The sequence below is a fragment of the Nycticebus coucang genome, chromosome 5 (genome assembly GCF_027406575.1).
Source record: "Nycticebus coucang isolate mNycCou1 chromosome 5, mNycCou1.pri, whole genome shotgun sequence".
Classification (NCBI taxonomy): Eukaryota; Metazoa; Chordata; class Mammalia; order Primates; family Lorisidae; genus Nycticebus; species Nycticebus coucang.
Window position 1 is genome coordinate 109,192,407 of NC_069784.1, and position 138,754 is coordinate 109,331,160.

The 138,754-nt window shown below is 37.1% G+C and overlaps 1 protein-coding gene across 1 annotated transcript; it reads right to left on the reverse strand.

Moving 5' to 3' along the window:
• Positions 1-1,271: 1,271 nt before the first annotated feature.
• On the reverse strand, positions 1,272-105,576 carry MOXD1 (monooxygenase DBH like 1). The gene is made up of 12 exons (XM_053592533.1): positions 105,225-105,576; positions 74,349-74,495; positions 72,571-72,738; positions 72,359-72,442; positions 36,112-36,291; positions 35,750-35,852; positions 33,541-33,707; positions 32,065-32,256; positions 29,667-29,726; positions 24,494-24,636; positions 5,128-5,296; positions 1,272-4,670 (listed from the first exon to the last, which is right to left on the reverse strand). Exons 1-12 carry the CDS (start codon positions 105,489-105,491, stop codon positions 4,506-4,508), a joined length of 1,845 nt encoding a protein of 614 aa, XP_053448508.1. The 5' UTR covers positions 105,492-105,576; the 3' UTR covers positions 1,272-4,505.
• Between the last annotated feature and the right edge of the window lie 33,178 nt (positions 105,577-138,754).

The following is a 138,754-nucleotide window of genomic DNA, read 5'->3' on the forward strand; positions in this document are numbered from 1 at the left end:
TGAAGGCTATGTTAACCAGGTTGATGTAAGCATTCCAAATTGTATGTAAAATCAGTACATTGTACCCCATAAATGCAGTAATGTACACAGTTAATTAAAAAAAACATAAATAGGGCAGTGCCTGTGGCTCAGTGAGTAGGGCGCCGGCCTCATATGCCGAGGGTGGCGGGTTCAAACCCAGCCCCGGCCAAACTGCAACAAAAAAATAGCCAGGTGTTGTGGCGGGCGCCTGTAGTCCCAGCTGCTCGGGAGGCTGAGGCAGGAGAATCACGTAAGCCCAAGAGTTAGAGGTTGCTGTGAGCTGTGTGACGCCACGGCACTCTACCCGAGGGCGGTACAGTGAGACTCTGTCTCTACAAAAAAAAAATAAATAAATAAATAAAATGAAATGAGGAAAGGAGGCTCAGCACCCATAGTTCAGTGGTTAGGGCACTGGCCACAGACACCAGGACTGGGAGGTTTGAACTAAGCCTGGGCCTGGTAAAACAACGACAACAACAACAAGAATAGCTGGGTGTTGTGGCTGGCACTTGTACTCCCAGCTACTCGGGAGGCTGAGGCAGGAGAATCACTTAAGCCCAAGAATTTGAGGTTGCTGTGAGCAGTGATGCCATAGGACTCTACCGAGGGCAACATAAGGGGACTTTGTCTCAAAAAAAAAAAAAAAAAAGAAAGAAAGATTTTAGTTTATTCACTGATAATCTTCATTATGAAGATTCTAATATCCATAATGGAAAGGACAATATCTGGTTTTGCTCATGATTATACCCCAATGTTAATTCTAGTACATAGCCTGGCTTTAAGTAGGCTTTCAATAGTCAATAATTAACTAAATAAATAGAAACTATTCTGTTTAATAGCCTATTTTGCCAAAGACATAGTTGACAATCCTATGTCGGTTTGGTAATTGTTTTTTAAACTCAAAAACCTTGTAATCATGGGAGTGAGTCGATGATAGTCAATTTTGCAGCTGGGATAGCTTCCCGTCTACAGGGGTCTTCTTCTGTAGTTGCCCAAAGATTACATTCCCAGCCCCTCTTGAATTTTGGTAAGACCATGTGACTAATTTTAGTGAGCAGGATAAAAGCGGAAATGACTCATGACACTTCTAGGTCCCATTCTTCTCCATTAGCATGCTGAATGCAGAGGACCTGTAGGCTCTAAGAATGTTGGAGCCGCAGGATTCTGGGTCCCTAAATCACAAGAAGGGAGGCCAAGCACCAGATGAACCACGCATATTGAACAATTACTTGAATACAAAATAAACTTTATTGTGTTAAACCACTGATATTTTGGAATTCATTTCCAAGCTAGTAGCATCATCTAACATTCCTATCCCCATCCGTACATGATACATACAAATATATACCATCATAGACACATGCCAAAAGCACCAGAACATTGAAAGTGTGGTATTCTCTGAGTGACTGACAGAATTTTATTTTAATTATTATATTTTCTGACTTTTCTTCAGCAAGTAGGCATTATTATAGGTTAGGTTTATAATTAGAGGGAAAACAATATAAATTCTATGCATTTTTTCATGATCCCCAGTCTGCAAGTTCTCTTTTTTCCTTTTTTATTTTTGCAAGGTTTTTTTGGGTCTGTTTTGTTTTTGTTTTTAGTATCCTTCCTCACTCCAAGCCCTTTGCTTGTTTTGGACCTCCAAACTGGGAACACACCCCGTCCTCAGTCAGAGCTGGCAAACTGCCAATCATTCCTCCCCTCTTCCAGCTGGGGAGTAATCACAACCCAGCTTCTCTCCTTGCTACCTGAAAATGGGCGAGTACCAAAAACAGAAGAAATTGATGTGGATCACTTTACTCTAGCTGGAGCCTTATTGTGTGGTTTACGTTAGTAGCTTTTTATTCTGAAAGAATTTTAAACTTTCAAAGTTGCAAAAATGGTACAAAGAAATTTTATCTCCTCTATTAAGTCTTGCCAATTATTATTTACTATATTTGAATTACCACCCTGTCTATAGGTAGACTATGACAGCTAGGAGAGAGAGAGATAATTGATGGATGATGGATAGACAGATAATTGATAGATGATAGATAGTAGATTTTTTTCTGAACCATTTAAGAATAATGAAGACATCCGGCAATATTCATCAAAATTCTTGAAAATATGCACTGATTATTTCTGTATTTTCACATTGTAACTTGATTATAAGAAAATACTTAGAGATTTGAGAAAGTTTTAACTAGAAAACTGTAATCAATAACATTTATCATATTAAAAACTGGAAATGACCTTTATGCCCAATAATAAGAGTTTGATTGAGTAAAATATATGTGATGCAATTATATACTGATTCCAAGTGTCCTCTTGTTTGCCACCCATCACTGGCCTCACTGGCCTCTGTAGCCATTAAGACAAAGTTCACAGATCTTAGTATGTCTGCTTCTGCTGGCTGTATCACTTTTATCACTGCTGAGACTCCTTTGATCCTGCCTCAGCACCCTTCAGAAAAGAAATAATCACCCAGGAAACCTTAGAGATTTGAGAAAGTGTTGACTAAAAAAACTGTTAATCAAAAATATTTATTGTATTAAAAACTGGAAATGGCCTTTATGCGCAATAATAAGCATCCTCAGATGACCTTGATGAATACTGGCTTTACCTAGAATGTCCAGCAGCCCCCACTCCTGCCCCAGCACACCTAAGGATCAAACAAGGGACCATCGTACATGGAAACTTCCTACTTGCTCAGTCTCAGGCCCTGATAGCTTAAGATTCAGGTAATGTGATTTGATCCAGGGCAGTAAGAAAAAGCTTCTATGAAAAGGAATTAATAAAAATCTTGGGCTGTTCAGAAAGTTCTGCTCAACATAAGAGTACATAACGCAGAATACAATCTGAATTCTACAGAATTGCAGCAGATGGCCATTTTAATTTAAAATAATGGGTCAATTCCTCAAAACCACATATATTTATGAGAATTTCTGGAGAAGAACATCAACTTTCTTCCTAATAACACTAATGGAAAAACAGATTTCCTTGACTGGCCCCACAAATGCAGGTTTCATTTGTATGTTCACCTTCCTCACTGAAGAACAATAAAAGTGAAGTTGACATTACAGAATTTACAAAGGAAATCATTGGATTCTGAGACACCTCAGATTCAGAAATTCTGTAGTAAAAATAAACATGAAATTACAAATAGAGAGCACTTGGGATTACCATATTTCTCATACAAATATTTGAATGGAAAATCATAGAATCTGATATAGCACTTATAAACTACAAAGAAGTTAACTTTAAAATATGCCTCATAAATATTGCAAACATCTCATCAAATGGAAAAATTCTAAGAATCAAGAAAGAAACACTCCAAAACATTGATTTAAATGGCAATATAATTTGTGTTGAAGACACTGCAGGGCAGAAAGAGCTTAAAAATGGAATGGAAAATTGCAACATTCTTAAACTGATTTTACTGACACCACCAGTACTGAATCACTCACTTAACTTAAGAAGTGTACAAGATACAGCACAAAAATTTCATTTCGTTTAGTTTATTAATATGATCCAAACCCATTTACCTTAAGAAACAAGAACAGGACAGAAACAAGGTTTGGCTGACCTATAGAAAGAGAACCTAAAGCATCAAGAGATTTTTCTATTGATAATAATTTTATATAGAAAATTAGCATTGTAACTAATATAAAAATAAACCTACAACCACAACGGTGACTCACATGGAGCCAGTATGCCCCCAGGCGTCACCCAGCACCTCAGTGAGGGACTGCACAGATCTCCTACCCTCCAGCGCTGACTGTCTTGAACTTGGGGCCTCATGATGTTCCCCTCACAGCACTGGGTTTTCATTTTCTCCTCAGCTACGTACCGTTTCTGTGTTTCCTATAGCTTCTTTCTTTTCAAATAGTGGCAGAGCTCAAGAGAAAAACCCAACTGGCCAGCACTGAAAAAGGAAGGTGAGAGAAAAGTAATTTGAGATGGGCGTGTGTTAGTCCAGGGGTACCCACAGACCGGGGGTACCAGAGCCGACTAGTGTGAAGAGAGAAGAGCTGTTGCTCCACATGGGAGGTCACACTCAAAGAACAAGAAAGAAAAAGAGAACGGAGAGTAGTTCCTTTTATATTTTCAAAAGAAAGGCATGTTTCAAAACATGAAAGTCACATCCAAAAAGAGAAATAGCAACAGTGAGTATTGTAATAAAATGGAATGTGGAAGGAAATAAAGAATTCATATATTTCCATGTGACTGTCCGATGTTTTCAAATGGTTATGTTGTGTAAGTCAGGCCAGTTTTATTTTATCAGCCATCTGCATGTACATTTCTAAAGGAAAAAAGCGACCTGGACGGGATGAGCTTCTCTCGGGCAGACCGGGAAGGAGAGAGGAGGGGAAATAGGGAGAAAAGTCTGCACGCTCTTTGTGGGCATCTCTTCGTGCTCCAAGTGGCAAGGTTTTCATCCTGTACCTTCAACGACAGGTTCAGATCACAGAAATCAGGTCACCAGGGCGACAGGACTTTAATCACGAGCACTCAGTGCTCAGCGCGCCGCTGAGGAGGGTCAGGCCCAGCAGCAGCCGGAGGGCGGTGGCGCAGTGCGGGGCGGAGGACGAGGACGCGTCGCAGGCCGCAGGCTCCGCTCGGTAGGGCCGCTCTGCGTCCGGAGGGAGCGCTGTCATCCCCTGAATCTGAAAGCCAAGCACAGACGCGGCAGCTGAGTGCGCGAGCTAAGACGCAGGCGCGCTCAGCCACCTGCTCCTTTGCAGGGGCTGCGGCCAGGTGGCGGTTACTGGGGTTCACACATCAGGGATGGTGGAAGCTTCGGGCTCAAGAGGGAGTAGACGGAGAGCCAGGCACTCCTTTGGAAAATAAAAACCACAAAGCAGGCTCCATCGCTTTTTAAGCTCTTATCCATCCTATTCTGTCTTCATCCCAATTTTAGTTTTAGAATAAATCTCTCTCTTCAAAAGGAGTGGAATCAGGAGTTTTCAGTCAATCCAAGTAACTATTGAGCAAATAAATCATCAGAGTATCCAAAGACAACCGGAACATGAGATTTATGGGTACATGTCTGTTCATCCTGTGATGAATTCAGACATATTGCTCCATCTAGGTTTTCAGAGGTTAAAACAAAGTCGAGCTTACCGACCACTCTCCGTTGTCTGTCTTGGAACATCTCACATTCACCGGCAGGCTAAGAACCAGCTTGTTAAAGGAAAGGCCTTCCTTTTTATTCCATTTAAACTTATTCATTGCATCCATGAAAGAAAGGTTTTTATACTGCTTGGGGCTTTTGATAATGAAAGGCCAAGTCCTGAATTAAAAATAAAAAACAATTAGTCGCCTTCAGAACAAATACATTACATATGTTCTTGGTTTTTCTTTTTCTTTTTGTTCTTGGTTTTTCAACATTCTAAAATCAGCCTCATACTTGTTCATTTTTGTACATACAGATAACCTAATATGAAGCTCATAAGCAGTTACTAGAAGAAATAACATACCAAATAAGGTATCTTTTTAAAACATGTTTTTAGCAGCAGATGGTTATTAATTTTAGACAAATGGTTCAGAAAACTTTTGGGGAGCTGCACAACTCCTCACTTGTTGTGACTCTAGTTAACAATATAACTGATAAGTATTAATATTGATTTCTGTAGGGTCTAATGCTATGGGTGCAATAAACCTGCAGGTTTCTAAAAGATACTGTAACAGAGTAAAATTCAAATCCATACACTAGAAAAGCCTGACCCCTGCTGGCTTTGTTTGGCTTGATTAAGTGAGAGTATAAATAGAAAACACTTGAACTTGACTAGTGTTTTTAAAATTTTATTGAGGAAAAAAATACTTCATAGACAATATCTGCTTCCACATGGCACTCTAAAAAACACGTTAAATGTCCAAGGAGGAAAACATATCACAAAAGAATGACATGACCTGCTTGAAAAAATACTGTTCAGTTAATGTCTTTCATGTAAGTTTTAGATTATTGATTTCTGAAAAAAGAAAAAGTATAAGTACTGGCATATTATAAAAATCTGCATTAACTAATCCAAAGAGTAACCAATTAACTACAGATTAATCTCTTACAGGATATTTTCATGGGTGACTAGTTAAGTATTTGGCTTCCATAACAACTTAAGAAGATGTTCCAATGATTTTCAGTAATTAGCAAATAATTGACCTCAGCTGAGGAATCTACATTTTCATATATTTTATCTTCACAATTTCTTCATCTATTTATGTCATTACTCCCTCTTTTACGCACATAACCTACTAGGGCACACGGAATATTACCTTTTTAAGCAAATTACATATCCATTAGTAATTTTTTGGAGTTGTGAAGGTGAATTTTTAATGTTTAAATTTAAATTATTTCCTCCATATCTGATCAGATACAGTGAGAAAAAAAGAGTAATACATGAAGATCTTTATATCTTTCAGTCTTAACTTCCTTTTTCCTTTTATTAAAATCAATATATCTTTGTTGAGTTTTAAATGCCTTATTTTATACTAAGACCTTAAAGTATCATAAAGTAAGAGCCGTCAGCATCACATTACATGAAACATATCTAGCAATGATTTAAAATTTATACCAATTTAAAATTAAGTAAGTTGTATAGAGATACAATCCAGAATTAATATAGAACAAAAACTTGAAAAGGTGCCTACAATATTTGCATATAATAATAATAGTTTTTCAAAATCACTAAAAGCTATAGAAAAGGTGTGATTAAATATAAAATAATTTCAAAATAAAATGTTAAAAATAAAATTTACTTTTCAAAAAGATAAGGTGCCTCAAGAAAATCAGATTTATAACCAGAGATATACTGGGGAGAAATCATCGGTCTATAATCACCTAAAACAGCACAAGGTGGCGCTTGAATCCTACTGGGGTGCTCAGGTGTAATAAATCCTCTGAATTTCTGCAGCTTTGTGGGCAAGAGTTATACATAGACCAAATCTTAAAAAGTCTTGCTGCTATAATAATTTAGTAAACTATTTATTGAGATTGTACAACATAAAGTGACAGAAGATGTGCAACTACATTTGTTAATTTTTAGTACAGATGTATAAAAAAGGGCAAACCAAATGGCTCATATATTGAAGACAGAATGACAGGCTGGATGACCTGGGGCTGTCACCAACCTTTATGAGGCGGCACCTTTGTCTCATATTCATGGTCCTTTTTCCACACCTACTGACTTTGTTCTATAGTCCTTTATTCCATAATAGCTTTATATTAGTAAACATCCCATTTGTCACTGCTAAGTTCTCCAGTCCCTCCTACACCACACTTCCACATTGCCCTTTGGAAAAAAGAGGATTATAGTGTATTACTTGTAAAGAGACAGGAAAAACTGAGTCTAGGAAAAAAACTAATTATAGTGGAGAGAATTCTAACAATTATTTCATGTCATAAGTTTATTTAATAACAAATTAAATAAGAACTCAAATACAGGATGACAAAACAACAGATTGCACACAAAAGGAAATAAACTTAAGACAAAATAAATTGAGCGCTAAATAAATCAGAAAAAGCAAGAAGCAGAAACACTCCTGAAAAACTTATAAAAGAAAATGCCTGAGAGAAATTCCAAATAGATTGGAGAAAAAATTTGCATATATACTACATGAAAATTTCTCTGAAATAAAATAAAGTAAATATACGTCTTCAAAGAACATTTTGTGCTCAGAATAATTTGAAGAATTATTACACTACATGAAAATTTCTCTGAAATAAAATAAAGTAAATATACGTCTTCAAAGAACAATTTGTGCCTATCACTAAAGCATGTTCAATTTAATTTATGAATCCTGCAGATAAAGAAGAGTTTTTCCATTTATCCAGAAGGATCTCCCAAGGGAAAAGAAGCATGACCCAAAAATATTATATCTAGCCCTAATGCTGTCCAAATCAAAGTGTAGAAATTCTCATATTCAAAAGAACTTGCAGCGGAAAGCACCCACCCAGAAGCCCTTACTGATAAAATCCTGATGACTCAAATTTAAAAGCTTAGAAATACAAAAATTGGATAAAGACTTAGGGTTATCTATCTACATATAATCTGTACATAAATGTCACATTAAATACTGTGGGACTTGTGGTTTCAGAATTAAATGTAAAAATTAAAAATCTTGAAAATACAAAAATGCCTATATAAATAATAAATATTTAGTGGCATGGAAAAGGGAGATTGAAAAAATGTGAAAGTATTAATGTCCTCATCTTTTGTGACCTAAAATTGGCACATATGATTAATAAAATAGTGAATCTAACATCTTAATATCTTTTATGACCTATTTTCTCAACATTTGAGATTCCCTCTGGAAAATATTTCTTGTGGTTGAAAAAACAGCAACAACATTTATTTGAAATTAAACAAATATTCAGCTTTAATTTACTTTCTCTGTCTTATGATAAATTAAAAATTAAAATGCAATGCTTTTGTTTAAAATACTGCACAAGTTATAGCCATTGTAAAAATATTTAATCTATTTATCTTATATAAACACATAAAGATGTGTATAATAACATTCAGCTAAAATTAGCAATGCTTACTTTTAACAGAATTCGAAGTGATTGCTTTTGCCTTTTTTCAAAAATTGTGTTCTATATTACTTGAATTTTTTTATAATAAGTATGTGTGATTTTTTTAAATAGTAAAAATATAAAGTGATTTTTCCCACAAGGAAAAAGATAAACACCTCTTGATTCTTTTTTAGAAATAGAAGCAATTACACAGAAACTTTGCAACACTTAAATCTCACCAGAACTGTATATTCTGCATGGATGAGTGGTACAACAGAAATATCCAAATTTGTCTAAACACATTATCTATTTTATTATCTGAACTTCATGAGTTTTTTGTTTGTCTATAAGCCTTTCCAGATGTGTAGGACACAGAGAATGACAGAACTTCCTAGAGCAGATGACAAAATTGAGACAAGATGCTTTTATCTCTATTTTTCCATCAGCCTATCCTCTAAATCATAGGATTACTACAGTATGTTTAAAATAAAATGTGGTCTCGAATTAATCATAAGACTGAAGGCACAGAATATAAGATGGGGGGTCATATGTTATACAATATTCCTTATTTCTTTCTTTCTTTCTGAGACAAGAGTCTCACTTCTTCACCCTTGGTAGAGTGCCATGTGTCATAGCTTGCAGCAACTTCAAACTCTTGTGCTCAAGCAATCCTCTTGCCTCAGCCTGTGTGCACCACAATGCTCAACTATTTTTAGACATGGGGTCTGGTCTTGCTCTTGCTCAAGCTGATCTCCAACTCCCAAGCTCAGGAAATCCACCTGTTTTGGCCTCCCAGAGTGCTAAGATTACAGGCGTTGAGCCACCATGCCCGGGCTACAATATTCCTTTTTTTAGTACTGCATCCTAAAAACTAATTAGTAATATTCATTTAAGTAAAACAGAAAAAGAACTTAAACCATTTCTCTCTTTCTGATCTTTTAGCCGGCACCTTGTTGCTTGGCCTTCACTATGATTTATGTCACTGTAACAACTACATCTGATTTAAAGTCAAAGAGAAGGTCAGGTATCCCTGTTTGCTGATAATACATGTATGACCTTACATCTAGAAAACACAAGAATCCACCAAAAGGCTCCTAGAATCGATAAATAAATGCAGTAAAGTCTCAGATTATAAAATCAATGTACACAAATCAGGAGCAGTTTACTACACAGTAGTAACAGTCAAGCTGACAGTCAAATCAAGAACACTATACTGTTTATAATAGTTGCAAAGAAAATAAAATATCTAGGAATGTACTTAACCAAGGAAGTGAAAGATCTCTACAAGGAGAAGGGTAAAACACTGAGGAAAGCAATAGAAGATGACACCCATGCTTGTGGATTGGAAGAATCAACATTGCTAAAGTATCCATGCTGCTCAAAGTGCTTTACAGAATTAGTGCAATTCTTAACAAAATACCAATGTCATTTTTCATGAATCTAGAAAAAGTAATCCTAAACTTCACCTGGAACCAAAACAGAGCCGAAATAACCAAAGCCATCTTAAGGAAAAAGAACAAATCTGGAGGTAATGCATGACCTGACTCCAAATTATATTGCAAGGCTATAGTAATAAACACAGCGTGGTACTGGTATAAAGGTAGACACAGAGGCTGGTGGAACAAAATAGAGAAATTAGAAATAAAAGCAAATATCTATGACCAACTGATTTTCAACGAAGCAGATAAAAATATACACTGGGGAAAGGATGCTCTATTCAATAAATGGTGCCAGGAAAATTGGATAGCCACCTGTAGAATGAAACTGGATTCCTATTTCTTACCATATAAAAATATTAATTCAAAACACATTAAAGACATTAAATTCATGACCTGAAATCATAAAAATTCTAGTAGGAAATAGAGGAAAAACTATTCTAGGCATTGGCCTAAGTAAGAATTTATGAGTAAGACACCAAAACCAAATAAAACTACAATAAAAATAAATAAATGGGACTTAACAAAACTAAAATGTTTCTGAACAGCAAAGAAGGTAATAAAGAGAATAGAATACAATCTACAGAATAGAACAAAATATTCACAAAGTATGCATCTGCCAAAGGACTAATACCTAGAATCTACAAAGAACTCAAACAAACCAACAAGGAAAAACCCCAAATAATCCCATCAAAAAGTGAGCAAAAGATATAAACAGATTGTTTTTTTTTTTTCAAAAGAAGATAGACAAATGGCCAAGAAACATGTAAAAAAAAAAAAAATGCTCACGTCATGGATCGTCAGGGAAATGCAAATTAAAGCCAAGAGATACTACCTTACTTCTATTAGAATCATTGTTATTTAAAATTCCAAAACCAATAGATACTGGCATAGATATGGTGAAAATAGAACACTTATACACTGTTGAATGATAACTAGTATAACAGCTATGGAAATCTTTCAAAGAACTGGAAGTAGGTCTACCATTTGACCCACCAGTCCCACTACTGGATATCTACCCAAAGGAAAACAAATCATTTATAAAAAAGGCAACTTTATCTTAATGTTTATTGCAGCACAGTTTATGGTTTTAAAGATATGGCATCAACCTATGTGTTCATCAAGTGATGAAATGTGGTATAGTATATACACCATAGAGTAGTACTCAGGCATAAAATAAAACGATTTTTTTTTTTTTGCAGCAACTTGGGTGAAACTGGAGACCATTATCCAAAGTATCTCATAAATGGAAAAATAAATACCACATATTCTTACTCATAAGGAGGAGCTAAATAATAAGTGTGTATGGTCACAATGTGGTATAATGGACATTGGAAACTAAGAAGAAGGAACAGGAGGGAGATAGAAAAATCTACCCATTGAGTACAATGAACACCATTCTGGTGATGGGTACACTGAAAGCCCTGGCTTCAGCATGATACAATGCATCCATGTAACTTACTAAATTTGTTTAAATAAAGAAATAAACAGTCTAAACATATATTTTAAAATAAAAACTGTTTTTCCTCATATTTCTGAAAAAAATGCATTTAACCATGAAGTTAATTTGTGTGTGTAGGCAACAGCATCTCAAAACTGGTCTTGTTTTGTACACAATTCTCCCTGTCTTTCAAGTGATAAAACCTCAACCTTAGTACTTCCTGGAAGAGAACAAAGTTATCAACATTGGCAGAGCTTGTTGGGAAATGGGAGTTGAGCACTTTTAGAGGCTTCACACAATTGGAGCACAAAAGAAATTAGAATGCATGTCACTCATTGTGCAAGCTTATAGCTTTTAATATCTATTTATTTTTAAATATCCTGAGGACACTTGAGCAATGTGTCTATTTGGTTTTAACAGCCTTTTAAATTAATCCTTGATTAGTAAAAGTACCTATTCAATATGTAAAAAAAAAAAGTTTAAATGAAAAAAGACTACTTAAGTCTAAGTAAGGAATGAGATGATATCAGTAATTTAAAACAAAAATTATATCTTAGTGTTTTTAAAATGACACTTTGTGGGATGTTTTGATTTTTGTTAATATTTTATCCATTTGAATATATAATCATTTTATATATTTATTTATACTAACATATCTGACTATGTGTGTGTGTGTTACATGAAGTCAGACAATTAAGTTTGTGAACTCATCCTAGAAAAAATGCTCGTACCTCTTTGCTGAACATCACGATGGTCACCTTCAAGGTACTCCCCGTGGGAAGCTGTGCACTGACACCAGTACCTAGTCCACCCTTCAGAACAATCTTGGAACTCTCTTTTTTGGAATGACCATCAAAGCTGTGGTTGAGCAACTGACATCTGACAATTAAGTTTGCTAAATCATCCTAGGAAAATTGCACTGCCTGCCTCACTGCTGAACATCATTACCAGATGACCAAGGGGAGTACATCAAAGGTAAACGTAGTGGTATCCAACAATGAAGAATGTAGCACATTCTCTAGGGTGCATTCACAAATTTGATTGTCCAACCTCATATATAAATATAGAGACATACCAGAGACCAGAGTACAAGTGCTCACTCTCTCTTTTATTATGTACAATGTCATGCTGAATAGTTTCTTAATTTCTTTATTTTCTCCACCATAAAACTGCCTTTTTACTCTCTAGGTATTAGAATTGTGCAAAAATAAATTAAATAAAATCACAGACATGAAATACTGAGTAAACTCAAACCAATTTACATAAGCATTTTGATATTTGAATTTTTCTAGATTTACAGACTTTTTTTATGGTGCTCACTGGGTTGTTTGGATAGGAACTGAGTAAAACATATCTACAAATGATAAAGCTAATTGAAACAGATGTGTGTTCTTACTTCATAATTTATAATTCCTGTAATATTTAGAAATAAGAATTAGATCATATTTGTGTTCTCTTTCAGAATCTGCATTTTACCACTGAGTGTTTTTTTACTCTGTCTTTAAATACACACACACCCCAAAACCTATGTATATAGTTTGTCTAATTACATCAGTCCCTTTTGTTTTGAAAAGTCCTAATCAATAGAAAATTCTTCTATATGTTAAAAGCATTTCTACCATCCCTAAATTTCCACCAGCCTAGATTCTCCTCCTGATGTCAGTGAGAACAGATAAGAATAGATACTTCGGCACTTACATATCCCAAACAGAATTCTCAACATCTTCCTCAGACACATTCCCCTAACACCTTCACACATCATCACTAAGCTGATACTCTTCTCTTACCCTCCCAACCACCCTGAGATGCAATCAACAAGTCTTGTAGGTGCTACTTTCAAAAGGTAACCTGAATGTAACTATATCTTATCAACTCTGGTGTCAACACCTTGGTCCAATTTACCCTCAGCCCTTAGCTGGACAATCACAACAGATTTTACATTGATATTATTCTTTGCAATCTTGCCCTTCCAGAGTTCTTTCTCAATATAGTAGCCAAATTGACTTTGCTTACATCCTGTAATGGCTTCTCTTTGCACTTAAAGCCCAAAGGTCTTATGTTGCCCATTAAGTCCTGAATGATCTCGTCCCACCTGCGGTCAGATTTCATCACTTTTCTATCAAACTTCACTCAAGGTCCAGCAGAACACACGCTTTAGTCGTTCCTCAAACATAGTAGGTTTATACTCACCAGAGGGTCATTATGCTGGCTATTATTATTGTGCAGAATACATTTATATATCTTTCTATAGATCATTCTTCATTAGGTTCATTTCTGCTAAAACGTCACCACCCCAAAGAGACTTTCTCCACCCCATAGGCAACAGCTCCACACTTTCTTTGCTGATTTGTCTTCATGACACCTGCTACTATATAAAATTTTATATTTGTTTATTACCTCTCTCCAAATATAGAATATAATCTCAAGAGTGCAGAAACAATATTTATCATTATTTTTTCATATATCATTTCTTTGATATGCAATTGTGCAGAATAAGTTAACATACTGGCTGGCTTAATAATGCCAGCTACAGAAAGCCAGCTTGCAAGGATGACTTGTAGCAGGCATCATGGAATTTAAATAATTTCCTGTACCCAGAAGGATCATTCAGCTGACCTCTCCTAGAACAACCGGGGAAAAAGAGAGAACCCATCCATACCTGGCACAGGGACCTTACCCAGAGTTGTAGCTCAGGGAGCACAGCAAGGAGGTGGTGAGCTAGATATAGCATATGATCTGAGTGGTGGAAATCTGATGAATTAGGCACATGATTGCAACCAGCTGGGATCAGCTGCCCCACTCCCACCCCTTTCCGGAGTTTTCAGTTGTTGGGGGAAGCTGGGCCTTGAGTGGAAAGCTTGGAAGAGTGGCAGACTCAGTATACAACAACCAGATTTGAATGCCAGTTGGAATGGGTTTGCCATAGGTTTGGTGGCTCGGGAGACAGCCATACTGAGAAGGTCTTTGTGGCCAGGTGGCTGCCATTGTGGGAAGGTTGTGAGAAGATCTTCACAGGGGCCTAAACCATGGCTGTCTTAATTCCACCTGCTGGGATCAGTACTCCACTCTGGGGATTCCTGCACCCCATGGGAACTACAGTCAGGGGAGCACTGTGAGAACTTCCCCTAAAGGATTCTTGTGAGTTTTAAGTCCCAACCCAACAAGGTCTGAATGCTGAGGAAATAATCAGGCAATCACCTAACACAACTAAGTTTAGAATAAGAACCATGGAGGTTGCTGGCTATGCTGTCTCCTAAAAAAGCACAGTGCCACCTGGTGTCCCAGTGACATATTGCAACATATTGTCATCAAGAGCAAGGACTTCTGTTTTTTTAGCCAGAGGGAGAGCCTGCCTTGCTCAGGCTGAGGCACTTCAAGACCTAAGCTCTGAGATAAGGTAATTTGAAGCAAAGGAAGCAGTGAGAAGGAAAAAGGAAGACAAGCAGTTGACAGGAAGAAAAAATAGATGAGGAAGAACCAATAGAGAAATTTGGGCAACATGAAAAACCACAGCACAGCAACTCCCACCAAGGGACCATGAGGCAGCTATTGCAGAAGACTCCACCTATAAAGAATTAATAAATTTGACAGAAAGGGAATTTAAAATATGGATGATAAAAACAATAAAAGGACAAAATAACTTTCAACCCCGGATCCTATATCCAGCTAAACTGAGTTTCATTTATGATGGAGAAATTAAATACTTTAATGACATTCATATGTTGAAGAAATTTGCCATAACCAAAGCAGCTCTTCAGGATATTCTCAGACCTATCCTCCATAATGACCAGCCCAATCCTCTACTTCAAAAGTAAACTCACTCAGAAACTTTTGATCAAACTCCAACTTCCACAGTGGCGAAAAGATTAAAAATGTCCACTAGACTTTCAAATAACTCGATACCCAAAATTTTACCAGACTTATCAATATTCTCCATTAATGTGAACGGCTTAAACTGTCCTCTAAAGAGGCACAGGTTGGTGGACGGGATACGAAAACTCAGGCGAGATATTTGCTGCATAAAAGAACCACATCTTACATCTTACCTTAAAAGATAAATAGACTCTGGGTGAAAGGATGGTCATCCATATATCAGGCAAATGGTAATCAAAAAAAGACAGGTGTTGTAATTATATTTGCAGATACAATAGGCTTTAAACCAAAAAAAGTAAGAAAGGATAAGAATGGTCACTTCATATTTGTTAAGGGTAATACTCAATATGATGAGATTTCAAAATTTATGCACCCAACCAGAATGTGCCTCAATTTATAAGAGAAACTCTAACAGACATGAGCAACTTGATTTCCTCCAGCTCCACAGTAGTCGGAGATTTCAACACTCCTTTGGCCGTGTTGGATAGATCCTCCAAGAAGAAGCTGAGCAAAGAAATTTTAGATTTAAACCTAACCATCCGACATTTGGATTTAGCAGACATCTACAGAACATTTCACATACTCTCATCAGCCCACGGAACATTCTCCAAAATCGATCACCTCTTAGGTCACAAGTCTAACCTCAGTAAATTTAAAGGAATAGAAATTATTCCTCACATCTTCTCAGACCACCATGGAATAAAAGTTGAACTCAGGAACAACAGGAATCTGCATACTCATACAAAAACATGGAAATTAAATAACTTTATGCTGAATGATAGCTGGGTCAGAGATGAGATTAAGAAGGAAATTGCCAAATTTTTTGGAACGAAATGACAATGAAGACACAAATTATCAGAACCTCTGGGACATAGCAAAGGCAGTCCTAAGAGGGAAATTTATAGCACTGTAAGCCTTCCTCAAGAGAACGGAAAGAGAGGAAGTTAACAACTTAATGGGACATCTCAAGCAACTGGAAAAGGAAGTACATTCCAACCCCAAACCCAGTAGAAGAAAAGAAATAACCAAAATTAGAACAGAATTAAATGAAATTGAAAAAAAGAATTATACGACAGATTAATAAATCAAAAAGTTGGTTTTTTGAAAAGGTCAATAAAATAGATAAACGATTGGCTAACCTAACCAGGAAGAAAAGAGTAAAATCTCTAATTTCACCAATCAGAAATAGCAAAGACAAAATAACAACAGACTCCTCAGAAATTCAAAAAATCCTTAATGAATATTATAAGAAATTTTATTCTCAGAAATATGAAAATCTGAAGGAAATTGACCAATATTTGGAAGCACGTCATCTTCCAAGACTTAGCCAGAATCAAGTGGAAATGTTGAACAGGCCTATATCAAGTTCTGAAATACATTCAACCATACAAAATCTCCCTAAAAAGAAAAGCCAGGGACCAGATTGCTTCACGTCAGAATTCTACCAAACCTTTAAAGAGGAACTAGTACCTATATTACTCAACCTGTTCCAAAATATAGAAAAAGAAGGAAGACTACCCAACACGTTCTATAAAGCAAACATCACCCTGATCCCCAAACCAGGAAAAGACCCAAGAAGAAGAGAAAATTATAGACCAATATCACTAATAAATATAGAAGCAAAAATATTCAACAAGATCCTAACAAACAGAATCCAGCAACACATCAAACAAATTATACATCATGACCAAGTTGGTTTTATCCCAGGGTCTCAAGGCTGGTTCAATATACATAAATCTACAAATATAATTCAGCACAGAAACAAATTATAAAACAAAGACTATATGATTCTCTCAATTGATGCAGAAAAAGCTTTTTGATAATATCCAGCATCCCTTCATGATCAGAACACTTATGAAAATTGGTATAGAAGGGACATTTCTTAAACTGATAGAGGCCATCTACAGCAAACCCACAGCCAATATTGTATTGAATGGAGTTAAATTGAAATCATTTCTACTCAGATCAGGAACCAGACAAGGCTGCCCATTGTCTCCACTGCTCTTTAACATTGTAATGGAAGTTTTAGCCATCGCAATTAGGGAAGAAAAGGCGATCAAGGGTATCCATATAGGATCAGAAGAGATCAAAGTTTTGCTCTTTGAGATGATATGATTGTATATCTGGAAAACACCAGGGATTCTGCTACAAAACTCTTAGTGATCAAGGAATACAGCAGTGTCTCAGGTTACAAAATCAACATTCATAAATCGGTAGCCTTTATATATACCAACAATACTCAAGCTAAAAAAACAGTTAAGGGCTATACTCCATTCACAGTACTGCCAAAGAAGATGAAATATTTGGGAGTTTATCTAACAAAGGATGTGAAAAATCTGTATTAAGAGAACTATGAAACTCTAAGAAAAGAAATAGCTGAAAATGTTAACAAATAGAAAAACATACTATGCTCATGGCTGGGAAGAATCAACATTGTTAAAATGTCCATACTACCCAAAGCAATATACAATTTTAATGCAACCCCAAGTAAAGCTCCCCTGTCATACTTTAAAGATTTTGAAAAAATAATACTTCGTTTTATATGGAATCAGAAAAAAACCTCAAATAGCCGAGACATTACTCAGAAATAAAAACGAAGCAGGAGGAATCACGCTACCGGACCTCAGACTATACTATAAATCGATAGTGATCAAAACAGCATGGTACTGGCACAAAAACAGAGAGGTAGATGTATGGAACGGAATAGAGAACCAAGAGATGAATCCAGCTACTTACTGTTATTTGATCTTTGACAAGCCAATTAAAAACATTCAGTGGGGAAAAGATTCCCTATTTAACAAATGGTGCTGGATGAACTGGTTGGCAACCTGTAGAAGACTGAAACTTGACCCACACCTTTCACCGTTAACTAAGATAGACTCTCACTGGATTAAAGATTTAAACTTAAGACTTGAAAGTATAAAAATACTAGAAGAGAGTGCAGGGAAAACCCTTGAAGAAATCGGTCTGGGCGAGTATTTTATGAGGAGGACCCCCTGGGCAATTGAAGCAGCTTCAAAAATAAACTACTGGCACTTGATCAAACTAAAAAGCTTCTGCACAGCCAAGAACACAGTAAGTATAGCAAGCAGACAGCCCTCAGAATGGGAGAAGATATTTGCAGGTTATGTATTCGACAAAGGTTTAATAACCAGAATCCACAGAGAACTCAAACGTATAAGCAAGAAAAGAACAAGTGATCCCATCGCAGGCTGGGCAAGGGACTTGAAGAGAAACTTCTCTGAAGAAGATAGGTGCATGGCCTACAGACATATGAAAAAAGCTCATCATCCTTAATCATCAGAGAAATGCAAATCAAAACTACTTTGAGATATCATCTAACTCTGGTAAGATTAGCCCATATCACAAAATCCCAAGACCAGAGATGTTGGCGTGAATGTGGAGAAAAGGAAACACTTCTACACTGTGGTGGGAATGCAAATTAATACATTCCTTTTGGAAAGATGTTTGGAGAACACTTAGAGATCTAAAAATAGATCTGTCATTCAATCCTATAATTCCTCTACTAGGCATATACCCAGAAGACCAAACATCACATCATAACAACGATGTTTGTACCAGAGTATTTATTGCAGCCCAATTCATAATTGCTAAGTCATGGAAAAAGCCCATGTGCCCATCGATCCACGAATGGATTAATAAATTGTGGTATATGTACACCATGGAATATTACGCAGCCTTAAAGAAAGATGGAGACGTTATCTCTTTCATGTTTACATGGATGGAGCTGGAACATATTCTTCTTATGAACATCTTCTTATGAGTATCACAAGAATGGAAGAAAAAGTATCCAATGTACTCAGCCCTACTACAAAACTGATTTATGGCTTTCATATGAAAGCTATAACCCAGTTATAACCTAAGAATATGAGGAAGGGGGCGAGGGAGGGGAGGGAGGGGGGAGGCTGGGTAGAGGGAGGGTGATTGGTGAGATTACACCTGCAGTGCATCTTACAAGGGTACATGTGAAACTTAGTAAATGTAGAATATAAATGTCTTAACACAATAACTAAGAAAATTCCAGGAAGGCTATGTTAACCAGTGTGATGAAAATGTGTCAAACTGTGTATAAAACCAGTGTATATTGCCCCATGATCGCATTAATGTACACAGCTATTATTTAATGTTAATAAAAAAAAAAAGAAAAAAAATAAAAGGAATGGATGAGAAAATGGAAAGACAGAACCAAAAGTCAGATGGGAGATATGTAGAATATAGAAAGGATATGTTGGAGCTTAAGGAAATGAAGAAGACAATCAGAAAGTATAAAGATGCAGTGGAAATTATCAAAAATAGGTTAGATGATGAAGAAGAAAGAACCTTAGAGTTAGAGGATAAAGTTTTTGAGTTAAACCACATAGTCAAAGAGGCAGAAAGGAAGAAAGAGAAAGCAGAATAGGCACTTAGAGAACTACAAGACTCCATGAAACTTTTAAGCATATGAATAATATGGATTTCTGAAGGGGAAGAAGATTATCCCAAAGGAATTTCCATTCCTACTGGAATTTCTATCTCCAAACCCTACTGGAGACTATCATAAATTAAAACTCACCAAGTTTTACTAAAGACCCTGACACACTCCTTTCAGATGAATATCGAACTCTGGGTCATCTCAACTCAAACAGAGCCTCTCCACAACACATTGTAATGAACCTGTTCAAAGTCAAGATGAAAGAAAAAAGTCTGCAAGCTGCCAGGAGTAAGCGCCAACTGACCTACAGAGGCAGAGCCATTAGAATGAGAACAGACTTTTCAACTGAAACCTTCCAAGCCAAAAGACCATAGTCATCCACCTTCAACTTTCTAAAACAAAACAATTTTCACCCCAGATTCTGTATCCTGCTAAATTAAGCTTTAAAATTGATGGAGAAATCTAATCTTTGATGGATATACAAGCACTGAGGAAATTTACCACAATGTCACCAGCTCTACAGAAAATACTAAGACCTAGTCTCAACACTGACCATCACAATTGACCACCAGCAAAGTAAACTCCCAGAAGCTAAAGGTCAAAACTTAGCTTTCACTACGGCACAAAGGATAAAACACAACAGACTTTCAAAAATAACATGAATAGAACTTCACCACACTTAACAATACTCTCAATAAATGTCAATGAATGGACTGAATTCACCAATGAAGAAGCAAAGGCTGGCTGACTGGATTAAAAAAAAGAAAAAAGCACAAGCCATCCATATGCTGTCTCCAAGAGACACACCTAACCTTGAAGGACAAAACAAGACTCAGGGTTAAGGGCTAGAAAACAGTATTTCACGCAAATGAAAATCAAAAGAAAGGAGAAGTTGCGATCTTATTTTCAGATACAAGCAGATTTAAAGCAACTAAAGTTAAGAAAAACAAAGATGGACATTTTATACTGGTCAAAGGAACAATACAACAAGGATACATTTCAATTTTAAATACTTATGCACCTAACTTAAAGGCTCCAAGATTTATAAAACAGACCTTGAGGGGTCTGAGCAATATAATATCCCATAACATCATAATTGCCGGGGACCTTAATACCCCTTGGACAGAACTGGACAGATCCTCTAAACAGAAACTAAATAAATTTACAAAAGACTTAAATGTGACCCTAGAACAAGTGGGATTAATAGACATATATAGAACACACCATCCCAAAGCTAAAGAATATACATTTTTCTTGTCTGCCCATGATATTTACTCCAAAATAGAGTACTTCTATATCTTAGGATACAAATCAAACCTCAGCAAAAATTAAAAGAATAGAAATTGCACCTTGTATTTTCTTAGACCACAAGGCAATAAAGGTGGAACCCAACTCCAGTGAAAATGTTCATCCCCTCACAAAGACTTGGAAAATAAACAACCTTATGCTGAATGACAGTTGGGTTCAGGAAGAGATAAAAGAGGAAATCATTAAATTTCTCAAACATAACAACAATGAAGACACAAGTTACAAAAACCTGGGGGAAAACCTGTACAAAAAGCAAAAGCAGTCTTAAGAGGGAAAGAAGAGCTTATCCCCATACTGCAGAAATTATTCCCCAAAAAATTGAGAAGTAAGGAATCTTCCCACAAAATGTTCTATGAAGTAAACATCACCCTGATACCAAAACCAGGAAAAGATCCAACTAAAAATAGCTTCAGACCAATTTCACTAAAGAATATAGAAGCAAAAATTCTCAATAAAATCCTAGCCAATAGATTACAGCTACACATTAAAAAAATAATTCATTAAGATCAAGTAGGCTTCATCACATGGATGCAAGGCTGTTTTAACATATGTGAGTCCATAAAAGTAATCTACCATATCAACAAAAACAAAAACAAAGACCATATGATCCCCTCAATAGATAAAGAAAAAGCATTCAATAAAATTCAGCATCCTTTTCTAATTAGAATACTTAAGAATATGGGCATATGTGGCACATTTCTTAATCTGATCAAAGCCATCTACAACAAACCCATAGCTAATGTTATACTGAATGGAATAAAACTGAAAGCTTTTCCACTCAGAACTGGAACCAGACAAGGTTGTCCTCTATTGCTACTACTATTCAACATAGTGCTGGAAGTTCTTGCTAATACAATTAGGCAAGAGAAGGAAAAAAAGGGCATCCAAATGGGGATAGAGGAGGTGAAACTCTTGCTGAGGATATGATCTTATACTTAGAGAACCCCAGAGACTCAACCACAAGACTTTTGGAATTTATCAAAAAATACAATAATGTCTCAGGATATAAAAATCGATGTCCACAAATCAATAGCCTTTGTATATGCCAATAATAGCCAATATGGAAAGCTAATCAAGGACACAATTCCCTTCACAGTAGCTTCAAAAAAAAAAAAAAAAAGAAAGAAAGAAAAGAAATACCTAGGGATATACATAACAAAAGAGATACGGGACTCTACAAAGAAAATTATGAAACCCTAAGAAAAGAAATAGCAAAAGTATTAACAAAGGGAAGAACATATCATGCTCATGGCTGGGAAGAATCAACATTGTTGAAATGTCTATACTTCCCAAAGCAATCTACAGATTCAATGCAACGCCCATTAAAGTACCATCATCATACTTTCAAGATTTGGAAAAAATAATTCTTCATTTTGTGTGGAACCAGAAGAAACCCCATATAGCCAGCACAATTCTTAGTAATAAAAACAAAGCTGGGGGGTATCACCCTACCAGACTTTTTGCTATACTACATGACCAGAATGATCCAAACAGCATGATATTGGGCACAAAAATACAGACATTGACATTTGGAACCAAATAGAAAACCAGGAGATGAAACTAACCTCTTACAGCCACCCAATCATTGATAAACCAAACAAGAACATACACCAGGGAAACGAATCCCTATCCCTATTCAATAAATGGTGCTGGGAGAACTGGATAACCACATGTAAAAGACTGAAACTGGACCTATTTCTCACCACTTACAAAAATTGATGCAAGATGAATAAAAGATTTAAATCTAAGACATGAAACAATAAAAATCCTCAAAGAAAGTGTGGGGAAAACTCTTGAAGACATCAGCCTGGGGAAATATTTTATGAAGAAGACTTCAGTGGCAATTGCAACAACACCAAAAATAAACAAATGAGACTTAAACTGAAAAGCTTCTCTACAGTTAAGAAGACAACAACCAAAGCAAATAGACAATCTTCAGAATGGGAAAAGATATTTGCATATTATGAATCAGACAAAACCTTGATAAGTAGGAGCTACAGAGAACTCAAGTTAATCAATAAAAAGAGACCCAACAATCTCATGTATCACTTGGCAAGAGACATGAATAGAACTAAAGAAGACAGATGAATGGCTGACAAAACATATGAAAAAAATGCTCATCATCCCTAATCATCAGAGAAATGCAAATCTAAACCACTCTGAGATATCACCTAACCCCAGTGAGAATAGCCCAGTCTCAAAGCTGCAGATGATGGCATGGATGTGGAGAGACGGGAACACTTTTACGCTGTTGGTGGGACTGCAAAGTAATACAAACGTTTTGGAATGACATATGGAGAATCGTGAAAGAATTCAAATTAGACCTCTCATTGATCCTGCAAGCCCATTACTAAGCATTTACCCAGAGTGGGGGGGAAATCCTTTTATCTCAAGAACATTTGCACTAGACTGTTTATCACAGCTCAATTTACAATGGCCAAAATAAGGAAACAGCCTCAATGCCCACCAATCCAGAAATGGTTAATAAACTGTGTCATAGTATATCGTAAAATACTATTCAGCCATTAAAAAAGATGGAGACTTTACATCTTTTGTATTCATCTGAATGGAGGTGGAACTCATTCTTCTTAGAAAAGCATCACAAGAATGGAGAAGCAAGAATCCAATGTACTCAATTCTAATATGAAGGCAGTAGATGAGCTTATACAAGGCAGAGGGGTAGGAGAATGAGCAAGTGGGGATGGGGAGGTGGGAGGAGATTAGAATTTCATGGTGTATGGGACACCTCTTGGGGGCAGGACACAATTATAAGAGGGACTTTGTCTAACAAATGCAATCAGTGTAACCTCATTCTTTGTATCCTCAATGAATCCCAAACAATAAAAAAAATAACAAAATAAAATACTAATAATTTCCTATGCTGATATAAAACTTTCTCTAAATGATAAGAATAACTCATTGAACCTAAACTGTTTGTGCAAACAATGCAGTTTATACTAAGCACCTGCCTTCCTTCTGGGATTCTGGATTGCTGGTAAGTGGTAGGTAGAGAGTCCCTATGTGACCAGTCCCCAAAACACTCTGGGCACTGAGTCTCTAATGACCTTTTCCAAAAGACAGCATTTTATACATGTGGTGCTAGTGGAATTAAGCACACTCTGTGTGACTCCATTGGCAGAAGCCTCTTTGAAAGACCTGGCGTTCTCTAGACTTTGGTACATGTGCCTCTTCCTTTTGTTCTTTTTGCTTTGTATCCTTTCACTCTAATAAATATTATCTGGGAGTACAACTATTTTCTGAGATCTTTAGTTCCTCTTAGAAAACCACTGAACCTGGGGTGGTCTTGGGGTCCCTGGACATAACAGTCAAGAAATCTACCTGGTCTTAACAGTTGAAAGTAATCAAGAAGAACAGCACATAAAAAGTTTCCATAATGTGGTAGTAAATTGAATATGAAAATAAAGCCCATCCTTTATCATAACCTCTGAAGTATATAACCTCTGCCATGAAATCCCTTTACTACTTACGTGACTGGTCTGTAGATCTCCTTAACACCAATGAACTGAAGTTGTTCCATAATGTCTGGAATACTTGCACATCGAGTAAGATTAATTCTTGGATAATAAAGAAGGTATGAGAGACACATTTCACTCCTGGTGCTGAGTCCTCCCTGAAAATAGGGATATTTTATCTAACAATGTACATGTTCCATCAATTCTCACACTTAAAACACATTAAGTCATTATTGTCATACAGTTCCTTCCAATACTAAAATTGAATAAATCTTAAAGCTGAAAAATAATAACTTAAATGACAATTCAGCTTTTATAAAGGTAGTGACACATTTAAAAATTAACAGAATTATTTCCACCTTTTTAAATGCTGCCTTTCTTAAATAACCTAATGATCTTATTAAAATTCTTATTAATTTCTCACCATAATGAATATTTCAGAGAATCATGACAATGTTTGGCTAACATAATACCAATTAATCAGTTTGACATAATTTTTTCCTGATTAAACTAAAATTTCTATAATCTTATCTTCATGTGTATAAAAATTAGCAGCTGCATACCACAAGAGAAAGAGGTTTCATTGTTTGGATCCACTGGTAGCCAGTTGTCTACTAACATTTAGGGGGGAAAAAAATCAAAGATCCTTAAAAGAACAGGATCCAGAATTACTATAACATATCCACCATGTCTCATTTTAAATCAAAAAGAATTAAACAAAAAAATAAACAGGAAACTGTAATCTGTACTCAAGGGGGGGAGGGAGTCAATATAAATGGATTGTGACAAGATGCAGATGTTAGATTTAGCAGACAAAGACTTGAAAGCAGATATAAATATTTTGAAGCTGTTTAAAAATGTGCAAAGAGTTAAAGAAAAATATGTTTAAGTCATTAAAGGAAAATAAGTTAAAAATTAGTTAACAAATAGGAAATGACACTAGAGAAAGGAAAACCATGTAAAAATAGAAATTTTAGAACTGAGAGGTACCAAAACTGAATAAAAAGTTCATGAGATGAGCTTAACAGCAGTTTGAGATGACTAAAGAAAAAACTTAGTGAACTTAAAGATTAATCAGTAGAAATTACCTCATTCAAATAATCAACAGAAAAAAAGACTAAAGAAAAGTAAAAACACCTTGGAGATCTGTGGGATAATATTAAATGTTCTAATGTGTATGCCTAACATACAGGCATGTCTACATGTATGTTGTAAACATGTAACTGGATTTTCAGAATGAAGAAAGAAAGGAAAAGGTAGAAAAAATATCTGAGGAAGTAATGGCTAAAATCATCCCAAATTTAATGAAAACATTAACTTACAGATCCAAGAAGCTCAACAAATACCAAAGATAAATAAAAAAAGAGCCATACCTAGACACATCATAGTCATACTGCTGAAAGCCAAAGACAAAGAGAAAATCTTGAAAGAAGCAAGAGAAAAATGGCACATCATACACAGGTGAACAATGATACGACTGACAGCTGACGTTTCATCATAAATGATGGAGGTAAGAAAAAGATATTAGAGCTGTATATTTCAGTGCTGTAGGAAAAAGAGAAACTGCCAACCAAGAATTTGTACTAGCAAATCTATCCTTCAAAAATGAAGGTGAAAAACATGAGTGGTATTGCTCATGGCTATACATCAATGTAGTGCCTAATATACAATGATTTTATGAATTTCAACAACATGATGTCTTGCACCTGGTAAGCAAGAGAGAATTTAGGCAAAGGCAAAAGCTAGTCCACAAGTAAGGTTACAACTGATAACTCAGCAATATTATATTTAATCTATTGTTGAACTAGGATGGCTATGTAGCATTGTACCAAATTATAGTTAGAAATCTGGACCTTTATAACTTTTTAACAACTGGTCATTGGGTGCTGACTGACTGACTGGAGAAGATATAAATTTAGATGAATCATTCTCTGATATCAAGGGCAATTTCCAATGAGGGACATAGCTGTGAACCCTCATCTTATCATCTGATATTCCCAATGGCTGGGGTTGGCTGTGTTAGCCCTGAGAAGAGCATCAGGGTTGTGCATAAAAACACTCACTACAATAATAACTTGTTATGTCTCTGGTGAAATATTATATACAAACAAAAATTATATATAAGTCATGACAAAAAAATAAAGTCAACACAAGTGCACTGACTACCTGCTGTGTGCCTGGCTTCAATTCCTCTGCTTCCCATTGTTTATCTTTATATTGCTTCTCATTACACTTTATATTTAGTAAATTGAAGTGTACATCCCTAAACAATACATTGTTTAATTTAGTATGTTCTTAAACTTTACATTCTTATTATTACACTACATACGTTCTACTGCAAACAAACTCCTCTATTTAGTCCAACAGTATTTGTTCTTCTGATTTCATTCTTGTAATATATGCAGTTTTAATTCATTAATTTTTACAACTACATTTTATTTCATTTTACAAATATATGATAATGTATTTGTTTGTTCTCCCTCTGACGATTATTTGAGCTCTTTCTAGTTTTTTTGTTCCTGTGTTATGACATAATACTATGAATATTTTATATATTTCTTTCTGGAAATTCATTCCACAAAAGTAACCCCACAGTTAAATCTACATAGGAATGGGACTAAGTAGACATATATAAGAATTTCTAACTTTTTCTAGATAACGCCATATTTCTCCCCAAAGTCGTTTTACAAATTTACACTCCCACTAACAATTTATGAGTATTCCAGTTTTTGCACAATGAAAATGAAATTTTTAATATTGCCAAACTGGTAAACATAAAATATGCTTTACATTTGCATGGCCCTAGTTTTAAACAAAATTGAGTACCTTATATTCACATTCATGTAAGAGTTATCTATTTGGGCTTTTATTTCTCTGAAATGTTTGTGTCCTATGTTCTTTTTCTATTGTGTCTTTGCCATTACTTATTTATGGAATTTATATTATAAAAACTACATATTACTCTTCTGCTTATGTATTGCAAATTTTTTTTTTTTACAATTTGTCTTTTCCCTTTCTTTTTTTTTTTTTTTTTGTAGAGACTGAGTCTCACTTTATGGCCCTCGGTAGAGTGCCGTAGCATCACACAGCTCACAGCAACCTCCAACTCCTGGACTTAAGGCGATTCTCTTGCCTCAGCCTCCCGAGCAGCTGGGACTACAGGCACCTGCCACAACGCCCGGCTATTTTTTGGTTGCAGTTTGGCCGGGGCCGGGTTTGAACCCGCCACCCTCGGTATATGGGGCCGGCGCCTTACCGACTGAGCCATAGGCGCCGCCCGTCTTTTCCCTTTCTTAATAGTGTCTTTTGGTAACCAAGAGCTTTAAGGTTTGCAAATTCATCAATCTGTACTTATATTTTATGCTTTTTATGTTTTGGTCAGGAAATTCTTAACTACTCCAAGTTTGGAAACAAATATTAAAATATTTTTCTTACAATGTTTTTAAAATTTTTTATTGTCATTTAAATATTTAGTATGTTTGGAATTGATTTTTATGTATTGTATGAGATGCAGACTCAATTTTATTTTTGCTGTATCAATATTCAGTTGTTCCAGCATCTTTATTTGAATGTTGTGTCCATCATAAACCAAATTTTTATATAGGACTGATAGATCTGTTTCTAAGATCCCTATTGTGTTCTAGACTCCATTTATGATGTATTAATCATCATAGCTTTAAGATAAGCCTTCATATCTAGAAGTTGTTTCCCATCTTGTTCTCTTTAGTTGGATTTTGCTTAATTTTAACTTCTTGCTCTTTCATGTATATTTGAAAACAATAAAATGTTTATAAAATTGAAAAATTAGGAGAAATATCTTTGCAGACTTGGCTAGAAGAAAGATTTCCTAGTGAGGATATCAAACCTCCAAATTATAAAATCTCTCTGAATTTTTTTCCTGCACTATCAAATGTATGGACCAATTTGTATAGAAGGATTTTCTTCATTTTACTGAGCCTGTTTATTCGTGAACATGATATATCTTAATTTCTTTAGGCATTCTTTAATGTCTTGCATTAAACATTTACAATATTATCCATAGAGCTCAAATCCATCTAATGTTAGATTTTATTTCTATATAATTTAAAATTTTAAATTGTGTTTTCTTCAGATAGTTCTTACATATGAAATGCAATTAATTTTAGATATTATCAATTGTGGGAGGATTTCGATATAAAGAATTATAGTATTTGTGAATATGTTTTGCCTCTTCATTTTTTCTTTCTGAATCTTATATCTCATTTCCTGTGCAATGTTGAATAAAAACAGTGAAAAAAATGTGGTACTCTTCCTAATTTTAGAGAAATAATGCTACTATTTCATACAGTTAATATTTGCTATACATTTTTCATAGCTAACTTTTATCTAGTTAAAACAATCCCCTCATATTTCAGGTTTTCTAAATGCCTTTCCCTCTCTAATGAACTTAAATTTCATGAAAGCTTTTTCTGGCCCTATCGAGGTGATCATCTGTCTTTCTCCTTTAATCTCTCAGTGTAATGGGTAATTACATTAACATATTATCTAATTTAAATAAAGTTTACTTTCTTAGCTAACCCCAAATTGGTCCTAACATTATATTTGTATATAATGCAGAATTTAGTTTATTAATAATTTGGCAAAGATATTCCACCAAGTGCATCTGACTGGCCTCTTTTATACGATCCTTGTGAAAGTTTAGTTTTAAAATAATATAAACTTCATAAAATGAGTTAGAGGAAGGCGTTCTTTCTTTTTCTGGAAGAGACTAATGTATAAATTGTCCACTTCTTGAATGCTTGTTAGAACTCCCCGATAAATCTGTTGAGACCAGATTTCTTTTTAAATCAGAGGCCCTAAGTCATGCAGTTCATTCTTCCTTGAGAAATTTGTATTTATCTAAGCCAGACTCAGGCAGTTAATGACTAATGCATCGACTAGTTCATGAACAGCTATCTTAGTCTTTTAGCTTTTCTTCACCAGATATTTTTAAAAGGTCATAGCAACTATTACTATGATACTATTAGTTAATTTGAAGTCTGATAAAATAGTTAAACAGCCCTAATTTTATTTTTATGATACCTAATACTAAAGACTCAGAAATTTTGTTTCCCCCTGAAAATGATTTTTACTCTTTTTCTTCTAAAATAAAGTTTATTTCTCCCTGTCCATAAATGAACTCTAATAATAATAATAAAAGTTCTCTTACCCAAGTCATCTCGGCTCTATCTTTTGTGTTGTAGCGACACTCAGTGATTAGGCTATCTCCCTAAAAGATAAAGGTAAAGGTTTTCAGACTTATACTTCATACTATTCTTTTTGTCGAATATATTTATAGGGCAAAAGTTAATATTTGTTCTATGAATGGATACATCAAGAGATTTGATTCAGGAAAAGACTTTCAATTTATTTAATTCTAGGTTTGCCAGTAAAATAAGCAAATACACAAATAAGCCTCCCAGTGTTTGGGCCAGATTCTACAATATTCTAGCTGGATGCCCTCCTCAAGCAATTGAATAAACTGGGCACAATTTGTTCATCAAAAAAATTATTAAAAGTACCACTTATGGCTTGGCGCCTGTAGCTAGGGCGCCAGCCACATACACAGGCACTGGTGGGTTCGAACCTGGCCTGGGCCTGCCAAACAACAATGACAACTACAACAAAAAAATAGCCAGGCATTGTGGCAGGCACCTGTAGTCCCAGCTAGTCAGAAGGCTGAGACAAGAGAATCGCTTAAGCCCTAGAGTTTGAGGTTGTTGTGAGCTGTGATGCCACAGCCCTCTACTGAGGGTGACATAGTGAGATTCTGTCTCAAAAAAAAAAAAAAAGTCACTTATTTTTACAATGCTGTTGAGAGGAGATTAAATAACATAATGCACGTTCAGTCCTTGGCAGAGAATAAATACTTAATAAATGTTAGCCATAGATAGTAGTTATTGTAATGACCTCCTCATTTACATTATTTTCTTTAAAACTCTTTAGTTATGTCTATACTTCCTTAGAACAGAGTTTCGAGGCAAATTAATAGTAACTTATTTCTCTTGTGTTCTCCTACCTTTTAAACATTACAGTACATGTGAAAAATGATAGTATTTTTATGGCTCCCAACTTAGGTAGGAATGAAACTGCTCATGGTCCAGAGCAGACAGTCATCCCGGGGCTGCAGCCCTTGGATTTGTCCTCCTTGATCAAATCCCCAGAGGGCCCAGAGATCAGAATCTCAACACGTTTATACCCTAAGCACAGTACAGTTAGGAAGCTCTGAGATAACACTGTTTGGAAAGCCCCAAGATGGCATAATAGAGTCTAATCCTTAAGAACTTTGACAAGATCACTGTTTCTAAATCTTCATCTTTCTAGTCTCAGAGCGAAGCAAATAATTTGTGTAAGAAATACAGAGACAAAGCTGCAGATTGAAGGGCTAGGCGTTAGAGCAGAGAGCGTCCCTCTTGTCTTCATAACTTCCTTGTGCTTTTCAACAGTCTCTTTACATCATACTGTGCTATGCCTTTTGATGGTTCGTCCTATCTAAAAATCCTGTCCTCACCGTCATGTAGAAAAGATATTGCTGTTATTGTCATTTCATAAACAGCATAAGAATCTGACTTTTAATAGTAAAATATGAGTGGGAAATCATGTGACTATTGAGCTTAATGATCATGGACTAAAAAAAAAAATGAGAAAACAAAGAATTATAAAAGTTTATTAGCTGGGCACGATAGCTCACACCTATAATCCTAGCACACTGGGGAGCCAAGGCAGGTAGATTGCCTGAGCTCAGGAGTTCGAGATCAGCCTGAGTTAAAACAGGACCCCCCAAAAAAGAAAACAAAAAAAAAGCGGGGCCCATCTCTACTAAAAACAGAAAAACTAGCCAGGTACTGTGGTGGGCACCTGTAGTCCCAGCTACTCAGGAGGCTGAATAAAGAAGAGTTCTTGAGCCCAAGAGTTTGAGGTTGCTGTAAGCTGTGGTGATTGTACCCAGGGCAACAGAGTGAGATTCTATCTAAAAAAAAAAAAAAAAAAAAAAAAAACTTTTTAAAAGGATTCATTATTGTAAGGCGTAAGATTCTCTTCTAAGCTTCACCATCACCTTAACTATTGTTTCAAGCTGGATCACGCAGCACGGTATAATTAGCTACTACATCCAAATACTTTTATTAAATGAGAGGATTATCCTTTTATTCATTTGTACTGAAATGAAACTTGTAAAAAAAAAATCCTGTCTCTTCAAGATAGCATAAAGAAAGCTCTGATTTTACCTTCACCAGAATTGTAACCCAAAAGATTGCTAGCTGGAACATCAAGAGAAAACAGAGTAATGTTCAGTGCTCAGAAGCTGAGTTTTTTGTTTTTGAGGCTTATTTATTTACTGAATCAACCACTTGAATTGCCCCTGGCGATAATAAAGAAAATGAGTTTCAAATTTGGAAGACAGTTCAAAGACATTGCGTCTGGGTTGTGCAACACTCTCATGGTTGGTTTTAAGAATACACACACGAGGAACCATTCACTTCACCAGTGGAAACCGTGCTACACTCAGCACTGACACGTCTCATGACTTCCGCAATATTAAATGAAAAAGAACGAAAACATGCGCATACTGGTAAGATTGTTTGTTCTTCCTTTAGATACTGAAACTCCTGGAAATTGAAGTCAAAACTGTCATCATAGGCAAGTAATTTCATTTCCTTCCCTTTTCGAAAATGACGCAGCCTGATGCCTCTGCCAGCCAGGTGAGCGTGGAGCAGAACAGCAAACACGTGGATTCCACTGGGCTTCTCGGCTTTCAGAGCCTGCAGGGGAAGCCGAGGAAGACCCGATTAGCCCAAACAAGTGCATGTTCAGACATTTCACCTTCAAGCACACTCGGAGGGACGACTGAGAAGGTAACTGAAGCAATGTAAGTGATTGCTTAGCTGCCAAACATTTTGAATTGGATTATTCCATTTTCTTTCTGTGAAGCAACGTTTGTTGGCAGAAAAGAAAGGGCCTGGATGCTTATCAGTCCCATCCTAAGTGCTGTCTTATTTTTTCTCCTTTTAGAAAGTAAAAAGGCAGTCAACACTCCTGGCATAAAGATTCCAGTATGTCAGTAACCTGAAAATCCAAACTCTCAAAAGAAGGAATTTCCCCCACTTTTCTAGGTAAGAAAGCCAAAGTGAGTCAATGGAGCTAAATGAGTCACCCACGTTCTTACAGCTACCTGTTTCCCCGAAAATAAGACATCCTCCTAAAATAAGACCTACTTACAGGAAAGATAAGACATCCCCTGAAAATAAGACCTAGCGCATCTTTGGGAGCACATCTTAAAATAAGACACTGTCTTATTTTCGGGGAAACAGGGTAGTAAATGATTCTATGGCAATTTGAATCATGGTCTAAATAACTCAAAAGAGCATAATCTTTCCACTTCACCAGTCTGCCATGCTGTCCATAAACACAGTATCTTCTAATATGTAAAGAATATAATCCATGTCGAAATATTTTCATTAAAAGACTAGCTGAAAATGTTCATTATTAAATACTTACACTTGCTTTTCTCTTATCCAATATGTATTAATATTTTTATATTAGTTGTTCTTGCTCTTTGGTGAAAGAAGGGAAGAAAACTATAGAGTAGAGAAAAATGAAAATGAACGAGATGGATAAAAGGTAAAGCAGAGAAAGGAAAAAGAAACTACACAAAGGTAGCAATTACAAAAGATGAAGTGAAATGTCAATAACAACAAATAAATGAGGTAGGAGTGGGTAGAAACCCCCCTGCAAGGTAATCATGTCTTCAGAATTCTACTCTTGCAGCCTTCGTGGTTTAAAAAATCAGTCAAGCAAGACATGATTGCAAGAGGGACTTTGCCTAACAAATGCAATCAGTGTAACCTGGTTTCTTGTACCCTCAATGAATCCCCAACAATAAAAAAATAAATAAATAAAAAATCAGTCAAATGTCCTGCTAAAATTGCAGCAAGGGTTTCCCAGTGCACTGACAAGAAAAGGATCAATAATAAACAAGCACAGACTGGTTCACACCATGTCGCCTAAGAGCCCTGATGCAGTTCTGTGACTCAGATGCCTCATACCTCTTCTAGGCATTCCAGAGTGCAGTGACCCTCAGACCGGAACTCAGGCATCCCTGGGGGAATGGTATGAAAGAGGCTAACCCAGAGGCCAGCCTCAATCACCCCAGCATCGTATGTCCTTATATCCGTTGTGTGAAATAACCTCAGCCCAGAATTATCTATTAAGCCTGGAACAAAAGCATATAATTAAAAATGAGTTTGGATTCTTTTTTTTTTTTTTTGTAGAGACAGAGTCTCACTTTATGGCCCTTGGTAGAGTGCCATGGCCTCACACAGCTCACAGCAACCTCCAACTCTTGGGCTTAAGAGATTCTCTTGCCTCAGCCTCCTGAGCAGCTGGGACTACAGGCGCCCGCCACAACGCCCGGCTAGAGTTTGGATTCTTAAAAAGTGTTCATATTCAGTTGAAATGGGTTTGTTAATTTTCTTTAAGCTTAACTCTGATAAGGCAAAGGAATATAAACAGACAGTAGGGCAGGCAGAGGACAAGGTCCTGCTTCACAGAAAGAATTAAAAGATAAGTAGCCACATTGCCTGCAACCCTCGTGGACTCCCACAGTATACCGCGGGAGAGGTGTTCTCCAGCTGTTGTATTTCACAAGTATTTACCATGAAGGCAGAATGAAAATTCTAAAATCATTCATTATAAAATAGAATAACTCAATAGAAGCTTTATTTTATATTGTTTTGAGGTGAAATTCAATAGCATTTACCTACAGGTAAAAACACCCTTGGTCTAGAAACCATGTGTCGATGAAGAAAACCAATGAAGATTAACTTTCTTTATAGCCTGTCACCATTCTCTTAATAAGACATACTTCTTGCTATGACATATTTATTATAAGGAGGGAGAGTATGAACCCCAAACACTGCATAAATCCATGAAATTAATTGACTTTGGTATTTGACTCCACTGTATCAAACTCTTCAATTGCTTCCCTTTGCCTTTAGGATGAAGACAAAAAAAAATCCTTAACATGGCCTACGAGGCCTTAGATGGTCTGGTTCAGTCTTCATCCCCAGGCTCATCAGTGTCTTTCTTCACTGAACACCCAATCTATTAACATCTCCAGTCACCATATGAACAGTTTTATTCCTTGATCAAAACTTTTCTAGGCTCGCCGCCCACAGCACAGTGGTTACAGTGCCATCCACATACACCGAAGTTGGTGGGTTGGAACCCAGCTAGGGCCAGCTAAAACAACAATGACAACTGCAATAAAAAATAGCCGGGCATTGTGGTGGGCGCCTGTAGTCCCAGCTACTTGGGAGGTTGAGACAAAAGAATCCCTTAAACCCAAGTGTTGGTGGTTGCTGTGAGTTGTGATGCCACGGCACTCTACCAAGGGTGACATAGTGGGACTCTGTCTCAAGAAAAAAAGAAAACTTTTCTAGACCATCCTATCACCACACACCCCTGGCTAGATTAGGTCACCAGTTAAATACTCTTATAGTGTCAGGCTCCTCTCCTTTGGATCAACTGGCACATTTATATAATTTTATATTAATGGTGTGATTATTTGATTATTTTTTACTCACACTGAATATAATTTCCATAATGGTAGGAACAGTTTTTATTTTTCACTCACATTATATTGTCAAGCTCAGGTCTGGCACTTAGTGGTGCTCGGTATTGGCTGAATCACTGCACGAATGAATGTAAAGGTAATACCTTGGAGTTGGTTCTGTTGGTAATTTCATAATAAATCTATTAATTTTGGAGCTTTGAGATATTATATAAGTAAATTCAGAAATTAAATGTATATCTTTAACACCTTTTCAGTTCAATATCGTATTACACAATGTCGCTGAATAAGTATTTCTTCAGTATATTTACGACTTGCCTATCATAAGTAAATGCTTAATATTTTTAGGGTTGTAAATGGTAGCTTTTTCATATGTGCATTTAGAAAGAAAATGTTTCATAATTACCAGGAGATTAACCTTCTGTTAGGTAGTATGCAAGTGTTTTTTTTAAGATTGGTGACGCGTGTGCTCATTTGCCTGGTTTTATGCTGGTGAATACCTATTGTTGCAGTGTCATTATGAATAGTACCCTCTTTCCCTTCAAAAAGTATCCTAATTTGGATGAAAAATTATAGGTTAATTATTTCTAACAATGGCTGCTCTTTTGTTTCAATTCAGTTAAATAGGAGGGTCATAAAACTTTTTAAAAGTCACAGGTAAAATGCATGAAGAATAAACTCACCTTCCTCGTATGTCGGATTGTCGTAATGGACCTCCAAGAGCACATAGTGTGGATCTAACGGGGTGCCAAGGGATAATCCAACATGAGGTGGATAGGAAAAACCCTAAATGTAGAAAATGCCATGAGACTGTATCATAGGAAAGTCACTGAGAGCTCTACTCCACTCAAAACCCAACCACTGTCAAGATATTTCGAACTTCTCCAACTCCATTCATCTAGAATCCTTTCCTATGGAAATAGAAATAAGCTACCTTCATATCAAAAATAGTACCTAAATCTTTACTTCTAAGTGTCAGAATCACATTGGTAGGGAAGAACATGACCAACTAATTATGTTACATCTCCGTAATTATTAGCCCCACCTCTCCACCAATGGCCCAGGCAAAAATCACAGTCTCACAGGTGAGGAACGCATCGGGCATGTTAGGGTGGTAGCACTCATGGCCAGAGTCTAGAACGCTGTCGTTGAAGTTGCTGCTGCACTGATAGAGCAGGATGTGGTGGACCAGACTCTCGTGGCCCCTCTGTATCACCGGCTCAATCTGCATGAACATAATGAGAGGGACGATGCAATAAATAAAACCGCCCTGCCACATCCCACAAGAAGCAGGAAAATAACATAAATGATTATTGGTTTTTCAAAGGAATATTCTTCTCAATGATGTAAAGGTTATGCGCTCTGAGTATAATTTGTTCTAGAGATGACAACAATGGTAATGATAATGATAACAATGTCAATAACAAAGATAAGATGACCATTTATTCCAAGAATCCCAGGACTTTGCTAATTTTCTTTTCATTTGTTTTTTAATTCACTTTGTCTCTGTTGCCCATTCCGGAGGGCAACTATTTGAAAATCTGCATGTTCTCTTCCAGGCTTTGCTTACCTTGCCTTGCTCTTCTTCCCTCTTACTTTTATTTCTCCACATAGAAAAAAGAAGTCAAGGCTACAGGAACAAAGTCTCTCAGTATTCCTTTCTTCCCCCTTAAAATCATATCTTTGCTTAGACCTACTGGAGGTGAGAGGCAACGTCTCATTCATCTTTCCAGCTACATGGTGCTGAACACGAAGCAGGGCTCAATAATGGCTACATTTTATTTTAGCAATTAAGATCAAATCCTACTAACAGGCATTACTTTTAGTCACCCTAAAGTTTCAGCCATGGGACCAAAATTTAAGTTTTCTGTGCCATGTCATACTAACAGGTGAAGTGTACAAGGTGTCTGTGTGTTTTGTGTGGCTTCAGAGTTAGATCGAAATTATCAGGCACGGATTTAGTCTTGTCATTTTGTTTACGCTTTGGGGAAGACAATTCAGTTTATTAAACGTTTCATGTAACTGCACCCAAGTTTTGCCAAGCTGGAAACTTGGATCTTTTCTGTGTAGTGAGTTTTTAATTCTAGTTTCCATAACCTGGAGATCAGACTGTTGCTTTCGCATGATGTATGTAGTGTCTCATGACTGGAGTTTGCTTTGTTTTATAGTATCTGTACTCCTTGTATTTTTCAAGAGCTATTTTGTGAACAGATGATGTATTTCTCCATTGAAAACACAATAAAAAAAAAGCAAAAAAAAATCCTACTAACAACTTTATTATTACAATTTAGAAGAGAAAATAAAAGATAATTAGTGATGTGCTCCTGTGATATCACTTAAATTAGGACAGAGAAACTCGAAAGCTATTCAAATAAAATGGGCAGTAAAGGTGGTCTTGATGTGGAAAGCATGATCCATGTGGATTCTGTAAGTTCCCTTCATAACACTGGCCCACTTCAGTCCAGGAAGTTAAGAACCAACTCAGAATGAGCTAAGAACATCCTACCATCTCAGAGATCCTAAATCCAGACAAATGGGAGCCCTGTACCCCCCTGTACTAAAGTCTAGGTGGGCTTTACGTGTTGCCATCAGGAACAAGGTTCTTTTTTGTTTTTCAAAAAAGATTAAGTTCCTTAATCTTTCTTTCAACTGATAAAGAAGACATGGTATGCTCCTTAATTTTCAAGTTTAGCTGCCTTAGAGTTCATTAACTCCTCTACTTTTAGTCCTAACTACTCAAATGTAGCCACTGCATTTTGGAACCCCTGTTTGCTTTCTACTCGAAACATGCATATTTAGTTAAAGTTTTTACAGCTATTTTCTCCTAGGGCTTTCCATTTCCCATTTTCCCCCCATACTTTTCTCTTTTCTGTGGGAAAAATCTAAGCAGCCAAATGGGAAAAGGGTATGTAGTGGGTAAACGTCTAAATGGGTGGCCAAGGAATCCCAACTTTTAAATCCAGTTCTCTTTTCTGTTACACAGTGAGTCATGCCACACCTAAACCATACAAACATTTTTGACATCATAGTCATGTAAATAACACTGCACATGGTTTTGTCTGCACTTGTCTCATCTCTAAAAGGTCGTAAGCCCTGAAGGCAGAAACTTTTCTATTTTTCTTGAAAATGGCAGTATTGTTCATGCATGGTTGTGTAATAAACAATGACTGCACAGAAGTGTAACCCAGAATTTCTATTAGAATTTAGTTTCTACATCTAGTCTCAGCTTTCTTGCATGAGTTGACTTAGCAAAAATCTCACGTTTGCCTGAGTATCAGCCATGAAAAGACAGAGACTATACATATTTTTGTATTTACTTGGATAGAGTTAAACATATTCTTCTTAGTAAAGTGTCACAAGAATGGAAAAGCAAGTATCCAATGTACTCAATACTAATATGAAACCAATAGAAAAACAACTACACACCCACACGAGAGAAAAACACAAGTATACACAAGTGGGGTGAGAGGGAAGGAGGGCGAGGGCAAAGGAGAAGAGGAGGGGGACAGGTGAGCTCTCACCTTACATGCACATACAAGGGCATACAGCACACCCCGGGATGAAGGGCTTAACCACAAGCTGAATTTTACCTTAGAAACCCAAGCAAGGCAACCTAATTATTTGTCCCCTCCTTTTAATCTGAAATAAAAAAATTATCATAAATAAATAAAATACTTCTGATAAAAATAAGGCTGTAATGAATCAGTACAGCAAGGAGTGGCAGTTAATAAGTGTCCCTTATTTTTGTTACATCACACATGTTATTGTCACAAAGTGGAAATGCCAAAAGTTGCTTCTACTCAGAAAATTATAGGAATTGTTAAAGAAGCTCGTGGCTATATGAAGTGGTCAGATATAGATATACTGGTGTTTATGAGACTAGAATGAACATTTCACACAGTATGGCTTGTAGTGTGCTTATACACATGTGAAGAAATACAAAGCAGGGCACATGGAAGGAAGTGGCAAGATGAGAACATGGAACAGATCCACGTGCAGACATATCAAACCGCGTCATTGATCCTTGTCTCCTTGGACCGAAGGTGGTGGATATTACAGACCCAGAAAAGATGTGAAGCCCATATGCCTACCTTCATATGGAAATAGAAGCCAGGCGAGAAGGGCTGGGCAGCTGTAGGTTGTTAGCGGAGGTGCATAGTAAGGAGCAGGCCAGAACCAGAGCACAGAGGAAAAAGAGAGGGGAAGTTTTCAACTTAAAGGATTTTTTTTTTTTAAGAGTAAAGCAGTCCCTTCAGTTAGACCAAGCACCTGGAGCTTTGGAGTACACTTGAGATGTCTTTGCAGTGAAAAAATAAAAGAACAACAACAAACAGCTGCTAAAGTATAATCAAAACTAAGGTGGAAATTAACATTGACCATAAAACCAGCCTTTGCAAGTACTGCTTTTCCCGCCCCTTCATCTCTTCTTAGCCTCCTTACCCAAGTCAAATGTGCCAAACATCGGCCTTGCCATACACAGAATGCTTAGTAACTACTTATTGAAATATAATAAATGGGCCAGGCACGGTGTCTCATGCCTGTAATCCCAGCACTCTGAGAGGTGGGATGTGGGTGGATTGCTTGAGCTCAGGAGTTCAAGACCAGCCAGAGCAAGAGTGAGACCTTGTCTCTACTAAAAAAAAAAAAAAAAAAAAAAAAAACCCACCACCCATTGTGGTGGGTGCCTGTAGGCCCAGCTACTAAGGAAGCTGAGGCATGATCACCTGAGTGCAAGAGTTTGAGGTTGCTGTGAGCTATGATGACACCACAGCACTCAACTCCAGGGTGACAGAGTAAGGCTCTGTCTCAAAAAAATACCCTTTCAATGGAGCCAACATCAGTGAAGCTGAATCATTAAATTCTTTTGCCTTTAGCTTCTCAGTTATCTCAGCTCCAGTGACCTCCACAGCCTGCTTCAGCAACTGCCTCCCGTCACCACACCCCATGACTGGGGTGCCCACGACTGCCCACGACTGTACTACCTCTGAAATTCTCCTTCTGGGCCTTTCTTTCCCAGTTAACTCCTTCAATAATTCCAGTCGCTCAACCCACCCTTTCCACCCAGGAGGCCGAGATTCGCTCACCAGCACCCTCACACCTGACCCAGAAGCTCAGAACTGTGGATCACTCTGTAATTTTCCATTTCTCATCCTCTACTGAGGGCTCTGAAGACATATTTTCATATCAGGCCTCAGAGTTCATAACTCACACATTTGCCTCAGCATATCAAGTGTTCTTTTATTCTCCTCGTGTTCTGCTCCTTTCCCTAACGTAGCTATTCCAAAACCTTTCTCAATCTGTGCATGCCCTCTAATCAGCTCTTGACATATGACTCGGTTATTTTGGTGAGAGAAGAAATAATTTCCATCCACTCTGTAGGTGCACAAGGGCAGAGATGAGGATGGAATTTGATGCACAGTACCCAACATGAACGCAAAATCGTAAATATCAGCAACCTGTTCTGTATCTTCACTTAAAACAATGTACAAAGTAATGAAATGATTCAAAAAAACCACACTGGGGACATCTGATTCTAGTCAACTTGATTCATATAAAGTGGGAGGAGACATGGAGACCAAAGGACTAAGTCCTGTGGTGTGACAAAAAAAAATTCTAAGTTCTGCAGTGCTTAGAACTTAGAACCAAGAATCCATTTCAGAATAGAAGACAAGAGAATCTTAGGGAAACAGTGTGTTATCCTTCTGTTCTTGAAGGAGCACAATCCTTGACAAAACTGCTTTCGGCAGCACCTACCCTGAAAACGGATTCAGTTCAGAAAGCACTTTTTTGGAAAGCCATTGAGCATTGGCAAACTTAAGAATCCAATGTTTTTGCAGACTTCAAATACCCAAGTACCTAATAGCCAATAGTGCTTGCTGAAAGAAATCTATGTTTTGCACAATTTTCTAGTACCACATTGAAGAGTGTTCCTCAAAGTTCATGTCCATCTGGAACCTCAGAATGTGACCTTGCTTGGAAATAGGGTCTTTGCAGATGCAATTCATTGAGATGTGTTCACATGGGATTAGGGTGAGCCCTAAATCGAATGGCAAGTGTCTTTATAAAAGAAAGGAGAGAGAGATTCAGGCACAGAGACACACAGAAGGCAGATGGCCATGTGAAGATGATGGCAGAGGCTGGTGTCATGCTGCACAGCCAGGCACACCAGAAGTCTCCAGAATCTGGAATAGGTGAGGAAGGATTCTCCCTGAGAAGTTTTGTAGGGAGCCTGCCCCTATCCACACCTCAATTTCAGAATTCTGGTCTCCAAAGCTGTGAGAGAACAAATGTCTGCTGATTCAAACTACCCAGTTATCACAGCAGCCCCGGGAAGCTACAACACCCTCAATTTTCTATCCTAACCTAAAAATCTGAAGAATGATACATTCATACATGCGTGTTATTGTCTCTGCATTGTTTATGACACAGACTCATCACGAACAGATGGTTCCCTCATATGACTGAGGTTAAATAGGTTTACGTGTAGCTAAATACATGTGTGCCTTGCTTATTTGTTAATTTAGAAATAAAAAGGCAGGAAGTACCTTTCTTGTCTTAATATACGAAGCTCTATGTGAGAAACACAGGGAGGTTATTAGAGCTCTTGTGGGCAATTTTCCCATACTCATCCTTCCAATTCTACACACTGAAGATGTGGCTCCTTGCTTGTTGAAACATGAGAGGATGAGTGTAGCACAGCTCTCCAGAAACAATTCACAACTCAATAAATTAAAAGTTAGAACAAAAGGGGAGAGGTGATAGTTGGAATCTCTAATGGGCTGGAAATTTCCTAAATCCCCATCACTTTTCTTCCTGCCCATTCTTGTTCCTGGCACCCTGCTGTACTTACCCACTCGAGGCCAGGCTGCTGCCCACGTAAAAGCCCATAATGTGTCTCTGAGAAGAGTTACCCAAAGGTCAGCCAGCTCCAAGGCGATGCGCTACCTGTGGGCTGCCAGAACTGGCAGCAGAGATGGGTGATTATAGGACCGTGCTGACACGCTCATGTGACAGTGGGGGGACAGAGGTGTCTGTCCCCCTCTCTCCCCTCCTGCTGCATCCTCATCTCCTCATCCCTGATGAGGAGACTCCTTTATCCCACCAATATATCCAAGTTCTGAGAGGCAACCAAAATGAGCCATGGACTGGCATGTTCTCCACTCTGAAGACGGTCAGGGCTCAAAGCAAAGCCTGAATTGCTGATGCGGTGTCAAGGGCCTGCAGCATGAATGTGTCAGCAAAAGCCCAGGAGGTGATGGCAATAAGAGGTCAGTGGGATAGAGACAAAGAAATGAGACAGAAGAGGCTCTTGGGAAATAATTCACCGCTTTCTACAATCCCGAATTCTCACAGCAACTACCATCTTCTTATAGAACCTTGCCCTGCCAGCCATAATTGGCCCTTTCAGGATGGGTGCCCAGCCCATCTTGCAATCTTCCAAACTGTGAAAAAGAATCCATCTTTCTCAAGAATTGGAGACTGTGAGGAAGAAATTTCTCAGCACATGGAAGAAGCTGGCCAACAGTGAGCAGAGGTAAAGTCAGCATACACAGAGGTACTGGAGACAAGACCAGACAGGCTTCCCGAGTGCGAGTACCTCAGTTAAGTTGTTTTTTAATCCAGTTGTATCCCTGCCATTCTGTGGTTTATTTAGTCAACCCTTTCTTCTTAATTAATAAGTCATACGTTCCTCCATTTTTCCAAAACTAGTTCAAAACTAGTTCAACTTGAGCTTGTTACTTGCGAACAAAAAGTCCTGACTGAGGGTCAAATATAAGTATGTGTCATCTTCATCACCACGTATGTGAATTCATGCATGTGCTACAGAAAAGTGTCTTTTTGTTTTAGGACATTTTGTCAGATAAAACTATTTTGCTTTTGTTTTACTCTGCCAGAATATTTATTATTCTTAGCTGGATATGGGTATGTTTAAAACAAAGTTACTTCAGTAAATGTCCTTGAAGAGTGATATTGGGGTGAGGTGGGAAGCACCCCCTCTAATATATACAAATGAGTTTCTCCCTTGTTCACTGGTTTCTGAATTTCCACATAGGAAGTTAGCATTAAGGCTTTTTTTTTTGCAGTTTTTGGCCGGGGCTGGGTTCGAACCCACCACCTCCCATATATGGGGCCAGCGCCCCACTCCTTGAGCCACGGGTGCCGTGCTCTAGCATTAAGGCTTTTTTACTTGACGAATGTGCAAGTACCCTTAAAAGAGGTAACATATTATGATTTACTGTCATTTATTCTTTAATGAATTGTTTAGCCAAACACTTCATGTATCATAAAACACACCAAACAAAACAGAAAATTACCTTTAAAAAAGTTTATAACACAGCATGCTTTGTGTATATACTTGCCTTTGGAATTTAGTAGATTATTGACAAACTTTAAGGTAAGCTTCCGGCCTTATGTTAGCACACATATTAATTTTCAATTAATTGCATTATTCAATAAGCCAGAGATCATCTATACCTCTATGAAACTATAAATTAACACATATGTGGCCAGCAAGAAGTAGTGGTCTCTTAGAGGTCTGTACCATTAACCAGCTATGCAACATGCCGTGTTTAAGTTACACCACACTAGTTGTTTTTTCCATCCGGGTCTCATCTGGATACAGATTAGATGGATATACACTAACAAAATCCTCAAAACAACCTTATGAGATTAGCTAACGGAATTATTCCACTGTTTATAGAGAAAGAAAGTAGAGCGCATATAAGTTAAAAAAGCTTCCCAGTTATTGGAGCCCAGGTTTGACTCTGGTGGTCTGGATCGGGAATGTGCTCCCAGCTGCCACACTGACAGACGTGTTAGAAGGTAGAAGATGGGGCCGTGTCAATGCTCTACCACGATCACTTTAGGTGCCTTTTCTGTGCACCCATCAGCCAGATTCTGTTCTAGGTGCCTCATTTCTAACCACTTGTACCTGTGACTTTCCTCAGAGGACTGATCTTGCAGAGAGCAAATGCTGGAAAACATACACTCCTCTGGGCCAGGTGAAAGGTAAGGGTAACTTCTAGCAACCTTGTCTCTGATGGGACACGTGCTCCATGGGTTTAGGTTGAGGTTAGGACTGAAAGTGAATCACACCCTTACTCAGATTCTAATAACCTAGCCTTACTCTTCCCTCCAGCCCCCACTTAATATTTTTTCCTTGCACTTCCTTAATAAATCAACTACACATAAATCCATGTCCCAAGGGACTACATCTGGGAACCCAATCTAAGACAAGTAACATAATGGAAAGGCATTTTGTGGACCACGTTTTCTTGCATTTGAGTCTTGTTTTATTATTAAATACTTTATACTCTTGTTTCCTAGCTATTTAACTTCTCTTTAGCTCAGTCTCTTTATCAGCAAATCAGGGATAATGAGGCTTCTTATAAGATTACTTGAAAATTAAGTGGCTGATACATATAAAGCAACAGGCACATTGTAGGTGCTTAAACAATAATACTAGTGTCATTATTATTATAAGTTAGACTCTGAGTTTTTAAATAAATTTTAACATTGTACCCGCATAATAAAATGGATAAATCTATACAAGTAATTCATGCACAAGTTGCCACATTTCGAAATCTAATTTAAGGCTTGTATGTTGCAAATAGTCAGGCAAAAAAATGTTGGCAAAATCTGTAATCACATGAAATATATATTTCTCTGTATCATCTCAGTTTGTTAAGGATTTGATTTTCTTATTTATATGTATGAGACTGTATGTTATCCAAAGATCTTTTTTTCTAATATGCAATCTCTTTTCTCCAAATGTAGGAAACTTTACATTGACAGGTGTATTTATGTAGGTTTGTTATCACTTTGAGCTAAAATATTTTCTCAAGAGATGTTTCTAACTCAATCATCCACTTAACAAACCCAACAGCCCCCCCCAAAAGTCCACCTTTATCTGTCTATTGTATGTTTTTTGATAGGTGTTAAGGGAGGAAACAAGAATGAATCAACCATGAATCTAATAATCATAAGATTCATATTCTAGAACAGTAGGAAGCAAAGGCCAGAGAATGACAATTTGGGGGTATTTTCTAGTATCAATTCTTCCAGAAGACTTTTCCTATCAGGATCCTGAATTTGAGTGAATTATTCTTGGCTAAGAATAATCTACAGCTCCCTTCAGTGGCCTAACTCTAATTACGTAATCACATCCTAGACATGAACTGAAATTGGTCCAATCAAATAGAAACCGTAGACTTTTACATGATGACATGGTGGCTAATAGCTATTCTCTTCTTTCCCCTGGATGTGAAAGAATGTGTAGAACCCCAAGAGATTGTGCTGCCATTTCTCTATCATAAGAGAAACCACCCAAAGATAAAGATGATCCAACATCAAGGGCGAACTCAAAATGCAGCTATACCTCTGTATCATGAACCTCTACACTAAGCGTTTTGCTTCAAATAAATCCAAGCAACACATGGTTGAAATAAGAATGGATTTGATGCTGATAGTAATTGTCAATGACAATTATTTTCTTCAATCACCCTTGTTTCCTCTCCCTCTTCAGAAAAAAAGCTGAGGTCCCTACTCAAATCTGGATTAAGTTGGGAGCTTTGTTAATCCAGACTCATAGAAAAAAAAAAAAGAGTTACCAAAACAATAATAACTAAGAGCTGAGCCTGATTCTATTATATATTTGAAAACCAATTTTTTTCAAAAGAACATTGAATATTTCAAACATGCTAAAACAATATGACTCATCCTATTTCCTCTTTCCCATCTTCAAAATGTTCTTCAATTTACTTTTCAGTAATATCATCTTAATCCACATCTCTTATCTATCTCATGTGAATTATCCCACTAGCCACCTACTTACATTCTTGGATGTTCCTATGGTCTGAATGTGTCCCCTAAAATTCATATGTTGAAATGTAATCACCAATATGATAGTATTAAAAGGTGAGGACTTTAAGAGGTGATTAGCCATGAAAATGGAGTCCTCATGTGTGAGATTCCGTCTCTCAAAAAGAGCTTGATAGAATGGATTCATTCTCTTTCCCTTCCACCTTCTATCATGTAAAGACATCTTGGAAGCAGACAGTAACCTTCATCAGAGGCTGGTGCCCTGATTTTGGACTTTGCAGCCTTGAGAACCATAAGAAATAGATTTCTTTCATTATACATAATGCAACATAAAAAGACTAAGACAGATGTTTAGAAACTTACCTTCTGAATAATACTCCAGATCTCAGCCAGATACTCTTCCAAAATCATTCCTTTCACCTTGTTAATCTGACCAATAATATACAATAGCTCCCACCCATCCTGTAGCTCATAAAGCTAATACTTCTTTTTCTGACATTCAGGGACCACTGTCACCAGCTGCATGTTACCCTCACAGGCCCATATGCATAAATTCCTGAAGAGACCCTCTCCCTTTGTATATCAGGTTCACTCTTATTATTCATGCTGTTTTTTCCTGTCCGGTAAGTCACTATTATTCAACTTTGCTTATTTAAAACCTATTCATTTTTGAAAGCCAAGGTTTTGTTTTCCCTGGATGCCATCTGATTATTTTGGCACACGTTTGTCTTGTTTCTCTGAAATTCTGTCAGAAGGCAGTACTGTGTGGTAGCTTGAAGCCATAGACTTGGTTTGGAATCCAAGATCTGTCACTTTTAGCTGTTGTAACCTGAAGCAAATTACTTAACCCTACTGAAATTCAGTTTCTTTATTTATAAAAGAGAAATACTGATCAACTTTTAATTCATTATAAAAAAATAAAGGAAAAATGTGTGATGTGTCTAGCACATAATTTGTAATAAACATTACTTGAACATTGTACTCAGTTTTTTACCAATTATCACATACATAATTATTTTTTGAAGGCAATTATTTCACACATGAATATATTTTTCTCCTTAGTTGGGATAGCAACTGACTGTTTTACTACTTTCTGCCAATTCATTACATGGACCCAACTTTTATAAAGCTTTTCTTATTTGTGTGTGCAGGTGTGTATAATTAAGAAAATATAACATGAAGTCTTGATCTTGCAAGTTACCTTTTAACATGCTATTACTTACATCTCTACAAGTTAAATGATAAATTTAATTTTTTGAAGGTTAAACTGCATTTTAGGTTCTGGAAATTTGTAGAGTTAAGCATGCATGCAGTTCATATAAAGCTGAGATATACGATTTTGCTTTTATATACTGTAGAAAAGTGATAGAACTTTTCCAACAATTTTTTTTTGTTCAAAACATCCTTTTCAATGCAGCAGAATGTCAAAATGGTGAGCATATCTGGATTTCTGTTAGTCCCCTGAGGACAGATGCACATGGATGAATATGTTTTATGGAGGATGAAAACTGTAGAAATGGTTAACGTCTTACAGGAACATAGTTTCACATCACAGAAATACAGGGGAGACAGAATGATGCAATAATTAAATTTGCTGAGCTAAGTGCTGCTTCCGATTTGAATTTAATTAAAATTAAAATAAGAAAAACTATATATCATATAGTTGCAAATAGAAGAATGAAAATACAAATAGAAATAGAAATGTGAGTAGGTAATTTCATATGTATAGAAAATTTCAGAAAAATACAAGAAAATATTAGTGATGATCTATGCAAAGTGGAACTTCAATGGTAGAATTTAGGACATTTTGCTTTTCACTTTATGACCTTCTGTATTTGAACTTTTTACAATAAGCAAAAATTAATTTTACGGTTTTTTTTAATTCTAGTTTTATCGCTTATGATTGAATGGCTTATGACAACTTAATTAACTGTATGAGTCTATTTTTTCCCAAGGTGATCATGAAAACTATAGGAGAAAATTCCATGCAGTACAGGGTCAGTACAAAGCATTCATCAAATGTCAGTTCTCCTAGTTCCCGTCTGTAATTTGTCTATGGTATTTCCTTGAAAATTATATTTGTATAATGTTTATGGTGTGCTATCATAATTACATAATAGAGTCTCCAAAAACCTTTGAAAATATTTATTTTCCTAATACTGTCAGTGCAACATAATTTATCCACTGTTATAATTTTTTAAGTGGAATTTGTATTTAGAGTAATAATTGACTAGGATGGATTTGGAGTTAGGTTCCTAGAACAACATATCTTTCCTCAGAAAACCCAATTGTGTCTTCTGAGTTTTCAGGGCCTTACAATAACTAAAACTGTTTGCTTTTTTTTTTTTTTTTTATTTGGCCGGGGCTGGGTTTGAACCCGCCACCTCCGGCATATGGGACCGGCGCCCTACCCGCTGAGCCACAGGCGCCGCCCCTGTTTGCTTTTTTTTAACTAAATCTGTTGTCAAGTCTTCATAGCTCATATGACAGATGCCAGTACATGTGACTTCACCCCAATCAGTCACATGTCTTGATGATGAGATCCCAGCAAAGCTGCCAAGACCTTGCCTTGGTTCTGCTTCAAACATTTTCTGTTTTTCTGTGTCGTTTTTGCTCTGAGGTCTCCTTTGAAGTTATAGTTGCTGGTCTGTTTTTTGTTGTGTTGTTGTGGGAGTGTGTGTTTTTTATGATTTCAAGGCCTATTAATACTATCCATGAAAAGACAGACTTAATAACTAACGGATGATCCTCATGATAAAATGCCATAACTCCAAATTAGAAGAAAGAAAAACAATTTAGTTTTTCATTTAGTTCAGTAAAACTCACATGTAAAAATAACCAATTTCGTTCTGCATGTATTAAAACTAGCTTCCTTCAAAAAAATGTTTTCACATCCTGAAACTTCTAGGCCTGTGTTGATACATAATTTGTCATAATAATTTTGGCAATTTTAAATGAAGTATATCATTTAGCATTTATTCATCATAATTTAAGGATTTTATTTCCTGGAGAAATTTAATAAATGAGCCATCTATTTTTTTTCTTCTAGGATCAGGGAAATAACATTAATGACATTTTTTATTTCTTCAGAAATAGTCTATAGATTAAATCTAATTGTAGGTAATACAAATTAATAACACTGCCTCATGCAGAATTCTATGTTGGCTTTCCTCCAAAGATCTAGAATGTAATGCTTTTTAAAATTTCTGCAAAGTAAGTTCTATTTTATCCTGTAATGAAAGGAGAAATTGTTCTTAAGTATTTTTCTCTAAGATATAATGCAAAATAAAGTTGCTTTAGAACTGATAATAAGTGCGGGTTTTCAAATCATAGGTTACTGGAATGTTGGCCTATGTACAAAATGTCTACAGGTAGCCCAAGGGAGCTGTTTTGTTCAGCCCTTAAATTCATTAGATACATAATCCACAGTGCCACCGTTCAAAATTCATTTGTCTCAGGGATAAAATAACTTCTTTTGAATGTTGTTTACAACTCACCATCATTGACTTGAGTTCAGATTTGAGTCATTTATCCAACATTTACTAGGCACTATCAGGAACTGTATCCAGGGCTAAAAAATCTGAAGATAAGCATGGCACAATTGTTAAGGAGCTAAAACTTTATGGTCAGATAAAAAGATAAATCCCATTAAAAAAGATGTCATTATATCAATAATAGCTATCATTTGTGATTACTTAGGTTTACCGAGAACATTTGACATATGTAATCTTTATACAACCCTAGGAGTGGTTTTACTGTCTTTATTTTAGAAAAAGGAATATTGAGGCACAGTTAAATAAACTAAAAAAAATTCCTATAGCTTCTGGGTAACAGGCTTGAATTTGAACCCAGGACTGACAGGCTCAATATTCATTCTATGTGTCATTGAGCTATCGACCTTTCTTATCTGTGTAAGCTACCATGGAGGTACACGGAGGGAGGTATGGGCAGACAAGGAACTGGAATAAAGCTCAAAATTACTTTGTACTTGAATATTACAGTGCTCTTTCAAAAATTCATTTGATTTACATTATAGAATATTGTCCTTTAGTTGGAAAAAAGATCATTAAAAATGTAAAAAAGACTACATACCTGTCACAGAATTTGTGGTTTATCATTACCATAGTTAAGAAATACTGTGTAGCTTTTATGCTTCATGAAAGTTAAATACGTGGATATAGAATGACTTCTTTACTTCTAGCTCTTTGCTTTTCCTTTATTCTCTATGTGTTTAAATATGAGGCTTCCAAAATGAAACGCTCATTTATAGGACACTTCCATGAAGAAGGGAAAACAATGGACTGAACTGCATCTCTGGCGATGGCTGAGTTAACCACTGATCTCCAGGTCTGTGGGTGAATCTCCACTCTCAGTGGATAACCCCTACTCCATGAAGACTTTGTATATCTTAGTAAACAGGTCCACACTGAATTCATGTTTTCAAAGCTGTTACACTGCCTGTTGCTTTCCAGCTATTTCAATAAATAACGTCTTCTCCTATAGAGGTAGGTTTCTTGAGAGCAAGACAAAGCCATATTACTCTTTGGGGTTATTTGTTCACTTGTATTTGATTGAATTTGAAAAAATATAGAAAGAAAATAATATAACACCATTCATATAACAATAAGCCAGCATTTTGTCATTTTTACTTTTCTGTTCATCTTTGCCCCCACTTAATTCATCACATTTCTGGGCTCTCATCCCATACTCAAATGGTAAACTGACTTGCCAAACTCGCAGACCAAGTTCTCAAGGACAAACTCAGGAATCGTTAGTCTTAACAGGTCTGATCTGCTTTTTTTCCCTAAACATGACAACAATCTTTTTAAAATTAAGCCAGAAATATTTCATGCAATTAATACTGTTTATCAGAGCTGAAATATTTTCAAGTCTTCATAGGAGAAACTGCATTAAAAATGGATCTATTTATGAAGAAAACATATAAGAAGCATGGATGATTTATTCCCTAATTCCCCAACAGGAAAAACACACACACACACATAATCTAAACTTCATAATTCACAATCTGCATAGGTTTTCAAAGATAAATTTACAGTTTTAGAAATGTAGTCAATCTTTTTTGGAGAGTCAGATAAAGGGAGAAATAAAAAAAATCTGATAACTCGAGTCATGATAATGGTTCCAACAAAAGACCTCATCATGTTCACTCCTCCCTAAAACAGCATTTCTTTTTGTATTTTTACTGAAGTCGTAACTCCTAACATTAAATGAGTTGCCAAGTCTTTCAACTTGTACCTTCAGAACAACCTTTGTGCACATTCCTTCTTTTTTCCAAGGTCACTTTTCCAGTAGAGGCTGCCTTTACTCCCCCACTGCCCTAAAATGTAACACTGCACTCCTGGCTCTAATCATCTGTATTCTAAAATCTCTATAACAATCACGTCATTCCTCCAGTGAAAACCCAATAATTCCACCCTTCCTCAAGAAAAACTTACTTCTTGGCCTACTATCCATACTATCCTACTATCCATACTCTGTGTCACTAGACAGGAAGATCTTTTGTCTGTGCCTTTGGTCAAGGAACTCCCATCTTCTATAACCTAAATCTGCCAAAATGGATCTATCCTTCTACTAAAGCTAAGCTTCAGTAGGATGGCAAGATGTTTTGAGCACTCCTCCGTTGAAAAACACCTAGATTCTCAAAAATGACAATAAATATGCCTTAAAATGTATGACTAATCTCAGCAAAAAAATTAAGGGAAACTTCACAAAGGTGAAAGAAAAAAATATTAAATTAAAATCAAAGTGATAAAAATGGAAGCAAAGGCGATGAGAACATATGCCCATACTATGACCCTACAGCATGCAAGAATTATGGCCATAGGCCTGGTGCACTGACTTATACCTATTCCTAGCATTCTGAGAGGCTAAGGTGGGTTCAAGACCAGCTTAAGCAAGAGCAAGACCCCATCTCTAAAAATATACCTGGGCATTGTGGTAGGCATCTGTACTGCATATAATTTGATTCTATTTTTATGAAAATTCTAAAAAGTTGTTTATAGTAACATGAAGCCATTCAGTAATTTTGTTTTTGTCCTGGGGATGAGAATGCAGCAGGAATGGATGACAGGGAGGGATTGCCAGGGGCATGAAGAAACTTTTGGGAATGATAAGTATCTTCATTCTTTTGATTGTTTTATGGGTATGTACATTATGTCAAAAATTACCAAATTCTATGCCTTAAATATGTACAGTATAGTATAGAGAATTTCCAGGCTGTTACACAGGCATTCTCTTGATATGATGAGATACAGCTGGGATTCCGGAGAGGCCTAGTAGGCTACAGTTCAGAAAGCAAAACATGAGAGCTGAGAGAGGTGCCCAGAGAGAGAGCTCTGGACATCTACAGAAGCTCTGCCTCAAGTACTCCACTGAATATTGACTGTCCTATACCAGAAGGAAACTACCCAAGGCCAGGTAAAAATCACATTAAAGGGCTGGAGGGAACAGTCCCAGAAATATCACAATGCAGAAAGTAGGGCCTCTTCCCAGGAGTCGAAGTGAGAAATCTCATAACTCACTGAGCATTAGGCAGAATACTGAGAAGAATTTTGCCCTCTAGTAGTTAAAATTAGTACCTAATTAAGCTTAAAAATAAGGCCCAAATGGTGTGCTTCTAGTAACTTAGCTACATCCCAGAAGAAAATCTCAAGAATACTTCCAGGACAACGAACATAACCAGCATTCAGTAAGGTAAAATGAAAAATACCTGCCATCTAACTAGAACTTACCAGTCATGCAAGGCATTAGGAAAATAAAATCCAGAATGAGAAAACTTAATTTAAAAAACTAACAAATAATACAAACGACAAAAGTAATAGGACATTAAAAGTAATTATTACAAAGGCATTGCATGTGTTTCATAAGATAGAGGAAAAATTAAACATGTTAAGCAGAGACATGGAAGATATGATCAAATACTCAGATCTAACTTATATTTTGGAGATTAAAACTAAAATGTCTAAGATGAGACGTGTAGTGGGTGGTGTAAAGAACAGATTAGACAATAAAGAAAGAAAGACTGGTGAACTTGATGGAATAAAACTACTGAAAAAAGATGAAAAAAAAAAAGAAAGAGAGTTTAATGAGTTGTGGGATGACATGAAGCAGCCTAACATACGTATACCAAGATCACCATAGGGAGTGATCAAGAAATGTAGAGCTAAGAGCCCACCTAGGGGTAAAAGACTGATCATTTTCAAAAATAAGCAACAAGGTAGGATCCTCTCTCACCATTTCTATTTAACGTGACACTGGAGACTACACAGTACAACAGGGAAAAGAAGGAAAGAGAGACAGGATGAGGAAGAGAGGGAGCCAGGCAGGCCTAAGATTGAAAAGGACGAAGTAACATTGGCTTCACACTTAAATAACATGATCAATCATGTAGAAAATCCAATGGAACCTATAATAAGGAGTTTAGCATATTTAAGGGATACAAGCTCCCTACGCAAAAATCAATTGTATTAGCAATGATCAAAGTGAAATTTAAAAGTATAAACCATTTAAAATAGCATAAAAAATATGAAATATATAGGAATAAATCTATCAAAAACATATTCTATATCTACAATAAAATCTAAAAATGTTGCTTAAATTAACTAAATAAGAAAATATATGACCTTAGATGAGACAAAAATTTCTTAGTCACAACACCAGAAGCATGATCTGCAAAAGAATAAAGAGCTACATCCATATTTTACCAAAATTAAGAACTTCTTTTCTTCAAAATTACTAAGTGAATGAAAAGACAGACCACAGGTTAAGACAAAATATTTCCAAGTAACATTTATGATCGAACAACTTGCATTCAGAATATTAAAGAACACTCAAGACTCAATAATAAGAAAACAAATTTCAATTTAGAAAATGAACAAAGATTTAAAGCGGCATTTCACTGAAAACTATGTGAATGGCAAACACATGAAAAGATGTTCAACATCTTTAGGGAAACGCAAATTATAACCACAATAGAAACAACTATTAGAACAGCTAAAACTTCAAAAGACTGACTGCTCCACATGTTGGAGGATGTGAGATACTTGAAATATACTTCAAATATACTTCAAATATCCCCAGTGATACTTTGTCACTGGGGATGTAAAATGGCAAAACTGCTTTGCAGTCCCTCCAGCAAGGGGTGGAGTCTATTTACCTTTCTCCTGTATCTCCTCTGGACCTGCTTCTATGGCAGTAGGAAGAGTATGCTAACCCCAAACCAGGCCTGAAGCAGCCGTACCTAAGAGAGATTTTCTACTCTCTCTTTTGGAACCCAGCTACCACCACTTGCAAAAGCCCAGTCTAGACTTCTGGAGAACAAAATCCTATAACAAAGGCCCAGTTGTCCCAGCTGAGGCTTCCAAGACCAGCTACAAAGAGCTGACTCTCAATCATATGAGAGAGCCCAGGCACGGTTAGAGAACTGCCTACTGAACCCGAGTTGGTTATGGCGGCGGGTAAGGCCACTTAGGAACAGGACACCTAACCTTCAAAGCACAACAAATGCTTATTTAGTTAAGACATATTTAAAGCTATTGAATTTAGGGGTGATTTGGTACACAGTAATAGTCTGACTGATAAAAATGAATAAAAAATTGTGATATATTCAGACAATGAAATCCAGAGTTGAAAATGAACACATTTTCTACAAACAACATGCTGACTTACATATCTTGTTGAGAAAAAGAAGCCAGACATAGGAAAGCTGTAGTGTTTGATTCCATCTTACAAAAAGTTGAAAACAGGCAAAATCAGTCAACAGTGGTTATCCGATCAGAACAGCATACCTTGGGGACAGATAGTATCAGGGAAGGGACTCAAAGGACACTTCTGGGGTAATTTTCTGTCTTGGTCTTGATTCTGATTTCATGAGTCTGATTTCACTTTATGAAAATTCAATGATCTGTATGTCAGTGTTAGTGTACTTTTATGTATGCAATTCAATAAACGAATACTTTAAAAAGAAACCCCTAAAGGGTAAAGAGCAAATTCACAGAAGAAGAAATATAAATAAAAAGAGCCATCAGTCTCACTAGCAGTCTGAGAAAAGCAGGTCAAAGCAATCAGAAATATTAGTTTTCATTCTCCAGGAGGCAATAAATGTAAAAGGCTGAAATATCCAGTGCAGGAGAGAGAATGAGAAAATATTCATACACTCCTAGTGTGTGAGTTTTAGAAAGTAATCTGACAAAGATATTAAAATTTGAAATATATATAACCTTGACTCTCACATTTAGCAACCTATCTTGTAGAAATGAGACTGCTCACACATAAGGATATATTTACAAGAACATTCATTGAAGTAATGTTTATGGTGCAAAAAATTTAAGTCATCTTCAAAGCGTCCACAGTGAATGGCTGCAAAAATTACAGTTTATATATAACAGAGGATTAAATTATGTAAATGCTAAAATGAATATGTTGTTGTATGTATTTTGACCTGTGATGACAAGGGCTATCATCTGAAAAAGCAAATTTCAAAGCAATATATATAGTGCTCTTACTTTTAAAAAAAAAAAGGAAGATTGACCCAATACAATCCTATATAATTTTATAAATGTTTTTTGAGTATAAAATTACAGAAGGATGCAAACAAATCTATTTATGTTGCTCAACCTCAGGAAAGTGAAATTTGGAGAGAGGGGAACATCAATCATTTTTGTATACTTTTTTTCACTTTTTGCTTGTTATACAAGTATGTATCACATGGAAAATAAAACAAGTACACACATTCAAAAATATTCCCATGTTATAAAATAAAGCATTCTCTCAAGAAACAGGGTATAAAACAAACTTTTTTCATCTTCTAAATGATGAAAGATAAAAACGTAACAGTTGTGATCTCTTTTCAATATTGTTAAATGCCAGCCCCAAAGCACATCCTATCACATATGAATTTTATAGAATTATGAATTCAAGCTGAAGAAAAAATAATTTATTCCACAAAACACCTTTTATCACTTGGAGTAAATACAGTTTGAAATAATGTGACTGAACCAACAATCTGCTGGAAAATTTTGTTTGCTATATGAGTGGAAAATATTACTCAGAGCACTGACATTTCCTGTTTATCATTATAAAAAGACCTTAGCTCTTTAACCTTGTAAATTTTATTCAATTGCGAATCTTACAAATCTTTGCAATGAGAATTGCCTTACTAAGCAAGCAAGGTACATGTGGCAATCTGGTTCTTAAAGAAACAAAGTTTTATCTCAAAATACCTTAAAAGTGAATGTAGAAATAAAAAGTAAAGATAGTGGAAGTAATGAACTCCAAGTTATAAAGGAACTAATATATCATATAAAATCCAGCTGGATATAAACAGATATATTCCAATTCTCTCCCTCTTTTCAATGTCTCAGAAAAGTGAATGAAATCAAAGCAAGTCTCCAACTGCTCTAAATTATTGGATAATTGTATCCAGGTAATTTAGAGCTCTTCCAAAGCTCTAAAAATTATTTAATTATAGATCCTCAAAAGATGTCACAGTAGAAAAGAATATAAATCTTAGGTATTTTTTTTTTACCATAAATTGTTTTATATTCACATGTTGAAAGAGAGATATAGGTAAGTTACTACAATTTACAATTTAAGTTTAAATCCCAATTTCAATTAATTAACTGGATGAGAAAGGCAATTTTTTCCACTGAACTTCATTTTCCACAACCATGAAATAAATGTTGATAAAAAGAAATGCGAATAGGAGATTTAGACTTTTAGAGGCACATTTTTATTATAACATGACAGCATTTTATGTCTATTGTACTTCAAGAGCTTTATAAACATTTTCAAAGAATTTTCATAGTAATCTTGTGAGTAGGCCATATCTCCATTTTGCCAATGAGGAAAATGATGTTCCAAGAAATTCTACAAGTTATTCAAAGCCATGTAAGTGACAAATGGTAGAACCAGGATTTGAAAACAGATCTATGTGACCAGAAAGAAATGTTTAAGTTCACACCATCAGACTAAATAAATTGTGGGGGGGGTTTATTTTATTATTTTTTATTAATATTAAATCATAGCTGTGTACATTAATGCAATCATGGGGTACCATACACTGGTTTTATAAACAGTTTGACACATTTTCATCACACTGGTTAACATAGCCTTCCTGGCATTTTCTTAGTTATTGTGTTAAGACAATTATATTCTACATTTACTAAGTTTCACATGTACCCATGTAAGATGCACCACAGGTGTAATCCCACCTATCACCCTCCCTCTGCCCATCCTCCCCCCTCCCTCCACTCCCTCTCCCCTTTCCCTGTATTCTTAGGTTATAACTGGGTTATAGCTTTCATGTGAAAGCCATAAATTAGTTTCATAGTAGGGCTGAGTACATTGGATACTTTTTCTTCCATTCTTGAGATATTTGTGGTATATGTACACCATGGAATATTATACAGTCTTAAAGAAAGATGGAGACTTTACTTCTTTTATGTTTACATGGATGGAGCTGGAACACATTCTTCATAGTAAAGTATCTCAAGAATTGTGTTTTAGGATCCATGTACTAGTCATACTTCACATGCAGAACATTTATACTAGAAAGAGTTCACCGCAGTGATTCAGAACATGGGCATTAGAATCAGATGAGGCCAGATTCCTATCCCATGTTTACCACTTCCTATCTCTGTGCCATTAGAAAAGACATCTAACTTTTCTAAGCCTTAATTTTCTCATTTGCAAAGTGGCATAAGAAGTAAGTAAAACACACCATCTGGCACATAACGAGCAATCAATAAATATTGGCTTCCTAAAATTCAGTACTTTAAAAGCAATTTTAAAATAATCTTGAAAATTTAAAGTAATCTTAAAAAGACAGGACTTGTTTTTTCCATTTTACATATAGATATATACCGACACCAAGATCATAAAAGTTAAAAGTAAAAAGGCATGCTCAATGACAGGCCAGAATATTTATTATCCTGTTGAAAACCCATGTTCAGTTTCCGTACTAAAGGGCTCATTTTATATTGAAGTTATGAGGCTAAAATCAGCTATTACGGAGAACATATTCAATTTCATTAATAAAGGTAATTTTAGAAAGCCTATGAAACATTTTCATAATTAGGAGAAACACAAATATACATGTGTTGAGGATGGCTTTAAAGCAATATTTTTCAAGTCTTAGACAAAAAATAATCTCTTGAGATTTTTTCTTTTTTTTTTTTTTTGCAGTTTTGGCTGGGACTGGGTTTGAACCTGCCACCTCTGGCATATAGGGCTGGCACCCTACTCCTTTGAGCCACAGGCACCACCCTCTCTTGAGATCTTTATTAAGCCCATGTTTCAATAAAATGACAAGTTGAATGACACAAACCTCCTCTATCAAAATCCCACACACATCACATACATTTAAACTATCAAGGAAACATGACTGATCTCGGCAAAGGCAGTGGACATTTGTCCAACAAACTCCATAGTCAAGTCACTAGCGGTCGGGGAGATCTCATTTTCACAATAAATGAAAGGCCATTGTCCTGGGAACGGCCTATAGTTTTACTTTAAAGAACTAAATGTTTGCAAAGTGTATGTGTGCAATTAAGAGGTATCCTCTATTTGTATTTAGAGAATATTATGTAATTGGCCAGAATTTTAACAATAAGTAAAATGTGCTAAAGCCACACAATGGTATCATTCAAGATAAAACCAGTGACCCCATTTAGGTATTAAATGCCACAGTGTATAGTCCCTTGAATATTACACACTAGGGCCTTTGGTATGGTTAAGGCATTCTCTGATCAAAAAATGCAGTTACCCTGACAACAAGTAACTGCAGGGATTCTGCATTCTAATTTGACGCATTAGACTATGGATTTAGCTGGCAACTGCCAGCTGGATAAAGCATGGGCAGACGTCGGTTGTAGCATCAACTATTCTTTGCCACGTGTGGGACCCAACAGAGCTTCCACACAGACTAATGTGTAATATATTCCAGAACATTGACTTTGAAATCAGAGTCCTACTTTTTTAGTCAATGAATGCTGTTTTCCACAGACCTAAAAGTCATGTTTTGAGGCTAAACCAGTAAAAGTGTTTATAACATTTTCATTTTTTAAAGACATTATCTTCCTCAGGGAAAAGAAAATGATCAGCAATGAGTGATTTACCTCTCCGGGCTTCAGTTTCCTCATCTGTAAAACGAGGGTAGTAACACTGCCTGCTTCATAGGTTCTTTATGAGGATTGATTGTCCACAAAATGAACACTGCTCTTGATAAATGCTGGTTCTTACCATCTAATTTCATGTTGGTGCTTAAGCACCTAAACCATGAGGTTGCCTAGCAGTCATCCTTCCTACACCGCCATCTCCTGTTAACCTAAAATCCATCACTTTCCCTGAATTATTCTTTCCAAATGGCACAGAACTGTGCCCAAACTATCACTGCTGTCTCTGGTCTTCCTGTCCTTTACACGGGGGGCTGATGTGTGTGCTCATTCACTAGCTTTGGAGGTTCTCTGTTATTTGTGTGCTTCTCTTCTCCCCACAAAGACTATGGGGTCTGTAAGGAGAAGGGTGGCGTTTTAGATTGCCTGACATTTGAAAAGACATAGCCCAGAGCGCTGTCTAAAGCAGGCACTCATAGACCACTCGGCAATTCTCCTCTGCCATGTAGAGGTGTAGAGTAAAGGCATGTTTCCACCTGTCTGGGATACACAGTGGGTGTATGGAGTACAAATCTGACTTCTGAAACACATCATAAACCAGTGTCTCTTCTTTATTTTCAGGATTTCCTCAGGCCATCTAAATGCTGAGAGGCTACAGGTAGCTTTAACACACTTACTAACAGTTATTTACATGGTCTTACCTTTATTTAATTTTTAAAACCCCACACAGCAATGAAGGGGGATTTCAATGATGAAAAGATCTCTCTATTGGTAATGAAAGGCATTTTAAAGTCAGTGAAGAGGCCTTCGGTATAGCTTCCAAAATGGGTCCATTACGTTATAAACGTTAATATAAAGTTAACTTCAACGTAGTATATATTTCACCAGAACATTAATCTTTTTCCCTTCATAGAAGAACTTATTAGCTCAAATTTTATAATGAAATTCAGCTGCGACTCCAGGAAACAGCTGGTGTTTTTTCCTCTTCACTTCCACAAAAAAAAAAAATATGCAATGCATCAAGGAATAAACTCTCTCAAAACCACACACTGTTTAACTCTTTTTCATGTGCAAACAACTAATTTAGTGCATTTTGATAGTGGACATTCAATGGGCATCCATTCTTTATGATATCTGTTGAATAAAATAGTTTATTACTACAAAAATATGTGTTAATGCTAGATAAGGTAAAGAGCACAAAAGACTGTTTGACTAGGTGCTATAAAATATAACTTAACAAATGCAGTATCCTCTAAGTGTTGGATAGTGATTTTTGAATACAGGGTTTGTATCAGGGTCACTCGGGAAACTTTTGCAAATAATAGCAACGACCAGCACATCACAAAGGACTGGGCTCCATCCCTAGAGATTCTGACTCAGAGGATTCTGATGTGCACCCTACACTATGGATCAAGAGACAGCCAGGCAAGCCTCAGCCATAACAGTTCTAATGTGTTAGTGTGATGTTTTTCTTTACAAAATAGAGACATACAGACTGTCCTGTCCAGAAAGTATCTAGCCACACAATATGAAAACAATGGAGGCATACATGACTGGATATTCTCTGGACAGCCTTCATACTATTAAACTCCTAAATCCATATGATCTGAGTTTTGATGGAGAAATATAGTCATGAGAAATGCCCCAAAGAGAGTCCTAATATTTTAAAGAATACCACTGTGTTCCTGTTTGACTTGCTTAAAGTCATGACTCTGATTTATGTGTTTCGTAAATTTGAATATAATATCTCATGTATGAAAACTTTTGCCAAGCTCCTACATACCATTTTTCTGCTAAATACTAAGAGTGCCATTTGTAAACACTCTAAAAAATTTCATTGTTGCCGCAATAATGAGTGACGACGTCATCCTGTTTTGTTAAGTAAACAATATTTTAACATTGCAAATAGACATAAAAATAAAATTCACATATTCTATCCTATGGTAACACACAAAAATTATCTGTGTTTATTTTACCATGTTTAAGAAATCCTTTTATTAAAGCTTATTTGATAAATACATATTTATTGAAATAAAATAAATTCATTTCATAAACTTCTAGTTTTGTTGATTCCAATGTTTAATGAAAGAAGTCATAGAATTTTAAGGGTAAAAGATCGAACCCTCTCTCAGTCATACATATTTATAGTCTTTGAACTGTGTTATTCACATGAATGCCCTGTCTTCAGAGGCACTGTGGTAGAGTGACGTTAATTTTCTGCTCGCCAACAGTTAAGGTGAGGTTAGAACCCAGATCCTTAGTCTGGTTCTTAGGCCACCTTGAGATGCCAGCACTTCTGATTTTTCTCACCAGCAACATACTTTCCTGTTTTAGAGTACTTTAGGAGACTGGGTGTTGTGTCATAAACTTAACTGCCAAATGAAAATGTTAGTATTTCCTCTCGCAAGTTGCTTTTTAAAGACTATTATGGTGAAGGGGGATAAAGTAGTCCATTACCATTATTTTCACTTAATCTTCCAAAGAAGATTTCACTCAGCTTGAACAGAAGCCTTGTGACTTGCTTCAGTGATCCTTATGCTCCAGGATGTGTCCAATAAGCTTAACGGGCTCATTACCTTCTTTCCACTGAAATTATTTCCAATTTCTTTCTTCCTAACATCATCACTGAGGTTTAATATTCTGCCCCTATTTGAAACCATCTGCGTAAGCCTAGTCTAATCATTTTAATACTAATCTTATTTAAGTGACTCCCTAATTCACAAAAGAAACTTTGTATGCATCATCCATTGATAAGGAGCAGTTTTCAACCCCCAAGGGTAAAAACATCAGGCTTCTGTGTACTCATGTGCCATAAACTAAGAAAGTCAGTTCCTAGGATCTTTGGACTAATGTCTCTGGAAGATTCTGGTGGGGTTTGCTCACGTTGCCTTGGATCTATGAACTAATTCTGTAGGACTCAAAAATGCCCTGGCACAATATGGCATTGTGCACATCAAAATTTGGTAAGAGAGTACATCTCATGCTCAGGGTTCTCACCACAGCAAAACAATAAAGGGAAATAAGAAAATTTGGGGAGGTGGGAAGCACATTTATTATCCTGATTTTAGTGATGAGATTATTAAGTGCATCTATCTAAAAAAATTCTTCAGATTAAACATATTAAGTATATACAGTTCTTTCTATATCTGTTATACCTCAACAAAGCTGTCAAAGAATAAAAAGTAGCCCAGGCTCTGAGTTTACTCAAAGGACTCGAGGCTGGATATAAGCTATCAACCATTTCCCACACAAATTATTTTTCATTGTAACATGTACATCTTAAGAAAATCATAAGGTCTAGGCTAGCAAAATTATATAGAGAAAGGTCATCTAGTGTTGACAGGAAGATCTGTGTTCAAGTTTTGGTTCTGCTTGTGAGATGTTGAGCAAGCTACTTCAGCCTACTAGGCTTCAGGGTGCTCATTTGGAAAGTAGTAACAGTTCAACTTACAGTGCAGGAGGCTGCGAGTGAAAATCTAATGAGATATTGTATTTAAAGTAGCAAAAATTAGGTGAGTATTTTACGTACATACTTCCCTGTATGTAAGTAAATGTTACCACACCTCCTTTTAATCCTATTGTGCCATCAACATCAAGAATTCAACATATGAGTAAATATTTTACTAGTCTTTCAAAAGTGCTGTTAATTAAATTATTTACTAAGTATTTTATAATGAATGCTTATCAAATAATGTGCTAGTGCTTTCCAGGTTTGTCATGTAAACTTTTTGACTACTTGAAAAAATATATATATATGAGGTGGGGGTAGAGCTGGGTGGTAGAAGAAAAACTAACACAAAAAAACTTTTTATGTCTGTTGAAAATGGCATATGTAAGGTTATAGAATGGAAGGCTAATGGGTGGCCTAAGAATGTGGACGAATATTTCCCAGAAGAGAGTCACCAGTTGGTTTTTATCCTTACTTAGACAAGAACAGGAGGAAATAAGCTTAAATTTCATTTGGTTTAGTGTAATGGAAGCGAACTATGAAATTTAATTCCCAGGGAATCTTTCCTTCAAAATAAAACAGAGGCTGACTGCCTACCATCGTTTCAGTGTAGCACTGACTCCAACTATGAGAAAATACTAGATGAAGTTTTAGTCATCTATCTCCATAATCCTTTTCAGGGGAAGAAACCAAGCAATTACAGGCCTATTATGCAACAGGTGTTTTCACTTGTGTTATTTAATCTTCACTGAAAATTATTTTTCCTGCTTTCCAAGTGAAGACACAAGTTCAGAGTTTAGTTTGCCCAAGGTTATCGAGCTAATAAGAAAGAGAATACAAGCACTGTCCATCTCCACAGCCCATCCTTGTGCATGGCACCAACCTAGCTCAGTAAAACCTCACTCACCCTGGCACTCTTCACTTTTAAGCCTTATTTTTAAATGACATTGTTTGCACCATTTAAGAGGCAGCTGAAAACCAAAGCAAGCTGGGAATATGTACCTATAGCTACTATTTATTGATCTATATAATAATGTATATACCAAACAAATAAACACTCTAAAAATATGATTGCATTTGCAGCTAACATTTGAATCAAAAACTAATCTTAGCCCGGTGTACAGATGCAAACCTAAGAGTTAAGGAAGTTAAATTGCTTGCTCCAGGTAAGTTATGAAGCCAAGATCTAAACCATGTACTCTGACCCTGTAGACCACGCAACAGCCACCGATAATCTGGGCACTATAAAGCTGTGTGGCTCCATAGTTTGATTTTGATGTGTGTGCTTTGCACTTCCATTATCTTTTTGTATGCATAAGTTGTTATAGAAACGCAATAGTCAATAAACACCACAAATACCATGGAATACTATTCAGCCATTAAAAAAAATGGAGACTTGACATCCTTCGTATTAACCTGGATGGAAGTGGAAGACATTATTCTTAGTAAAGCATCACAAGTATGGAGAAGCATGAATCCTATGTACTCAATTTTGATATGAGGACAATTAATGACAATTAAGGTTATGGGGGGGAAGCAGAAAGAGGGACGGAGGGAGGGGGGTGGGGCCTTGGTGTGTGTCACACTTTATGGGGGCAAGACATGATTGCAAGAGGGACTTTACCTAACAATTGCAATCAGTGTAACCTGGCTTATTGTACCCTCAATGAATCACCAACAATAAAAAATAAATAAATAAATAAATAAATAAACACCACGAATAACAAGCTCACTTAGGTTTGTGAGAATTTCAAAATTAAAAGTGAGTGATTTATAGGCTAGAAATAAAAAAATCTATCAGCCTCTTTTGAAAAAAATCAAATATTTCTATGAACAGATCAAGTAGCCACAGATGTCTCTAGACTTCCTGGATTCTGCTGGGGGTTCTAGAAAGAAATAGCATGTCTCAATAGCTACTCTAAAGGAGTCAGTGCCCAAGGGCTAAAGAAGGCCTTGTAGCTTCAAGGGAGGTGATGCGGTCCTAAGCATTTCACATCACTGTGCCCAGGAACTGTGAGAAGCAAATATGTCAGGAACTCAGACTACAGAGATCCAAACCCCAGCACAGACTTCACTTTTTGTTTTCATCAAGTCATAGACATTCAGAAGTAAAAAAAGCCAATTGAGATCATCTGATCCAATCCCTTTATCTCACAGACAAGGAATTTGAGGACCAGGTGAGGTTAAGTACTTTCTCTAGGGTCAGAAAGCTAATCAGTGACAGAGTTAGCAATAAATCACTTCCATGAAAAGACATACTTTCAAAGTAAATTTAATTACCTTGTACTCTCAGGTGACTATTAAGAACACCCATGAAGCTAGACAATCTCCAGTGTTTCTCTGAAGTAACACAGAGGACCTAGAAAGAACTTTACAACATTGGGCAATCTAAGTCAGCAATTGTTCAAATTCATTAATTTGAGCCAAATCATCACCATCGAGGGCAGTGTTACTACCAAGCTCTTTTCTGTCCAAGAGTTACAGTTTCAACCACAGTAAATGCTCAAGTATTTTCAACTCTTCTCCAGTAGATAAAAATATACATAAAACTTCATATGTACTTAGATACCAAGGATAAAATTATTTGGCATTTATAAGCACTGCACCACAAATTCCTAGTGATGCTGTAAAATCAAAAGAATTTGATTGTTTTTTTTTCCAGTTTTTGGCCAGGGCCAGGTTTGAACCCACCACCTTCGGTATATGGGGCTGGCGCCCTACTCCTTTGAGCCACAGGCACCTCCCAAAAGAATTTGATTTTTTGAACAGACAGCATGTGCCAGGCAGTTCTAAATACTTTACAAATTTGATCCTTTTGATTTTGCAGCAAAACTTTTTCTAGAAGATCAAGAATCATCTGTTTTGTCAATGGATGACAAAACCCACAGGTATGAAGGTAATCGATTGGTATTAAGAATTTAACAACCAAATATAGTGTGACAAAGTAAGAATAGGAAGCATTTTATATGAGGTATACTGTGAAAGTTAATTTGTTTTGACATGGTAAGTAAAGCTATCTGAAGATCCAAAGATTTGCTTTTAGAAAATAAGGATAAACTAGTGAAGGATAAAAGGAAAGCCAGAGTGAATGGAAAAAAAATTCTACAGAGATGAAACAGAGATGGATGAAAACTCGAAGAACCGTTCAGCTAACAGGCAATCGCAAATACCTACACGGGTTTCACGTGATAAAGTGAAGCGGCAGGTGAACACACGGAAAGAGAATGAAAACCAAAGGGGAAAATCTGTGGAAATACATCCTCATAACAAACCAAAAACGCTATTTCTAACAGGTGAAAAACAACCCACATCAATTAAAATATATTTTGAAATATCTTTTCAGGAAAAAAGAAAGGAAAGCGAAATCCTGTCAGAGAAGAGCTAATTCCAGTAGTTGTGAGATCCTGTAGTTTGGCACCGGAACGCTTAAATGCCCACAGTTCACTAAATTTAACCTCGAAGGCTTAAACATTATCAGAAAATAGAGACCACTTAACATTTCAGAACTGTGTTAATGATAAAGTTCTCCATTCAATGGTATCTTTTTTTTTCTTTCTTTTTTTTTTTTAAGTAGTGAACAAAATAGGAAACTGGGTAGCAGTGTCCATTCAACATGATGTAGTAGGCCAAATGTTCATGTTCTCTGTTTAGTACAGAGAATTCACTTTTTTAAGTGAGTATTTCATAGGCTCCACGGTACGCCGGTTTCAAGGACATTTCCACGGCTATTCAGTGTCAATTATTCTTAGATTTTTATGTCCTAGAAAACATTCCCCAAATTCAATCACTGAGATTTATGAATGCCACCCACAGAAGGGAACAACAGCACTTGATTTCATGGAAAGATATTCCTTTTGGTAGCTGGTAATAAAGCACAGCATTTTCCTTCCTGCATCTACTAATGAGGAGAATGATGGCTCCATTCTGTTTACCTCGACTTCACGTTTCTTCAAAGCAGAAATTCTTCAAGGTGACCTCCCTAAATGAAATAGCGGACAATCTAGGTTGTATTTGGAACCCTGTCTGTCCAGAAAGGGGTGACTTATTTGTGATCCCTTTGAAAACCAGAAACCTAACAAAGTGATCAAGAAATTAGCAATTATGTATTGCTAGTGATCAATAAAATTTTGTTACTTAATGTCTTTAACAGACAGCACGTGTCAGGCACTGTTCTAAATACTTTACAAATATTCCACCCATGTGATTCATTTAACAGTTACTGCATCTTGTTAGGTAAGAATTATTATCACCAATTTCTAGACAAGGGAACTGAGGCACAGAGAGGTAAATAATTTGCCTAAGGTCACACAATCCTCTCTTAACATTCACACAACTAACCCTCTCTTAAAAAGTTAAGAGTAATCCTCTCTTAAAATTCACCAATGGTCAATGTTTTAGGATGATCCCCTATACTTTTCTGGGCCTCCTCCCTAAATAGGAGTTTCATTTTAATGAAAAGTCATTCAAGGAGCAATACTGAAAATAAATCACCTGCGGGCGGCACCTGTGGCTCAGTGAGTAGGGCACTGGCCCCATATACTGAGGGTGGCGGGTTCAAACCCGGCCCCGACCAAACTGCAACAAAAAATTAGCCAGGCGTGGTAGCGGGCACCTGTGGTCCCAGCTACTAGTGAGGCTGAGGCAAGAAACTCGCCTAAGCCCAGGACCTGGAGGTTGCTGTGAGCTGTGATGGCACAGCACTCTACCAAGGGCAATAAAGTGAGACTCTGTCTCTACAAAAAAAAAAAAAAAAGAAATCACCTGCTAATAATACATGCAGTTGGAGTCATTAATAATTTTCTTAAGTGTCAAATATTGTGTTCAGTGTCAAAAAAAATTTTAACGAGAAAACGCTCCTATTTAATCTGTAATCTTAACAGTCCCACAAGGAAAATATTACTTCCTTTTTTTTTTTTTTTTGAGACAGAGTCTCACACTGTTGCCCTGTGTAGAATGTCATGGCATCCTAGCTCATGGCTCAAGTGATTCCCTTGCTTCAGCCTCCCAAGTAGCTGGGACTATAGGCGCTCACTGCAACACCTGGTTGGTTTTTCTATTTTTAGTAGAGATGGGGGTCTCGCTTTTTTGCTCGGGCTGGTCTTGAACTCCTGAGCTCAAGGGATCCACCTGTCTTGGCCTCCTGGAGTGCTAGGACTACAGGCATGAGCCACCGTGCCCCAGCCAGCATCATTTCTATTTAAATGAGAAGATCTAGCTGTGAGTAGCTACCAACTTTCCTGTAGTTACATGACCAATAAATGGAAAGAAGAGTTTCAAACCTAGACCATCCATCCTATTGCAGAACCCACCTACGATAGCATGAGGCTTACTGCCTGCCTATTAGGAAGCCGGTCTTTTAAGGAGAGAGGACTATGGGATCATGATTTTGGCTGGCTGTTTTCCATTTTTTCCACTCTTAACATAATAGGCCGTCAACAAGTATTTATTAAATTGAATAAAACACATCACGTTTAAACAGATGAATTACGAATGTAGTTCATTTATAAGGAGAATTCTCCAGCCAAAAAATAGCTTCTCAAAAGAAGCAGTGTATTAAACCAATTGATAATTCCAGCGTCTAGCACAATATATCCAAACATGACTACTAATATGACTATTGGAAAAAAATAGAAAGCATCACCTTCTCTAAAAAATTTTAAATAGAGAGTAAAGTCACATCTATGGTAAAGCTCTAGGAGAGTCGTGCAGAAATAAGGAGAGAAGGGCTGGATAGAGGGTCTCAGGTGTCTAACACAGCGCTGGTTTCCAATGAGAAGCATGGTTCTAATGTAAATTACCAAAAGCAATTTTCTACAATTTCTATATCCTTCCGCAACTGTGAAGACTATTCTTTTCTAAAATTTCCAGATCCTCTTGCAACGTGACAAGCTGTCATCTGACAATACACACATTTTTCAAGTCACAATTTTGAAGACTTTTTTTCCAGAATCATAATACAAATCAATAAATTGGAATCAGGGCGGCATCTCTCTCTCAAAGGAGTAGGGTGCCGGCCCCATATACTGGAGGTGGTGGGTTCAAACCCAGCCCTGGCCAATAACTGCAAAAATAAATAAATAAATTTGAATCACAAGTGAACTGGAATGGCCAATAATTTTTATCATAATCTCATCTCTCCTACAGATAAGACCATTTTTGATTGTTTTAAAATTGTAATAATTTTAGAGATTATCTAATTTTATAATATTAGAAGCAAAACATTTTACATGATTAAGACAAATTTAAAATGTAATTAATATTTTTAAATTTAGCTGTTCCCATAAAATCACTAATACATTTTATTGGCTTAGTCAGTTATTACAACCACAAAATGTATACAGTAGTCCCCCATTATCAAAGGGGGATTTATTCTAAAACCCTTTCAGGCTTCCTGAAACTTCAAACTCTACGTATATTTCTTTCTATGCATGCATACTTATTATGAAGTTTAACTTACAGTGAGAGATTAACAATAAACACAGAACACTTATAAAAATGTTTCTTTCTTATTCACTGTACTTGCCCTTTTTCTTCTTGTGTGAGATAACAGAATGACCATGTGATGAGACCAAGTGAGATGAACATCATTGCCTCTTCACCTTCCATATTTCTGAATTTGTGTTATAGTCTTTTAGTGATAGTGTCAGGGGAGTCATTGCTGAAGTCTTCCTATAGACTCCATGCTCTTGGTACAGCAGGATGCCATCAAGTGGAGCACGTTTCTGTTCATGCCCTCCACGCACACACTTAATGCCTTTCCATTTTAACTAAACTTTTCTCCTGCACTGTGGCCATAACCTTTGCAGTTTGAGGTGTGGCAGCAAAATTACCATGAATTCCTTTTTCTTTATTCATAATTTCAGAAGTAAAAAATTTGTTCTCACCGTAGGTTACACACGATATTTTTTCTTCCTTTATTAAATTGAGAACTTTCTCCTTTTCATTTAAAACAAACACTTGACAGCTTCTCTCAGACATACCCAGATTGCTAGCATCACTACCCTTGCACTTGAGACCACTATGAAGTGGTTACTGGACACAAGCACTGGGATACCACAACTGTTGATCTGATAACTATAAGGGTAGAACTGAGACAGTTTCTAGGTGAGACCGACATTGAAATTGCAAGTACAAACTATTTATTTGAATTAGAGTCCAGACAATGGAAACTGATTTCTCAGAAAACTAGCGTAATTGACATTCTTAAAACTCACGGCAAATTACAGGCCACAGAATATAATACAAAAGTAATGTTCTCTTTTGTATCAGAAAAGGACTGAGGTTTTTTGGTACAGAGATTTGTCAGACATAAAATAAAGAATAAGGAGAAGTTCTTAAGCTCTGATGGCTTTTTAAAACATAGGAGTCTTTGATTCTATGAAAACAATATGTACTTTTTCTTAAATTATGAGAAATCATCTCTGCTAGGGAAAAGAGAGTGGAAATTATATCATTTCTTAAGGTAAGTCCTAGCCCTATGAATTCTACTTCATTAGATTTTGTTGTAACCTAGTGTAAACTGCAAATAAGAATTGCCTTAAAACCATTTATATAACCTAAATATTTTAAATTTTCTTCCAGTAGAGCTTCCATTTTCTTATATATGTGTGTATTATCCCACTTGAGTTCATTTTCAAGAAAAATGTTAATGAACTTTAAAATATTTTAGGGTTGAACAGAATCAGGAATCTATCCTATAAGTGATAGTCTTACATAATCATAGAATTATACATTCTAGTCACCAAACCTCTGTCCCTTGCAACAGAGCCCTCCAGTTGACATCAGCACTTCTCTCTGACCTGGGGGATCTCCCTCAAATCCCCTCTTGCCCAAGGCTAAGGACTTTTGTTGCTTGGTAGAGTTCCAAACATTACAAAACAACGCCCCAAAGGTTTTCATGTAACTATGATCCCTCTTGATGCAAATGCCTGGTGAAGACAGTAACATGGTCCCCAAGGTACTTAATTCATTTATGCCAGAGGTTGAAATTTTTGAATCTTTTGCATGACTGACGAGCTCCCAGCACTCTAGTGTCTGCAGCAGTGACTAACTCTGTGCACCACCACGTGGTGACATGTACCCTCGGGAGGCAGATGTATGAAAAATAAGACCTCAGGGATAACCTTCAGCAGGAGGATATAAATAACTCCCACATCCTCACTATTCCAATGATGGAACGTGAGCCATAAAAGGGTTAATTCTAAGCACCCTCACCTGAATATTACTTATAATATATTTATCATAGAAAAGTTAGCTAAAAATTCTTAGCTGGATATCAAGCAAAAACCCTACATAGAGTGTTGGAACATAGGTACTGATCTCCTTGAAATATAAACAATTATTTTTATTTTATCAACTCAACTATTATTATCATTAATGACAAGAATAACAATGCATTCACATAAGTAGTTAAGAAATTTACATCCTATCCATTAATGTTTACTGGAAAATGAATAAAGGACCTATTTTGTAAAATACTTCTTTACATATGTCCCTTAACCAGATCCCAATTAAACTTGCTGCAAATGACACAGGATAATATAGGATACATTGTATATATAACATTCCCTTATGTGAGAAAGACTCAGAAAAGTCCTTGGCATGAGGAAAGGAATACATGCCATATTAAGTATGTAAGATTAGAATTTGTATTCCCCTTTCACATGCACAAAGTAGAAAATAATTTATTGCACAAAGGTAAATGACTCATCTGTAGTCACACTGTTGGTAAGTTTTTCTGTCGCAAAAATATCGTACAAATATTTGGGACCACATATTAACTCAGTATCATTCCCACAAACCACCCCTTTTGCCTCTCTGTGTAGCTGTGAATCATTCTGCAAATAAAAGGCAGTTCTGTGCAGCTAGACAAATACGTTAGAAATTTGTAAATTTAAGTCACTTCAAAGAATGTGCTCAGTGTTTCCATCTTTGCTAAAATGCTTCAAGGTTGGGAGGAAAAGTGCTATGATCACCCACCTTTTGTAGGTGAGGAAACCTGGGGCTACAGCCATACCCCAGAGTGACTTAACCTGTGCTCACACAGTTAATTAAAGGGTGGGCCTGTGATTCAAACTAACGTATTTCCCTCTGGATTCCAGAGTCTAGAAATTCGCAACTTTCTCATATCCAACTGCCTCATTACATAGTCCAGAGGCTGACAGAAAGGCTGCAATGTCTGGCCTTCTGAGTGTTTACGATATTCCAGATGCACTATCTAATTCTGTCTTGTTCTTTCTTATGTCTTCGCCATATCTCCCACAATCTCACTGTAACTTCCAGCGATTACTAGCACAGAACCAAGGACTTGCCACTTTTTGATAATAGTTGCTCATTCACTAACTAGGTGCAAAAGTTTGGGGACACCTATTCCAGAAGTGGTGGAAAGAAATTGTTCACCAAAGGCAAACTGGGTTTACTTATTACCAAATTCTATATTTTTTATTTTCAAAAAAAAATACTGTAATAATGACTTTTTAATAAGAATATCCAGCATTTTCAAAAAAAGCAGATATTTTCAAAAATTATTGGTGGGACATGTAACCCTCCTGGATATAATTTACCAATTCCTAAACATACTATTGTAAGTTGCAATTCCAACAATTCCAATTGTGAAAGTGTTGCCTAAGAAAATAACTAGTGATGTCCAAATGCATACCAAAATGTTTACCTTTGACATGTAAAATTAGGAGATAACCACCTACAATTTAAACTTTCAGACTCTTAACAACAGTATGTGATCAGTCAAGCCAGTTCTTTCTTCTCTAAATAACTACCATATAATTAAAAATCATTTCTCTATTTTTTTTACTGTTTTCATATTAAGGACATCCATTTCTTCCTTCATTCGTACAAATTAATGTTAGCCTGTGAGCAAGTGGCATACATACCTTTATTACATGATGCTTTTCTTGGAATGCAGGAATCTTAAACATTTGGCACCAATATGTTGTATCTTTGTTTGGGATGGGGACCTGTCTTAATAAAAAGGAGAGGAAGAAACAAAGTCACATATTCTTGACATGATCTTAAATACAATCATATAAGCAAAAACACTCTTATGAAGCCATAGCCTACAATCACAAACACTAAAAAAACTTACATTCTGATTTACTAGGTCAAAGGATGGTAAGGCTGCAGATAGCACGTTGGTTTTCTCAGGGTTCAGTAACCTCAGGCTCTTGGTGCCCCGATTGGAGTCGTGGTACTTGGGGCCAGCTTCTCCCACATCCTCCTGGTGGTAGGCCCAGATCACTCTTACAGTGCTATCCTGGTGACCAAACATGGGCAAGATTTTGTCTCACGAGAGCACTTTTTTTTTTTTCACCACTGAGTTAAGTTTAAAGAACTCAATTTTAAACAAGACAATAGAAGAAAAGAGAATAATGACATTCAGCATTCTCAGTGTGGTCCCCAACATTAACTGTGTAAATCTGACTACGTTATTAAAGATCCTGATAGACAAGTAACTTTTTGTTAGGAATCATCTCTCTCAGCAAGATTATGTGTTCCAAAACAGAATTAAGGGCAAGTGACTTAGTAATTATGTTGTCATGAGTACAAGTCACTGTCATGCCAAAATTTAAACTAGAGTCTAGTACTTACCAAGTAAATATTCTTATTATGCAGCAGAGATTTTAATAGAACATGTTAGGTGAAATAAATAAATAAAACAAAAACTAAAATTACCTAAGACTTTACCTTTCACAGTAGGTTTTGTCCTAGGCCCTAGCTTGGTCATGTGTATGAATTTACAAAAAGTATAAATACAGAAATAAGAAGGATTTCTGATTCTGGGTTTGTTTATTATAATAGAATTGATCTATAATCATTTTGTTAATCCTGGAAATTTTCAAGGGACTGAGATTACCCCCCAACTAGGGAAAGTACTTTCAGATGAGATTGGTTTCCATTCAGTAATCAAGAGAGATTGCCCAAAGGGTTGTGGGTGGGGAAGATTTTCTGGGATATAAAGAAATTGTTCAGTCCTCCCCCAGATAAAGGTATTTTTGCCAGATCTTTGTAATAAAAACTTTGAAAATAAATAAGAAAGCAAAAGCTCTTTATTTTAAATGTTCTCTTTGCTACAGTCTTTTCTAATAAGTCAAATGACTATAATTATTATCCCAATTAAAGTATAATTGTACTGGATATTACGTAAAAACAGATTCTTGTCTTTGCGTGTGTTTTTTCTTCCTCTTTTACTCTTTATGTTGAATGTTAATCACAACTGCTTCATATTTTTTATTGTTTCCGTTTTAGTGTTTTAATTTACCAAATAAAAACAGATAATTATATTGGTCTATGCAAAATAAAATCGATCCAAGCAATTCATGAAAATTTCTGAAGTACCACATGAATTATATATCCTCTAAATATTTAATTTGCAGATGCGTAAAGATATGATTTTTGCATGGAGTCTGAAAATAAGAGATCTCATATAATATGCCACTGGGCAATTACAATCAACCAAGTATTCATTTTGATTTTAGACATTTACAAAGCTGAATCAGTTACAAATCCTAATTATATCCTAGTATTCAGATTCATAATTATCTCTTGTGTAATACATTTCTGCAAACTTTTATCTATTGTCTATTTTCAAACTTTACAGGGAAGCTAAAAAATACATGACAGCTAGACCATACAAACTTTAAAGAGCTCTTGAAAATGTTAAATTCACCACAAAATTGCCATCATTGAAATTTATAGTCGTAGATTTTTGTCATCTAAAAAGACTTTTAAAATATTCTGAAAAAGACTATGTGACTTTGTTATCAAAGGTGATTTTTAGATATGTGTTTCTTTCCGTTTATAAGGCATTTCACGCACGTAAGGACAGAACTCTTTGAGGCGCGCTTTAACTCATAGACTCCTTACCGTGATCCTCTTGTCATTTGCGTCGCACGTATGCAGGTCTCTGGTAAATTCAATGATTGTGTGTGTACCGTTTTCCATGGCATATTCTAGATGGTAATCTTGCTGAGTATCTTTTTTCAACTCTCTATTTGCATTTGTAAAATAATCCTGTGGAAAATATGGAAAAGAAAAATCAGGATATCTTTCATACAGAGTGAAAATAATTTATAGAACCTTAAAAACATGATCCTGGGTTTGCTTACTATATCCTATATGTAGAGTTATTTGCTAAATCTCAGGAAACTCCAAGGTACAAGAGTATTCCAACTAGGGAAACTGGTGCTTCTTTGAACTTCTGGCCCTTTAGTAAAAGGCAGTATAGATTAGTAACATCACAGAGCATCAAAAGAGATGTAATGATTGAACATTAGATATCAATTGGGTACTTTTCTTTCATGGCACAATTAAAAGAGGACCTTTGGCACTATAAAATGACTTACCCCAAAGTGAAACAACTAGTGAGCAGCAAGGCCAGAATCAGCCCCATGGTCATCAGGTCAGCACTCTTTCCACGAGTCTGCCTGATGGAGCCTGCCTTCACCCTTCACCACTAGAGCAAAAAGACCCAAGGTAGGAGGGTTGTTGTTGCCTGAGTTTCAATGGCATATTCTTACTAAAATTAAATGCAATGAAAAAAAATGTGCAAAGAAATGAAACTAGTTGAATTGCAAGATATTTAAAAATTAGGGAAGTTTTGTTGTTGTAGCTCAGTCATAATTCTTGTACTAAACTCTTCAATGGTGTACAAATCATTTCTGGGAGGCAGAGGAGGTCAATGGACAGAGAGCACGGACCTTGACATCAAATCCCTGGGATATGGCCCCCAGCAGTGCTTTAAATAGCCTTGAAAAATTGATGAAATCAAACTCTGAGAGATTTGGTTTTTAACATTAGTAAAATGAGGATAACATGTACTTCTTTTATGGATTTTGAAAGATAAATAAATGAGATAGTGTATGGGAGGGTAACTTTCTACCATGGCTAGTACCCAATTAGTTCTCCTTCCCTCTTTTACATTACAGTTTGATTTTATCCCCCCAATATCTTCCGATGCCTTTTACCACTTGCCAGTTTGTTGAGAATAATTAGAATAATTGGTTTTAATTTTGTCACTTATAAAAGACATAAAATTTGCCTCAATTATACTGTTTTTTCAGCATCTATGGATATTTGGTTTTAAAAAATTGTGAAGAGTTGATAGAATATACATCCCAAAACATAATTATAATTACTTTACTAACATTAACATTGTATTTGAAAAAGTGATTGCGGTGCTTGACTAAAAAAGTACAACATAATAAGACAAAACCTTAAAATGTCTGTAATGGATGGCCTTTGACATTTTCATTCCAAGTACCTTTGTAAGGCAAATTATTGAGTGTGCATGAATTTGGCTTCCAAGGTACCAGATGTAGATATTTTTTCATATACTGAGACCCCAATTTATTGGCAATGCACAGTCTAAACTTTTTCCACAATAACTACAACTTAGGAGTACACTCCATGGACCAGGGCCTGTTTAAACACGTTGCATACATTAACTAATCTAATCTTCGTGTCAAGTCTATGAAATAAAACTATTTTTCCATTTTACAGATGAAGACCATGAAACCCAAATAAATTAAGTGGTGTACAAATCATTTCTGACAGGCAGACAAGTGCAATGGAGAGAGAATGGACCACTACCTTGTTCAGGTTAATACAGCTGGTAAATCATAAGGGAAATATTCAAATCCCTGTATTCTTACCCCAGAGTCTGTATCTATCTTCACTGTTCTAGAGAACAGAGGCTACTGCTGGGATAAAATAGGTCAGTTTGTTTTTGTTTATTTTTTTCTGTTTACAGAAACTAGCTATATTAATTTTTCACATAACAATACTTTTCTACTGCTCATGGTGAGGTTTGTCAAAAAATTTGTTCTGCATGATTGCAAGAGGGACTTTACCTAACAAATGCAATCAGTATAATCTGGCTTATTGTACCCTCAATGAATCCCCAACAATTAAAAAAAAAAATTAAAATCACTCATATGTAAAATAAAAAAAATTTATTCTGCAAAACAGGCTGTAATTTTGAAAGCAATTTAGATGAAATATGCCTACAGTACTGTGATTTTCACATTTTTCATCACTTTCATTTTCGATGTCTGTGGACAAAGAAGGATTTAGCTCAACTGTCTGTGCTTTTTCAGTGAACTCATATTTCATTACATGATTCAAGCAGTCACAGTTTTTGTTAACAAAAAGAATACAATACAAATTGTAAGCAGTTCAAAGAGCAGAATAATAATCCTAGTCGTGCAAACATGTTTCCTAAACCATGAATTTCACAAAATATCCAGTTGGCTTGCCAATTTTCCATTCATTCCACTTCCACTCAACAATACCAACTCCTTCCAACCATTGCACCTTTTTCTGGCTTTTCAGATAACTTAGCTATTAAAAAATGAAAGAAAGTTCACTGAGCTCATATTGAGGATCCTTTGTATTCATCTGCCTTGTATAATTAGCTGTGTGCTTAATATTTAGAAAAGACGTGGGCTAAATTATTTCAAACTCCTGGTTTCTCAGAAAAATGATTGTCTAAAAGAAGCTGATGAGGGAAAACATGATTGGATCTTATTTAAACTAAAATTAAAATGTGAATTAACCTAACCACTACTGTCATTCCACTATATTTTTTTTCACATTTTCCAACTTTTAGGCCCTATTTTGGAGGCAGATCTTCATATATGATTACACTATACCTTAGCTGTACAAATAATATTATTTACATGCATACTTCAGGAGGACCCTCATTAATTCTTGGAAAACCACATGTTAATTTCTTGATATTTTCTCCAGAGACCTCCCAAAATAACCATTCTAAACCTTCTCTACACAAATGACAATATTTCTCCCACACTCACGTCACATCCTATTAGGAGAATTCAGTTATAATACATGAGCGCTTCCATTTCCTTTCTTTCTATCCTAAAAAAGATCTACTTTATAATAAGAATAAAAAGAAATACTAACTTAAAGAAAACAGGGAAAAATAAAAATAAAACAAAGAGCAGATTGTATACATAGAAAATAGAAGTAAATGAAATGAAAGGGAAACATCACAACAGAACCCACAGACATTAAAGATTAATAATATTGTGCACACTTTGATGAACAAAAAAATTAGATAATTTGGATGAGAAATAAAATCCTTAAAATATATAAACCAGCATAACTCATTCAGGAAGATAAGAGACACTCTGAATAGCCCTTGTGGGAGTGAGGGGAAGAACCTCCCTACAGAGAAAATTCTAGCCCAAGATGCTTTCCTTTAGAATTTTACCAACTATTTTAAGTATTTAAGGAAGAGATAATACCAATCCTTCACAAACTTTTTTTTTTTTAAAACAGAGTCCAACCCTGTTACCCTGAGTAGAGTGCTGTGATATCGTAAGCTCACCGCAACCTCAAATTCTTGGGCTCAAGAGATACTCTTGCCTCAGCCTCCTGAGTAGTTGGTACTACAGGCACCTGCCACAAAGTCTGGCTAATTTCTCTATTTTTAGTAGAGATGGGGTCTCACTCTTTCTCAGGCTGGTCTTGAACTCCTGAGCTCAAGCAATCTGCCAGTCTCACCTCCCACAGTGCTAGGATTATAGGCATGAGCCACCTCACCAGCCTGTTACAAAATAAAATAAAATAAAAAAAGGATGAAGCAATTCCCAACTCAATTTTTTGATACCAACATCACACTGAAAACAAAATTAAAGACATTACTAAAAAAAATTACAGACCAGTATCTCTCATGGACTGAGATGCAGATTCTCTCTTTCTTTTTTTTTTTTTTTGAGATAGAGTCTCATTATGTCATCCTTGGTAGAGTGCGGTGTTGTCACAGCTCACAGCAACCTCAAACTTTTGGGCTTAAGCGATTCTCTTGCCTCAGACTCCCAAGTAGTTGGGACTACAGGCACCTACCACAATGCCTGGCTATGTTTTGTTGCAATTTTAATTGTTGTTTTAGCTGGCACTAGCTGGGTTCGAAACCCACCAAGATCAGTGTATGTGGCCAGCCCCCTAATCACTGAGCTATGGGTGCCGAACTGAGATGCAGATTTAGCAAATAGAACTCAGCCATATAAAAAAGGATATTATACCATGCAGAGTTATCTCAACGATAGAAAATCAATCAATAGAATTTATCACATTAAAAGTCTTAAAAAGAAAAATCATATGATAATCTCAATAAATTCGAAGAGCCTCTTAAAAATATTTATTCTTGAATAGGGAGTCTTTCCCCCAAGGTATGTTCTTGTTTGGTTTCTCAAAGATCAGGTGGTTGCAAGATGTTAGTTTCATTTCTTGGTTTTCAATTCGATTCCAAGTGTCTATGTCTCTGTTTTTGTGCCAGTACCATGCTGTCTTGACCACTATGGCTTTGTAGTACAGACTAAAATCTGGTATGCTTATGCCCCCAGCTTTATTTTTGTTACAAAGAACTGCCTTAGCTATACGGGGTTTTTTCCAGTTCCATACAAAACGCAGAATCATTTTTTCCAAATCTTGAAAGTACGATGTTGGTATTTTGATAGGAATGGCATTGAATAGGTAGATTGATTTGGGAAGTATAGACATTTTAACAATGTTGATTCTTCCCATCCATGAGCATGGTATGTTCTTCCATTTGTTAATATCCTCTGCTATTTCCTTTCTGAGGATTCCATAGTTTTCTTTATAGAGGTCCTTCACCTCCTTCGTTAGGTATATTCCTAGGTATTTCATTTTCTTTGAAACTGTGGTGAAGGGAGTTGTGTCCTTAATTAGCTTCTCATTTTGACTGTTATTGGTGTATACAAAGGCTACTGACTTGTGGACATTGATTTTATATCCTGAAACATTACTGTACTTTTTGATGACTTCTAGGAGTCTTGTGGTTGAGTCTTTGGGGTTCTCTAAGTATAAGATCGTGTCGTCAGCAAAGAGGGAGAGTTTGACCTCCTCTGCTCCCATTTGGATTCCCTTTATTTCCTTGTCTTGCCTAATTGTATTGGTTAGAACTTCCAGCACTACGTTGAATAGTAAAGGTGACCAACCTTGTCTGGTTCCAGTTCTAAGAGGAAAAGCTTTCAGTTTTGCTCCATTCAGTAAAATATTGGCTGTGGGTTCATCATATATAGCTTCAATCAGTTTTAGAAATGTGCCACCTATGCCTATACTCTTCAGTGTTCTAATTAGAAAAGGATGCTGGATTTTATCAAATGCTTTTTCTGCATCTATTGAGAGGATCATGTGATCTTTATTTTTGCCTCTGTTAATATGGTGGATAACGAATGGGGTTGGGAGAACTGGATGTCTACATGTAAAAGACTGAAACTGGACCCACACCTTTCCCCACTCACAAAAATTGATTCAAGATGGATAAAGGACTTAAATTTAAGGCATGAAACAATAAAAATCCTCCAAGAAAGCATAGGAAAAACACTGGAAGATATTGGCCTGGGGAAAGACTTCATGAAGAAGACTGCCATGGCAATTGCAACAACAACAAAAATAAACAAATGGGACTTCATCAAACTGAAAAGCTTCTGTACAGCTAAGGAGACAATAACCAAAGCAAAGAGACAACCTACACAATGGGAAAGGATATTTGCATATTTTCAATCAGACAAAAGCTTGATAACTAGGATCTATAGAGAACTCAAATTAATCCACATGAAAAAAAGCCAACAATCTCATATATCAATGGGCAAGAGACATGAATAGAACCTTCTCTAAAGATGACAGACGAATGGCTAACAAACACATGAAAAAATGTTCATCATCTCTATATATTAGAGAAATGCAAATCAAAACAACCCTGAGATATCATCTAACCCCAGTGAGAATGGCCCACATCACAAAATCTCAAAACTGCAGATGCTGGCGTGGATGTGGAGAGAAGGGAACACTTTTACACTGCTGGTGGGACTGCAAACTAGTACAACCTTTCTGGAAGGAAGTATGGAGAAACCTCAAAGCACTCAAGCTAGACCTCCCATTTGATCCTGCAATCCCATTACTGGGCATCTATCTACCCAGACGGAAAAAAATCCTTTTATCATAAGGACACTTGTACTAGACTGTTTATTGCAGCTCAATTTACAATCGCCAAAATGTGGAAACAGCCTAAATGCCCACCAACCCAGGAATGGATTAACAAGCTGTGGTATATGTATACCATGGAATACTATTCAGCTATTAAAAAAAATGGAGACTTTGCATCCTTCGTATTAACCTGGATGGAAGTAGAAGACATTATTCTTAGTAAAGCATCACAAGAATGGAGAAGCATGAATCCTATGTACTCAATTTTGATATGAGGACAATTACTGACAATTAAGGTTATGGGGGGAAACAGAAAGAGGGATGGAGGGAGAGGGGCGGGGCCTTGGTGTGTGTCACACTTTATGGGGGCAAGACATGATTGCAAGAGGGACTTTACCTAACAATTGCAATCAGTGTAACCTGGCTTATTGTACCCTCAATGAATCCCCAACAATAAAAAAAAAAAGAGAGAAAAAAAAAATTCATTCTTACATCTCTTAGTAAACTAGTAATAGAAGGTACTTCCTCATCCTTAAAAAGGGCACCAATAAAAAAACTTACAGTTAACATCAAACTTTATAATGAAAGACTGAATTCTTCCCTGCTAAGTTCAAGAACAAGTAAGTCCTGGAACAAGGCCAGGATATTGACACTCTCCACTTGCAGAAAGACCCACGGTTCATTGCTGACCTTGACAGTTTATCTCAACTACTTTCCAGCTCCATTTTCCCACACACTCTCTACCTAAGGACTTCAAAGTTCTGCCCTTGACTTTACACTCTTCCATCTTCACATTTCATGTTTTGGAACTATCTCCTACTCCAACAGATTTAAATCATCACCTTTATTCAGTATCACATATATGTTACAAAAGTCTATTTCACTTGAAAGTTTCATTGTCACTTTTGAATGTAACAATTCCACAATTGTATTCACCTTTTACCTGGAAGACTAGTTTTCCTGATTTTCTTTAATCACATTGCCATTCTCCTCGCCATCCATATTCAAAACTTCAGTCTTCTTTAGCTTCTTCCCTGTGACTCACATCCTCACAGATAGGGTCTGCTCCTATCAAACCTTCCTTCGAAAAAATAATTCATCTTCTAGTTCTATTTCATTTTGACTTCTACTTTAGTTAAGACTCCATCATTTACATACTTCTATTAAGGTCTTCCTTGAAAAATCACTCTCAGTGTGTCACTGCATTCTATTCAACAGTATATAGTACAAAGTTCTATAATGTAGATTCCAGCTTCCCTAAAATTGAGTCTGGCCTGGCTTTCCAGGTTACCTATTATCTAAACCTATTAATCTAATGGCAAGATCACTTATTACCTATTTATTGTTCCCTTCAAATACTTGGTCTTTTTCCAGCTCTCTACTTTCGTTCACATTCTTCTTTGCTATTTCCTCAGCTCTCTTCATTTGGCTGAAATATTCTCTCTACTAACTCCACCTACTTAATCTCTTCCTTTCCTCCAAGGCTCATGATTTTATTTCCTCTATGAAATTATCTTTGATCATCCCAATTGGAAGTGATCATTCTCCCAGGGACTCCTTATTCCTCTATTTACATTACCACACAGCATGCAGTATATTCTAGACATTGCGTTATCTTTTCAACCATGTGGTAATTGTCTAGAGGTTAACAGCCAATCTTTTAATCCAGTTATCAATTTGTGTCTTTAGAATAGTTGTTTACGTTCTAAATGGAGGGGGGAATCAATTGATTACTTTCCCACTTGCTCTTAATTATATTTACATATGGTTAAGACCTAGTGTGGAATGTGTTTAACCAGATGCTAGAATGAGTTTGGGTTTGTACGACCTGCCACGCAGACACATCTGGCATTGAAATCTGGGAATGTTGATGTGACCTCTTAGCCCCCACATGGACATGAATCTTAGAAAACTGACATTTGTATTTATAAAAAAGAGTTTAAACATGTAACAATTCTTTGAAATCCTTTCACACAAGGAGGTAATTTCCTACCAATTTTAAGTAAAAAAAAAAAAAAAATCCAAAAGAGAGAAGTCATGTTTCAGAATATTTTCTATTATTAATTTATAGCCACAGTACCTAACACAAAGATTTGCCTATTGAAGATGCTCATTAAATATGTTTACATAATTTAGAAAAGAGCACCCTGGCTTCCCTTTTGTGAAATCTAAATAATTTTCAAAATAAAAGATAAGTAAACAGGAACTGGCATCTCTATTCTCGGCTTTGTGGTATAGGGATGGCTTAACATGGTGAAACCAAAGTATCGCCCAGTAGTACCTTATTTATTCCATGGAATGTTATCAAACACAGCCTTAATGGTATCAATATCATACCAAATTATATCAATATTAAAAAGGCATATAGGCTTAAAAACACAGTGATGCAAAAGAAGAGAAAAAGAAAAAATAAAGATTCTGGGTCTCAAATTTCCTGTCATTTACTATTCTTACTGAGAAGAAGAATATTGAGAAAGGAAAGAAAAAAAAGGAAAGGAGAGAAGTAGAAAAAGAAAGCAAGCCTAACAGTTTGACAAAGTAGGGAAGCTGGAATCTACACAGAATCGTTACCGTGTTACTATCACCTTCAAGGAAAAATATTGGAAAGTAAAATTCGCACAGTAAAACATTCACCGATTAAAAGTTTGAATTACTGAAGCCCCGCTCAGTGGCTCTCGCCAGTAATCCTAATGTTCTTGGAGGCCGAGGAGGGTGGATCAACTGAGCTCAGGACTTCAAGGTGAGCCTAAGCAAGAACAAGACCCTTCTGTACTAAAAATAGAAAAAAACTAGCTGGGTGTTGTGGTGGAAAAAACTAGCTGGGTGTTGTGGTGGGCGCCTGTAGTCCCAGCTGCTTGGGAGGCTGAGGCAAGATTGCTTGAGTCCACAAGTTTGACCTTCCTGTGAGCTATGACACAGGGCACTATACTACCCAGGGCTACTGAGACTCTATCTCAATCAATCAATAAATCAATTGAAGTTTGAATATTGGTAAAGTCACCTAGAAGGTGATATTCACAAAACTATACTGCTTAGTACTTATGAGATATTTAAGGAAATTTCCCAGACCATTTTTACTACATCTAATTTTCACTTTTAGGATTAGAACTAGATCGTGCCCTCACCCCCAATCCTTTCCTATTTAGGGCATGGAAATCAAATGTAGCTTTATCACACACGTGGGGAAGGCCACTCCTTAGCCATCTTCCTGTGGTGTTGATATCCCAGGACTTTTAAGATAAAAGTAGAACTACTGACCACAGCATACTCTTATTGTCATGGCCTAAGGTCACAGGTATTCTAATTAATTGTACAATATAAATAGTAAATATATTGTATTACCATAAATATAACATAAAATACAGATAAAAGTAAGCTCCATTTAAGAATCATTAAAAATGGACTTTATGTAAGAGAGTTGGGAAGGATTCAAATAATCATGATTCTATAGAAATTTGGCAAGAGTTTAAGAATAAAAATATATCAATTTTTATATAATCTGATTGACAAAGCTGGCATCCGGAAGTTATTCTTGTTTGCAGTTATTCAGTTTTAATGTTCTGCAAAGTGAAATGTAAAGTCATTTTGTCCCACGTGAAAGGCTTGATGTAGATCTCCATCATATTCTAACTGAAATGCTTGGATTAAGATCCCCTTCAATATGAGCTGTCATTGAGTATTGTTTTTTGGTTTTATTGTGGATTATTATATTGATCACGTCTTTAGCTTGTTTGTACTTGTTTTGGATAAAAAATTTACCTGTTGCCCTTGAAAATCTGAGTTAAGAATTAGACTCCAGTAAAAAAGCTAATCTTCAGTTACGTCATAAAAACATCATGCCCGAAACATGTTCTCACAAGACATTTTTCTTTTGAACACTTCATGCTTTGAAAAGAATTAAGAAATATCTAATTGAGGTTTCAAAATGTCTGTGGCAACAGTCATGTAAGTTACTATCAGCAAGAAATTGACATTTATTGCTTAGCATGATAGCGTGAGTGCTGTCACTTTCAAACTAAGATAACATAAAATAATGTGCCAAAAAGCTGGCTTTGATAATCAACAAGTCGGCTATGACTTCTTATTCAAAACCTGATTGCACAGATGTTAAAGTGGTTCTCTCTCATTGTTAGTCTATTTTTCTCTCTTACACAGAATCTTTGCTGCTATGTGAAATAGGAGGAAGTGAAAACTCTTAACGGATGTAATAAATGATATGACTAGACCTTGGTTCAGCTTGGGGAATTGAATGTAAGCACAGCTGCAAGGAGATTCTTGAGAAAAATGTTACATCTGTCATCATTTTCTTCAACAGGTGCTTGTAGCTTTTCTTCTTTTTCTAAATCCCAAAAGCCTTGTTACTTCAAACATTTCTGTTTGTAATATCAATTTCTACAAGTGTTATGGTGGTTTAATAATATTGATAGTACAATAATCAATATTTTTGTGTGAAAGAGAATCTTCGATCCTAAAAAACATAAAGCTGTATAAACGACTATATAAACACAATCTTCAGAGTTCAACATAAGCTGATCTTAATAAGTTATTTCTTTGCTAATCTTAGAAATCGGAGTGGAATGTCAAAACAGAAAGGGTTTGCCTTTTAGAAACCACTTCAGATAAAACTGGAACTATCCATGTCTAATAAGGGCTCTGTTAAATACCTACCAGAAAGCCAAAATATGAACCCTGTAGCTTGTGTTCCAATAAGAGCTCCACCTGAGCAAGCTGTTTGTTCAAGTGCCACCTTCTAACACACACATTCTGAATTTTCTCCCACAGCTAATCATCTCATTTTAGTTTTCATGTAGAAAAATTTAATACTCTGCTATAATTATAGAATCATCAGAGATGTAGTATAAAATTAACATTTCAACTCTTTATCTGCAACAATATACTTCAGCAGAAAAATACAAATTCAGAGTTCACCATTCAAATAAGGTATTTTACCTTTCTTCTTTCCTACCACTGTAGTTTTCAGAAATATTTTAGATGACTTCTCTTAACTGTTCACGACCATTTCATAGAGAAATGAATTTTGAGGAGGAAATTAGTTCCCTCTTTCTATCTTTCCTCCTTCCTTCCCTCACTTCCTTCCTTTGTTCCTTCCTCCTTCTCCTCTGTCCTTTCTTTCCTCAACACAGTATATTTTCTTCAACATATTTTATTAAGTGCCTACTGCTCTTCGGACCCTGTTGTAGGGCTGAGGATACATGATTGGTATAGGACAGCAAACAAGGTCCTCATTACAATGGAACTTGTAGTTTGCTAGCAATATAAAATAATATTGTATTACTTAAAGAAATTTAAATGACAAAACATCCAAAAATTAGTAAGTGCTTACAGAAAAATAAAACAGCTATTATAGAAAGGGATCAGAAGCCTACTTCAGGCTGGGTGTTCAGAAAAGTTACCACAGATGCAATGATACTTAGGCTGAGAAACAAACTACAATTAGGAGCCAGCCATGCAAAGGGTGGAAATAGTAGACTCCAGGAAGAGAGAGTAGCTATTGGTTGGGTTATCTGGTGTGATAAAGCAAATAAAAGCCAGTGAGGCTGAATGATCCTGCCCAATGGGTACGTGGGTTCAGCAGGGATCAGATGAGACTGCTGACGTCATGACACCTTATAGGTCACTGTAGGGAGCTGGACGCAGCAGCACTGGTGTGTGAGAATAAAGAGAGAAGGAGTAAGAGGGACATCTGGAAGACACTTAGGAGTCTGGCAGGGGTCCATTTGGTTCCAGCTTCAGTGGTAGCAAAATGAACAGAAGGGAGCAGGTTTTAGATTCATTCTGGAGAACCTGAACATGGGTTCCATATATGAGCTGAAGAAAGGAGAAAAAGCAAGGATGACTTCTAACTTTGGCACTAACAGGAAGTACCATTTACTAAGATAAGGAAGGCTGAAGGGGAAACAGGTTGGAGGTGAATTGGGTTAAGTTTAAGGATGTCTTCCTAACATCAAGATGGGCAGGTCAGGATGCAGAGAAGATGTAGCTTTTTCTAAAACAGGTCAAAGGAAGGCACTCATGAGCGGAGGTGCTAGGGAGGAGTCAGAACCTCACCGACTTCACATGTGGCTGTGCTGTACACGTCCCCCACCTTCTTGCTTTTGAGTTTATATAAATCATAAAACATTCCTTTTCTCTTTCTCCTTATACTTTTTAGATCGCAAAACTAACAAATGTCTATTATACGTAAGTCAAATATACTGAAGTTCATTACAATAAGAACAGAAATGTGCTCATAACCATGACAATAGCACAGAGCAAATCTATCCGCAGAGACCAAGCAAACTTCTTGAAGCAGGTTAAAAAGCATCACGTTCTTATGGTTGCAAACATCTTCCCTTCTATTTATCTCTTGAAAAACCTAAAAGCATGAATGTAAAGTCATTTGTGGCATCACATCCAAGTTCAAAGACAACCTGAAGGATGCCCAATCCTGTCTCCCCCCAAGGAAGATTTTTCTCAAAATATTTTTTAAGAAATTATCATGCAATATGTAATACTTCAGTGACAAAGCTCATGATCTTACAATCTCATGAGGCAACCCATTCAATTCTAATACTGCTGATTGTCAAAAATGTATTTTTTTACACTTAGCTAAAATCTTCTATCCTTTAAATCTTTTCTCCTTCTATCCTTTACACTTAGCTAAAATCTCCTATCCTTTTCTTTTCTTTCTTCTGGAGCCAAATAGGTAACATCTAATCTGTATTTCCTGAAGAAGACTATTCACCACTTCAAAGACAGGATCATGGCTTTCTCAATGTTCTTTCTACAGCCAAAACATTGCCAGCTATTTCCCTTTCCTTAGACTCACAGATTTCCAGAGGCTTCAACCATCCTTGTAATCCTTCTTTCGCATGCTCCAGTTAATCTGTATGTCCTTTAACAATGCTATTTCTAGTCTGATGGTCCCAGGGTAGGCTGCTATGTCACTATTATTTTCCTTGAAAAGTAAAATTTATGGACAAACATTGCATTTTTGTGTTTAGCAGCAACATCATATTGAGCTTCAAATGGGCAAATACTTAGAACTTTTTCATATGAATTTCAGTTAAGTACAATTTTATACATTTTATACATAGACGGCTAATTTTTACCAAGTTGTTGAACTTTACTTATATTTCCAATTAGTTTCTGTTATAATTTTACTATATCACTATCTTTGAAGTCCTCATTCTATAACTTAATGCTCCCAGTGTGTTAATAAGGTTTGGGGTATGAGTGTGTAAATATTTATAATTATAATTGATTCAACTGTAGTCCACATTCTACAAGGATACCATGAGAAACTCTATAAAATACCTTACTATCACCCAGATGCACCATTTATTTAATCGTCTGATCTACAGGTCTAGCAAATCAAATGCAAAATACAGTCTTGCCAAATTACCTATGTTTATTGAAACCATACTGGCCTCTAGTCATTAATGCTTGAAAAGTGTTCACAAATCAATTAATTAAAGATTGTCAGAAAAGGATGCTGAACTTTTTCAAATGCTTTTTCTGCATCTATTAAGAGGATCATATGCTATTTTTTTCTTGTATTTATGTGATGAATTATGTTTACAATTTGCATATGTTCAACCAGCCTTGCATTCCTGGGATGAAGTCCACCTTGGTTGTGATGTATAATTTTTTTTTAAAGTGTAACTGTATTCTATTTGCTGGGATTTTATTGAGTATTTTTGCCTCAATATTGATTAATAACATTGCTCTGTAGTTTTCTTTTCTTGTTGGGTCCTTTCCTGGTTTTGGTATAAGGTGATATTTGCTTCATTGATGAAGTTGGGGAGGGTTCCTTCCTTCTCAACATTCTGGGATAGGTTCTGCAATATAGGTATGAGATCTTCTTTGAACATGCTGGGATAGCTTCTGCAGTACAGGTATGAGATCTTCTAGTGTAAAATCATCTGGTCCAAAACTTTTTTTGTTGGAACTTGTTTTATTGTTTTTGCAATTTTTGGTGCTTGATATTGATCTTTTCAAGAACTCTATTCCTTCCTGGTTAAGTCTAGAGAAGTAATGTGATTCCAGGTATTGGTCCATTTACTCCTTGTTTTCAAATTTCTGGGCATAGAATTTTTTGTATTATTCAGTGATGATCACATTCAACACAGTGCTGGAAGTCCTAACCAATGTAATCAGGCAAGAGAAGGTTATCAATGATATTCAAATGGGGACAAAGGATGTCAAACTTTTGCTCTTTGCTGATGATACGATCTTATACTAAGAAAACCCCAAGTATTCAACCATGAGACCCCACAAGTGATCAAGAAATACAGTAATATTGGGATAAAAAGTTAATATCCACAAATTAGTAGCCTTCATATATGCAAGCAACAATCAAACCGAGAACCAAATCAATGTCCCAATATCCTTCTCAGTAACTTCAGAGAAAATGAAATACATTGGAATATACTTAACAAATTATGTAGAACAAATGAAGTTCTACAGAGAGAACTATGAACCCCTGAGAAAAGAAATAGCAGATATGTTAACAAATGGGAAAACATACCATGCTCGTAGCTGGGAATAATCAATATCATTAAAATGTCTGTACTACCAAAAGTTATCTACAGACTAAATGAAGTTCCCATTAAATCACCAACATCAAACTTTGAAGAACTTTAAAAAATAGTTCTTCAATTTACATGGAACCAGAAAAAAAAAAAATACCTCAAATAGCCAACGCAATTCTAAGAAATGAAAACAAATCTGGAGGCATCACATTACCAGACTTCAGGTTATACTACAAGTCTATAGTGATCAAAACAGTATGGTACTGGCATAAAAATAAAGACATTTACCTGTGCAACAGAATCAAGAACCTAGAGATAAAACCAGTCACATTTCACTATCTGATCTTGGACAAACCAAACAAACATATACACTGGGGAAAAGAATCCCTATTTAAAAAATAGTGCTGAGAGAACTGGTTAGCCACATGTAAAAGACTAAAACTGGACCCGCACCTCACACCACTTACAAAAATTACCTCACACTGGATAAAAGATTTAAATCTAAGACATGAAACAATGAATATCCTAGAAGAAAATGTGGGAAAAATTCTTAACAATATTGGCCATGGGAAAAAAATTCAAAAAGACCACACTGCAACTGCAGCAATGACAAAAATATAAGTGTGATTTAATCAAGTTTAAAAGCTTCTGCATAGCTAAGAACACAATCAACAAAGCGAATAGACAACCCTCAGATTGGGAGAAGATATTCACATATGAAGAATCAGACAGAGGGCTGGTAACCAGAATATGCAAAGACCTCAAGCAAATCAACAAGAAAAGAACAAACAACTCTATCAAACATTGGGCAAACAACATGAACAGAACCTTTCACCAAGAGGACAGATGAATGGCCAACAAACACATGAAAAAGTGTTCACCATTCCTAATCATCAGAGAAATGCAAATCAAAACCACTTTGAGACAACACCTAATACCAGTGAAAATAGCCACATCTCAAGGTTTAAAAGCTGCAGATGCTAGGATGGGTGCAGAGAGAGGGGAATACTAATGCACCATTGGTGGGATTGCAAACTATTATAGCACTTTTGTAAAGAAATATGGAGAATCCCCAAGCAATTAAAAGTAGACCTCCCATTTATCCTGCAATTCCATTACTAGACATCTACCCAGAAGAGAAAAATAACAATATTACTATAAGAAAATTTGCACTTGAATGTTAATAGCAGCTCAATTCACAGTTGCAAAGATATGGAAACCACTCAAGGGCCCATCAACCCATGAGTGGATTAATAAACTGTGGTATATGTATACCATGGAATGCTATTCAGCCATAAAAAAGATAAATACTTTGCATTTTTTGTATTGACCTGAATGGATTTGGAAAAAATTCTCCTAAGTATCTCAAGAAAGGCAAAGAAAGCATCCTACATATTCAGTACTAATCTGAAAATAGTTGATCAACAACTACAAACCTGCACTAGAGAAAAACACAATAAATTCAAGAAGTGGAGTAGAAGGCAGGGGGATCAGTAATCCCCACCTATTGGATACAATATAGGGGTATAGGGCACACTTCCTGGGTTAAGGACTCAACTAAAATACAACTCAAACTTTGGATTTTACCTTACAAATGCAAATAATATAACCTATCATAGTAACACAAATATTTTTTGAAAATGCACATCTTAAAAAAAAGATTGTCCTTGAATTTTCTCAAAAATTACTATCAATCTTCCCTGTCTATACATTTAGTGCGTACCCCTTCCCCAAGTTGAAGGCTGGAACATTTGTCTTCATGTGCTCTGCTGACTATTCGCACATTACGCTGATTGATTCATTATAATAGTATGTTGTATTTATTGAATACTTTCGATGTGTCACATACTCTGTTAAGAGTTTTACATACCAATTTCATTTAATCCTCACAAAAACCTGTAGTTAAATATGATGATCTCCCTTCTTCACAGAAGGCAACCATCACTTAGAGAGGTTAAGGAGTTTGCCAGTGGGCCACATAGTAAGTAGCAAGCTATACTGAGATTGACACTGTCAGTCTAGATTTCCTGTTCTTAACTGCTAGTTATTTCTTGAGGAACTGCCAAGCACGTGGAATTGTTCCTGGTACCTCGAGAAGATTTGGCATCATTGACAGTCATCGACTTGAAATGTTCCATGCACACCCAAGTAAGACACTCTTATCCAGCACTCCTGCTATTCTTCCTCCTTCTCCTTTCTGTAACTGTGTCTTGAGGGCATTTCACTCCTTCTTATTAGTAACCTTCAAGAATGGAGAGGAAAGGGACAGGATATGAATGCACTGCATGTAACTGGAAAGACACTCAAGAATTTTTCCAAATACAAAAGGAGCACATTTTATTATTGTGGGTTTAATAAAAGATTTTAAAGCAGAATAATTCTCTTGGTTTAAACATAAACTGAGAATGCCTAGGAATTTCATTTATTAATGAAATGAAATAATGTTGCATTGATTCCCTGCAATCATGCATAACTGAAACATTTTAGGCTTAGGTGTGCCTCTGTTCCTGTCACTTAGAAATACAGAAGTCAGGGCAGCACCTGTGGCTCAAGGAGTAGGACGCCAGTCCCATATGCCAGAGGTGGCGGGTTCAAACCTAGCTCAGCCAAAAACCAAAAAAAAAAAAAAAGGGAGAAAGATTTATAAAAAAAGAAATACAGAAGTCAGTACCAGGTGGCAAAAGGAGCCCAGGAATAGCACAGGGCTATGAGGATGAGAGAAAGATCCATGGTCCAGCATATGTTGAAACACATCAATACTCTCAGCTCAACAATTGCTGCTCCTACCTCAGTATATAAATGAGAGAAAAATACTTAGAGTTATCCAAAACCTCATTAAACCTATCTCAGAAGTGTTTTTATGCCAGGAACACCCACCTTATTTTCCTATTTAAAGAAAAAAATCTGAAATTTCCAAACATTTGCTATCCTAGTATTTGCTTCAAACATCAGATGATGACTCTGAATGACTCTGTGTGGAATCCTGCTTTGTATCACTGTGACCTATGTCTGGAATCCTCCACTGATCTCGCCTCTACCTGGAAATCAACAGAGAAGCTTGAAAACATATAAATGTCTGTGCCCACTCCGCAGAGATTATGCTTTAATCAGTATGAGGGTGGGTGTTGCCTGGCACTGGAATTTTTAAAAAATCCTCAAGTGATTCTAATGAGTTGTAAACTTTGACATAGGAACAGGAAGTATCTTTCCCAGTTCTCAGCTCTGCCGGCTCATTACTGGAGTGCCATAGCGCGAATTCGCTTTGTCCTTATACAAAAGGAATGGGCTATCCAAAGGACCAGGAGACCTAGTGTCTACGTCTACCATGAATTTCTTCGTAGAAGTGGAGTTTCAGGGTATAAAATTTGCAGAAAAAAATAAAATGGCGCAATTCAGTTTTTTTTTTTAAATTGAGATTTCAAAGTTTTAGTCTAAAAATTACATGAAAGATCTGCAGGAGACCATTTTGTGTTGATCTAGCTTCTCAAAGGCTAGAATTAGCTTTCAAACGTTAATGAAGATGAGAAAGAATACAGAATATAAGAGAAAAACATTCACACCTAGTATTAAGAACGAAACTTCTATGAAATCACCAAGTCTCTTGATCAAAGCTCGCAAGATTGTAGCTGAGCTTAGTAAACATCTGTGTAACCATGCCACAGAGTAGAGAGCTGAGATGGTTCAGACACATTTGAAAAAACATCAATTATATTTTTTTCCAGGTAGGCGGCTTCTTATATTTGAAGTTTTCTGAGTTCTTTGATGCCCACACCAGATAATATTCTTCATAAAATACAGTATTTTGGATTGTAAGCACTATGGTTAACCTTGCAAGACACTCTTCAAAACCTGGAGCACTTGCTGTCCCTGATGTTTTGATTATCAGCATCCTAATCTGAAATATCCACACAGACACACTTCTTCTCACATCACTCCATTTTCATACTCTCCATAGCACTTGTTATCACTTCCTGATATTTTTCTTGCTTATTTGTCGACTATTACTCCCCCACCAAAATATGAACTTCATACTACTACTAGTGATATTGAATGCTGTGTCCCCCAGCAAATGATTTCCATGCTGTGTGACCTGGAGCCCTTGTTCGTACATCTACAAAATGGGAAAAATAAGATATTGACCTCCACTGTGAGAATTACCTGGGAACACACTTTAAGGATTCCTCACAAGGTAGGGCATTTATTAAGAATTCAATGAATAAAAATTATATTATAAAAATATGATAGCTCAAGTAGCTAAGGCGCCAGCCACACACACCAGAGCTGGCGGGTTTGGATCCAGCACAGGCCTGCCAAACAACAATGACAACTACAACCAAAAAAACAGCCAGGCATTGTGGCAGGTGCCTGTAGTCCTAGCTACTTGAGAGGCTGAGGCAGGAGAATTGCTTAAGCCCAGGAGTTGGAGGTTGCTGTGATGCCATGGCATTCTACCCAGGGTGACAGCTTAAGGTTCTGTCTCAAAAAAATAAAATAAATAAACTGTGACGTTTAGAGTAGAACAAAAGTAAGAGAAATACAATGATTTTATTTTTTCATTCTGTTTATATGTGTATTTTATTAGTCGTGTTCTTTCACTATTTAGAGAAAAAATTGGAATCTGTTTTTATGTAAGCTACAGCTTACAGGAAAAGAAAGGGCACCAAACCCAGACTCAGAAAATAAATCCAAGCCCCAACAAGCCAGGTAATAGTTACTTGGGCTTAGTTTCCTCACTCAACACACAGAAGGCAGGGCAGGGAGGTTTGAGAAAAATCAACCAAACTCTGAGCTCTTAAGGGGCAGCTAAGAAATACACAAAACACCAACATTTAACTAGTAGAAACAAGAATGGTATAAAGATTTTCTCATCATTTCCCTCAATTTAGATGACTAGAAAAAAGACATCAGTAGTAAATTCTATTTGTACGGCATTCAGACATAAAATCTCAAGTTTACAGTTAACCAAATTTATCCCTTTGAAATCATTTTTATAGAAATTTTTGCTCATATGCTGTATGATATCCTTATGAGCAGCATTTTTATGAGCTCTAAAATTGAACAAGTTAAAAAGACAAATATTTGGAAGAAGGTTGCTGGAGAAATACTTTTCCATTTAGAAGCTCTTTACTAATTATTTCTTTATATTACAATAAAAAGCATTGCGAATCATCCACATGCAAATATTTTGTTACATACTGATCAAACATTTCCAGAAACATGATGACATATGATAGATTCATCCCGTCCATCAGTAACTTTATTTTAACAAAACTCTGTTATAAATTATGAACCAATAAACCACCATTCACTTTCTTTGAAGTGGACTGTTGCCTCTGCTTCCAACACTCCAGAAATATGCTGTTGGTCACCTGAAGCCTTGAACTTTGTTTGTCACTTCAGGTGCATTGTTTCCTTGGCTGTTAAGTCTTCCCGTTTCCTCAGGCTAATTATGAAATCATCTGTTCTGCCAGGGAGAAGCACACAGCTGGAGAGCATCACCCCGTGTTCCAGCGCTGCACTGAAGCATGTGTCCTTATTACTAATGCACAAAGCATGAAACTTGGAGAGATCCCTCCCTCATCTGGAAATTGGGGGGCATAATCTGAAGACTCATAAATATCTCTTAACAAAGCGCCAGCTGAGCTGTGTCAGGGATGCACACTCTCCTCATTTTTCCCTTACAGCCTTTCAATTTGCTTTCCAAACATTTCTTTGTTGCCGTTGGCTGGGGTGCGCTTAAGAGAAGCACATCGTTAACCACAAAGAATGCTCACTGTTTTCTGTAATTTCAAATCAGTTCCAAGTACTTCCTCAGCGAGTGGCCCAGTAGCAATTACCCTGCTGCTGAAGACACTTCTCATCACAGAAAGGCTTCAGTTTGAGAGATAGCCAGCAAGCAAGGCTGTAACAAATGATGACATATGTTTCAGCCTCCATTCACTGGTGATGTATTCCCCCATAGGAAGAGTTCAATTTTTGTGCAAATTCAACAGACCTGTCTAACAATGCTGCTCTCTTCTCCAACTCACACAAACTCTGCATTCATCGCCTGGATTACATGCCTCAAACAGGCACTCACAATTGCTAAATGGTGTGAGTAGGGGTGGAGTTGCTCTGTGTCAAAAAGGGGCAAAGAACAAGGAAAGGACACAGACCCATCAGGGAAATGAGAGCTGAGCTGATTCTCTGACACAAAATAGTGAGGTTCTGAAAAGCCAGTGCAAAAGAAAAGACTGCTTCCCACTCCCACCTGTGGCACATCTGTGGAAGATGTGTAGAAACTGACTTCAGCAGCATCCCTGGGGTGACGTTTCCACAAGCATAAACTGCTCCAGAACTATTTATCCAACAGATTCAACGGAGATAGGCTTCATTTCATAGTCACAACATTTCTCTCTTTTCTTTCTCATTTTGATCATCCCTGGCTGTACACCATTTGAAGAAATATCTTCAGAAAGGATCAGAAAGGCTACAAAACGGGCAGGGGAAATTTCTATAATTCCAGGTCTCAGATATACAGTAGAACTTCTATAAGTTGATCACCTGTGCAACTATAACAAGCTGGTCAACATATGTAGGTAATCAGCATAAGGAACTAGGCCAACTGTACTGATGCATACATGTGGTACATGTCCAGTTTATGACAATTAGGTCAACTTAAGGACGTGGTCAGTGTAGGGAGGTGGTCAATTATGGAGGTTCTATTGAAGTTTTAAATGGTGGCCAAACCTTGAGGCAAGGAAAATCATTATCTGAATTTTTTTCTTTTTTTTTTATTAAATCATAACTGTGTACATTAATGTGATCATGGGGCACCATACCCTGGTTTCACAGACCGTTTGACACATTTTCATCACACTGGTTAACATAGCCTTCCTGGCATTTTCTTAGTTATTGTGCTAAGACATTTACATTCCACATTTACTAAGTTTCACATGTACCCTTGTAAGATGCACCACAGGTCCCCACCAATCTCCTTCCCTCTGCCCACCTCCTCCCTTTCCCCCTTCCCCCTTCCCCCTATTCTTAGGTTGTAACTGGGTTATAGCTTTCATGTGAAAAGCCATAATTTAGTTTCATAGTAGGGCTGGGTAAATTGGCTACTTTTTCTTCCATTCTTGAGATACTTTACTAAGAATATGTTCCAGCTCCATCCATGTAAACATGAAAGAGGTAAAGTCTCCACATTATCTGATTTTTTAACTCTGCAATTCTGCAGATGAATGTCACACTGCCCTCTGGAGGTAGTTTCATTCTATCTAATCTGAATTAGTGATTGATAACCATTGAAAAATATAGGATTGCTAAGGTTCAGAATTCTATTTCTTCTAGGCAGGGAGGAAATACAGAATATGAAGACAGTGTCAACTAACCATTTACAAACTCCTTGTGTGTGGAGTGTGTGGGCGTGTGTATATGTCAGAAAGAAGGGGGGAAGGTGAATAATTTCAGTAATGTCAAAACAGAATGGATGCATGTAGGCAGGTACTCAAAAGCGGTGGTAGGGAGGGGCTTCAAGATGACTGACTAATGCATCTGGCACTCACCTCTTCCACAGAGAGGAACCAAAATAGCAAGTAGATTATGACACTTCACATAGATTATTAAAGAGAGAACACTGAAATCAACAGAGAAGTGACAGGAAACACTGAAAGCCAGGAAAGAGAGGAAAGCAAAGCAGCCTACTCAGCCAGTGTTGACCGGGAGCCCAGGAGGCTCTCCAATGTAGGGAAAGAGGAAGTAGGAGAGCTCCAGTGGTCCACATTGCCCCTGTGGCCTCCAACGATCTCAGCCCAGGAAGATCCTCTCAGCTCTCACAGGCCCTAAGAGTAACACAGAGAGCTGCCAGGAGACACAGGGCAGTGTTGCTCCAAGGAGGTAGCTTGTGCTGGTCCCCCACACCCCCAAATCCTAAGCAACTGCAGCCATTTTAAAAGCCCAGTCCCCACCAGACTTTCTTCTGTCCAGGAGCTCAACAGCCCCTGCACCTCCACATCTCTGAAGCAACTGGCATCATCCCCACTTCCTCCCCTAGGAGAGAGGTGGCTGTGCATTTTCACATGTCACTTGCAGGCCTGGGAACTGGCCCACCCAGCCCATTGCAGCTACCACCAACAGCACTGACTAATTGGGTCCTGGAGGTTTGTCATAGTAGTGATATGGCCATTGCCATACTACATGTTTTCCTCAGGCCCAAAATCTCACCAGGCCCAGTACTGCCATCACCTGTTATCTCAGGGAATCACCTGGAGGCCCAAGAATCAGCTTGTCTTCATCCATTAACACCAAAAGCAGCATACACTGCCTAGGACCCAAGGACAGGTGCTTTGCCTACTGCTGTTACCACTGGGGGTCTAAAGACTGACCCACCTGGCATTCTAGTCCCCAGCAAAACTTCACCACAACTTCCACTAATAAATGCATCCTAAACCACCAAGGAAATCATAGACACCATTGTTTATTGACAGCCAAAGAAACCACCATAGTACTGCACATTCAGAATCAAAGCCGAAGGATCTCACCCAACCAACACCATAGACACATATTCAGGAAAAAGTCCTGCTCTACAAGAGCAAATTCAAAAAATTGTTTCACTAGGTTAATAGATAACAACATAAGGACACAAGAAATATGAAAAAGCAAGGAAATATGACACTTCCAAAGGAATACAATAATTCTCCAGCAACACATCCTAATAAAAAAGAAATTTCCACCTATAATCCCAGCTATGTGGGAAGCTGCGGCAGAAGGATCCCTTAAATCCAGGAGTTTAAGACCAGTCTGGGCAGCATAGTGAGAACTCATCTCTACATAAATGAATGAATAATTAAAAAGAAATGTATGCAATCCCGGAAAAATAATTCAAAATAATAATTTTAAAGAAGCTCAGTGGGATACAAGAGAAAACTTAAAAACATGATAAACAGAAAACAGAAAAAAAAAATGAGGCTATAAAAGACAAAATTATTAAAGAGATAGATATCATAAAAAAGAACCAAATTCTAGAACTGAAAAAGTTACTGAATGAAATACAAAATAATTAAAAAGCTCCAACAATATACTAAAGCAAGTGAAGAAAGAATCTTCAGAAGTGAAGACAGGTCTTTTGAAATAACCTAGTAAGACAAAAATAAAGAAAAAAGAATATAAAAGAATGAACAAAGCCTATGTGACACACACCATAAAGTGACCTAATAAGTCTAATTTTCTGTGTGCCAGAAGGAAAAGAGAAAACAACAGTATTAGAAAACCTATTTAACAAAATAATACATGAAAACTTCCCAAGTCTGGCAAGAGACTTAGATGCCCAGATACAGGATGCTCAGTTTCCTTATCAGACATAATCTTAAAAGGTCTCCATAACACATTATAGCCCAATTATCAAAAAGACAAAGGAAAATTCTAACAACAGCAAGAGAAAAGCATCTAGTCGCTTATAAAGAAATTAATCAGACTAACAGTGGATTTCTCAGCAGAAACCTTCCAGGACAGGAAAGAATGGAATGACCTATTCAAAGTACTGAAAGCAGTAGGCCTAACATTTGATTCAGCAATCCTACTACTAGGTATCCAAAGGGAAAAAAAGTCAATTAATCAAAAAGACACACACACACTCAAATGTTTATAGCAGCACAATTCACAATTACAAAGATGAAGAAACAACCCAAGTGCCCACCAACACATGAACAGATTAATAAAAATGTGGTATATATATACCACGGGGTACTACTCAGCCACACAAAAAGGGTGATCTAGTATCTCTGTAATAACCCAGACTGAACTAGAGATCATTCTTCTAAGTGATTCCATAAGAATGGAAAAACAAACACTACGTGCACTCAATACTAAATTGGACCTAATCAGTCAACATTTATATGCACATTTGGGGTAAAACTCAATGGAAATATAGCAGATGGGGGGACAGGGAATGGGTAAATTCACACTAATGGGCACATTGCACATTATCTGGGTGAAGGGAAACCTTATAACTTTGACTCAATCTGTACAAAGCCATCTATGTAACCAAAACTTGTGTACTGCTGCAATATCTGACATTAAAAAAAAAAAAATGTATTGGGGAGAAAAAAACTGTCAGCCAAAGATATTATACTGAGCAAAGTTATCCCTCATAAATGAAGGAGAAATACATTATTTCCCAGAGAAGCAAAAGCTGAGGGAATTCAACCCTAGACCAGCTCCACAAGAAATGCTTAAAGGGATTCAAACCCCCAAACAAAAGAATGTTATATACTATCATGAAAACAAACAAATTTTAAAAACCACGGGTAGAGTAAACATGTAAACATTACAACTACAGAAAACCCCTGAACTATAATGATAAACAATAAAATAGAAAGAAAAGAATAAAGAAAACAACTAATAAATTAATTAATAAAATGACAGAAATAAGCTCACACCTATCAATAATAATATTGAATATAAATAGAGTAAACGTTAAAAGGAGACATGACAACTGATACCACTATTATGAGCAACTATATGCTAATATACTTGAAAACTTAGAGGAAATGGATAAATTCCTGAACAAATACAACCTACCAAGATTGAATCAAGAAGAAATAGAAAACCCAAACAGATCAATAATTAGCAAAGAGGTGAAATAAGTAATAAAAAGTCTTCCAACAAAGAAAAGTCCAGGATCAGGTGGCTGCACTATCAAATTCCACCAAACTTCCAAAGAAAAAATAATACCAATTCTCCCCCAGTTTGTTTTATGAAGTCAGCGTTACTCTGATACCAAAACCAAATAAGGATACAACAAAAAAGAGAACTGCAGGCCACTATCCCTGGTGAACATGACACAAAAATTCTCAATAAAATACTAGCATATCAAATCAACAGCATATGAAAAAAATAATACTACATGAGCAAAGAGAATTTATCCTAGGGATACAAGGATGGTTCAACATACACAAATCAAGATTGAACATGACATATCACCTAAAACAGAATGAAGAGCAAAAACCACATGATCATCTCAATAGATTCAGAAAAAGTATTTGATAAAATTCAACATTCCTTCATGATAAAAACTCTCAACAAACCAGGTATAGAAAGAACCTCAACATCATATACTTGATTTTAGCCAAAAGGCTGAAAAGTGATGAACCTATAATAAAGGCCACATATAACATAATCATGAATGAGAAAAAACCGAAATCCTTTCCTCTAAGAATTGGAAGAAAACAAGGATGCCCACTGTAAACTCTCCTATTCAACATAACAAAGGAAGCCCTAGCCAGAGCAATTAGGGAAAAGAAAGAAATAAAAGGAATCCATATGGGAAAAGAAATCAAATTGTTCCTCTTTGCTGATGATATGATCTTATATCTAGAAAAACCTAAAGACTCCACCGAAAACCTCTAAATTTGATAAACGATTTCAGAAAAGTTGCAGGATATAAAATCAACAACAAAAAAAATCAGTAATATTTCTATATACCAAGTTGCAGGATATAAAATCAACAACAAAAAAGTCAGTAATATTTCTATATACCAATAATGATAGCTGAGAAAGAAATCCAGAGGGCAATCCCATTTGCTCTAACTACAAAAAAAAAAAAACCCTCAGAATAAATTTAACCAAGAAAATGAAAGATACTTACAAGAAAACTAAGAAATACTGATGAAAGAAATTAAAAATGACACAAACAAACAGAAATAAATATACATGCTCATAGATCAAAAAACTTAATATTAAAATGACCGTATTGTCCAAAGCAACCTACAAATTCAGTGCAATCTCTATTAAAATGCCAATGCTATCTTTAATGTAATTAGGAAAAAAGTCAAAAAGTACTATGAAACAAAAAGAAGAGCCTGAGTAGACAGAACAATTGTGAGCAAAAATAACAAAGTTGGTGGTATCACACTACCTCACTTCAAAATATATATTATAAAGCTATAGTAACCTGGTACTGGTACAAAAACAGACACATAGACCATGGGAACAGAATAGAGAATCCAGAAATAAATCTATATATTTACGGCCAATTGATTTCTGACAAAGGGACAAAGAACATACATTGAGGAAAGGCCATCCTCTTCAATAAACGGTGCTAGGAAAATTGGATAACTACATGCAGAAGAATGAAACTGGACGCTTATTTCTCACCACATACAAAAATTAATTTAAAAATGGATTAAAGCCTTTAACATAAGACTTGAAATTATAAAACTACTAAAAGAAAACATAGGGCATACATTTTAGGACATTGGTCTTGGCAAAGATTTTACGGCTAAGACCTCGAAAGCACAGACAATAAAAACAAAAGCAAACAAATGAGATTATATTAAACTAACAAGCTTCTGCACAGCAAAGGAAACAATCAACAAGAGTGAAGAGACAACTTATAGAATGGAAGGAAATATTTGCAAACTCTTCATCTGCCAAGGGACTAATATCTAGAATATAAAAGGAACTCAAACAACTCAACAGGAAGAACTAAATAGTCCCATCAAAAACTGGGGAAAGGACATGAATAAACATTTAAAAAAAAGACTTACAAGTGGCCAATAAGTATATGAAAAATGTTTGATATCGTTAATTATCAGAGAAATACATATCAAAATCACAATGAAGTGTTATCCCACTCAGAATGGTTATTACTAAAAAGACAAAAAAGTAGTAGATTTGGGCCTTGCCTGTGGCTCAGTGGGTAGGGCGCCGGCCCCATATACCGAGGGTGGTGGGTTCAAGCCCAGCCCCGGCCAAACTGCAACAACAACAACAAAAATAGCCGAGTGCTGTGGCAGGCGCCTGTAGTTCCAGCTCCTTGGGAGGCTGAGGCAGGAGAATGGCCTAAGCCCAGGAGTTGGAGGTTGCTGTGAGCTGTGTGATGCCACGGCACTCTACCAAGGGCCATAAAGTAAGACTCTGCCTCTACCAAAAAAAAAAAAAAAAATAGGAGTAGATTTTGGTGAGGATACAGAGAAAAGTTGACTCTTACACATTGTTGGTAGGAAAGTAAACTAGTACAGCCAGTATGGAGATTTATCGAAAAACTAAAATTAGAAGTACCAAATGATCTAGCAATTCTGTTACTGGGTATCTACCCATGGGAAAGGAAATCAGTGTCTCAGAGGAATACCTGCACTTGCACTACTGCAGCACTACTCACAGTAGGAAAGGTATGGAATCAGCCCAAAGCAGCGGTTCTCGATCTGTGGGTTGCAACCCCTTTTTAATAATGAAAGTACATTGCGGCATTAGGAAGGTTGAGAACCACTGGTCTAAAGTGTCCATCAACAGAGGAATGAATAAAGAAAATGAGGTATAGATGAACAATGGAATAACCATTCAGCCATAAAAAAGAAATGAAATCATGTAATTCACAGCAACCTGGACAGAACTGGAGGTGACGTTAAGTGCAACAAGCCAGGCACAGTAAGGCAAATACTGCACATTCTCACTCATTCTTTCCTCACATCTACAGTTGTTTATGCTTGTGACATCTATGTAGCTAACAATTCTCCACCTGATTGATTAAAATTTACTTGTATCAGGAATTAATACATTTTGAATAAAAGTTTCAGAGAATCCAAAAAATAAAAGTAAAAAAAAAATTTCAAAATTCTAAAGTTTAAATTTAAAATTAAATAGAAATGATGAAATAAGAGATATGGAAAAAAGCCAGAGGATGAGGTGACTGGGATATCAGTGGAGGTTATTATCAGCCTGACGTCATTGTCCAGCTATCAGTGCTACCACCTGTACAGTGATGCCCCAGGAGCCAATATTTTTTGTTTCATTGTTTCATGTAAAGTTTATCCTCACTGAAAACAAAATTACACAAAATTAAAAGTCCACCAGGGGTCCTCAAACTTTTTAAACAGGGGGCCCATTCACTGTCCCTCAGACCATTGGAGGGCCGGACTATAGTTTAAAAAAAAAAAAAATGAACAAATGAACAAATTCCTATGCACACTGCACAAATCTTATTTTGAAGTAAAAAAACAAAACAGGAACAAATGCAATCACACCGCCGCATGTGGCCCGTGGGCCATAGTTTGAGGACCCCTGCACTAGTATATGAAAAATTTCAAATAGTTTCTAGGGAGAAGATTCAATTTCAAACACTGGAAAGCACAATGACCCAAAATGGATGATACAGCTGGAACTGATACATTTCTTTTTATTTATAGTAATTGGTGTCTTTCATCCTTTCAAATGAATTGTAAGAAAACTGTCTTTCCACTTAACTTATTAGCATAGTTTAATTGTATTTCATATGTCAAAAAGTAAGTACACTGGTTAAGGAAATGGAAAGGCAAAAGATGTCAGCCAAATAGGAAGATGGCTATCCTTTATATATGTAAATAAGAATTCTATTTTCTTAGGAATAAAAATGGAAGGGAAAATCCTGTTTCCTGCTCATTAATTATAACGGGAAAGCATCAATTTCTAATTTATCTCATACTGATTATGTATTCACTTGTTATTTTGAGAAAAGTCCCAGTTTCAAATCTATGAAGCACTCCCAAGAGTACGTAATTAAGTCTTACACAATCCTGTGAAGAACCACTACCAGTGTGAAAACTGTTTGTACTGGGCCCGTTATGGCATGTTGAATCAGGACTCTACTCTCGGCCTTGCCTTTGACATCAAATTCTAGAACTACTATTCTTTGGGGGGAAATAATAATGAGGTAACATTTGCATGCCTTATTTGATAATATTACCATAGTAAAGATTTCTTATGCAAGGACAGTTAAAGGGCATATTATATTCTCCACACTAAACAAAGAGTTAAAAAAGAAAAACAAACCTTGACTCAAAGAGGTATTTAAATAAAATATTGCTACTTCATATCACAGGAGAATAAGTCATTCTGCTAGTGAGGCCTGTGTTTGAGATCAAACCATTGTTTCACAAAATTCAATGTCTTAGAAGCTTCAGCAGAAGAAAATTTACACAGCAGTGACTTCAGCAGAATGCAATCCTCATAAAACTTTATTTTATTGGAGTGTAGAGTTTCTTATTTAGGGAGGAAATGATTAGTTTATGAGCAAAAAATAGACTGGTGGTTTTGAACTTCGTATTGTCACTTCTCTCCTGGCACAGTTAAAACAGCTCAGTGCCAGAATCAGGAATCAAATTTGATGGTATCTCAGAACAGGGAGGAAGCACTCTGAAGTGGGGCATAAAATTACTAAAAAATGCACTAGACATCCACCCGGAACACTGATTTTAATATTATCAAAGCGTCAATGCAATGCTATAAGAACTAGGAGTTTTCTCCTGCCTCAAGAGACTTTTAGCAAAGGGCAGGATTTGGGGATGAATTTGATAAGTAACAAAGAGTGTGTATTCAACCACGATTTGGAACTTTGGTCACAAAGGAAACCTAACCCCCTAGTTGTTCTGGTCATTTCACAATTCTCCCTCCCCCCCACCCCCCATTCAGGAAGATATCCATGCACAGACAACATAGCTACTCAGGCTCCCTCAGAGCAAATCAGCAGCTGTCAAGTTAACTTTCTTAGTTAGCTATGAAAGTAGGTGAAAAATTTTTACCACTTAATAGAAGATTTTGCCTGGGGACATTAGGTTTTGAAGGTCTAAATGTGGCTTCCTAAACAGCTCTCCGAAGAGCTAAGTCCATAGCGATTTTCAAGGACCATTCATCCGGAGGACAGTATAACGGACACGGCGCTGAGCCTGGGGTCTCCAAAAGAACCAGGATTTGAGAGTTCTGAGCCTGGGGTCTCCAAAAGAACCAGGATTTGAGAGTTCTGAGATCCCCACCACCACCTCCCCAACCGCAAGGCCAAGAAGCGCTAACGCTCTGTTCCCCCCACACTCCCCACGGAGTCCTGTGAGAGCTGACCCGTTAGGTTTCCAAAGCCGACGTCCTCCCCCTTCCCATGAGGGATGAAGGGGACTGCGTGTGTATGTGGGGGAGCTATTAAGTGGGACGCTGGGGACAGGGTGGTGTTCAGGGGAGGCAAACTGCCTGGGCTCACCGGTGCTCAGCTTCCCGGGACAAAAGCCCGGAGCCGCGCAGAGGCGGGGAGCGCAGCTACCAGCGCGCCTTGGGCGCCAGGGGTACTGGAGCTGGTAGAGTGTGCGGGACTGCCGGGGGCGACGGCGTCCGGGCTGGGCTGGAGAGAGCGCGAGCCGGTGGCCACAGGGAAGCCCCGCACCTGCGCCCTCCCTGGGGTCGAGACCGGGACTGGGCTCGGGGCGCGGGCTCCGGGAGGGAACACGCTTACCTGGAGGTAGGGCCGCCCGTGGGCCACCCCACCCACGACGATGTCGGCTGAGGCCATGGCCCCAGTGGGTGAGAAGCCGAAGCCCACGTAGCCGGCGGTGCGCACCTCGAGGCTGAAGGCTAGCCGGTTGCCCCTCTGGCCCCAGCCCAGCCAGTATTTGCCCTCCGAGTCGAGCACCGTGCGGTGCGGGAAGGTCCGGCCCGAGCCCTCCGCCATCGCCCCGGGGAGCAGCCCCCACAGCAAGAACAGCCCCCAGCCGCACATCATCAGGCGCCTCCAGCCCGCGGCACCGGGCTCCAGCCTCTGCGGAGCTAGTGGCAGGCGCAGGGACCGCGGCAGCCAGCGGGAGGCCGGGACCGCCCCCGGCCGGCCGGGAGGGGCAGCACCGCTCTCCAAGCATTGGGTGACCGGCCGGGCGCGCCTGGTCCCGCCCTGTCCCGTCTAGTAGGGCTGAACCCTGGCAACTCTGGCCCTGCGAGCGCTCCCTACCAACCCACCTGTCAGCCCCACCCGTGACTTGGTCCGGAGGTCCGGGCTTGGTGAGGAGGAAAACGAGGGGCTGCCTGGAAGGACAGGGAGGTTTGGCAGACGTCTAGAAAAGGGGGCGAGCGCTGGGGGCGAGGGAGCCCTGCAGCCGGAAAGAGCGCGCACCTCGGGGACTAGGGGGAGCGAGGCCAAGGCTAGAAATTGACCAGGGACAGCAAGGTTAGCCTTGGAAGGGAGGAGGTGACTGAGCAAAAGGGCTAATCCTGGAGCGCAGTGGAAAGAAAGCGAGAGGAAGTACCATGGGGGACCTTCAACACCTCTGTATCCATTGCTGTGGATTTTCCAGAGTCCTTGCACCCCGCCGCTGTCGCCCTGCGGGGACATGGTTCACCGCCCCGGAGTATTTCTCTTCCCCTTCACCCTGCCGGGCCCAAGTCTTGTTCCTTACAACAGGAAGAACAACTGGACACGCCATGCTTGCCTTCTGCTGCCTGTTTTTGCTTTGATTTGGTTTGGTTCATTTTTGATGCGACAAAATCTGCTAAACTACTTTGCCATCAGCATTGTAGGTCAGGGTTGAATTGTCCTTTGAGAAGCTGATTTTAATTTAAAATCATCTTTTTCTGCTATTTCAAGTTCTGGCCATAGCCACGTTTATCCAAAGTTTTTCTTTCTTTTGCTTTTGCCTTTGCCTTTGACCAGTCCTGTCTTCAGAATGCTACTCACTATGGCAACTATAAATTACCTCCTTTATTTACTCCTTACACTGTGCTTCAAAATAAGTTCTAAGGTGCCTTACTAAAGTAGAAACAATACAAAGTAGAAAAACATATAAATGAGAGGATCAGATGAAAAAACATGGATAAGAAAAATACAACGAATCGTACTGTTTGCTCTGGCTCCACACAAGCCAGCTATATACTACTTAGTCTCTCTCCTCGTATTTCAGCCTGTTTTTTTTTTTTTTTTTGCACCTGTTTTCTTTTCTCATAACTTTTCCAAAGTTACCAGCACGCATCTCAACTATGTTCTTCTAAGGATTCAGGCATATTTGGCTAAGACTAGAAGACAACCGGTAATCTGCTAACCAGAAGATTCAAGGAGTGTCTGGAAAATGATTCATCCTAAGATTGGATGGAGGTCCACAGGGTTAGCCAATGACAATAGGCCAGCATCAGAGAAGTTAAAACCTTTGGACAAGGTGAGAAACAGGAGAGCCTGTAATGCCTTAAAACAACTGAAGCATTGAGAATAGGAAATATTAGTAACAGTAGCTGGTCCCTCCGTCAGACCCGGTGGGTGGACATCAATAGTAGAAACACCCACCGCAGCAGTGTAAGGGTGGCAGCCTTGGAATGCTTTCTGGAAGCACCAGGGACTTGGCTGCTGCTGCTGGCTTCAGCCATGAAGGGGGATACATGAGAAAGAGACACAAATTGAGGGTCATGGCATCCAGAGGCAGAGGTCACAGTACCGGGTGAGGCTCACTTGCCGCACTGAGCAGCCTCCCGGACACTGCGTGGGGATGTCAGATGACTGCAAAGCCACCAAAGGTAAACCTCCTGTATTTTTGTTTCTTTGAGACAGAATCTTACTTTGTTGCCCTCGGTGGCGTGCTGTGGCATCACAGTTCACAGCAACCACAAACTCTTGGGCTTAAGCGATTCTCTTGCCTTAGCCTCTCATGTAGCTAGAACTATAGGTGCCCACTACAACGCCCAGCTATTTTTGTTGTTGTTGTAGTTGTCATTGTTGTTTAGCTGGCCCGGGCTGTGTTCGAACCAGCCACCCTCAGTGTATGTGGCTGGCGCTGTAATCACTGTGCTACAGGTGCTGAGCCTAAACCTCCTATTTTTTGATCCTACTTTGATTCCTAGCATGAAGAAACCTGGAACAAACACATCAGTATGTTCGCTTCCTGGAGTTCATTAAATAAATCCCAGATTCACATCTAGCTCAAGACATTTTCTGTGTCCTTTAAAACAAAATGATGCCGTGCCTTCTGGAATTTGACCCCCATTTACTGTTGTAGCTTCGCCTTCCACAATTATCATCTTGTTCCCCCACTGGCCTCTAGACACCTGCAACTACCTCTAGAATCCTCACTGGGGGGCCATGCTTGTTGCATCACTGTGCCTTTTCAGAGTGCTTGCCCTCCTGCGTGTTAGGACAATGAGTCCTGTACTCTGATGCCCTAGACATGTCTGATGTGTGGCTCTACCCTTAACAAACATGCTGCATGATTTCTGAGAACATTTTGCAGCACTCTCTCAGCTACAATGAAAATCTGCACCTGAAGCCCCCCACCCAGCTCGACTAGAGCAAACAAGTTCTCTTGCTTTGCTGTGAGAACTTCTGCCCTGTGGCCAACGTATAAAAGGCGCAGCTTGCTGCATCATCGTGTCACCTCCCCCACCCCGCTACCTACTCCCATACCCTTAAACCTGACCCCTAAACCAACACTGGGGTTGCTGTATTTTTGACACCGCCTTTACCTGTGTGGAAGCTTTACACCAATAAATGCTGCTGCTTCACCAGCCTTAATCTCCCTTGCCTGTTTTCCAGTGGCTCAAAGACCCTAACACTGTGTTTGTCCTTTCTCTTCTCTGCCCTTGAAGTATTTTCTCATCCTCCTCCCCACACTTCCTAGTCATATGGCATCGACTCATCCACTGTGGTGCCCATGGAATGTTCTGTCCAGACCTCATGCAGCATCCCTGACACTTAGTGCACTTCTTGTCTACAGGCATTTTTCCCCCCAGAAGCCTCTGGAGGTCAGGGATTGCATCCGGTTCTTTCTTGTAATCCCACTGCCTAGATACAGACAATTATGCTATGAATAGGCACTTAATAATATTTGCAGAAAGAATGAATAGATGTATGCCCAGATCATCCTGGAAGCATCCTCTTAACAGAGTTGTACTGTAGGGGAAAGCCTGGCCCCACACATAATTGAATGTTCTGCTTTGCATTGGTATTGAAGCAAAAACAGAAAAGACCACACATGGATACACACAAAAAGAAAGTTTGAAATTGATTTTATTATTTCATTGAGTGGAAAGTTATTGCCTTTTGTTGTGACTGGCACTGCATCCAAAAATGCCCTGAATACTCAAGATACATTAAAACTAATATAATCATCTTGAGATTAGGTCAACAAGCAGAACATTATTAGCATAATTCATACTCACGAGACCCACTCAGCTTTGGCTTCAATTACCCCAGTCACTTAAGATAAAATAGAAAAAATTATCTTTGTGTTCTTTGTAAGCTGCCTGAGTTTTCTGGATGAAAACCAACTTCACACTTCAGTTGCATAGCAGACTCAGTTTCCTGATTTGGAAACAAATTGCTGTTTTGCTACTTGTCTTAAATTTGTAAGGAAAGCAGAAAGCATAGATTCATGAAAAATTCAGGGACTATAGCAGAGAAGAGAATGAAATCAGTGGTTAAAAGCTTCAACATTTTTTGCAACTATTGTTTTTGTTTAAAAAGAAACTTGCTGCTTATTTAAAGAAAAAAGTCCAGAAATGCAGAAAAGTATGAATAAGAAAGTAAACTGGAGAAAAAATCACCTGAAATTCCACCATCCCAAAATAACCCTCCCTGTATGCATTCCAAGAACACCATTTCCGAGCACAGTTCCATGCAAGGGTTGGAGTAACAGTCCACTGAGCAAGAATTTACAAAGAAACAGGTGAGTTGATTTTGTAAGATTCCAGATAGAGACACTGCCAGCATCCCAGTTACAATCATATTTTATAGGGCTTCTCTCTACATGTGTTCTTTGGACACACGAATAGACCAAAGAAACAGAATTGATCAAACTGGAGATTCATTGAGATCTTTTTAAATTAAGAACATTCAATCATATTACTCATTCTTAAAATGAATCATTTTCTCACACTTTCAATCAGGGATTTAAAATGTAGTATTTATTTTAATTCCCCACTCTGATACATAGCCTGCAATCTGCCTGTGTGACTGCACTCATGCTGAGCTTCCTTACCTCCAAACCCTCTGTTGCTAAGGTTTATTTATATTTCTATAGTAGTCAACTGCAAGGGGTTGGGGAAGGGAGAAAAGAAAGCCTGAGGGATGGTTACAAAGCCAAGGCAAAGTATGAAATAAGACGATCTGAAATAGGTATTTCTTTCTGAGCATTTCATAATTTTCCTGTCTACATGTACCTAAGATGCAACAATGATACTAAATATTTAAAAGTTCCTGTCTTCTAGAGAACTCAAAGAAAAAATATTTATGTAAGTGATCTCAGCAGTTCTCCAAAATAGAGAAGTTGAAGCACTTTCTCACTTTAGTCCATAAACTAACTCACTTGTGTGGAAAAGTGAGTTCAAGTTCATGCTATGAGTCAGTGGCAGAAAAACTAAAAATAGGATATGAGGTGTGTGTATGTTTAAACTACATACTTTCTGTAGCTCCCACCTCATCTCCAATAATAAATAATACGTTTTAGGCCAGTAGGTCATCCTCCTGAAACATTCTTTCAGCAGGGCTTATTTGTAAGGAAAGCAGAAAGAAGAAAGCATAAATCCATGAAAAAAAATCACTTGAAATTCCACCATCATTCCACCAGGTGATTTTTTTCCAGGATTTATGCTTTCTTTCATTCTCATTTTTCTCATAAGCAAGATTCTGTGATCTACTATTAGCTCAAGGTAATACTCCTCACTTGAATAATGGATGCTATCATTGATAATGGTAGCATGGATGGAGAAAGTGTAGATGGTGCATTTATTTTTATTATCAGGAAACTGAGATGTTCATAAATTAGTTCTTGGGTTACTTTGAAATTGAGTGCTGGTAGGTGCTGAAAATCACTCTAAAGCTCTTTATTATGAAAATCACAGCAAGCAAACCACTTTCCTTGTGCAAATTTTACACTTTAATATTATTCATAAACTATGCTCTGAAACAAAAATGTTGAACTAAAAAAAGTCTGTGACTAAAAAAAAAGCAATGATCTTTTTATCACTAATGACCATCTGTTAAAGCTTTCTGTTACAGTGAACCATGATGTTATCCATAATGTGGAAGGGAAGAAATTGACTTACAACAAGTATTTAGTGTATGTTATTGCAAAGCCATGTTTAAAAAGTTGTTTGGAGACCTAGGGAACAAGATGGCGGCCGAGTAACAGCTTCCTTGCATCTGGGCACCGTGAGTCTGGGGAGATAGGACTCCAGGCATCTCTGGCTGGTGGGATCTGCCTATAATCATCCTTGTGAGGATACAGGGAGTCAGCGAGAGACATCTGGACCCCAAGAGGAGGACAAAACAGTGGAAAAACAGCAAGTGCTCGCACGTGTTCAATCGGTCTAAACCCGCCAGTAACTGACTCATCGAAACCTTAGTTCACAGGCATGAGAACTTAAAGAGCAAGAGGAAGTGAAAAGAAAATTAGGGCAAGGAAACAGATAAAAGAAATCACTCATGAGGAAGAATCAGCAGAAAACTCCAGGCAACATGAAGAGCCAGTCCAGAACAACCCCGCCAAGGGACCATGAAGCTACTGCAGAGGATTCCACCTATAAAGAAATATTAGGAATGACAGAAAGGGAATTTAGAATACACATAATGAAAACAATGAAAGAAATGATGTAAACAATAAAGGAAACCGCTAATAAAGTGGAAAATAACCAAAAGGAAATTCAAAAACAGAATCAAATAAGAGATGAATGATATGAAGAATATAGAAAGGATATAGCAGAGCTGAAGGAACTAAAACAGTCAATTAGGGAACTTAAAGATGCAATGGAAAGTATCAGCAACAGTTTAGACCATGCAGAAGAAAGAATTTCAGAGGTAGAAGACAAAGTTCTTGAGATAACTCAGATAGTAAAAGAGGCAGAAAAGAGGAGAGAGAAAGGACAACGTTCACTGTCAGAATTATGGGACTTTATGAAGCGTTCCAACATATGAGTTATAGGAATCCCAGAAGGGGAAGAAGAATGCCCCAGAGGAATGGAAGCCATACTAGACAATATTATAAAAGAAAATTTCCCAAATATCACCAAAGATTCTGACACACTGCTTTCAGAGGGCTATCGGACCCCAGGTCGCCTCAACTCTAACTGAGCTTCTCCAAGACACATTGTGATGAACCTGTCCAAAGTCAAGACAAAAGAAAAGATTCTGCAAGCTGCCAGGAGTAAGCACCAGTTGACCTACAGGGGCAAATACATCAGAGTGACCACAGACTTCTCTAATGAAACTTTCCAAGCAAGAAGACAATGGTCATCTACCTTTAATCGACTTAAACAGAACAATTTCCAGCCCAGAATTCTGTACCCTGCTAAGCTAAGCTTCAAAATTGACGGAGAAATCAAATCATTTACGGATATACAAACATTGAGGAAATTCGCCACAAGACCAGCTCTACAGGAAATACTTCAACCTGTTCTACACTCTGACCACCACAATGGATCAGCAGCAAAGTAAGAACTCAGAAATTAAAGGACAGAACCTAACCTCCACACTGATGCAAAAGATAAAACTAAGCAATGGACTCTCACAAAATAAGACAAATAGAATACTACTACACTTATCAATTATCTCAATAAATGTTAATGGCTTGAATTCCCCACTGAAGAGACATAGATTGTCTGACTGGATTAAAAAACACAAGCCATCCATCTGCTGTCTGCAAGAAACACACCTGGCTTCAAAAGACAAATTAAAGCTCCGAGTCAAGGGTTGGAAGACAATTTTTCAGGCAAATGGAATTCAGAAGAAAAGAGGAGTTGCAATCTTATTTTCAGATACATGTGGATATAAAGCAACTAAAGTCAAAAAAGACAAAGATGGTCACTTTCTATTGGTCAAGGGAAAAATACAACAAGAAGACATTTCAATTCTAAATATTTATGCACCCAATTTAAATGCTCCCAGATTCTTGAAACAGACCTTACTCAGTCTGAGCAATATGATATCTGATAATACCATAATAATAGGGGACTTTAACACTCCTCTTACAGAGCTGGACAGATCCTCTAAACAGAAATTAAACAAAGATGTAAGAGATTTAAATGAGACCCTAGAACAACTGTGCTTGATAGACGCATATAGAACACTCCATCCCAAAGGTAAAGAATATACATTCTTCTCATCACCCCATGGAACATTCTCCAAAATTGATCATATCCTGGGACACAAAACAAATATCAACAGAATCAAAAGAATTGAAATTTTACCTTGTATCTTCTCAGATCATAAGGCACTAAAGGTGGAACTCAACTCTAACAAAAATGCTTGACTCCACACAAAGGCATGGAAATTAAACAATCTTCTGTTGAATAACAGATGGGTGCAGGAAGATATAAAACAGGAAATCATTAACTTCCTTGAACATAACAACAATGAAGACACAAGCTACCAAAACCTGTGGGATACTGCAAAAGCAGTTTTGAGAGGAAAATTCATCGCTTTAGATGCCTACATTCGAAAAACAGAAAGAGAGCGCATCAACAATCTCACAAGCCATTTTATGCAATTGGAAAAAGAGGAATAATCTAAGCCTAAACTCAGTAGAAGAAAAGAAATATCCAAAATCAAATCAGAGATCAATGAAATTGAAAACAAAAGATCATTCAGAAAATTAATGAAACAAGGAGTTGGTTTTTTGAAAAAATAAATAAAATAGATAAACCATTGCCCAGACTAACGAGAAATAGAAAAGTAAAATCTCTAGTAACCTCAATCAGAAATGATAAAGGGGAAATAACAACTGATCCCACAGAGATACAAAAGATCATCTCTGAATACTACCAGAAACTCTATGCCCAGAAATTTGACAATGTGAAGGAAATGGATCAATATTTGGAATCATACCCTCTCCCTAGACTTAGCCAGGAAGAAATAGACCTCCTGAACAGACCAATTTCAAGCACTGAGATCAAAGAAACAATAAAAAATCTTCCAACCAAAAAATGCCCTGGTCCAGATGGCTTCACTCCAGAATTCTTCAAACCGTCAAGGAAGAGCTTATTCCTGTACTGCAGAAATTATTCCAAAAAATTGAGGAAGAAGAAATCTTCCCCAACACATTCTATGAAGCAAACATCACCCTGATACCAAAATCAGGAAAAGATCCAAACAAAAAGGAGAATTTCAGGCCAATCTCACTCATGAATATAGATGCAAAAATTCTCAACAAAATCCTAGCCAATAGATTACAGCTTATCATCAAAAAAGTCATTCATCATGATCAAGTAGGCTTCATCCCAGGGAAACAAGGCTGGTTTAACATACGCAAGTCCATAAACGTTATCCACCATATTAACAGAGGTAAAAATAAAGATCACATGATCCTCTCAATAGATGCAGAAAAAGCATTTGATAAAATCCAGCATCCTTTTCTAATTAGAACACTGAAGAGTATAGGCATAGGTGGCACATTTCTAAAACTGATTGAAGCTATTTATGACAAACCCACAGCTAATATTTTACTGAATGAAGTAAAACTAAAAGCTTTTCCTTTTAGAACTGGAACCAGACAAGGTTGTCCTCTGTCACCTTTACTATTCGACATAGTGCTGGAAGTTCTAGCCAATACAATTCGGCAAGACAAGGAAATAAAGGGAATCCAAATGAGAGCAGAGGAGGTCAAACTCTCCCTCTTTGCTGACAACATGATCTTATACTTAGAGAACCCCAAAGACTCAACCACAAGACTCCTAGAAGTCATCAAAAAATACAGTAATGTTTCAGGATATAAAATCAATGTCCTCAAGTCAGTAGCCTTTTTATACGCCAATAACAGTCAAGATGAGAAGCTAATTAAGGACACAATTCCCTTCACCATAGTTTCAAAGAATATGAAATACCTAGGAATATATCTAACGAAGGAGGTGAAGGACCTCTATAAAGAAAACTATGAAATCCTCAGAAAGGAAATAGCAGAGGACATTAACAAATGGAAGAACATACCATGCTCATGCATGGGAAGAATCAACATTGATAAAATGTCCATACTTCCCAAAGCAATCTACCTATTCAATGCCATTCCTATCAAAATACCAACATTGTACTTTCAAGATTTGAAAAAAATGATTCTGCATTTTGCATGGAACCAGAAAAATCCCTGTGTAGCTCAAGCAGTTCTTAGTAATAAAAATAAAGCTGGGGGCATCAGCATACCAGATTTTAGTCTGTACTACAAAGCCATAGTGTTCAAGACAGCATGGTACTGGCACAAAAACAGAGACATAGACACTTGGAATCGAATTGAAAACCAAGAAATGAAACTAACATCTTAAACCACCTAATCTTCGATAAACCAAACAAGAACATACCTTGGGGGAAAGACTCCCTATTCAATAAATGGTGTTGGGAGAACTGGATGTCTACATGTAAAAGACTGAAAGTGGACCCACACCTTTCCCCACTCACAAAAATTGATTCAAGATGGATAAAGGACTTAAATTTAAGGCATGAAACAATAAAAATCCTCCAAGAACGCATAGGAAAAACACTGGAAGATATTGGCCTGGGGAAAGACTTCATGAAGAAGACTGCCATGGCAATTGCAACAACAACAAAAATAAACAAATGGGACTTCATTAAACTGAAAAGCTTCTGTACAGCTAAGGAGACAACCACCAAAGCAAAGAGACAACCTACACAATGGGAAAGGATATTTGCATATTTTCAATCAGACAAAAGCTTGATAACTAGGATCTATAGAGAACTCAAATTAATCCACATGAAAAAAGCCAACAATCCCATATATCAATGGGCAAGAGACATGAATAGAACCTTCTCTAAAGAAGGCAGATGAATGGCTAACAAACATATGAAAAAATGTTCATCATCTCTATATATTAGAGAAATGCAAATCAAAACAACCCTGAGATATCATCTAACCCCAGTGAGAATGGCCCACATCACAAAATCTCAAAACTGCAGATGCTGGCGTGGATGTGGAGAGAAGGGAACACTTTTACACTGCTGGTGGGACTGCAAACTAGTACAACCTTTCTGGAAGGAAGTATGGAGAAACCTCAAAGCACTCAAGCTAGACCTCCCATTTGATCCTGCAATCCCATTACTGGGCATCTACCCAGAAGGAAGGAAATCCTTTTATCATGAGGACACTTGCACTAGACTGTTTATTGCAGCTCAATTTACAATCGCCAAAATGTGGAAACAGCCTAAATGCCCACCAACCCAGGAATGGATTAACAAGCTGTGGTATATGTATACCATGGAATACTATTCAGCTATTAAAAAAAATGGAGACTTTACATCCTTCATATTAACCTGGATGGAAGTGGAAGACATTATTCTTAGTAAAGCATCAAAAGAATGGAGAAGCATGAATCCTATGTACTCAATTTTGATATGAGGATAATTAATGACAATTAAGGTTATGGGGAGGGGAGGAAAAGCAGAAGAGGGACAGAGGGAGTCCGGTGGGGCCTTGGTGTGTGTCACACTTTATGGGGGCAAGACATGATTGCAAGAGGGACTTTGCCTAACAATTGCAATCAGTGTAACCTGGCTTATTGTACCCTCAATGAATCCCCAACAATAAAAAAAAAAAAAAAAAGTTGTTTGGAGACAGATGAGGGCAATGGACTCTGGAATTGCACTCCTTATCAGCATGAACCTGAACACAAGAAAAATATCCATATCCTCAAATTTTGGCAAATCTCACTTCTAGAGGAAACAGGCAATTGAAGCTGTCAGTGATTATAGGAAGAGAAACAAGTGATGATAAAACGTGCCGAGCTAGCCATGTCAGCCTTGCAAAGAGCCCCAGAGACTCTGTAATCTAGATGCTCATCTTGCAGATAAGGAAAATGAGTCCTAGTGAGAAGTGAATTGTTTAATTTTTTTTTAATGGATACAAGCAGGAAGGTTGGTTGTCTCCAAAATTAAAAACATGGCTTCTCTCCTCCTCTTAAGAGCTGTTCTCCTGTGTGTCTCACCTTCACCATTGGTATTGATTTTACCAACTTCTAGCTTCCATAAACGTGTTGTGATAAAGAGAAAGAGGCCATTGTGAAAATAGAGATTCTCTCCAAGTAAGACTCCTTAGAAATCATCCTTTTGGTCATTTAGTAGATGTGGCTTTTAAAGACTTGTGCCTCTATATGCTTATACAGCTATGACCATCAATTTCAAGGAAAGTCTAGGCTTAGTCAAAATGAGCAAGTAGCATCTGTTCACAAAGAAATAGAAGTTTGATTCCACACTGAGAATGATGAGAGGATTCAGTACTACTCATTGATTCCAAAATTCCACATGTGGTTTTAGAAAAATGTATAGAAATCTATACAAAAGTAAAAAAAAATAAAGGCTGCAGATATACATGTAAAAAATTTAATTATCTCAAAACTAAATTAAAGCCATTATAATCATTAAATAGAGATTAAAAAAAACAATGAATAGAGTTTCTCTTAAATAAAAAAACTGAAATAATTAGCAAGTATCTTTCCATATGAAAACCGGCAAATATAAGACGCATTCTGGAGATAAATGCTAAACAAGCCTTTGAAGCTTTCTAATTAATACATGGATAAAGAAATATGTATATGTTTATTTGCTGAGAAAATAATTTAATTGTCTCTCCTCTCTTAATGTAGGCTCTAGTCTCAATTCTTTAGAAATTTCCATAATCAAAAATCCAAATTAGATAATTAACTTAGTTTTTCTTTTTTTTTATCATTAAATCATAGCTGTGTACATTAGTGCAATCGCCTGTACCCATTCTAAGATGCACCATAGATGTGGCCCCACCTATTACCCTCCCTCCGCCAAAACCTCCCCCCTCCCTTCCCCTTCCTTGGCCCTTTCCCCATAGTCTTGTGCTATAGTTGGATTATAGTCTTCATGTGAAAGCTATAATTTATAGATAATTAACTTAGTTTTATATAACTACAACTTGATTTTCAAAAAGTCACCTTTTTCCTTATTTAGATACTTTAATCAAAGACTATACATTTTAAACCAAGAAATAATCAGATGGGCCTTTACTACAGCTATAATTGATCACCTAATTGCCATCACATCACTTAAAGTAGTATTTACCCCAACAGGTCAATAAAAATCCCAGACCACTGAAAACTAGTCTTAGGAGTTAAACCATGAGGAATAATCATAAAGTGGGAACATAACCAGAAGGGTAATTACTAAAGAGTTCTAGGCTTAGAAAGAACTTCATTATATTAATATTTGAAATTTCCCTCTTCCTCTCTACTTTCTCCTTCTAAGATGTTTACAGGTGTTAATATTTGGTAAAACCGATACTAACAGTGGATGGAAGACACCAAAAGAATAAAAAATAACTGTTAGGAAGAGGATGTAGAAATAATCAGGCATTGTTAGCTTTAGGAGTAAAACCATTACCATATAATAGGTTTATCAAAGACTACAATTATGCTACGTAGATAACCTTATTTAATCTTCACTGCAATTTTATCAGGCCAGTGTTGTTCTTCTGTTCATTGGAGAAACTGAGGAAAAACATTGTTTTTCAGTTGATGTAAAAGCAGTGGCAATAAGATCTCTCAATCGTGGACGGCACCTGAGGCTCCATGGGTAAGGCACTGGCCCCATATACAAAGGGTGGCGGGTTCAAACCCACCCCAGCCAAACAGCAACAGAAAAATAGCCAGGCGTTGTGATGGGTACCTGTAGTCCCAGCTACTTGGGAGGCTGAGGCAAGAGAATCACCTAAGCCCCAGGAGTTGGAGGTTGCTGTCAGCTGTGTGATGCCATGGCACTCTACCCAGAGCGATAAAGAGAGACTCTGTCTCTACAAAAAAAAAAAAATCTCTCAAGCGTGAAGGAAGAAATGTCTTATAATGTTAAATGTTTCTCAATACCATAAATTATTACATATTTTAGAAAGTTATTATCTTTCTTATCAAATAAGTCTATCACTAATATTTTTGTTGGATACAAATAAACTAACCCCAAAGACCCATTTGTTACAGATGTTTGGAATTTGTCTTGACACAATGGCTTAAGATTTGTATTTACTGCATTCCCAGAGGAGTGACTATATACTGGAATTGGCTATATGTCAACAGGGCATATAAAAAGTTAATTTTAAAAGGCTTGTGGTGAGGGACATGATGTGGAGAGAAGAAATGAGTTTGAAATTGAAGGAAGCGAGTCATCCTTTTTGTTCTTTTTTGCTATTATTCTCTCTCTCTCCATACAACACACACTCTAAAGTAAGTTCAATTACTCTTGTTAGAGGAAATGGTAATCATCAAATCCATTTTTCTCCTCTTTTTAAATGTTAGGAAAAGGATAACTAATTATGTTGAAAATTTAACTTGGTGGAATATAAAATGAGAGTGAATGACTTGTAAGGAACAACTCAGGAAAAAAATGAGTAATCTAGCTCTCTTTTAAAAGTATATAATCAGTGCTTAGAATTCATAGCACCAAGAAGGTATGGAGAAAATTGCTATGATTGCATTTTTTTAACTGAGTTTACCTTGTGATCCTCTTGTGACATTATAAAATGAAGGCGTTTAGTTAATTCAGACCATGATTACAGGCATAGCATTTGTAGCTCTAGTCAGTGGTACAAAATATTTTAAAAATACAATTTAAAAAAGAAAACTTGTTTTCCTTTTTAAAAAACTTATAAATGTCTTATTATTGCTACTTATATTGTAGGACAATTAAATTAGAAAAAAAAAACTTAAATGAGTCAAAAGATATGACTTGGGAGATAAACCAGAGAAATCCAAGTATTATTTTTGTATTTTCCATACTGTTATAAAGTCTTTTGTGGCTAGCAGAACCGATGCTATGACTTGGAAATATTTCAAAAATATTGACTCTTGTGAGGTAGGTTTATCCATGTAAAGAATATTTAGGAGGCCTAAATATTCAAGAAAAGGGGCTTTGACCTGACCTATAGGAATTACTTTGATCTACATCCCTCAAAAAAGAATCCAAATGACCAGCTAACACCTACCATGTCCTATTTTGTTTGTTCTTCCTTCTTCTTTGAAAGTAATGTCTTAATTCAGTCTTGTGGAAATGTCTGGATCAATCTATTTCCTAAGGAAATAATGAGTAACACACAGCATTTAGAAAAGAACATTCATTTTAAATCTCTAATTCACAGTAAACAAGAGCTAATGCCATGTGGTAAAGTTAGACAAACTGATCAGTCATAGGGTCATTTAGTCCTTATTAAAGCACATTTATTGTGAATTCTGCATTACCTAATGCATTAAATGATCCTTTTAATATGAAAAAACTCCCAAAAAAAATGTGTGTTTAAGGTAATGTCAGTAATGTATGTTTCATTGGTGGTGGAAGAGAAAAACAAAAGGGAACTATAAAAAGTGGCAGATTGAATCCCTGTGAGTGAGTCAGAAGAGTGGGAGATGTGCAAAAAGGAATGGGACAGGGTGACAGCAGGATACCAGAGCCCTGCCAACATCAAGCCCATGGCCTCAGCCCACGTAATCTCCACCTCCTGCAGCAAGCACGTTTCTAGGTAACTCTCCATCAATTATGGCCATTATGCTAACTTGGCTGGTTTGCAGTATTTCACAATAGAGCTTCTAAACAAGGAGAGCAATTGCTGGGGAGTGGGGGTGTTACAACAGAAAACAGAATTTACCCTACCTAAACCATCTGAGATAGTTCTGCCCAATGGACAGGCATTGATAAATAAAACACATTGATGCAGGGATGACAGAGAGAGTAGGGCTTATTAACAATCCAGCCTGAAAGGAAACCTAAAGATTAAAATGTACTTGGAATACTTATTTATATATGTATTTACAATATATTATGTCAGATTTTGTGAGGAGTCTTTTTATGTGGCTTCGATTAGAAGAAAGATTTCCAAATGTACTATGAATTTTAGGTTGCGGAGCATTACACTTTAAAATTAGAAAATCTGAGAAAATCGTGATGTTTATAGAAAGAACACCTTCAAATTTAAAAAGAGCACTCAAATATTCAATAGAACGAAATAGTCACAAGTATTCATTCTATAATGGAAAAATTTCTTTAAAAAAAAGCCTTTTGTGAATAGCTTCTGGGATTTACAAACCTCCATACTTTATTAATGATTAAAATTATTAAAGCAGTTGAGTTTCATGTAACTGGAGAACTTCTAAACAAGCAAACATTTGAAAAAGTCAAGTGTATTATGAAACAAAACTGTTCTGGGAAAACAACTGCTTCCTTCATTTTGGGGGATTAATCTTTTTATATATTTTGTTTGTTTGAAGTTTGTGAAATTTTTATCTGGGCTGTATTGCAGGATGTTACTTTATTCATCTATTCACAAATGCATTTGAGAACTTACTGTGTCCCTATAGATTCTAGGCACTGGAGATATAGCTCTGAATAAAGCCCATTTTGTCCCCTCATGGAGCTTGCCGTCCAGTAATTTAAGTAACCCGAGAAGCACTGGGGAGAATCAAAATAGAGATAGTCACAAACCCGACAGGTTTCCCTCTCTTTTAAGTTGAATACGGAACACATTTTTTCTTTAATATAAAACAATTTTTGAAATAGTATCACTTTGTTATTTTGAGCTCCTTAGGAAAAGAGAGCAGAACAAAGGCCTTCATTGTCCTAGATAAATAAAGTGTTGAAGTGTTTTTTCCATGTGGTAAGAATTATCGGAACATAGACGGTAACTAAAACAAAACAAAAATTTGGGGGAAGAGTATTTATATAAGAGAAAACTACATCAAAATACTCTTGGTGGAGCCAAGACACAAAGTTTAAACCACCATAAAGAAATAATGTTCCCAATCACTAAAGAAATAACTAGAGATGTGTGGTTGGGAGCCGGGCTTGAATACAGTGCTCATCAGGTCTGAAAGGCTGACACATGTCATTATATGATGTCCTAAAACATAGATGCTTAATCTTATAAAATTAATTTATTAGGAAAGAAATTCAGTCAACCAAATGGGTGTTTGGGTATATATGAGACATTTTGAATCAATAGCTTTTTTATTTAAAGCTCAGCCTCCTCCTCTCCTGCATTTACTCAATGAAATCCGCACATTCACAATCATTGCTTGAATCTCACTCTCCCAGCTTCCCTGCTGGCCTGATTTTCTCTGCAGCCTGACATCACTGTTCAGACCACAGACTTCATTCTCCAATTTTGTAATGTACTTTATAACCACATGTTATGGAATAGCTATATTTGCCTAGAAAATATACATGCATATAGAGTATTTTTTTATTATCTGTTTAACCCCTTTTTACAAAAGTTCAAACTCAATTATTGAGTCCACCTTTTAAAACAGAATACAGTTTTTAAGAACATAGTAGAAACTGAAACATTTCTTTTATTATACACATTTTTTTCCCTAGTCAGATACTGAGAAGCTACTGAACAGCCTGAAAAATATAAGGAAATAATCTCTTTATTCCCCTACATTCATGGTCTACATAGCAAACTGAAATGTTTGATTTAAAGCTGATTCAGATTTTAAGGAATCATTTCCCTGTTTTCAAGTTCAGGCACACTTAATTTTGCTACATATATAAGATTACATTGGAAGCATTTTTTCAAATGGCACAACTTTAAATGTATGCTATTGAATTAAATAAACCCAGCTTGGGGTGATAGCAATGAAAGTGATCATTGTCATTTATGATTCTCTTTTCTCTTCTCTCATCCTTTTCTCTCCCTCTCCACCTCCCTCTCTTCTTCACTTTTCCTCTCCATATCCCCCTGTCTCCCTTTCCCTATTTAGTCTCTGGAAGCAGAGACTACATGGAGGCAACCAAGACAATTCCAATTTCAATGTTTTAGGAAAGGAAGATCATGGCTTTTGGAAGAGGGGATTGCCTGGAGTTGAATCTTAACCTTGCCACCTAACAGCTGTGCAAACTCAGGGAAGTTTGTTAATTTTTCTGTGCTTCATTTGGTCATTTATAAAAATGTAAACGCTCACATGTTCGTATGGTAGTAAAACTCAATAGAAATCAGCAGGTGAGGGGGGCGGAAGGGATGGGTAAGTTGCACACTATCTGCATGATGGGCATGCATATAACTTTGACTCAAATTGTAAAAAAGCAATTCATGTAACCGAAACATTTGTAGCCCATAATATTTGAAGTAAAAAAGTGGATAAAATTAATAACTATCGCATAAGATGTGAGGTATTATAAATAAAATAAATATATGAAAGCCTAAAGACAAAACTCTATTTCCATTCTAGAAATAATATCCATGGGGAAAAAACCATGCACAGTTAGTGAAGCCACCTAATTTTTGTTTACCTCCCACACTGCACCTGTTGTTGTGCAACCAATGTGTTTCAAGGAGTTGAAATTTATTCCTCTTTGTCCAAAATTTATTCCCCTTTGTCCATCTACTTCACATGTATAAATAAAAGTTCCAGAAGTTTCCTGCTGCTTCCATTCCATAGGTCATTAGTGAAAGGCAGAATTCCTTCTGAAATTAGATAACAGTGCGAAGAAGTAGAGTGGAAAGAGAGAAAAGTGCAGCGGAAGTGATTAAAAGTGAAATACAGGAAAGCAAAAGAAAAACCTTTAAAAACCCTATAATTAAATGCTTGCACAGAGTTCTGTTAACCTTGGCTGACTCCAATAACACCATTATAAGGGAAATGGTCGACTCCAGCCTGTCGCTAGCCATAAATACAGAGGTAAAGAGTTCCAGGGCAAATAACATCAAAGGGAAAGTGGGATGGGACGAAGGCGCCCCACCCAGCCTCCTGGATGAGCTGGGTCGGACACAATTTTCCAGCAGACTAACCAAACCAGCAGCTTTGACGCTAAATGTAAATTTTTCACCAACTGTGGCAGATGAGCCTGCAAGTGGCGTCATGGGCGGTTACTCCTGAGGACCAAGAGGCCCACTGAAATTAGAGACAGACCTTTTATTCCTCTGCCTCTTGAGAAGTGACTTCTTAGGATCCTTGGATTTGACCTGGATGAATAAAGGCCCTCTCAGACTTGCAGATTCCCCCTGAGGGTTTTGACATCACTCCCCAAGCACTTGCCCTCTCTCAGCTGCATCATGCCGACCTCTGACCAATTGGAAAGATCTGGCTCCAGAGAGAGAGTTCTGAGATGACTTATTCATTTGTAAGAAAGTTCAAACACAAGTCTGTGGGCCTAAGAAATCCTTCGGAAATACTTATTAATTCTGGAAATTTAAAATGTGAATGTTGTGTTATTTTTTAATTCCTTCCTAACAGCTACATTTACTAAATCACTATTCAATCTTGGGCTGGTAGTAGAGAAAGTGCAGAAGAAATGTGATTTAAATCACAGGATCCCCAGATAAGAAAGCACCAGAAAGTGCACAGGAAGCCCTGAAAGTGAGGTGACAGGAGATGGCTGAATAAAGAAAGTGTTTGAAAATTTACAAAGCAGTTAGGCAAGCAAATCTCCCCTCTGTTTCACTCAGCTGTTTCAATGACTCTATTTTTTTTTTTTTTTTTTTTAAGACACTGTCTCTCTCTGTCACCCAGGCTGGAGTGCAGTGGTGCATCAGAGTTCACTGTAACCTCAAACTCCTGGGTTCACATGATCCTCCCACCTCAGCCTTCTGAGTAGCTAGAACTAGAGGTACATACCACCATGCTTGGCCAATTTATCTATTTTTTGCAAAGCCAGGGTCTTGCTGGGTTACTCCTGATCTCAAATTCCTGGTCTCAGGTGATCCTCCCACTTCAGCCTCCCGAAGCGCTGTGATTACAGGTGTGAGCCATCTCTTGTGCCAAATTACTTTTTCTATTCCAGCCCCAAGCTGAAGGTTTATTCTGCAGGAAGGTTAACACAGCAATTCCAATTGGGGGAGGAAGGGACCAGAGAACAGTGAAGCAGGAGTCCTGTAAGGGAAGAGTGGGATAAATGAAGTGCCAAAGGCCAAATGACTGTCCTTCCTCTCCACTAACTCCTTAGAGCCCTGAGAGCTGACTTAAGCCCTTCAGGTTGGAAAGAGAAAATTATTGACTGAAGAATCTACTCAGCCTGAAGATATTAGTGTTGGAGGCTCCCCAGTAAAACTGCCACGTCAGATCCCAAGAAGACCACAGTGTATAAATCCCACTCAGCCCTAGAACTTCCCATTTTGCTCTCCAGCTTTTGGGATGAGTGAACTATCATAAGGTATTTAAGGAAATCCTCTACTATGAAAGTCAGAGACTAAAAGAACAACAGTAACAACAACTTCATAAAAGGAAAATAAGTCATCAAAAAAAAAAAAAGAAGTCAATCTAGGGAGAGAAGAAGGAAGGGGGGAATGATGAGAAGTTGGTTAATATATATAAAAATTCACTTAGATAAATGGAAAATTGGGGGTACTTTGTAGCACTGTAAGAAAATTATGATTAACAGTAATTTATTATATATTTCAAAATAACTAGAACAACTGTAATATTCCCAACACAAAGAAAAGATAAATGTTTGAGGGGATGGATATCCCAGTTATCCTGACTTGATGATTATACATTGTATACATACATCAAAATATCACATGTACCCCCAAATATGTACAACTATAATATATCAATTTTAAAAATATAAAAAATACAACTTGAAGAAATAGATATTATCCCAAGGATACAAAATATAACAAAACTCTACCATTAATACACTCAGAGAGCTAAGAAATAATACAGCATCTACTAAATAATAGCAAGATGCTACAAGAAAGAAGCAATTAGATAATAAAAGCAGCATGGGGAATTTGAAATAAAATATCACCAATGAAAAACTCAAAGAAGGCTAAGAAGGTAATGGTGAAAAAAGAAAAACTCAAGAAAGTAAAGCACACACACAAAAGACATGAAAATAAGATGCAAAACAACTATTTTTAATAACACCAAACTGGTCAAGTAGTTCCTATCCAAATAACACAAGTGTTCCAGAAAGAAAAAGCAGAGAAATTTGAGTAGAAGGGGAGAGGTATCAAATAATTCAAGAAAATTTCTCAGAAGTTAGAAATGAGTCCACTGGGACCAGAATGAAAATAAAACTTCATCAAAGAATGCTGTCATGAAATCACTGCACATGGGTTAAAAAAAAAAAATGATCTGAAAAATTGCCAGAGAAAGAACAATTTGCATGATAAAAGCAAGAAACAGATTGGCTAGAACTTTCCAAGAACTCACAGGAAACCAACCTCAAGTTACTCAAACACGACCATCACATTTCTTAGGAAAAATTATCTCCAACCTAAACATTTAACCCAGCCAAATTACCCATTAAGGATAAAGGTAAAATTAAGAATTTTCAAACTTGCAAAAAACCTCCAAAATCTATCTCCTCTGCATCTGTTCTTAGGTATATGCAGAGCAAGAAAGAGGATAATTATGGAGCCATGAATCAGGGTCTCAGGCACAAAAGAGCCAAATAATGTGATGGAAAGAAATCCAAAGATGATAAACTTGTTATGCAAAATAAAAAAAGAAAAGAAAAGAAAAGAAATTCAAAGATGACAACTCAATAGATAACTGAAAGAAACCAATCCATGTTGGCCTAGAACAGAAGGTTCCAGGAGAACTTCTAAACCAATGAACAGAATACCTAATATGGTTGAGGTTATTTTCAACATCTGAGAGAGTTTAAGGATAAATATATAGAAAAAGCAAATAATACGCCAAGAGCAAAAATTAAGAAATTTAGCTCTTACATTTCAGTCTATGATACATTTAAATTAATTTTTCTGTATGGTGTGAGGTAAGGGTCTAAATGCCTCTTTTTTGCAAGTAACTATTCATTCATCCCAGCCTTGTTTTTTGAAAGGGCTAGCCTTTCTCCTCAAGGAATTACCTTGGCACCTTTGTTCAAAATCAATTGACCCCTGACACCTGTAGGTGTGCTAAAAAACAAACAAAAAAAGAACAAAGGTGGGGGGGGGAAGCAAATTGACCATAAATGTAAGGGTTTATTTCATTTCGGGTCTTTAAATATTTTTTTGCAGTTTTTGGCCAGGGCCAGGTTTGAACTTGCCAGCTCCATATATGGGGCCAGCACCCTACTCCTTGAGCCACAGGTGCCACCCTTTTAATTGTTTTTTTAGTCCACCATATTCTCAGAAATGGTGGCCATGAAATAAACACATCAGATATCCTCCCGTGAAAGTCTTTTTCACTTGCTGGTGCCTTCTCTCACTATTCCATCTAAAATTTCAAGCCTCTTTTTTATCTTCCTGTCCTCTTCCCTGATTTAGTTCCCTTCCTTACTACTTATAAATATTGAACATGCTATTAATTGTATTTATTTTAATTGTCAGCTAAACTATACTCTATATGGGCAAAGATTTTGGTCTGATTAGTTGGCTGTTGTGTGAACTACTGCCAAAGCTTCCATGACACCCAAGACAAGTCTGAGAGCCCACTTGTGCTGTGTTCTCCCTCCCACTGACGTCTACTCCCCTAAATGTCTGCAGCATTCAGTTGGCTCTTGATTACTAAAGATATTTGATTAGCAAATTTCCTGAGTTCCCTATTTTCTGGACAGGATTTGCTTTGGTTCAAGTTTGATATTTCTTCTCTGCTTCTTAATTTTATTTGATGGAGCAAATCTCTCCATATTGAAACTAACACTTTTCAGATCTCTGAAATGTATAAAAAGGGTAACCTTCACAAGTGCATTCATTTACCTGGGTTCACCACTTATTCCATCACCTCACCTACTTTTTTAACTTAAACAGCGTGAACCATGGTTCTTACAATATTCCATTTTAAGAACCAAACATCTATGCAGAGTAACATTGGAAAACTTCAGAAGGGAAAATGAATACAACGGCTTTTAAGAATTTTATTCTTCCTTAGCCAAAATGGTCTTTCATGTTAGTTTAAGTTCCATAAAAGAGGGTATGTTTATTTGGTTATTTTTCACTACAAAAAAAAAAAAGAAAGAAAGAAAATCTGTGCTTGTTATTATAAATAAGAAAGTAGAGAAGAAAACTAGTTTCCAAATAACAACACTTAATTCCTAACTCTTCTCTTAAAGATTTTGGCTGTGCCCATAGAACACTGATCAAAGTGTGGCATTTATTGGATTAAAGGGAATATAAAGAACACTTTTAATTTAAGCCATATTGTGCTTAGAAATACTACCAAGAAATATTTGCTTGGACAGTATGAAGAGGGAGGTTATTTCTGGTTTCTAGAACATATGGATGCTTTAAATATACTATGAGACTGTCATATGGCTAAATAGTCAGATCTCCACAAGGGCAATGAACCAAGTGCATTACACAGAAAATGCTCATTGTTTTTTTATTAATTCAGTGGCCAGTGTGGTGGAATGAAGCAACAGAGAATCAAAAAACACTTAGATTCATCTGTCCACCTACCAAATCTGAATACATTTTTGGTTTTCAAGGGTAATTTTCATGACAATATAGAAAATCTAAGAAGAAAATACAGACCAGTTTCCCAGAGTGTATTGTAATGACAATACTACCATTATTGTTATTGTCAAATTAAATGAAACAGTGAATACATTTTTACAATTCATAACTACCTATAAAACATCCCAAGATCTTCCTTCTTTGAGACAGCTGTATATTGTTTTATTGAGATCAACTCTGAAAGGAGTTTAGATATTCTCAAATTCACTAAACAGAAGGTTTTTGAGGGTGTGCAGATGGGTTACAGGACATGAACATGTGTGGAGGCAGGAGAGGAGCTTACCTAGGCCTCCCTTTCACCTGTCATGCACCTTCAGCCCTGAGGCTGACCTATCGGGCTTATGTCTTCCCAGCATGTGGAATATGTTTTGCTGAGTTTGTGCAAAACCTAAGTATATGTCTTTTTCCTGGAGAAAAGCTCCCCTGTGCGCTTGTGCCTGGATATGCTCTAACAGTAGGTGTTCAGGCTATTGTCCTCTGGGAAATCTGAGCTACACTCATTTAATATGAACTAATACAAGAATTTACATACAAACCCTGGAGTAATCACCAATAATTTGGGGTCATAAGGACAACAGCCACTGAGAAGACAAAGAGACTTAGATCTCAGTGGATGGTGAGGAAGGAAAGCCTGTTCTATCTTTTAGAGCAGCAGTTCTCAACCTATGGGTCACGACTGCATTAAAGGGTCACGACTGCATTAAAGGGTCATGGCGTTAGAAGGGTTGAGAACCACTGTTTTAGAGAATCTCTAAAGTCAAATTGGGAAGATGAACTTGGGATACTTTTCTTTATTTATTCAGAATATATATCATTAGAGATAGCAAAGTTGTGGAAGGGATTGAGTATTGCAACATAAGGGAAGAAAGTCTATAAGAACAAACCAGAGATACAAGAAGGACCCCAGCCCCATATGTGAAAATACCCAAGTATTTAGGTTGCTGGGCCCCTGCTTTTGCCAAGCATAACTCCGAGAGAACTGAAGATGGTTTTTCTTAGGAAATCATTTGGAATATAAGACAAGGAGTTGATTTCCCAAGGGGTGGTAGCCCCTTGTACCTACTCACATTTGCATCCAATGAATCTTTACTTGCAGCTCTTAAAGAGTTCTGGGACATGAGTGCCTGAGACACTTTTTCATTAATTACACTCACTCAGCTGCTTTCTCCAAATGGAAAATAACAAATATGTATTGGATGATTGCATATTACTTACTAAATACATGTTTGGGGGGGACAGAGAATAAACAGTGAAGAGTAAAAATATAAATATGAAACTCAATCCCTAACTGAACAGCCTCATTCTGTTTTGAATTTTTTAAATGTATTTTTTGTTGTTGAAAGATAGCAATTGTACATATTTATAGCATACAATGTGATGTCTCAATACATATACGTGTAATTGTGTGATGATCAAATCATGGTATTTAACATATCCATCACCTTAAACATTTATTGTTTCCTTGTTGCAAGAACAGTCACAATCCTCTCTTCTATTTGGAATATGAATTGCTAGCTATATTGACCCTCCTGTGTAATACGGTACCAGAACTTATTTTTCCCTATTTTACTGTAACATTGTACCCATGGGCCAACCTTTCCTCATCTTCCCTCTCCTCATTCTCCCAGGTTTCTGGTAACCACTATTCTACTCTCAAATTCCGTGAGATCCAGTTTTTTAGATGCCACATTTTTTTAGATCTCACATACATGTGAGATCATGTGATAATTTGTGTTTCTGTGCCTTGCTTATTTCACTTAACATAATGTCCTCCAGGCTCATCCATGTTGGTACAAACGGCAGGACTTCATCCTTTTTATGGCTGAATAGGATGACACTGTGCAAATTTATCTCATTTTCTTTATGCATTCATCAATTGATGGGCATTTACATTGATTTCATATCTTAACTTATACTGAATTTTTTTAATTCCAAGGTCAGACTGGTAAATATCTATATCCACAATATATTCTGTTCTGTGCAAAATTTAATATCTTTTTTTGTATTAGAAAGCCAATTGATTACCTGAGTAAAGTATTTTTGTGTTTTCTTTCTTTGTATATTCTGAATTCCAAAATTTGTTGCTCTGGTCATAACTTTGTTCCTAATTATAAACCTGCCAACCGTTTACCTTTCAGCTTGTAAAATCATTTTTAAGTAGAGGAAAGTTTTGAACTGAAGTGTAATGCAAATGAGAATTATGATTGTTGCATGCTCTGGACATATGGCTTCATTTAGAGTGTTTATACTTATTGAACTTTAGAAAAAATACAATTGAAGGGAAGTAATATGAACATAGAAAACAGTTTACTTAAATGTTTATAAATCTTTTAAAATTCATTAAATACAACCTATAGCAACTTTTCTTATGTATAAACAGTGCTGATTTTAGAATGTCAAAAGTTGTTCACTCAGTCATGGTCTTCCTTCAGATTAAGCCAAATGGTACAATAATCATTATTGTACAGTAATATTTTAAACAAAATCTTACAAACAGAAAATGACTCATTATTCTCACTCTTCTTTAAAAGTTAAATGTCAAGAAATTTAGAATGCAAATCTAGATATTCAATATCTCTTAATTCTGTCACTTTCTGTTTTAAAATATGCTTTTCAACATTTAGATACGTTATCAGCTAAACTGGTTAACTGTGCTGATTTTTTTCTGTGAAACCTCTTCTTTACCTATCTTCATTTTTACCTGCATTCAACCGAATCAAATTAGATGTTAAGTAATGTGAACTATAAATTTTTTTTTAAAATACATTTAATTTAAGTATTTTGATTAGGAATAAACAAATAAGCATGTCATTCAACGTTTCAAGTTCTGCTTTAGGAAAAAAATCATAATATTATAGTTAAAACTAAAATGCATATTAATTAACATAATCAGGCTCACTCTATTCATCTTACACAAGCTTGAGTCTTTAAACAGAAATCTGAACATAAATATGTTTAAAAACCATAAGACCACACAAATACCCTCAAAACTATAAACCAGTTAAAACAAGTTTTCTAATCTACCAATGCTAAGATTATAAATGAATCTCTGTTGGCATGGCCAAAGTTACTCCACAGGAGCCAAAAAGCAAAGCATACCTCCAGGAGATTAAAATGAAGGTGAGTCATCCTGACACACAGGCTGTTGAGCTGACATCATCAGTCAGGTCATCGGATTGAAAAATAGTCCACTCGCTGAAGCTTTCCATGGACCAATAACCTGGGAGACCCTCTACTGAAACTGAAAAGAAAAACTAATCTTTCTTGAACACACTGTAACCTCCTCTAAAATGGGACAGCATGTTGCATAAAAGAAGCTTCGGTTTTGAAATAAAGGGTGCCAAGTTCTACTTTCAGGTCAATGTGTTAGATTCAGTCTTTTCTTTTTTAAAATTTTTTGTAGAGACAGAGTCTCCCTATTTTGCTCAGGCTGGTCTTGAGAACTTCTGGCTTCAAGTGATCCTCCCTCCTTAGCCTCTTAAAGTGCTATAATTAATCATGAGACACCAGGCCTGGCACTAATCTTTTCTAAGCTGTCACATTATGTTATTGTTGTTATTATTATTTGGGAAATGACAGATTTATATACCCCATAAAGATAGTCAAGCACCAAAAAACAAGTGTCATAAAAGAACACACATCCAAACTTGAACATTCACAAAACTTGTCAGCGGGAGAACCAAGGTCGTGGAAACCAGGGTGAATCCCTTCACCCTGCAGGGGCTCCCCCAGGGCAGGGAGCAATAGAAGTTGCTTACCTTCAGTTATAGAGAGCATAAACGATGCCCAGGAATATTTTAGACAAAGGAGAAAAATCTCACATACCAAATATTAAGTTAAGTGCTTTTCTATAAATATTAAAAGAAGATAATTAACCATTTAGTTCCTTGAATCATAAACTATCTTTTGGTGTCTGCACAGAATCTGCATTTGAATTTAAATACATTAGAATACTCCTAACACATAAATAGGTACACCTGTGTGCAGATGTAAAGTGTTATCTTGCTTTCTCATAATCATTTTTATTTTTATCTTCCCAAAATGTAGAGAATAAACAGAAAGTCTCTGTCAGAAAGTTTCTCCTATTTTTTGTTTGTTTGAATAGAAAGATAACTGATGATTTTTCATAGGAAGACTTTAAAAGTAACCCGAACTTGGAATTTGTAAAATATAATTGCCATTCTCATTTAAATAAATATTGTTGGATGGATGATTCAATTAACAAATAGGAAAGACTTTCTTCTCTGGAAGTTATACAAATCCTCTTTAGTATTTTGACAAAATAAAAAACAAACAACAAAAAAAACCCATATGTCAAGAGAGGAATGTGACATAGACAATGGTGGTATTTTGGCAGGAAGGCATTCATGAATAGTACTCGTCCTCTCAAGTTCCTCATGCCCTTCCAAAGAAGGTGGGCTAAAGACCAGAGTGGGGAATGTTGCAGAGACAGAGGGAAGGGATCTAATCTCTCAACTAGACAGCTGTTGGGCTGCAGCAAAATGCTTCACAATAAGATTTTTTTTTTAAGTCAACAGTTCTGTAAAGCATGAGGACACACAGAAGTATAAAACCTGGAAGTCCCAGGGTTCTCAATGATCACAGGCCTCAGATAGCAAAGCTGAGGAGCAGGACCAGGACCAGAGAAGGTGGGCCAGGGAAGCAAAAGCCATCCCAAACACTAGGAGTCCAGGAGAAGGGCGGCAGCGAGGGGCTGGCAAGGAAAGAACATGATAGTCTAGCATAGTTTAGACTGTGAAATTTTCTAAAAGGTCATTAAAATACAAATTCCCAGGCCACAAACACAGGAGTTCTAATACAGGAGATTTTTTACAAGCTCAGAAATCTGCATTTTAACAAGCACATGAGGTTATTTCAATTCAGGGTTTTTCAATGACACTTCAGGATACTCTAGATTAAGGGATCAGAGGCAATGAGGTAACAAGGAACACACAATGAATTTTTTTCAAGGAGTAGGGTAAGTTTCCGTTCTGGTCCTCCTGAATGGTCAATTTCTGTATTTGTTGAGAGGCGTGGAGGTCCACACATTCCAGAAGTTGTGAAGCTGACACTATAAGCACTAGATGGTAACTTTGACCATTTCTCACTGTCTGAGGTGATAACCTGTGGGGCAGGAACTTAGGGCACCATAGCAAGGCAGAAGGAAGACCAGGATTCAGAGAAAAATCTACTCAGGAAGGTCTGGTCCTTCTTCTGAAGCATATACTTACATAATTTACTTTGTTGTGGGCAAAATAAGCATTCCATTTCGTATAACATTAAATAATGTCTTCAACATTATGTCATACCTCTACAAAATCTCTGTATTTTGCATAATGTATAATCAAGTAGACATCCTGTAATTTATGCTATTCCACAAAGTGGGGGATAACTTCTAAATTGTTTCTGTTTGGACCTTTTCTTGTTTCCTGGAACAAATTTCCATCAGTCTCAGGACACAGGTTGGGACACTGGTCAAACGCATACATCTTTTCAGTTTTATTGCTCTACTGGAATGGTTGTTTCAGAGAACAACCATTTTCAACCATTTTCTCCTTGTTTTTCAAGGAGATGATTTCATTTGTGGCAAAAAGGAGTATCACATTATCCTCTTTAGAAGACAGCAGTTCGTAAGTCCAGGAATCCATTTCCAAAGCATCTATGGCACTACAGGGTATTTCTTAAGATACTCCCGAAGCATCTGGGATATGGTGGAGAAAAGCTAATATCATTCCATCCGGACCCACATATTTTGTTAATTCACTTGATGTTAGAAATGTTTTTATGCCTATGGAAGAGATGGAAAAAGAAACCAATAAGATTGGTCAGAGAAGCTGTCACACTTGATAATTGTATCTTTGCTAAAACAAATGTGTGTTTTGTGAAGACAAGTGCCTTGTGACAAGACTAAAGCATCTGCATCATCCTCTGGCTCCTAGCTCACGCAGAGCTTAATGACAGATGCCTCGCATATTAAATATAAAGAAAGGCGCTTCTGTTGCCTCTGAGATTTTCCCATGCTTTGTGGAGGTTGATTTTTAGAGTTCTCTAGCAAATTCCCCTTATAGAAGCAAAAAAGGTTTTGACCCAGGAAAACATGTAATAAGAGGTAATAGAAAAGTAACAGAACTGAAAAAACTTAACATAGACACTGACTAATCTCAATGCCAAGGTGAGTCTCAAAGGAAAATTAAGGTGGTTAGGCTCATTCACAATTACTAAGGCTAGGATGCCTACTTAAGAAATGGAGAGTTGGTTTGAAGGGAGATTTCTTTTCTTTTCTTTCTTTTTTTTTTTTTTGAGACAGAGTCTCACGTTGGCATCCTCAGTAGACAGTCCCATGGTGTCACAGTTCACAGCCACCTCAAACTCTTGGGTTCAAGCGATCCTCTTGACTCAGCCTCCCAAGTAGCTGGGACTACAGGTGCCTGCCACAATTCCTAGCTATTTTTAGAGATGAGGTCTTGCTCTTGCTCAGGCTGGTCTGGAACTCCTAAGCTCAAGCAATCCATCCGCCTTGACCTTCCAGAGTGCTAGGATTACAGGAGTGAGCTACTGCATCCGGCCTGCAAAGAGACTTTAAAAATGAAACAAAAAAAAAAAAATGTTTTGAAAGATAGTTTGTGTACTGTAACAAAATACTTGAGACAGGATAATTAATAAAAACCAGAAATTTATTTCTCACAGTCTGGGGACTGGAAATTCCAAGGCAAGATGCCCGCAGGTTTGGTGTCTGGAAAGCGTCTGGACTCTGCTTCCGACACTGGCACCATGCGGCTGCATCCTCCAGAGGGGAAGAACGCTGTGTCCTCACGTGGCAGAAGGTCAACAGAGGCTCCTTTCACCCTGAGCCCATTTATAAAGGGTTGATCCCATTTGTGAGGGCTCCACCTCTCGGAGCCCATCTCACAAAGGCCTCGCCTCTGACTACCAATGCCTCGGGGTGGTACCTCTCAACATGAATTTTGCAGGGGACATCATCATTCAACCATAGCAATGGAAACACAGCCCGCAGGAGAGCTGAGGCTTCCAGTTAGGGTGTGATGCAAGTGGGACTGATTTTTGTGAAACACGTTAATAATCACGAGGATACGCAGAATTTATGATAATTATGAAGGCAGAACAGCATGGTGAGTGCGACATGGAATTTAAGAGTCAGACTGGGTATAAAACTTCACTTTTCAGTAAACTGTGTGACTGGGTACGTTAACCTTTCTTACCTTCAGCGTCCTCCTTGTAGAATGATGATTATAATAATAGCTACTCCCCAGCACTAAGATTAAATAAGGTAATGCATGAACAGTTCTCAAAATAAGGCCTGGCCCCTAGCAAGGATGCTGTGAATATTAACCATTAAAGATGATGTGTGGTAGGGATAACCGTTCATAACTGCCACAAATAGCACAGGACCATAAACGGTAACCAAGCAGAAATTAAATGTAAAGAATAACATGAACAACAGCTCATTCCTATACCTTCTCCAAAACCCCTGAACCTTCTGTAAGACTTGATTTCATACAAGTGTCTAAGGAGAGCAGGAGAAAACAGCAGAAGAGGGTATGTTCAAGTTTTGAAGAAAAGGGCGGGGATGCTTTCTCAACAATAATCCTAGCACTCTGGGAGGCTGAGGTGGGTAGATTGCCTGAGCTCAGGAGTTCAAGATCAGCCTAAACAAGAGTACGACCCTGGCGGCACCTTGTGGCTCAGTGAGTAGGGCGCTGGCCCCATATACTGAGGGTGGCGGGTTCAAACCCACCCTGGCCAAACTGCAACAAAAAATGGCCGGGCGTTGTGACAGGCGTCTGTGGTCCCAGCTACTTGGGAGGCTGAGGCAAAAGAATTGCCTAAGCCCAAACACTGGAACGCCATGGCACTCTACCAGGTGCAACAAAGTGAGACTCTGTCTCTTAAAAAAAAAAAAAGAAAAAAAAGAGTAGGACCCCCATTAGCTGGGTGTTGTGGTGGGTGCCAGTAGTCTTAGCTACTTGGGGGCTGAGGCAAGAGGATTGCTCGAACCTAGGAGTTTGACATTGGTATGAGCAATCAGCACTCTGTTCAAGGCAATAGAGGCTTGGAGACTCTGTTGTCAAAAAAACATATAAATAAATTAAAATTTAAAAATTTTAAAAATATAAATAAATAAAAAATACAAATTTAGGAAAAAGAGTTTTGAGGAAATGTAAACCAGAGAACCCCTTAGGGGTCAGCAGGGATAAGGAGGTCACACAAACTAATTAGTAAGCTCAGAACAGAATCCAGAGGAAAGATATCAGCATCCTTCTCAGAAATTGTTGAAACAATTGGAGAAAATGCTAGATTCCCCAAACTACCTAGGATGGGACTCAAGCAATTTTATACAGATAACTATTCTGAAAGATGACACCAGTGCCCTGGGGGACTTAGGAAGATCTGAGTTACATACGTGTAGATGTGGACGTTCATGTGCACATGAAGGGTTTCCCAAAAGTCACCATGCACAGGGAACATTGGAAAGTTTAGCCAAAGGTACTCTCATTTACAAAATATTCATTACAAAATTTTACAAAATATTCTCTAGGTGTCGGCTACCTCTTCATAAAAGTTTGTAATGAATATTTTGTAAATGAAGGTACATTTAGCTATAATTTCCCATTTTCCCTATGTATGGTGACTTCTGGAATACTCTGTAGAAAAAAATTCTTCAAGGATATAAACTGAACTATTAAACAATATTTGTTGGAGAAAAGTATATCTGGAAATCTTCAGTTTTCTACTTTCTGTGTTTAAAACATGGACTATCTTTATAAAAACAAAAATCAATGAGGATATTTTTATAATCATGATTCTTTTATATTGGTATAAAACCATGCCCCATTGATAATTTAGCTGCTGGTGGTATCTAGAAGACATGAACTTTGTTATTCTCACTCCCTCTGCTGGCTGGTTGTCAGGCACACAGAAGCATCCTTTATACCTGCCTCATGGGCTAGGAGTTACTTGAGAGAAACGGAATAATCGCACCTCCTCATTAGCTACTAGAGGTTGTTGAGTGCAGAAACAGGAATTTGGAAGTAGAACTAGGTGATTCCCAGTACAGATGACTCTTTCCCAGAGAATTCTTAGTGTTGTAGGCAATTCAGAGATGTCATCTGATAGTTGCCCCAGGATGTTGCCCTAAAACCCAACAACAATTTCTCATGTAGGGTGACTTTTCACACAAAATATGATAGATGAATATCTCTGATCTGTCAAGTGACAAAATTTCAGAAATTTCCTTCTTGTGTCTGTCTGGAATTCCCCAGGAAACAGAAAGAAGATGCCACACTCAATGAGCCAGTCCATGGCACCCTTTGCCACAGCAGACGTTCTGCCCTCAGGAAAGCCATCTGCACTAGAGTACCTCCAGCATCTCAAGCATATGCCCCTGGGCATTCTGGGGGGGGTGGGGGGGCCGGGAGTAACCGTGACTTCAGTGTGATCTCCTGGGTGTTCACTTTCTCCCCACCTGCTGCCTGTAGGTCTCTGGACGTTACATAGCACTGTTTGACTCAGCTAACTCATGCTTATGGCTAACAGAGACCTGGCCTGTGTTGCCCCAGGATACTTTTCACACATTGACTTTTGCTGTTCCCTCTCTGAGAGCCTGTCTGCAATACCCTTCTATTCTCTACTAGTTAGAAAACATTGTCTTCTTTCTGTACCCAGCCTTTCATAGGGAAGTTCTCACAGCAGAGAAGGGCCGGGGCAATTTGTTTTGCTCTTATTTTTCCTTCATGTTGCAAAATGAACCACAAGTGTCTCCATATGCTCCAGCACTGTTGATGAGCCTGATAACTAGTTAACTGGGGATTTTTCTGAAAGTATCATCCTGTCCTTCCCTGTGTATTCCTGCTCCCTTCCCTTGCTTCTACACTGGTCATCCCTCTCACCATATTCAGTCTGGCTGTTGGCATGTCTCCTCTTGACTAAATCCAAACTCTGAACCAACTGCAGTCTTTTATAAGGATGTATGCTAATGAGAATACATAGCTGACTGCCTTCTAACATTCTGTGACAGGGAAGCTTGGAGGCTCTGATTGGCAAAGTACACAGATGTCCCCAGAGGGGACATGTCAGCTGTGGTCAGAAGAGGATCTATAGATTTACCAGATTGTTAATGAAACTTAACCTCTAGGACTTCTCACTTGCACTAGCCCATTCAAAGACTTGATGTGATCTTGAAGTAATCAGGAAAGAACCAATGGTCCCAAGCCATGGATGTGATCTTGAAGTAATCAGGGAAGAACCAATGGTCCCAAGCCATGGATGTGATCTTGAAGTAATCAGGAAAGAACCAATGGTCCCAAGCCATGGATGTGATCTTGAAGTAATCAGGGAAGAACCAATGGTCCCAAGCCATGGATGTGATCTTGAAGTAATCAGGGAAGAACCAATGGGCCCAGCCATGCACAGGAGGCATGACATGCTTCCCGGTCAGAGCTTACCCTCCACAATCTGGGGATAGTACAGGAAGTACAGGGGGACTAGCAGGATGTCAGCAATACCTCCATATTAGCCACATCCCTGAACAACCTCAGGACCCAGTCCCTAAGGGGAATGAAGAAGATGTCTCCCTGTGAGCAACTATGACCCAGGAGTCAAGAAAATTCTTCATTTTCCATACTCCCCTTCTTAGGTACTTCCCAGTGGGAAC

Coding starts and splice junctions, on each gene's coding strand:
- MOXD1 (XM_053592533.1), bottom strand. CDS start 105,491: ATGATGTGCGGCTGGGGGCTGTTCTTGCTGTGGGGGCTGCTCCCCGGG. Junction 35,853..36,111: donor CCTGGGCCATTGGTGGAGAG/GTGGGGCTAATA, acceptor TTCTACATTTAG/GGTTTTTCCTATCCACCTCA. Junction 24,637..29,666: donor ATAGAGCCGAGATGACTTGG/GTAAGAGAACTT, acceptor CCCTATTTTCAG/GGAGGACTCAGCACCAGGAG.